General features: G+C 45.6%; 1 protein-coding gene and 1 long non-coding RNA gene across 3 annotated transcripts; one reads left to right on the plus strand and one right to left on the minus strand.

The window, feature by feature from the left end:
• Window positions 1-23,664: 23,664 nt before the first annotated feature.
• On the minus strand, window positions 23,665-84,511 carry TGM2 (transglutaminase 2). Its single transcript, XM_063960378.1, has 13 exons — window positions 84,407-84,511; window positions 79,178-79,357; window positions 75,313-75,555; window positions 67,437-67,555; window positions 61,045-61,173; window positions 60,614-60,791; window positions 60,398-60,533; window positions 59,619-59,722; window positions 59,016-59,255; window positions 51,206-51,490; window positions 38,091-38,251; window positions 24,300-24,436; window positions 23,665-24,186 (listed from the first exon to the last, which is right to left on the minus strand). Exons 1-13 carry the CDS (start codon window positions 84,414-84,416, stop codon window positions 24,030-24,032), a joined length of 2,079 nt encoding a protein of 692 aa, XP_063816448.1. The 5' UTR covers window positions 84,417-84,511; the 3' UTR covers window positions 23,665-24,029.
• Window positions 60,736-67,443, plus strand: LOC135055848 (uncharacterized). Of its 2 annotated transcripts, XR_010243826.1 has the most exons (4): window positions 60,736-60,818; window positions 62,373-62,435; window positions 65,958-66,105; window positions 67,310-67,443. It is a non-coding gene; the product is annotated as an uncharacterized LOC135055848 (long non-coding RNA). The 2 variants fall into 2 exon arrangements; XR_010243825.1 differs by lacking the exon at window positions 67,310-67,443 and having other exon boundaries at window positions 65,958-66,682.
• Window positions 84,512-144,179: the final 59,668 nt, after the last annotated feature.

Here is a 144,179-nt window from a genome sequence, read left to right on the forward strand (position 1 = left end):
TAAAAGTGGCAAAGGTGACGAGGTTACATTTACAGCAACACCAACACTCATAACATGTTTGTCATGCAAAGTGGGATTACCCTCTCCGGATCTGGCACATGATGGGTTATGTACAAATTGTTTTGCGTTTCAGCAGATTGCAAAGCACAGACCTTGTCCAGTATAGCTGAACGGGTAGTCCTTACAGCTTCAATCTCGGGAGTAGGGTACACTATTAACCCATACATGCAGCTCCCTTCTTACGGTATAGCCCCTACAGCTTCTCCAAGTAAACAAGCTGATAAACGAAGGGTAAATATATCATCAAATTCACAGGTTCCACAGGATGATACATCAGATGATGATGGCTCTATATACTCACCTTCTACCTGTTCTTCAGATGCTGAAGCAATCAGCTCAGGCGATATAGCTGAATTAATTGGAGGCTATTCTGTCCTTAGAGGATTCAGCAGAGCCGGTGTTAAAAAAAAAAACTAAGGCACCTGTGTTTAAACGTCCTAAAACAGTTAGGGTCGAGTTTCCAGAATCAGATCAGCTGACTGAAATCATGGAAGAAGCATGGGTTACACACACGAAAAAATACAGAATTCCAAAAAAATGGGATTCCTATTACCCTTTTCCAACTGGGGACTGTTTAAAAAGAGAAGTGCCTCCTAAGGTAGATACGCACGTCATTTGATTAGTGCGAAAATCTATATTACCTTTACCATCAACATCATTAAATGATGTCACAGACAGAAGAGTGGATGGGTTTTTGAAAACCATATTTTCTCTGTCGGGCAGTCATAAGGCCAGCTATGGCTTCAGCGTGGATGGCAAAGACGGTAGCTGAATGGGCTGACGTACTGGAAAACGGGCTTGCGGCTCCGACTAGGGAGCAGGAATCCCATATAGCTCACATGAAACAGGCTGTGGTATTCTTAGAAGAAGCGGCAATAGATATGGATACTATTGCTTCCAAAGCGTCAGCCTTAACGGTAGCTGCTCGCAGGGCAATTTGGCTACATACATGGAAAGCTGATTCAGAATCTAAGAAGGTTCTGGAATCTTTGCCTTTTGTTGGCAATATCCTGTTTGGTAAGGAATTGACAGATATTCTGGAGTCAGAAGCAGAATCCAAAAAGGTCGGGTTTCCTGCCAATTATAACCCCAGGCCTAGGGGTTCGGGTTTTCGGCCATTTCGGTGTCAAGGAAAAACAAAAAGGTAAAAGTGATTCTAAGCAGCCCCAATACAATAAGTTTGGTAAGGCAAAGAAGCAATGGGCTACCAGAGGGCCAGCTTCCAAACCAGAACATAAGCCATCAGCCTGATGGTACGGGCCTCCGCCTGGGGGACCCCAGGGTAGGGGGCCGACTTCTTCAGTTTGCACACATATGGCAGCAGTCGACAACAGATGCTTGGGTGCAAGAAGCGGTATCTCTGGGTTGTTTTCCCTTTCAAGAAGCAGCCTCCTCGAAGGTTCTTCTGCACCAGTCTGTCTCGTATAGAGGTGAAGGCCAGAGCCCTGCAAGAAGCAGTTCAGAAATTGCTTCAGTCAGGAGTAATTATTCCAGTACCCCCTGCACAACGGGGACAGGGTTTTTACTCCAACCTGTTTTTGGTTCAGAAGCCAAATGGTTCATTCCGGCCAATTCTCAATCTCAAAATGTTAAACAAATACATTTGGGTCCCACGTGGAGACGTTAGGCTCCATAGTTTTGGCCATGGAACCAGGGGATTACATGGTATCTCTGGATATACAGGATGCTTACCTGCATGTTCCTATAGCATTGTCTCATCAGCGTTACTTCAGGTTCGCTATCCTCCAGCAACATTTTCAGTTCCAGGCCTTACCCTTTGGGTTAGCCGCAGCCCCCAGAGTATTTACCAAGATTATGGTGGTTATAGCAGCTTATCTCCGCAAACAGGGGATAAGAATTTTTCCATACCTCGACTATTTTTTTAATCCTGGCACAATCCCAGGAATTGCTCTTGAGCCATCTCCAACAGACAATAACTTGTCTACAGAAACACGGATGGCTCATAAACTGGGCAAAGTCATCTCTGATTCTGTCACAATGGGGGCTGTATTGGATTCAAGTCTGCAGAAAATATTTTTACCTTGGAATAAGATATTCAAGTTTCTAGTTAATGATTCAGGAGTTGTTACACAGTCCAACAATATCAATTCACGCAGCAATGCGAGTGATGGGTTTGATGGTGTCAACATTTGACATGGTGAAGTATGCATAAATCCACTCAAGACCTCTGCAGCATCTGATTCTGGCCAGATGGAATGGAGTACATCAGACCGTAAAGAAACAGACGATAACACTTCCAGTAAAGGTAAAAAGGTCATTAGCCTGGTGGCTGCAGACATCCCATCTAGACAAGGGGAGACCCTTTTGGATATCAGATTGGGAGGTCCTGATAACAGATGCCAGTATTCAGGGCTGGGGAGCAGTGTCTGGAAAATTATGGTTCCAGGGACAGTAGACCACAGAAGAAAGTTGCCTGCCAATAAACCTGTTGGAACTTCGGGCCATATACATGGCACTGATTCAGGCAAAGGATACTCTGCAAGGAAAACCAGTCCAGATCCGCTCGGACAATGCAACGGCAGTAGCGTACCTCAACCATCAGGGAGGAACTCTCAGCCAAAAAGCAATGAAGGAGGTAAGTCACATACTAAAGTGGGCAGAACTCCATCTTCCAGCATTGTCCGCAGTGTTCGTTCCAGGAATCCTAAACTGGGAAGCAGACTTTCTCAGTCGACACACCATTCAAGCAAGCGAATGGGCTCTACACCCAGAAGTATTTCGGACTCTAGTAGACAAGTGGGGTTTGCCAGAGGTAAATCTCATGGCATCCCGTCTGAACAACAAGGTACCAGCATACGGGTCAAGAACAAAGAATGCCGGAGCTAACCTTGTGGACGCACTATCAGTGAAATGGGTCTTTCATCTGGCATATCTGTTTCCTCCGATCTCCCTGTTACCCAGGGTGGTGAGGAAAATAAAGCAAGCAAAGGGTGCTGTGATTCTAATAGCTCCGGCTTGGCCCAAAAGGCATTGGTACATAGATCTGCAGAGGATGTCGATGGATGCTCCAATTCTGCTCCCTCAACGTCCAGATCTACTGATGCAGGGTCCTTGTTATCACAGGCATCTGGATCGACTGACTTTGACGGCGTGCCTATTGAAACCTCTATCCTGAAGTCAATAGGTTTCTCACAACAGGTAATTCAAACTATGCTCAGAGCAAGAAAACCCTCCTCAGCTCGCATTTATCACCGAATATTCAGTGGTGCAGTGAAAGAAGTATGGACCCAAAATCTTTCAGATTATCCAGAATCTTAGATTTCCTTCAGGCAGGAATGGATAAGGGTTTGGAGGTGGCTTCCTTGACAGTGCAAGTATCAGCATTGACTGTATGGTTTCAAAAGAAAATTGCCAATTTACAGGCTGTGCGTACTTTTTTCCAGGGAATGCTGCGCATTCCACCGCCTTTTGTTCCTCCTGCAGTGCCTTGGTATTTAAGTCTGGTTCTCAAAGCCCTTCAAGGTACTCCGTTTGTACCACTTAATAAAGTGGATCTTAAATGGTTGACAGCTAAAGTTCTCTTTCTACTGACTATAGCATCCGCTAGAAGAGTATCAGATTTAGGAGCGCTGTCATGTAAATCTCCTTTTCTGATTTTTTTTATCCAGATAAAGCAGTTATCAGAACTAGATCTGGGTATCTTCCTAAGGTGGTATCTAAGTTTCACCTTAACAAAGAAATTGTAGTCCCGGCTTCTCAGGTATCAGGACTTTCTGCGGGAGAAGCGCCGCTGGACGTAGTCCGTGCATTAAGAATCGACGTGGATTGTACCAGTGCCATCAGAAAGACAGATTCTCCCTTCATTCTCTACGGATTTCATAAGAGGGGATAGCCTGCTACTAAACAGACGCTAGCAAGATGGCTTCAAATGACAATTTTAGAAGGATATTCTCGAGCTGATCTCCCTGTTCCGGCTAATGTCTCTGCTCACTCTACACGTAAGGTAGGTCCTTCATGGGCAGCACAACATGGTGCTTCAGCAGAACAGATATGTAAAGCAGCCACAATGTCTTCCGTTAACACATTCATTAGACATTATGCCTTGGATACTTTTGCCTCTCATGACGCTGAATTCGGGCATAAGGTTCTCCTGTCCAGTCAGGAGCGTCCCCACCGCTAAAAATTGCTTTGGGAAATCCCATTGTTATCCTGTGGATAACCTGTGGACCCTGCCGGAGAAATATACGTTATGGTAAGAATTTACCGTTTATAACGGTATTTTTCCTATGTCCACAGGTTTCCACAGGGATCCCACACTGACGCACCTGATTTGAGGATCTTTATACTCACTAAAATCTTCCCTCTTGCATGGAAGGGTGTGCATGTGTGTTCTTCTCGCCTGAATAGGGTTCTACATAATGCTCCTGCCTAAATGCTTTGGAATACAACTGATTTGCCTGAGCCAGTGGGCGCGGATGTATGGATGGGCCCGTTGCATCCTGGGAGGACTGAAACTTGTGATTATTTGGTGCCAATCCGCTGTCGCTCCATCATATCCCATTGTTATCCTGTGGACATAGGAGAAATACCGATCAACGGTAAGTTCTTACCATAACGTATATTTTGAGGGGTGGTATTCATGTGACTGGCGGTCAGCAGACCGACTGTCACATGACCTTCCCCAAAACCCACCCCCTCACTATCCCACCGGTCGGCTGCCGACCAACAGGGACTATTTCCATTTGTGGGTGTCCATGACACCCATAGAGTGGGACGGTCGCCACCGAGCTTGCAAGGGACTTGCTGCACTTGCCCCTCCCCGCCGGGATCCCGGTGTCGGTATGATGACCAGCGGTCAGCCATACCACACCCGGTTTGAGCTGTGAAAAAGGTCTCTAAGTATATACTTGTTCGAGATTAAATATTATTGCATATAATATAATCTAGCAAGAAACTTGAGTGCAATTGGATGGTGACGTGTACAGCACAGGCTCTGGAGTATGTGGTGGAAAAGTGTGCGCAGCTCTGGAAGATGTGGCTGTGAGCGCTAAATGCTTAAACACAAATAAGTGTCCGCTTCCACTGTGTATAGATGAATGGGGTAGTAGCACTATAGTACATCATGGCAGGGAGCCAGTTCCCAACATTTCTGAGTTGAGAATGGCAGTGTGGCTATTTCTTAGTGGAAGTGGCTCCCTTTGCCTGTGTGCAACCAGAAACCATGATTGGAATATTTAGCAACAACAACAACATCCTGTTTTCTGGACAGTCCCCTTCATTCAGAATTGTAGTGCCAAATCTGTGACCTGTTCACTGGTGGGATTGTGTGTGAGGACAGGACTATCTGTGACATGGGCAGTGCAATGAGAATGGAGGCTACCGGTAAGACAGTAGAAGGAACATGGGGGCAGATGTATTAACCTGGAGAAGGGATAAAAAAAAAGGTGATAAACCGGTGATAACTGCAAGGTGATAACGCACCAGCCAGTCAGCTCCTGTCATTTTTCAAATCCGTAATGATTTGCTCGTGCGTTATCACCTTGCACTTATCACTGATTTATCCCTTCTCCAGGCTTAATACATCTGCCCCATAGTGTGATGTGGGAAGCTTGTATAGTATAGCAATATAATTGACAAAAAGGTTCATACAGTACATTGAACTTGAAAATTTGCAACAATAGTCACTAATTGGGAAACACATTGTTGCAAAGAATTTATTTTTGTATATTTCTCTTACGTCCTAGAGGATGCTGGGGACTCCGTAAGGACCATGGGGTATAGACTGGCTCCGGGGGTCAGTACGTGTGTGTCGGCATGTGTCGGCATGTCTGAAGCGGAAGGCTCGTCTAGGGAGGAGGCAGAGCAGATGATTGTGGTGTCTCCGTCGGCACCGCCGACACCTGATTAGTTGGATATGTGGAATGTTTTAAATGCAAATGTGACTTTATTACATAAAAGATTGGACAAAGCAGAGTCCAGGGAAAAAGCTGGGAGTCAATCCATGGCTTTGACTGTGTCACAAGGCCCTTCGGGGTCTCATAAACGTCCCCTTTCCCAGATAGCAGACACTGATACCGACACGGATTCTGACTCCAGTGTCGACTATGATGATGCGAGGTTACACCCAAGGGTGGCCAAGAGCATTCATTATATGATTATTGCAATAAAAGATGTTTTGCGTATCACAGAGGACCCCTCTGTCCCTGGCACGAGGGTCTGCATGTTTAAGGAAAAGAAACCTGAGGTAACGTTTCCCCCATCTCATGAGCTGAACGCCTTATTTGAAAAAGCTTGGGAAACTCCAGACAAGAAACTGCAGATTCCCAAGAGAATTATTATGGCGTATCCTTTCCCCTCACAGGACAGGTTACGGTGGGAATCCTCACCCACAGTGGACAAGGCTTTAACGCACTTGTCCAAAAAGGTGGTGCTACCATCTCCAGACACGGCAGCCCTCAAGGATCCTGCCGATCGCAGACAGGAAACTACCTTAAAATCAATTTATACGCATACGGGTGCCTTGCTCAGACCGGCAGTAGCATCGGCATGGGTGGGTAGCGCAATTGCTGCATGGGCAGATAACTTGTCATCTGACATTAACACCCTAGATAAGGATAGCATTTTGTTGACCTTGGGTCACATTAAAGACGCAGCGTTATATATGAGAGAGGCTGCGAGAGACATTGGACTGTTGGGCTCAAGAGCCAATGCCATGGCAATTTCTGCTAGACGGTCCCTGTGGACCCGCCAATGGACGGGTGATGCCGATTCAAAAAGACATATGGAAACTTTACCTTACAAGGGTGAGGTTTTATTTGGGGAGGGCCTCGCGTACCTGGTTTCCACGGCTACCGCGGGTAAGTCTTCTTTTTTGCCTTATGTTCCCCCACAGCAAAAGAAAACACCTCAATATCAGATGCAGTCCTTTCGGTCGCATAAGTTCAGAAAGGGTCGGGGCTCTTCCTTCATCGCCAGAGGTAAAGGTAGAGGGAAAAGAACGCCTGCTACGGCTTGTTCCCAGGAACAAAAGTCTTCCCCGGCCTGTACAAAATCCACCGCATGACGCTGGGGCTCCGCTGAGGGAGTCCGCACCGGTGGGGGCACGTCTTCAACTCTTCAGCCAGGTCTGGGTTCAGTCGGATTTGGATCCTTGGGCGATCGAAATGGTGTCCCAAGGCTACAAACTGGAGTTCGAAGAAGTGCCTCCTCGCCAATTTTTCAAATCGGCTTTGCCAACAAAAGCTGTGTCAACAGTAAGTGATTATCAAAGTTCCCCTAATGCAACAGGGAAGAGGGTACTATTCAATCCTGTTTGTGGTCCCGAAGCCGGATGGCTCGGTCAGACCCATTCTGAATCTAAAATCCCTGAACCTGTATTTGAAATAGAGATGTGCACCGGACATTTTTCGGGTTTTGGATTCGGTTCCGCGGCCGTGTTTTGGATTCGGACGCGTTTTGGCAAAACCTCACCGAAAATTTTTTGTCGGATTTGGGTGTTTTTTTACAAAAAACCCTCAAAAACAGCTTAAATCATAGAATTTGGGGGTCATTTTGATCCCATAGTATTATTAACCTCAATAACCATAATTTCCACTCATTTCCAGTCTATTCTGAACACCTCACAATATTATTTTTAGTCCAAAAAATTTGCACCGAGGTCGCTGGATGGCTAAGCTAAGCGACACAAGTGGCCGACACAAACACCTGGCCCATCTAGGAGTGGCACTGCAGTGTCAGAGAGGATGGCACTTCAAAAAAATTGTCCCCAAACAGCACATGATGCAAAGAAAAATTAAAGAAAAAAGAGGTGCAAGATGGAATTGTCCTTGGGCCCTCCCACCCACTCTTATGTTGTATATAAACAGGACATGCACACTTTAACGAACCCATCATTTCAGCGACAGGGTCTGCCACACGACTGTGACTGAAATGACTGGTTGGTTTAGGCCCCCACCAAAAAAAGAAGCAATCAATCTCTCCTTGCACAAACTGGCTCTACAGAGGCAAGATGTCCACCTCATCATCATCCTCCGATTCCTCACCCCTTTCACTGTGTACATCCCCCTCCTCACAGATTATTAATTCTTCCCTACTGGAATCCACCATCTCAGGTCCCTGTGTACTTTGTGGAGGCAATTGCTGCTGGTGAATGTCTCCACGGAGGAATTGATTATAATTCATTTTGATGAACATCATCTTCTCCACATTTTCTGGAAGTAACCTCGTACGCCGATTGCTGACAAGGTGAGCGGCTGTACTAAACACTCTTTCGGAGTACACACTGGAGGGAGGGCAACTTAGGTAGAATAAAGCCAGTTTGTGCAAGGGCCTCCAAATTGCCTCTTTTTCCTGCCAGTATACGTACGGACTGTCTGACGTGCCTACTTGGATGCGGTCACTCATATAATTCTCCACCATTCTTTCAATGGTGAGAGAATCATATGCAGTGACAGTAGACGACATGTCAGTAATCGTTGGCAGGTCCTTCAGTCCGGACCAGATGTCAGCACTCGCTCCAGACTGCTCTGCATCACCGCCAGCGGGTGGGCTCGGAATTCTTAGCCTTTTCCTCGCACCCCCAGTTGCGGGAGAATGTGAAGGAGGAGATGTTGACTGGTCACGTTCCGCTTGACTTGACAATTTTCTCACCAGCAGGTCTTTGAACCTCTGCAGACTTGTGTCTGCCGGAAAGAGAGATACAACGTAGGTTTTAAATCTAGGATCGAGCACGGTGGCCAAAATGTAGTGCTCTGATTTCAACAGATTGACCACCCGTGAATCTTGGTTAAGCGAATTAAGGGCTCCATCCACAAGTCCCATATGCCTAGCGGAATCGCTCTGTTTTAGCTCCTCCTTCAATGTCTCCAGCTTCTTCTGCAAAAGCCTGATGAAGGGAATGACCTGACGCAGGCTGGCAGTGTCTGAACTGACTTCACGTGTGGCAAGTTTAAAGGGTTGCAGAACCTTGCACAACATTGAAATCATTCTCCACTGCGCTTGAGTCAGGTGCATTCCCCCTCCTTTGCCTATATCGTGGGCAGATGTATAGGCTTGAATGGCCTTTTGCTGCTCCTCCATCCTCTGAAGCATATAGAGGGTTGAATTCCACCTCGTTACCACCTCTTGCTTCAGATGATGGCAGGGCAGGTTCAGGAATGTTTGGTGGTGCTCCAGTCTTCTGTACGCGGTGGCTGAATTCCGAAAGTGGCCCGCAATTCTTCGGGCCACCGACAGCATCTCTTGCACACCCCTGTCGTTTTTTAAATAATTCTGCACCACCAAATTCAATGTATGTGCAAAACATGGGACGTGCTGGAATTTGCCCAGATGTAATGCACGCACAATATTGCTGGCGTTGTCCGATGTCACAAATCCCCAGGAGAGTCCAATTGGGGTAAGCCATTCTGCGATGATCTTCCTCAGTTCCCGTAAGAGGTTGTCAGCTGTGTGCCTCTTATGGAAAGCGGTGATACAAAGCGTAGCCTGCCTAGGAACGAGTTGGCGTTTGCGAGATGCTGCTACTGGTGCCGCCGCTGCTGTTCTTGCTGCGGGAGGCAATACATCTACCCAGTGGGCTGTCACAGTCATATAGTCCTGAGTCTGCCCTGCTCCACTTGTCCACATGTCCGTGGTTAAGTGGACATTGGGTACAACTGCATTTTTTAGGACACTGGTGACTTTTTCTGAGGTCTGTGTACATTTTCGGTATCGCCTGCCTAGAGAAATGGAACCTAGATGGTATTTGGTACCGGGGACACAGTACCTCAATCAAGTCTCTAGTTGGCTCTGAATTAACGGTGGATATCGGAACCATGTTTCTCACCGCCCAGGCTGCCAAGGCCTGAGTTATCTGCTTTGCAGCAGGATGACTGCTGTGATATTTCATCTTCCTCGCAAAGGACTGTTGGATAGTCAATTGCTTACTGGAAGTAGTACAAGTGGTCTTCCGACTTCCCCTCTGGGATGACGATTGACTCCCAGCAGCTACAACAGCAGCGCCAGCAGCAGTAGGCGTTACACTCAAGGATGCATCGGAGGAATCCCAGGCAGGAGAGGACTCGTCAGACTTGCCAGTGACATGGCCTGCAGGACTATTGGCTTTCCTGGGTAAGGAGGAAATTGACACTGAGGGAGTTGGTGATATGGTTTGCAGGAGCTTGGTTACAAGAGGAAGGGATTTAGTGGTCAGTGGACTGCTTCCGCCGTCGCCCAAAGTTTTTGAACTTGTCACTGACTTATGATGAATGCGCTGCAGGTGACGTATAAGGGAGGATGTTCCGAGGTGGTTAACATCCTTACCCCTACTTATTACAGCTTGACAAAGGCAACACACGGCTTGACACCTGTTGTCCGCATTTGTGTTTAAATAATTCCACACCGAAGAGCTGATTTTTTTTGTATTTTGACCAGGCATGTCAATGGCCATATTCGTCCCACGGACAACAGGTGTCTCCCCGGGTGCCTGACTTAAACAAACCACCTCACCATCAGAATCCTCCTTGTCAATTTCCTCCCCAGCGCCAGCAACACCCATATCCTCATCCTGGTGTACTTCAACAGTGACATCTTCAATTTGACTATCAGGAACTGGACTGCGGGTGCTCCTTCCAGCACTTGCAGGGGGCATGCAAATGGTGGAAGGCGCAAGCTCTTCCCGTCCAGTGTTGGGAAGGTCAGGCATCGCAACCGACACAATTGGACTCTCCTTGGGTATTTGTGATTTAGAAGAACGCACAGTTCTTTGCTGTGCTTTTGCCAGCTTAAGTCTTTTCATTTTTCTAGCGAGAGGATGAGTGCTTCCATCCTCATGTGAATCTGAACCACTAGCCATGAACATAGGCCAGGGCCTCAGCCGTTCCTTGCCACTCCGTGTCGTAAATGGCATATTGGTAAGTTTACGCTTCTCCTCAGATGCTTTTAATTTTGATTTTTGGGTAATTTTAATGAACTTTTGTTTTTTGGATTTTACATGCTCTCTACTATGACATTGGGCATCAGCCTTGGCAGACGACGTTGATGGCATTTCATCGTCTCGGCCATGACTAGTGGCAGCAGCTTCAGCACGAGGTGGAAGTGGATCTTGATCTTTCCCTATTTTAACATCCACATTTTTGTTCTCCATTTTTTAATGTGTGGAATTATATGCCAGTATCAATAGCAATGGCCTACTACTATATATACTGCGCACAACTGAAATGCACCACAGGTATGGATGGATAGTATACTTGACGACACAGAGGTAGGTAGAGCAGTGGCCTTCCGTACCGTACTGCTATATATACTGATGGTCACTGTGTCCGCAAACTGCAAAACTAAAATGCACCACAGGTATAGAATGTAGATGGATAGTATACTTAATGACGACACAGAGGTAGGTACAGCAGTGGCCTTCCGTACCGTACTGCTATTATATATAGTATACTGGTGGTCACTGTGTCAGCAAACTGCAAAACTAAAATGCACCACAGGTATAGAATGTAGATGGATAGTATACTTAATGACGACACAGAGGTAGGTACAGCAGTGGCCTACTGTACCGTAATGCTATATATTATATACTGGTGGTCACTGGTCAGCAAAACTCTGCACTGTACTCCTCCTATATAATATTATACTGGTGGTCCCCAGTCCCCACAATAAAGCAGCACACTGAGCACAGATATGGAGTGTTTTTCAGGCAGACAACGTATACTGGTGGTCACTGTCAGCAAAACTCTGCACTGTACTCCTGCTATATAATACAGCTGCTCCCCAGTCCCCACAATTAAGCAGTGTGAGCACATATATATATATATATATATATATATATATATACAGCACAGATATGGAGCGTTTTTTTCAGGCAGAGAACGGATAACTGGTGGTCACTGATCAGCAAAACTCTGCACTGTACTCCTCCTATATTATACAGCTGCTCCCCAGCCCTCCCCACAATTAAGCAATAGTGCACAGCACAATCAAGTTCAACAATAACGGAGAGGACGCCAGCCACGTCCTCTCCCTAACATTTCCAATGCACGAGTGAAAATGGCGGCAACGCGCGGCTGCTTATATAGAATCTGAATCTCGCGAGAATCCGACAGCGGGGTGATGACGTTCGGGCGCGCTCGGGTTACCCGAGCCATACGGGAGAATCCGAGTATGGCTCGGACCCGTATAAAAAGGGTGACGTTCGGGGGGGTTCGGTTTCCGAGAAACCAAACCCGCTCATCACTAATTTGAAAAGGTTCAAATTCCAAGATGGAATCTCTCCGGGCAGTGATCTCCAGCCTGGAAGGGGGGGATTTTATGGTATCACTAGACATAAAGGATGCATACCTTCATGTCCCCATTTATCCCCCTCATCAGGCGTACCTGAGATTCGCTGTACAGGATTGTCATTACCAGTTTCAGACGTTGCCGTTTGGGCTTTCCACGGCCCCGAGGATTTTCACCAAGGTAATGGCAGAAATGATGGCGCTCCTGCGCAGGCAAGGAGTCACAGTTATCCCATACTTGGACGATCTCCTGATAAAAGCGAGATCGAGAGATCAATTATTAAAAAGCGTGTCGCTCTCCCTGAGAGTGCTGCAGCAACACGGCTGGATCCTAAATCTACCAAAGTCGCAGTTGATTCCGACAACTCGGCTGTCATTTTTGGGTATGATTCTGGACACGGAAAAGAAGAGGGTTTTTCTCCAAACGGAAAAAGCCCAGGAACTCCAGAACATGGTCAGGGACCTGCTAAAACCAAAAAGAGTGTCCGTTCATCAATGCACTCGAGTATTGGGAAAAATGGTGGCAGCCTACGAGGCCATCCCCTTCAGCAGGTTCCATGCGAGGACGTTTCAGTGGGACCTTCTGGACAAGTGGTCGGGGTCCCATCTACAAATACATCAGAAAATAAGCCTGTCCCCCAGGGCCAGGGTGTCTCTCCTGTGGTGGCTTCAGAGTGCTCACCTGCTAGAGGGTCGCAGGTTCGGCATTCAAGACTGGGTTCTAGTGACCACGGCCGCGAGCCTCCGAGGATGGGGAGCAGTCCCACAAGGAAGAAATTTTCAGGGACTGTGGTCAAGCCAGGAGGCTTGTCTACACATCAACGTGCTGGAATTAAGGGCCATATACAACGGCCTACGACAAGCAGAGAATCTTTGCGACCTACCCGTTCTGATTCAGTCAATGTTATAGCCGTGGCGCATGTAAACCGCCAAGGCGGGACAAGGAGCAGAGTGGCAATGGCGGAAGCCACCAGGATTCTTCGCTGGGCGGAAAATCACGTAAGCGCTCTGTCAGCAGTCTTCATTCCAGGAGTGGACAACTGGGAGGCGGACTTCCTCAGCAGACACGATCTCCATCCAGGAGAGTGGGGTCTTCATCAAGAAGTTTTTGCAGAGATAACAAGTCGTTGGGGACTTCCTCAAATAGACATGATGGCACCTCAACAAGAAACTTCGGATGTATTTTTCCAGGTCGAGGGACCCTCAGGCAGTAGCGGTGGACGCCCTGGTGACACCATGGGTTTTTCAGTCGGTATATGTGTTCTCTCCTCTTCCGCCCATCTCAAAAATATTGAGAATCATAAGACGAAAAAGAGTGCAGACAATACTCATTGTTCCGGATTGGCCTCGAAGAGCCTGGTATTCAGATCTTCAGGAAATGCTCACAGAAGATCCATGGCTTCTTCCTCCCAGGGAGGATCTGTTGCAACAGGGGCCCTGCGTGTTCCAAGACTTACCGCGGTTACGTTTGATGGCATGGCGGTTGAACCCCAAATCCTTGCTAGGAAAGGTATTCCGGGGGAAGTCATCCCTACTCTGATAAAAGCTAGGAAGGAGGTGACGGCGAAACATTATCACCGTATCTGGCGGAAATATGTATCTTGGTGTGAAGCCAAGAATGCTCCTACGGAAGATTTTTAGCTGTGTCGTTTTCTCCATTTTCTACAGACAGGAGTGGATATGGGCCTAAAGTTAGGCTCCATTAAGGTGCAGTCTTCGGCATTATCTATATTCTTTCAGAAGGAATTGGCTTCTCTCCCAGAAGTCCAGACTTTTGTAAAGGGAGTGCTGCACATCCAATCTCCTTTTGTGCCCCCAGTGGCACCGTGGGACCTCAACGTGGTGTTACAGTTCCTTAAGTCACACTGGTTTGAACCTCTTCAAACGGTTGAATTAAAATTTCTCACTTGGAAAGTGGTCATGTTGTTGGCCTTGGCATCTGCAAGGCGGGTGTCCGAATTGGCGGCCTTGTCTCACAGGAGCCCCTATCTGATTTTCCATGTGGATCGAGCAGAGTTGAGAACTCGTCCTCAATTTCTACCTAAGGTGGTTTTGTCGTTTCATATGAACCAACCTATTGTGGTGCCTGTGGCTACGGGTGACTTGGAGGATTCCAAGTCCCTTGATGTAGTCAGGGTCTTAAAAATTTATGTAGCCAGGACGGCTCGAGTTAGGAAAACAGAGGCACTGTTTGTCCTGTATGCGGCCAACAAGGTTGGCGCTCCTGCTTCTAAGCAGACTATTGCTCGCTGGATCTGTAACACGATTCAGCAGGCTCATTCTACGGCTGGATTGCCGTTACCTAATTCGGTAAAGGCCCATTCCACTAGGAAGGTGGGCTCTTCTTGGGCGGCTGCCCGAGGCGTCTCGCCATTACAGCTTTGCCGGGCAGCTACTTGGTCAGGTTCAAAAACTTTAGCAAAATTCGACAAGTTTGATACCCTGGCTAATGAGGACCTCATGTTTGCTCAATCGGTGCTGCAGAGTCATCCGCACTCTCCCGCCCGGTCTGGAGCTTTGGTATAATCCCCATGGTCCTTACGGAGTCCCCAGCATCCTCTAGGACGTAAGCGAAAATAAGATTTTAAACCTACCGGTAAATCTTTTTCTCCTAGTCCGTAGAGGATGCTGGGCGCCCGTCCCAGTGCGGACTATTTCTGCAAGGCTTGTATATAGTTGTTGCTTACATAAGGGTTATGTTACAGTTGAGATCAGTCTCTGGCTGATGCTGTTTTGTTCATGCTGTTAACTGGTTTAGTGTATGCCAGGTTGTACGGTATGTATGGTGTGGGCTGGTATGTATCTCGCCCTTAGATTAACAAAAATCCTTTCCTCGTACTGTCCGTCTCCTCTGGGCACAGTTCTTTAACTTAGGTCTGGAGGAGGGGCATAGAGGGAGGAGCCAGTTCACACCCATCTAAAGTCTTAGAGTGCCCATGTCTCCTGCGGAGCCCGTCTATACCCCATGGTCCCCAGCATCCTCTACGGACTAGGAGAAAAAGATTTACCGGTAGGTTTAAAATCTTATTTCTCTTACGTCCTAGAGGATGCTGGGGACTTCGTAAGGACCATGGGGTATAGACGGGCACGGCAGGAGACATGGGCACTATAAAGAACTTTTAGTATGGGTGTGCACTGGCTCCTCCCTCTATGCCCCTCCTCCAGACCTCAGTAAGATTTTGTGCCCAGAGGAGATAGGGTGCATTACAGAGGAGCTCTCCAGAGTTTCTCTGAAAAAAGAATTTTGTTAGGTTTTTTATTTTCAGGGAGCACTGCCGGCAACAGGCTCCCTGCTTCGTGGGACTGAGGAGAGAGAAGCAGACCTACTTAAATGATAGGCTCTGCTTCTTGGGCTACTGGACACCATTAGCTCCAGAGGGAATCGGAACGCAGGTCTCACCCCGCCGTTCGTCCCAGAGCCGCGCCGCCGTCCTCCTCGCAGAGCCGGAAGATAGAAGCCGGGTGAGTATAAGAAGAAAAGAAGACTTCAAGGCGGCAGAAGACTTTAGATCTTCACTGAGGTAAGCACGCAGCGGTAACGCTGCGCGCCATTGCTCCCACACACTACACACACAGAACGGGCACTGATGGGTGCAGGGCGCAGGGGGGGCGCCCTGGGCAGCAATAAACCTCCGGACTGGCATTTCAGGGCACATTAGGCTGCTGGGCAGTAAATGTAGAGATCCCCCATTTTTTTTTAAATTACAGCGGGACCGAAGCCCGCCGCTGGAGGGGGCGGAGCTTGATCCCTCAGCACCAACAGCGCCATTTTCTCCACAGAAGCTGGCTCCCCGGACTCTCCCCTGCTGAACTCGGTGACAGAGGGCTGGAAAAGAGGGGGGGGGGAGGGGCACAATTATTGGCGCAGTGAGTGTATAACATTGAGATATATATATATATATATATATATATATATATATATATATATATATATATATATATAGCGCTGTCTGGGTTTATTCCAGTGTCAGTTTGCGCTGGGCGTGTGCTGGCATACTCTCTCTCTGTCTCTCCAAAGGGCCTTGTTGGGGAATTGTCCCCCTATAGATATATCCCTGTGTGTGTGGGGGTGTCGGTACGTGTGTGTCGGCATGTCTGAAGCGGAAGGCTCGTCCAAGGAGGAGGTGGAGCAGATGAGGTGTGTTTCCGTCGGCAACGCCGACGCATGATTGGATGGACCTGTGGCATATGTTAAATGCAAGTGTGGCCTCATTACATAAGAGACTGGACAAAGCTGAGTCCAGGGAGAAATCAGGGAGTCAATCCTCGGATTGGACTGGGTCACAGGGCCCTTCTGGGTCTCAAAAATGTCCCCTGTCCCCAATAGTAGACACGGATACCGACACGGATTCTGATTCCAGTGTCGACTACGATGATGCTAAATTGCACTCAAGGGTGGCAAAAAGTATTCACTGTATGATTATTGCAATAAAATGTTTTGCACATCACAGATGACCCCTCTGTCCCTGACATGAGGGTGCGCATGTATAAGGAAAAGAAACCTGAGGTAACCTTTCCCCCATCTCATGAGCTTAACGAGTTATTTGAAAAAGCTTGGGAAACTCCAGATAAAAAATTGCAGATTCCCAAAAGGGTTCTTATGGCGTATCCTTTCCCTGCACAGGACAGGGTACGTTGGGAATCCTCTCCCAGGGTGGACAAGGCTTTAACACACCTGTCAAAGAAGGTGGCACTACCGTCTCCGGACACGGCAGCCCTCAAGGATCCTGCTGATCGCAGGCAGGAGACTACTTTAAAGTCTATTTATGCGCATACAGGTGCTTTGCTCAGTCCGGCGATAGCATCGGCATGGGTAGTTGCAGCATGGACAGATACCTTGTCAGCTGGCCTTGATACCCTAGACAGGGATACCGTTTTAATTAACCTTAGCTCACATTAAAGACGCAGTCTTATATATGAGGGACGCTCAAAGAGACGTTGGGCTGCTGGGTTCCAGAGCCAATGCCATGGCGATTTCTGCGAGACTAGCTCTATGGACCCGCCAATGGACGGGTGATGCAGACTCAAAGAAGCATATGGAGGTTTTACCTTACAAGGGTGAAGTGTTGTTTGGGGAGGGGCTCGCGGACCTGGTTGCCACAGCTACCGCGGGTAAATCTACCTTTTTTACCTTTTGTCCCAACAGCAAAAGAAAACTCCACAGTATCAGATGCAGTCCTTTCGGTCGCATAAGTCCAGAAGAGGTCGGGGTTCCTCCTTCCTTGCCAGAGGTAAGGGTAGAGGAAAGAGAACACCTGCTTCGGCTAGTTCCCAGGAGCAGAAGTCCTCCCCGGCTTCTACAAATCCACCGCATGACGCTGGGGCTCCCCTAAGGGAGTCCGCACCAGTGGGGGCACGCCTTCGACTTTTCAGCCAGATCTGGATGCTTTCAGACGTGGATCCTTGGGCGATGGAAATGGTCTCCCAAGGCTACAGGTTGGAATTCGAAGAGGTGCCCCCTCGACGATTTTTCAAGTCGGCCTTGCCAGCTTCACCCCCGGAGAGGGAAGTGGTGTTAGCTGCAATTCAAAAGCTTTGTCAACAGCAGGTGGTGGTCAAGGTCCCCCTGGCCCAGCAGGGAAAAGGGTATTATTCTACCCTGTTTGTGGTCCCGAAGCCGGATGGTTCGGTCAGACCCATTTTAAATCTAAAATCCCTAAACCTGTACTTGAAAAAGTTCAAATTCAGGATGGAATTGCTCCGTGCTGTAATATCCAGCCTGGAAGGGGGGGATTTGATGGTGTCACTAGACATAAAGGATGCATACCTTCGTGTCCCGATTTACCCCCCTCATCAGGAGTACCTGAGATTCGCTGTACAGGACTGTCATTACCAGTTTCAGACGTTGCCGTTTGGGCTTTCCGCGGCCCCGAGGATTTTCACCAAGGTATTGGCGGAGATGATGGTGCTCCTGCGCAAGCAGGGGGTCACAATTATCCCATACTTAGACGATCTCCTGATAAAGGCGAGATCGAGAGACCAATTGCTGAAGAGCGTGTCGCTCTCCCTGAAAGTGCTGCAACAGCATGGTTGGATTCTCAATCTGCCAAAGTCACAATTGGTTCCAACGACTTGGCTGTCATTCCTAGGCATGAGTCTCGTCACGGAACAAAAGAGGGTTTTTCTTCCATTGGAAAAAGCACAGGATCTCCAGAACATGGTCAGAGACCTGCTAAAACCAAAAAGAGCGTCTGTTCTTCAATGCACTCGTGTGCTGGGAAAAATGGTGGCAGCCTACGAGGCCATCCCCTTCGGCAGGTTTCATGCGAGGACTTTTCAGTGGGACCTTCTGGACAAGTGGTCCGGGTCCCATCTACAAATGCATCAGAAAATATCCCTGTCCCCCAGGGCCAGGGTGTCTCTCCTGTGGTGGCTGCAGAGTGCTCACCTTCTAGAGGGTCGCAGGTTCGGCATTCAGGACTGGGTTCTGGTGACCATGGACGCGAGCCTCCGAGGGTGGGGAGCAGTCACACAAGGAAGAAACTTTCAGGGATTATGGTCGAGCCAGGAGGCTTGTCTACACATCAACATACTGGAATTAAGGGCCATATACAACGGCCTACGACAAGCGGAGAATTTTCTTCGCGACCTACCGGTTCTGATTCAGTCAGACAACGTCGCAGCCGTGGCTCATGTAAACCGCCAAGGCGGGACAAGGAGCAGAGTGGCAATGGCAGAAGCCACCAGGATTCTTTGCTGGGCGGAAAATCAGGTAAGCACTCTGTCAGCTGTCTTCATTCCGGGAGTGGACAACTGGGAAGCAGACTTCCTCAGCAGACACGATCTCCATCCGGAGAGTGGGGACTTCATCAGGAAGTTTTTGCAGAGATAACAAGTAGTTGGGGAATTCCTCAAATAGACATGATGGCGTCACGCCTCAACAAGAAGCTTCGGAGGTATTGTGCCAGGTCGCGGGACCCTCAGGCAGTAGCAGTAGACGCCCTAGTGACACCGTGGGTGTTTCAGTCGGTCTATGTGTTTCCTCCTCTTCCTCTCATCTCAAAAATATTGAGAATCATAAGACAAAGAAGAGTGCAGACAATACTCATTGTTCCAGATTGTCCTCGAAGGGCCTGGTACTCAGATCTTCAAGAAATGCTCACAGAAGATCCATGGCCTCTTCCTCTCAGGGAGGACCTGTTACAGCAGGGGCCATGTGTGTTCCAAGACTTACCGCGGTTACCTTTGACGGCATGGCGGTTGAACACCGAATCCTAGCTGGGAAGGGTATTCCGGAGGAAGTCATCCCTACTCTGATGAAGGTTAGGAAGGAGGTGACAGCAAAGCACTATCACCGTATTTGGCGGAAGTATGAATCTTGGTGTGAAGCCAAGAAGGCTCCTACGGAAGAATTCCATCTGGGTCGGTTTCTCCACTTTCTACAGACAGGAGTGGATATGGGCCTGAAGTTAGGCTCCATTAAGGTACAGATTTCGGCCCTATCTATATTCTTCCAGAGGGAATTGGCTTCTCTGCCAGAAGTCCAGACGTTTGTGAAGGGAGTGCTGCACATCCAGCCCCCCTTTGTGCCCCCAGTGGCACCCTGGGACCTTAACGTGGTGTTAAGTTTCCTGAAATCTCACTGGTTTGAACCTCTTCAAACAGTGGATTTAAAATTTCTCAAGTGGAAGGTGGTCATGTTATTGGCCTTGGCATCTGCAAGGCGGGTGTCAGAATTGGCGGCCTTGTCCCACAAGAGCCCCTATTTGATTTTCCATGCGGATAGAGCTGAATTGAGGACACGTCCTCAATTTTTGCCTAAGGTGGTGTCTTCATTTCATATGAACGAACCTATTGTGGTGACTGTGGCTACGAGGGACTGGGAAGACTCCAAGTCCCTGGATGTAGTCAGGGCCTTAAAAATTTATGTAGCCAGGACGGCTAGGGTTAGGAAAACAGAGACTCTGTTTGTCCTGTATGCGGCCAACAAGATTGGCGCTCCTACTTCTAAGCAGACTATGGCTTGCTGGATCTGTAACACGATTCAGCAGGCTCATTTTACGGCTGGATTGTTGTTACCAAATTCAGTGAAGGCCCATTCCACTAGGAAGGTGGGCTCGTCTTGGGCAGCTGCCCGAGGCGTCTCTGCATTTCAGCTTTGCCGAGCAGCTACTTGGTCGGGTTCAAACACATTTGCAAAATTCTACAAGTTTGGTACCCTGGCTGATGAGGACCTTGCGTTTGCTCAGTCGGTGCTGCAGAGTCATCCGCACTCTCCCGCCCGTTCTGGAGCTTTGGTATAATCCCCATGGTCCTTACGGAGTGCCCAGCATCCTCTAGGATGTAAGAGAAAATAAGATTTTAAACCTACCGGTAAATCTTTTTCTCCTAGTCCGTAGGGGATGCTGGGCGCCCGTCCCAGTGCGGACTAAATCTGCAAGACTTGTATATAGTTGTTGCTTACATAAGGGTTATGTTACAGTTGTGATCGGTCTTTGACTGATACTGTTTTTTGTTCATACTGTTAACTGGTTGCGTATATTCCAGGTTATATGGTATGATTGGTGTGTGCTGGTATGAATCTTGCCCTTAGATTAACAAAATCCTTTCCTCATATTGGGGGTAATTCCAAGTTGATCGCAGCAGGAATTTTTTTTAACAGTTGGGCAAAACCATGTGCACTGCAGGGGAGGCAGATTTAACATGTGCAGAGAGAGTTAGATTTGGGTGTGGTGTGTTCAATCTGCAATCTAATTTGCAGTGTAAAAATAAAGCAGCCAGTATTTACCCTGCACAGAAACAAAATAACCCACCCAAATCTAACTCTCTCTGCACATGTTATATCTGCCCCACCTGCAGTGCACATGGTTTTGCCCAACTGCTAAAAAATTTCCTGCTGTGATCAACTTGGAATTACCCCCAAAGTCCATCTCCTCTGGGCACAGTTCTCTAACTGAGGTCTGGAGGAGGGGCATAGAGGAAGGAGCCAGTGCACACCCATACTAAAAGTTCTTTATAGTGCCCATGTCTCCTGCGGAGCCTGTCTATACCCCATGGTCCTTACGAAGTCCCCAGCATCCTCTACGGACTAGGAGAAAAAGATTTACCGGTAGGTTTAAAATCTTTTTTTTTTTTTATTACTTTTGTACAGTAGCAAAATAGGGAATAACATTGTCAATTTATCAAATTAGGAAAATGCATTATAAATGAAAGCTTATTAGCAATTAGCCCTAGTTTGTCAGTGTGTGCATGTATAAGGGCCAAGTAGTTCTTATCTGCTGTCACATTCTGTGTTGCAGAATGTTCTGTATTGTTAAAATTACATTCATAAATCCAGGTTTTTTTTTTAATCTATTGCTTGCTGGTTTTCTTGCACTAGTTTAATGAGGCCTCACACTGCTACTTTATTGTGTTTGGGAACACTGCACATTCAGCTTATACCCCTTTCACACCACACAAATAACCCGATATCGATCCGGCATATTGCCGGGTCGGCGGTGGTGTGAAAGGGGCATAGCTGAAATCCCGGGTCACCTGACCCGGCAATTCAACCCGGGAATAACCCGGGAATAAAGCAGTGTTATACCCGGGTTGAATACCGGGCCAGTGGCTGCGTAAACGGGCTCCCGGGTCGATGCGACCAGGGACCCGTTTACTAGATAGGTATACATAGGTAGAGGCGGTGTGGAGATGAGCTCATCTCCCAGCGCCATCTCCGCCGCCGGCTCCGCTCACCCCCCCCCCCCACGCTATGGCAATCCGCCCGGCATATTGCCGGGTTGGGAAAGCCTGCAGCAGCTGCCAATGCCGGATCCCACCCGTGAAGGACCCGCTTCCAATTCCCGGGTGGGATCCGGCATTGGCAGTGTGAAAGGGGTATAAATAACTTATGTGGATTCATGCTTGTTCCATTCCTCTCCTCATCATTACAGTTAGTGAAAATGGGGGCAGTCTGTGACAGAGCAGGTCACTGCTGCCCACAAGAGCCGTACTCTCATCTCCTATTGCTGTTAAAGATTGAATTATTATTGTTACTGTAGTGCCAATACAAAATATTCCTCTCCGTCTCGGCCACAATGGACTTACAGTCCCCTAACACACACACACACACACACACACACACACAATGATCCTTTGTGCTGAAACACAGAAAGAACATACATACTACAAAGCTCAGGCCCTGGCTAGACCCAACTGTGTGCTACTGAGGAAACAGTCTAGCCACTCTGCCTATTTAGGCAGTGGTTCGATTAGTCAAATACACTTTCTAAGTAAATTAAAGCCGAGGTAGCTTTGTACTATTGTGAACAGGTAATATTTATGATCAGGTATTTATGTAGCACACTTCTAATTCGCATAGCTTTACTGAAAAAATGCTAGGTCATTCATACCAGTCTCGATCCCAGTGGAGCTTACAATCTATGTTCCCTACCACATGACCTGTAGGAAATGGATGTTATTTAACATGGCAAGTTGTTTACATACGTAGATCCTGAAAGTGCCTAATTATCAAACAGCCATAAGGAATGACGTTTCGGACCAATTATTCAAAATCCTCTTGCTGGAACATTGGCTCTGATAAGAGCCCATCCTATAGAAGAGAGAATTGCTTACACGATCAATTTATTGCAGGGATCCTACGGACTCACCTACTGTGCAAGTTCTGGCTGCCCGGGAGGGAACAAACAACGCTTGCTTGTCAGAGCTTGATAAATTGGAGAGAAGCGTAGTTCTGATTGAAATAAAGTGAGATTGTTTTAACCTGAATGCAGGAGATTTCTCTGAACCTCTTCTGCATTCAGCTTTTGGTAAATAACAATGATACTAAAATCATGTAGTTAACACTTGTTTTCACTTGATGTTCAGTTGTGATAGTCTTAATAAATAGGTCCTAAAGTGTAAGGTTGGCAAATTGAATTTTTATGCCTTTGAGGAGTTCATGCGCATTTTAAGTAAAAGTAGCTGTGAGAGTGAGTTGGGTATAACAATTCACTATATTACAAAATGATGTTATGTTAGATGTCATGAACGATGATTAAGGGGTGTGTCCATGTCTCTACTAAACCAAAACGTTAAGCAGCAAGGAAGGAAATGGCGACTAATGGGAGGGAATGACCAGTACTATACAGTATGATTTGCAGGTAAGGACCAAAGCGTTAGTCGCTCAGTGGTTATATCCGACTCTCCACTGCGACACTGTTGATCAGGAGAATGTTTGGAAGTAAAGTGGGGGAGGTTGTGCTGGAGATGCATGAGGCCTTCCAGAGCACCTGCCCCAGTTGTACTGGAGCCAGGCAGGCCTGCAGTCACTCTATCTAAGTGATTCCATGTGGCCTGAGTCACAGACTGACTCCTGTTAACACACATCTTCCAGGAATAGAGTTGGTAGAGGAATAGAATATTGCTTGGGGAAGTAAAGAAAGGTCAGTACTCAAGAAAACACAGCTTGAAGATTCTTGTGTCATTTTTATATAAATGTTCTTTTAATGCTTGGATACAAAGTGTTATTTACAGCACTGTAATAAATCTGTATCCCTGAATTGTAATCCTCTGTATACTTTTGGACCAGGCAAGCAGGCTGGGTGCAGGTTACAAAGAGGAACGACATCTGACCACTGCATTGCCAAGATCTAAAACATCATTGTGCGGTTCAGACTTGTATGGCACAGAGTGTTTTAATGCACAGAGCAAAAGTCACAAGCTTCTGAGCGCAGAGTAAATATAGCTGCATAGAGGTTAAAACAGTCTTATTTTACATGACCAGTATGTATCATGGTGGCTGGAGCTGAGCTGCTGCAGTGTCTGCGTCTTTCACTTTGGAAGAGGAGCAATGATGACATTCTTATGACCTTTTACCCCTTTTAGACGATCACTCTCAAAATCCACCACCAATTTGCGTAGTCCAGGTAACTGCGGAATGAGATCTACTCGCACTTTGGCAACCTGCCCGGGTTCCACAGGGTCCTCACTGTAGCAAAACAGAGCACATTGTTATGATTTGTGATTACTACTTACCACTAATATTTTAATACTGCATATATTGCCACCCCCTTTCTTTTCATTCTCTTCACCATAACTCACAGTTCTTTCCGCACCACCTCTTCTGTTAGACCAGCTCCCTCCACAGTGAAGCAGCATCCAACCAGAGGCTCGGACAATGGATTCTTCAGGGAAATATCTGCAACAAGCTTCCGATTCTGCTTAGGCTCACCCACCACCTGACAAGAGAAGGATTAGATATGATAACTAGGAATGTCATACCAAACAACACTTCAAATGGCCACCTATGTCAATAGAGCAGGCATTCCCAACCACGGTCCTCAAGGCACATCAACAGTGCAGGATTTAGTGATATCCAGGCTGCAGCACAGATGGTTAAATCAAAATAACTGAGCTACTAATTAAGTCACCTGTGCTGAAGCCTGGATATCCCTAAAACCTGCACTGTTAGTGTGCCTTGAGGACCATGGTTGGGAATGCCTGCAATAGAGGACCTGTGCTCAAACATGGCACTCTTTACTATTACATATTCTGGCAAAGCTATCTGGAGGTATATTTACTAACATGCAGGTTTTCAGAATTGGAGATGTTGCCCATAGCAACCTATCAGATTCTAGCTATTATCGTCAAGAATGTGCTAGATAAATGACAAGTAGATTGTGATTGGTTGCTATGGGCAACATCTCCACTTCTAAAAACCCACACTTTAGTAAATATACCCCCTGGAGAGATGGGTACCACTCACATTGCTATGCCATGCTTGAAGGCCATGAGTTAGGAGAATTTTGTTTCCTGTATGAGTTGTGTGATACAGGCATGTCTGGTTACTGGTTTAATAAAGATATTAAATAGAAACCTAAACATTTCTACATCTTCAGCAACAGATATCTGGACGGGCTATCACTTGTTCAAATTATTGAATAATAATAAGTAGATCTGCAATTCATTAAATGCTCACTTTTCATACTGACCGTTATACAACAAGGGCGGCATAAAGGTGACATAATGGAATTTATCATTTTTTAATCTTTGTGCTGATTATATACCTAGTTGGGGAACCTTCATATGAGTGATCCTTGTACATTACTTATAAAACTTCATTAAGATTTATTTATCTTGAGGTATTCTAGGCGGTTGTGGTTACTATTCAGTTGCAGATGTCAGACATTGTTTAAATAACCTTTTGCCTTGTGTCAGATCTGGGAAGGCAGCAAGAGGAGTGACATAATCCTTCCACAATTACAGTTTGATTTGGGTCAATTACACTGGCAAGAGAAGTAACAAATACATCTGTACAAACCACAGCACCTATTAATGTGTTCTCAGAGCCTGGGGCTTTGGCTGACTGTATCAGGATCTCTGCCACCAATGTACTGAGCAAACCATGAGTAGATTGAATAGAAACTATGATCCTTTTTGGAGTAGGCTATAAGGCTGGGTACACCTCAGAAATGATTGTTATCCTAGCTGACCCAAGCCCCAGTGGAAGGATATGTCAGTCAGCCGTACACACTGCATGATCGGGTGTACGAACGTGCAATATATCCTTCCACCCTGCAGTGGGTTCGGCCAATCTGCCGTGTAGCACATCTGTCTGGACGACCCTGCTGACAACACACGTGAACGCGGAATATGTACGCACTATGGAATGTGGGCGATACATTGTTCCAAGTTGCCTCAAAACTGCATATCGTCCAATATATATCACCTAATGTATTCCTCAACTAAGTCCTTATGGAAATGGAGTTGTTGGCTGTCAGTTATTCATTAAATAGGCACCACATGAACAATGAAAAATCTGTCATTCTAGGACTTCTGTTATCCTGAGGAAGAATACAGTACGTCTACGCTCTACATGTCTGTAGCCTGCTCTGTGGTTAATCTGTGAGCAGGCAAAGGGGTATATGCAATTCCGGACGAATTGCGCCTTTTTTTCGTCCGTTTTAAGATTCGCCTGTACTCGACAGCTGCAGCCCTGCCGCCGGGACCATGAATTCACCATATGCAATGCAAAACGTATTCGACACTCCCCTTGGCGGATAACGGACCAATCGTCGAGTAGTGGGCGTCCTGAATTCGACTTCCCGCCGTTTGCAGCCCTTTATTAGGGCTTGTTTGCTGCGTGCTCAGCAGCCATTTTGTGAACCTGCAGAGAGGTGTGAGGAGGTGCAGAGCTAGCAAATTGGTTGTTTGCTGTGGTATCGTTTGGACACCCAGCAGGCTTTAATCCAGGACAGACAGGAGGATACCTGTTACCCTGGAGGAGAGTCGTTTTTGGAGCTATTTCTACATTTTTAGGTAAGTACCACATGTGGGTCTGGTGTTGCATGTATGCGTTTGTGTAGTAGGGGTTGCCATGAGGTGTACATGGGGTGTTTGGGGTATGTATATATATATATGTGTGCAGGTATGTGTATAGCTCCTGCTTGTATTGCTGCATTTTTTTAGGGAGTTTTGTGTTTTGGGGTAGTTTTTCACGTTTTTTTTTATTTTTCTTAAAATGACTTTTTGGGTCATGCTTTTACATTGGTGTACCTCCAGAGTGTGCAGGGATGCTTTTTGGCTAGTTTGGGCTGATTTTAGTGTGTGTCGGTATCAATGCGGTCGACATGTTGTGTCGTTTGTTTGCTAAAACTGTTTTTTTACCTCCTATTTTAGCACTGGTGTACCTCCAGAGTGTGCAGGGATGCTTTTTGGCTTGTTTGGGGTGACTTGGAGCAAGTTTGTGTCAGACATGCGGTCGACATGTCGTGTCGGTTGTTTGCCAAACATGTTTTTTTGCTCCTATATTAGCACTGGTGTACCTCCAGAGTGTGCAGGGATGCTTTTTGGCTTGTTTGGGGTGACTTGGAGCAAGTTTGTGTCAGACATGCGGTCGACATGTCGTGTCGGTTGTTTGCCAAACATGTTTTTTTGCTCCTATATTAGCACTGGTGTACCTCCAGAGTGTGCAGGGATGCTTTTTGGCTTGTTTGGGGTGACTTGGAGCAAGTTTGTGTCAGACATGCGGTCGACATGTCGTGTCGTTTGTTTGCCAAACATGTTTTTTTGCTCCTATATTAGCACTGGTGTACCTCCAGAGTGTGCAGGGATGCTTTTTGGCTTGTTTGGGGTGACTTGGAGCAAGTTTGTGTCAGACATGCGGTCGACATGTCGTGTCGTTTGTTTGCCAAACATGTTTTTTTGGTCCTATATTAGCACTGGTGTACCTCCAGAGTGTGCAGGGATGCTTTTTGGCTTGTTTGGGGTGACTTGGAGCAAGTTTGTGTCAGACATGCGGTCGACATGTCGTGTCGTTTGTTTGCCAAACATGTTTTTTTTGCTCCTAGATTAGCACTGGTGTACCTCCAGAGTGTGCAGGGATGCTTTTTGGCTTGTTTGGGGTGACTTGGAGCAAGTTTGTGTCAGATCATTTCTCTCCATGTCATCCTGGCTTATCCCACACACATCATCAGAATTCACCCCAGCCCTTTGCACATTTCATACTCCGCTCTCCTTTCAGCAGCAGAAACAGTGATCAAAAAGGGTAAGTGGCAGGTGGGTAGACTTTTTTTTCAAGTGCCATTTGTCTACATCATCAGAAAAAGGGAAAGCTCACCTCTTGTGGAGGTAAAGTATGAGGGACCAGCACACCAATAGGGTAGAAAAAATTGTAATTAATCAAAACAGGTATTAAAAAAAAAACCCATAGGTATAATAAACCAGACCATTGGTATATTAATATAACATCAACGTAGTCAATATTAGGGGCATGATATAGATTAGTTACCCATCCAAAGCTTTAGAGCAGGGGTGGCCAACCAGTCAGAGGCAAAGAGCCAGAAAAGATCTGTAGGCAAGCGCCACTATCATGCGCGCACACAAAAAGGGGCGTGGCATAGTTGTCACAAAGCTACACCCCATTTTTGTGCGCACACCTTTCGGTATAACGTTTGTAGGAGTATGACCTCATATCATAACCTCGTTTTTTGTCATGTTGTACAGTGCCACATACATATAATGCCCCAGTACAGTACATATAAAAACACCAAAAAAAAATAGATTTATGGTAGGAACTTAGCGTTGTTAAATCTCTTTCTGCGAGGTACACTGGTCTCCACAGGGAATGACATTGAGGTGTAGAGTAAGATCTTAATCCGAGGCACCAACAGGCTCAAAGCTTTTACCTTCTTCCCAGAATGCATAGCACCGCCTCCTCTATAACCCCGCCTCCATGCACAGGAGCTCAGTTTTTGTTAACCAGTCCAATGCAGTAGCAGGCAAAAGAGACGACAACTGTTAGTAGCCACATACACCACACTCTCACGACAGGAGAAAGTGTCAGCGGCTAATGCCATACCAACCCAAAGAAGCTAAGTGTGCGCCCTGTGGGGGTGGGCGCCCTGTGGAGCCCAGTGTACCTCGCAGAAAGAGATTTAACAACGGTAAGTTCTTGTCATAAATCTCGTTTTCTGCTAGGCTCCACAGGGAATGACATTGGGGATGTTCTAAAGCAGTTCCTTATAGGAGGGGATGCACTGTAGCGGGCACAAAAACCCGGCGTCCAAAGGAAGCATCCTGGGAGGTGGAAGTATCGAAAGCATAGAACCTTATGACTGTGTTCACTGAGGAACACGTAGCCGGTCACACCATGGTGGGCCGCCCAAGAAGATCCAACAGACCGAGTAGAATGGGCCTTTATAGTAACAGGAGCTGGACGACCAGCCTGTACATAAGCATGTACAATCACCATTCTAATACATCTGGCCAAGGTCTGCTTGTGAGCAGGCCAGCCACGTTTGTGAAAACCAAACAGTACAAAGAGAGAATCAGACTTCCTGATAGGAGCCGTCCTCTTCACATAGATACGGAGAGCCCGTACCACATCCAAAGACTGCTCTTTGGAAGACAATGCAGGAGAAGCAAAGGCCGGAACCACAATCTCCTGATTAAGGTGGAAAGAAGACACCACCTTAGGTAGGTACCCGGGACGTGTTCTAAAAGCCGCACGGTCACGGTGAAAAATCAGATATGGTGACTTACAGGACAAGGCACCCAAATCTGACGCCCGTCTGGCAGAGGCAGTAGCCAGCAGAAACACCACCTTAAGAGAAAGCCACTTAAGGCCTGCAGATTCAAGAGGCTCAAACAGAGACCCTTGCAATGCCTCCAGAACCACCGACAAGTACCAAGGAGCCACAGGCGGGACGTAAGGAGGTTGAATCCGCAACAGACCCTGAGTGAATGTATGAACATCAGGTAAATTTGCAAATTTTCTCTGGAACCAAACCGACAAGGCAGAAATATGAACCTTAATGGAGGCCAGATGAAGGCCCAAGTCCAGGCCCTGTTGTAGAAAGGCCAAAAGTTTGGTCGTACTAAACTTGTAAGCGTCATGATTGTTAGATGCACACCAAGCAAAGTAAGAACTCCAGACCCTATAATAAATCCGAGCAGAGGTCGGTTTCCGGGCCTTCAACATGGTTTGAATGACTGATTCAGAAAATCCTTTGGCCCTTAAGGCGGAAGCTTCAAGAGCCACGCCGTCAAAGCCAATCGGGCTAAATCCTGATATACACAGGGGCCCTGAACGAGATCTGGGCGATGCGGAAGTAGAAGGGGACGCTCTATCGAGAGACCCTGAAGGTCTGAGAACCAATGCCGTCTGGGCCATGCTGGAGTGATCAGAAGTAGGTTTCCTCCTTCTTGCTTGAACTTCCTTATTACTCTGGGATGGAGTGACACTGGAGGGAACACGTATGGCAGCCGAAAGTTCCATGGAATTGCCAGTACGTCCACGAACGCTGCTTGAGGATCCCTTGTCCTTGCTCCGAAGACCAGAACCTTGTGATTGTGTCAAGATGCCATCAGTTACACATCTGGAAGACCGCACTTGTCCACGAGGAGTTGAAACACTTCTGGATGGAGGCTCCACTCTCTGGCGTGTACGTCCTGACGACTGCGAAAGTTCACTTCCCAGTGTAGGACCCCCGGAATGAACACTGCCGATATGGCTGGCAGATGGCGTTCCGCCCACTGAAGAATCCGTGATACTTCCCTCATTGCCATGCGGCTTCAAGTGTCACCTTGATGATTGATGTATGCCACCGTGGTGGCGTTGTCCGACTGTACTTGAACAGGTCTGTTCTGTATTAAATGCTGGGCCAAATTCAATTAGTTGAACACCGCCCGCAATTCCAGAATGTTTATTGGGAGGAGAGACTCCTCCTTGGTCCACCGACCCTGAAGGGAGTGTTGCTCCAACACTGAGCCCCAACCTCACAGACTGGAATCCGTCGTCAGAAGGACCCAGTTGGAGATCCAGAAGGGACGACCCTTGCTCAATCGTTGGTCCTGAAGCCACCAGCTCAGTGACAGACGGACCTCCGGAGACAAAGAGATCATTTGAGAACTGATCCGGTGAGGCAGGCCGTCCCACTTGGCAAGAATCAGCTTCTGCAGAGGGCGGGAATGGAAATTGAGAGTACTCCACCATGTCGAAAGCCGACACCATAAGACCTAGCACTTGCATTGCCAAATGTATAGACACTTGCGGACGAGATAGGAAGCATCAAATCCTGTCCTGAAGTTTCAAGACTTTCTCCTGAGACAAGAACAACCGCTGGTTGTGAGTGTACAACAACGCCCCCAGGTGCACCATGCTCTGAGCAGGGACCAGGGAAGATTTCTTCCAGTTGATGAGCCACCCGTGGGCTTGCAGAAACTGGATAGTCAGATTTAGATGGCATAGGAGAATTTCTGGGGAATTTGCCAGGATCTACAAGTCGTCCAGGTACGGTAGGATCCTGACCCCTTGACGGTGGAGTACAGCCGTCATTACCGCCATGACCTTGGTGAAGACTCGTGGAGCCGTGGTCAAACCAAAAGGTAAAGCCCAAAATTGATAATGGAGGTAGCCAACCACAAACCTCAGGTACTGCTGAAGCGACACTGCGATGGGAATATGCAGGTAAGCATCCTGTATGTGCAGGGAGACCATATAATCCCCAGGTTCCAAGGCCAGAACAATAGAGCAAAGAGTTTCCATACTAAACTTGGAGACTTTCACAAATTTGTTCAAGGACTTAAGGTTGAGAATGGGCCGGGAGAACCCATTCAGTTTCGGGACTAGGAACAGCGGTGAATAGCACCCCTTGCCTCTCCAGGCACCTGTACTACCACTCCTGTGTCCAGGAGGGACTGTACCACCAAATGAAGAGTTTTTGCCTTCACCTGATCTGAAGGGACGTCTGTCAGGCAAAATCGATGAGGGGGACGATTCTTGAAGGATACGGCGTAACCTCGAGTGACGACTTCCCGTACCCAGGCATCGGAAGTGGTCCTCAACCATTCTTGGGTATACCCTAGAAGTCGGCCCCCCACCCTGGGATCCCCCAGAGGCAGGCCCGCCCCGTCATGTGGCAGGCTTGTCAGTTTTGGAAGCAGGCTGACGGGCAGCCCAGGCCCGTTTGGGTTTGGGCTTATTGGGTTTGGAACTGCGAACCTGTTTTGGGTACACCTGATCTTTTGCTTTCCCTGAAGGACGAAAGGAGCGAAAGGGGGAACTCTTAGCCTTCGGCACCGAAAGGAGCAGTACTAGGTAGACATGCTGTTTTAGCAGAAGCTAAGTCAGCCACTATCTTGTTGAGGTCTTCTCCTTTAAAAGGGAGTACCTCCAGGGTTTCTTAGAGTCCATATCCACAGACCAGGACCGTAACCAGAGAATCCGGCGCGCCAAAATAGACGTAGTAGAAGCCTTGGCCGCCAGAATACCGGCATCAGAATCCGCCTCCTTAATGTAATGAGACGCTGTGACAATATATGACACGCATTGTCTAGCATGATCAGAAGCGTTGGACGGCAACTCCGCCTCCAGCTTCTGAGCTCACCCTTCCACAGCTTCTGCAGCCCATGTTGCTGCAATGGTGGGCCTATGCGCAGCACCGGTTAGAGTGTAAATTGCCTTTAAACAACCCTCCACACGGTAATTACAGGCAGAGCTGAGGATACCACCAGCCACGCCACCTGCGAATCCACTGGCGGGGGTGTTTCCCAATTTTTACTTGGCTCCTCAGCGATGGGGTAGCGAGCCAGCATCTTCTTGTGAGGCGTGAATTTCTTTCATGGATTTCCCCAGGACTCCTGACGTATGTCAACTAAATGGTCAGAGTGAGGTAAAACTTGTTTAACCACTTTCTGATGTTTAAACCTGTCCGGTTTCTTAGGGGCAGCATCAGGCTCCGGGTCATCATCAACTTGAAGAATGAGCCTGATAGCCTCCAACAAGTCAGGAACATCCACCTGTGAAACCGCTTCCCCATCAGAAGCATCGGGATCAGAATCTGCGGGGGCAGTATAAACACCATCCTCATCAGACGAGGTGTCTGGGATGTTGGTGGATTGTGAGGAAGTAATTGCCTGCTTAGAGGACCCCCTGGTCTTAGGCGGGTGAGGGTTAGACTTCTGAGTAGTCAGTGATTGGTTCAATTGCTGTAACTGATTGGACAGTTGATCTGGCCACGGCGGGTTAACCGCGGGGAACATAAGCGGTTGTACCGGCACAGGAGGTCCCATAGGGGGCACTAGTCTAGTTACCAGCGTATTCAATAGCGTGGAGAAGGTAGCCCAAGGTGGGTCATTTTGAACCCCCATTGCCACAGTCCCACTGGGGGGTAAGGAACCCCCAGAACCTGAACCCTCAGCTGCTATGTTATCCTCAAATGTGTCTGCAGCGTCAACACCACGCAGTGTGGGATCAGCCCCAGCACCGTTGCCCTTTGTAGCTGACATAATCAAAAGCTCAATGCAAGGCAACACAGTACAATATCAGCAGCACAATACCTGACAAGAATCCCATGTGCAGTGTATTTCAGCACAAACAGGGAATTCTAGAGGTATATGGGGACTAGAAATTACAGAGAAAAATACACACTGAGTATATCCTGTGAAATACCTATATTAATGATAAACCTGACGCACTTAGCCCCCTCAGGTTATAGAATATAGGGATAGCAATCTGAGTGAGATACACGAAATGGAGGTCACACAGCAGCTATATGTACACACACATAGTCACATTGTACAATGCAGAAATGATGACATGCAATAAAACTGCACTGGACTAGCAATACAGAGTAGTACTATGTATAGCTATACATTCAATAGATATGACAATGCACAGTAAAGACTGGATGTATATCACAGGGTACTTGTACTATATAACCCTGACTAAATGCACTTTTTCTTAACGAACACTGTCAGCAGACATTTAGAATACTTAAGTGTCCTGTAAAATGCACAGCGCTGACATGCAGGCGGCTTTACAGAGGAGAATTTGCCCAAACAGTCCCAGAATCAGCTCAGCTTGTCCTAATGGCGGCCAAACACTGACAGGGAGTGAGGGAGAGAGAGATATGCAGCTCCAGGGGGGGAACATTTACCCTAAATGGCGCCCTGGAGCTGGGGGAGGGGCTACAGGTCAAAGCCTTATCCCCCTGCTGGACTTCACCACCGGCTACTGGGGGCTTAAATAAACAGTTTTATGAGAGAAAACCGACCTGTGCCCTTGCCCTTGTGGTCTAGTGGGGTCCCTGTACTGCCACAGTGTCCGCGCCAGCGCGCGCGGCCCGCCGGCCACGCGGGATCGTGATTTACAGCGGGTCCCGCCGGGGAGACTCACTTACCTCCTCCCTGAGTGCGGCCACCTGATCCAGGAGAACAGCGGTTGTGTGTGTGTCTAATGGGAAGAAAACCGGAGCCTCCGCTGTAGATACCCGGCAACCAGGGCGCGGGAGTGTACAGCGCCGCTGGAGGGAGGTGATGGAGCTACAGCAGGAAATGTCTGATTTACATCCCGCACTTACAGTGCCTCTGCTGCAGCCCTTGAAGTCTTCATTTTTCTTTAAAAAGCTTTTTCCTAGGGCGCTGGAGCATGGCACCAACTACAAAACTGAGCTCCTGAGCACGGAGGCGGGGTTATAGAGGAGGCGGCGCTATGTACTCTGGGAAGAAAGTCAAAGCTTTGAGCCTATTAGTGCCTCGGATCAAGATCCTACTCTACACCCCAATGTCATTCCCTGTGGAGCCCAGTGTACCCCGCCGCAGAAATGGGTGCGTCCACAGTGCTAGATACACATATGTCCCCACAGTGCCAAATACATATATGCCCCCAGTGCAGATACATATGTCCCCACAGTGCCAGCTATGCCCCCCAGTGCTGATACATATGTCTCCACACAGTGCCAGCTTTTCCCCCAGTGCAGATACACATGTCCCCACAGTGCCAGATATGCCCCCAGTGCCAGCTACACATGCTTCCACAGTGCCAGATATGCCCCCAGTGCCTGCTATGCCCCCAGTGCAGATACACATGTCCCCACACAGTGCCTGCTATGCCCCAGTGCCAGTTACACATGTCCCCACAGTGCCAGATATGCCACCAGTGCCTGCTATGCCCCCAGTGCAGATACACATGTCCCCACAGTGCCAGCTATGCCCCCAGTGCAGATACACGTCCCCACAGTCCCAGCTATGCCTCCAGTGCAGATACACATGTCCCCACAGTGCCAGCTATGCCCCCAGTGCAGATATATATGTCCCCACACAGTGCCAGCTATGCCCCCAGTGCAAGATATGCCCCCAGTGCAAATACACATGTCCTCACAGTGCCTGCTATGCCCCCAGTGCAGATACACGTCCCCACAGTGCTCCCCCTTCCTCCTCCTCTTCTCACCGCGCTGCTGCTCACTCTTCGGCGGTGGCGTCTCTCTTGAATTAGGCGCCGGCCCGTGAGCCAATCAATGCTCGCGGTCCGGCAGCCAATCAGGAGCCTTAGCTGCCGGTCAGCGAGCTCTGATTGGCTCACAGGCCGGAGCCGAATTAAGAGAGACACCGTTGCCGGAGAGGCGTGCGTGTGTCCCTGGCTGGGGGCAGCGGTGGCCAGAAGCTGACCGAGCTACACGCGGCTCGAGAGCTGCGGATTGGCCACCGCTGCTTTACAGTGATTCAGCATTGTCACAAAACTGTAGACGACGGTATCGTTTTGGTGTAATGAACACCTTCATACAAACATACAATGCATTTGTGTTAATTACAACAATAATCCAATCACCATGTAAACCCATTAAGAAACGGAATTGCCATACAAGAACTTTCGCCCACAGTACAGACAAAATCACGGAGGGTACATCCCTCCTGTTTCACCATGCTGCAATGTGCATTCTTCCATGTTAATTCCACACCAAGTGTGGCTGTTGCAAAATATTTAATTTTCACATTTGTAACCTGTGAATGTTACGTTCCTGATGCTCAGAACTAGAGAGAGATGTTGCGTAGTGAGTCCAGAGCACCAGGACGTGACGCTGAAATAAGGGGTGGTACGGGAATAGCCCCTAGCACCCTACCTCCGTTGTTTTACACGTGTGGTCAGTTCACGCCTGAGTGACTATGGTTTCTTGGGCCCACGGCAGCCACGTTTGAAGGGCGGATTAGGTCTGCCCAACTCCGATGCCCCCAGGTCTTAGAGTGAGACAAGGCGTGAACCGAGACAGGATAATAACAAGGGGACCTCTAACTAAAGCAAACAGAAAGCTAGGGGCTACTAACTACCCTAAAACTAAATATATGTGCGGCACGCCGCCAAAGGAAAAGAACAACAAAAGATACCACTGTCCACACCCCCACACGGCACCGTCGTGTACCGGGGAGGACAGTGAGAAGCGGAAACCTCCGCAAAAACCACCAATACAAAATTAACACAAGGACTAAGCGGCCTAGGCCGCAACACGCGGCAGAAGCCGCTACTCACGAAACCGGGAGAGAACCCCAACTAGCGAGAACCCCCAGATGACTGCAACAGGTTCACTTGGACAGGAAGGATTCCCAGGACCGGCTTCAGCACTCCAGGACTCGGGAGCGCAGGGAGCAGGATCGACCAGATACAGCTGACCAGGAACAGACGTTGCAAGACAGGAACAGCATACAGGAAGCCATCACCGGCGAGGCTGCAGTGTGCTGGCTCCCATAAAAAGGCCCTGCTGGCCAATGACAGGAGGGCCAGCAAGACCAGCCCCCAGACCCTAATTACTAGTTGCCGTGCAGCTGCCCTGCTGCACGAGCAACTAATCAATCTTATCTGGCAACGGGGAACGCGGTCCGCCAATGGCGTCCCCGTTGCTATGGACCCAGCGGCTGTGGACGCCCGGCGTCCTAGCGTTGCCGGGGACCCGGCGGCTACAGTACGCACGGCGTCCTGGCGTTACTAGGCGCCGGGCGGGCAGCGAGGGAGGTGCGGCGGGCGTGAGCGTTGCTCGGAAGCAAACCGAGCGGCGCCGCGGACCGCGGCACCTAACAGTGGTGTGTTACTGGAAGAAAATGACCAGAGGGATTTATGTGCAGAGACTGTGGCGCACCATCTATTGCTAGGACTACACTGTGCTATCCGCCCAAACATTCTTCTCTTTGCAGGGCACAAACTAGTCTAAAGCCGGGTACACACTAGGCGACATTTTAAACAAATTTGCTGACAACAACCAATCATTCTGACAAATTTTTTTAATAGTTCAGTGTGCACGCACTATGGGGGGTCATTCCGAGTTGTTCGCTCGCAAGCTGCTTTTAGCAGCTTTGCACACGCTAAGCCGCCGCCTACTGGGAGTGAATCTTAGCATATTAAAATTGCGAACGAAAGATTAGCAGAATTGCGAATAGACACTTCTTAGCAGTTTCTGAGTAGCTCCAGACTTACTCGGCATCTGCGATCAGTTCAGTGCTTGTCGTTCCTGGTTTGACGTCACAAACACACCCAGCGTTCGCCCAGACACTCCTCCGTTTCTCCAGCCACTCCCGCGTTTTTCCCAGAAACGGTAGCGTTTTTTCACACACTCCCATAAAACGGCCTGTTTCCGCCCAGAAACACCCACTTCCTGTCAATCACATTACGATCACCAGAATGAAGAAAAAACCTTGTAATGCCGTGAGTAAAATTCCTAACTGCATAGCAAATTTACTTGGCGCAGTCGCACTGCGGACATTGCGCATGCGCATTAGCGACTATTCGCTCCGTTGCGACAAAAAAATAACGAGCGAACAACTCGGAATGACCCCCTATATCGCTAGCGATGCGTGCTCCCGCGGGTCTCTAGCGATGACCTCTGTCATCTGTACATGCAACTCAATTTCAAAAACATTGCTAACAACTAGGAGCAAATCATGCAGTTTGTACACTACCAACAACGAACGATATGTCTTCATGACCTGCGTGGTGTGGATGGCATCAAAGCCACTCCCTGAACACTCCTGCCCTCCATTTTGTGGGCTGATCGCTGGCAGCAGTGACGATAGAGGATCCAGGATTGGAACATTCTGCGCGTTTTGGTATGTATACAGTGCTGCCCACTTATCTGCCAATCTTATATGCTGCTGCTCACCAATGATGCTGGCAACCAATGTATGCCACCCAACACTGCTGCGCACCAATGTTTTAGTACGCTGCTGGCCACCAATATGTGCCACACATATGCCACACCATTTTACTTCTGCACACCAATGTATGCCACCCATTGTTACAGGTCTGCCCACCAAATGTTATGATGCTGGCCACCTATGTTATGCAGATCACCATTGTTACGCAATATTGTGCACTTACTGGAAAGATTGTACTGAAATTTGGTACCCTTTACAGCAGGGATGAGGAACCTTCGGCCCCCCAGCTGTTGTTGAACTAAACATACCAGCATGCCTTGCTACATTTTTGCTATTTGGTCATGCTAAAACTGTTGCAGGGCATGCTGGGATGTGTAATTCAGCAACAGCTGGAGGGCCAATGGTTCCCCATCCCCGCTCTACAGAAACCACAAAATTGATGCGTGTAATGCCAACAGAAGTCACACTCACCCGCACTTTGATATCTGGGTTTTTAATGTGTATGTCTCGCATGGCAAGTAGAATGTCCTTGGTGGAATAGTCATGGAGAAGAGCCACCAGCTTGATCATGTTATCCTGTGTCAAACTACAGCTGTACTTCTCATATAGAACGCGCAGAGGCACTCTCTTCTCTGTAGGGAAATGAAGGAGAATCAGAAATAACTGTTAAGAAAGAAGATACAGACAAATGAAGATGCTTCCATCCTCAACATTTTTGTTTCACTTTAACTTTTACAGGAGACTGTATATCTATTCAAGCTATAAGCAAACGTTGACGTTTAGCTGCTCCCACTTCCTGTTTACTAAGTATTATTTAGAAACCCAGATGAACCTATGTCAGGTCTGCTCTGTAGCACTAGATCACTTTTTAATCTACGGTAATGTGAGTGTCACACCTAAATTATACTCACAGGAAGGGTAAAGTAAGGGTATTATGGGAAAAAAAAAGAAATAATGGCCCAGATTTATCAAGAATTGGAGAGTGATAAATAGCACGGTGATAACGTACCAGCCAATCAGCTCCTAATTGTAATTTTTCAAACACAGCCTCTAACATGGCAGTTAGGAGCTGATTGGTTGGTACTTTATCACCGTGCTATTTATCACTCTCAAAGGCTTGATAAATCAGGGCCAATGTATCAATAAATAAAAATGAATTCTCTAAGCAAATAAGTAGCACCTATAAAAGCCAGGAAATTCCTGTGATTGGAATATTAGCATTCATCTCTTGTCATCTCTCTCATCTATTTAGAGTAGATGCTAGAGCTGTGGCTCTCCAGCTGTTGTAAAACTACACATACCACCATGCCCTGCCACAGTTTTTTGCATTCCATCATAGCAAAACTGTGGCAGGGCATGCTGGGACTTGTAGTTTCACAACAGCTGGAGAGCCACATGTTGGCCAGGCATGTTCTCGGGCATGTGCAGTGCAACACAGGCCACTGGTAGACCCCCTGCTGAGTGTTCCCTTACTGGCAACACTTGGGTAGGGTCGGCCATCAGTGTGGTTTTCATCGATGGCGATGGTGGCATAAACCATTGATGGTAGATACCTATTCAAAATATTGCCATCGACTGTTTGACCATCTGTATTTTTTTTGTATGAACAGCAAAACTCTTAGCAAGAGCTGCTTAGGGCTGCTGGCTGATAGCTTAGCAGCCTTTTTTATTAATACTATTATTATTATTCAACATCAACATATTCAACATCGGCCATGGACCATCAATGATTTGCAAGCATCCATACACTGGGGAAGTAATAACTGGAGTAGAAGGCATCATACCAACCACCCCTAGCCTACAGAAGGTCCCACAAACCAACGCAACCCCACCTCAGAAGACCCCATAGATAACCAGACATTGACAGGGGAGAGAGCATCTAGTACGGAGGTCATACCAAGTGTTCCCAGCTCAAACACAGTAGTATCAACCAATGCCGTAACTAGACATTTTAGTGCTGTGTGCAAGCAACAGCATTGGCAGCCCCCCCCCCCCCCCCGCCCATATACAAAACAGGGCCAGTGCGCCAAAAATATAGAGGTGTGGCTTCATGGGGAAGGGGCGTGACCACAAAATAATACCAATTCATATTACGCTGTACAGTAGTCTCCATTATTCAAATTACGCCACACAGTAGTGCCACTTACACACATTACACCAGGTAGAGCCCCTGTCACATATTACGCCATGTAGAGCCACATTTTATACATTACGCCAGGTAGAGCCCCATTTTATACATTACGCCAGGTAGAGCTCCTATCACACATTATGCCTGGTAGAGTCCCCTTTTACACAGTACAACAGGTAGTCCCCTGTCACACATTACGACAGGCAGAGATCCCTTTACACTGTACAGCAGGAAGAGTCCCCTTTTACACAGTACGGCAGGTAGAATCCCATTTTACGCACTACGGCCAGTAGAGTCCCCTGTCACACATTAGGCAGGCAGAGTCCCCTGTCACACATTAGGCAGGCAGAGTCCCCTTTTACACATTACAGCAGGCTGAGCTCCCTTTTTACACATTAGGCAGATACAGTCCCCTTTTTACACATTACGGCAGCAGAGTCCCCCTTTTTACACATTAGGCAGCAAAGCCCCCCTTTTTACACATTATGGCAGAATCCCCTTTTACACATTAGGCAGGCAGAGTCCCCCTTTTTTTTTTACACATTATGGTAGCAGAGTCACACTTTTTCACATTAGGCAGGCAGAGTCCTCCTTTTTACACATTAGGCAGGCAAAATCCCCTTTTTTACACATTAGACAGGCAGAGTACCCCCTTGAGAGACAGAGCGAAAGTATTATACTTGCCTGTGACCAGCCGGCAGGCCTCACCTCTCCTCCTTCCCGCCCTACGTTGCGGCTCAGGTGTTGCCGGTGGTCCTGCGCCCACAGTGCATCTGCGCTGTGTGCCAGGCACCACTGGCACACACCTATTTATGGCCGTGGTATCAACAGCAGAGCACAACAGCAATGTGATGACCAAGGCCGGCTGGTCAGCATTCAGAGGGACCAGAGTAACAGAGGTCAGGGAGGCAATAGGGCTGTAGGTCGCAGTTAACAGCATGGAAATCAGTGATAAGGCAGCTATGAAAGCGCTTAGGAGGGTATACAACTAAAGGTGAAAAATAGTCGGGACATTTTTCATACTTTTTTCCGATGTTTCACTGATATTTTTTGTTTTTTACAGGCTATCCAATTTGGATTTCAGTAAAACCTGTGTTTTCGGTAGAAACAGCCCTGTTTTCGGTGATTTTGGTTTTGCATGCTTGAGGCAGGTGAAACAAAATCCCTGATAAACCACATCTCATGTTTGCTTATTGGGGCTAATTGGATAGCCCCTGTCGAGACAATTAGCCCTGGTAAATAACCGCGGCTAATTGGATACCCCCCTAAAAGTACTCCGTGGGTGAACAAACTGGAGTTGTGCGAGTTATGATGTAGAGTTACAGGCACATTTATATAAATATGAAGTGCTCTAATGTGCTTATACTGTAGGTGGGAAATTATCTATCAGTTATCTTTCAAGATGGGGGGGATGATGGGGTGAAAGTGAAGAGTGGGAGGAGAGACAGCGAGGCAGAAGAATCTGCTGATTGTTACCATACACTAGCAATCTACAGCCCCAATTGATCTGTGAAATTAAACATGTTGAAAAACCTGATTTAACAATTCCAAACGATTTTTGGTCTGAATCTGTGAACCCCGGACATTACAGGTTTATTTACACAATCATCTGCAAAATGGCAAATTGCCCCAACTGATTGCTGATGTATAGGGGCCCAAAGCACCAGCAGTCTGTAACAAACTACAGCACCATGGGCAAGAGATGTGTTAATGTAATGATCACATGTATAATGTGATCATTAATAAACATCTTCACCTGCTTATCTGCGCCATGGTCTGCCTGTCAGGACAGCTCCTCCATTATACAGCTTCCCAATGATAAAGTTACTTCAGAGTCTTGGAACTGGTGTGTGAAATGCACATGCACGGCCATAGTGTCCCTCTCCGGTGACTTATGCAAAAATATCCCACAGCCAAAGCCATCTAATGATGTGTTCTGGAGCTTGATGCATTTGCCAATATTACAACCCCACAGAAACCTATGGGTATTGCTGTGCCATAGGCCTGCAGCAGATATTTACCTAAACACCAATACCAAATTCTTTACAGCCATTCACATTCTTTGCGCTGAAAATATATAGCTCTATATAACTTATTGTTATCAACACATGACTCATGTTAGGCATAATTTAGCAATGTCACCATGCAACAGCTTAATCGTCTTTAGGGCCTAATTCTGAGTTGATCGCAGCAGCAAATGTGTTAGCAGTTGGGCAAAACCATGTGCACTGCAGGGGGGACAGATATAACATGTGCAGAGAGAGTTAGATTTGGGTGGGGTGTATTCAAACTGAAATCTAAATTGCAGTGTAAAAATAAGTGTAAAAATAAAGCAGCCAGTATTTACCCTGCACAGAAACTAAATAACCCACCCAAATCTAACTCTCTCTGCAAATGTTATATCTGTCCCCCCTGCAGTGCACATGGTTTTGCCCAATTGCTAACAAACTTGCTGCTGCGATCAACTCAGAATTACCCCCATAGTACAGTAAATATAGTATTACACTACCACTGTAATAGCCAGCAGAACCAGAAAAGTATGGTCCATGGGGGGATATAGATTTGGTTATTGAGGTTGTATAAACAAATCTTTCTATTATAACTGGAAACAAAAGGCACAAAGTGGTCTGAAAGAATCAAACATCTCTTCAGATGACAGCACAAGCCTGACTTGTATTTTTCTTACTGTAAAAAAAAGCTCTTTGCTTCTACCATCAAAGGATGCCTTAAATGAAAGAGGTACTCCATTCTCTAATAAAAACACAAATTCCACTGCTATAATGGATCAGAGCATTTATCTGGAGATTTTTGTTTTTCTAAATCATGACTCAAAGCATGTTTATATAATACGTCCCTACTTGCCCCTTTAATGGATCACCAGTGCAGTCTGGTTTAGAAGCACTTGCTGGGGAGCACAATAGACAAATCATCAATGTCACACGTTTCAATTCAATGCTACATGATTTATAATTCACACTAATTGTTCCTCGTCCATTCATGCCATTTACACCAATGATACACAACTATGACCTATGTTTAGTGTTTATGTATTATGCATTACACTTGCAAAGAAGGGAAAACATGAATATACAGTTACACAGCTTGTTGTGTGCAAGTTCTTTATCTAGAAAGAAACATCTTCCAATGGAACTGCAGTAATGTTTACTGGTATTAGTGGTGTGGGCTCAGGTGGGGGTGGTCTTCAGTATGCCGAATGTCGGGATCCCGGCGCACATTATACCGGCGCCGGAATCCCGACACCCGGCATACCGACAGCTATTCTCCCTCGTGGGGGTCCACGACCCCCATGGAGGGAGAATAAAATAGTGTGGCGCGCGTAGCGTGCCACCGTGCCCGCAGCGTGGCGAGCGCAGCGAGCCCGCAAGGGGCTCCTTAGCGCTCACCACGCTGTCGGTATGCCGGCGGTCGGGCTCCGGTATGCTGGTCGCCGGGAGCCCGATCGCCGGCATACCGTACTATATCCCTCAGGTGGTCTATTCATGAAGCAGTGAAATAGCTGGAGAAACAGGCCACTGGAGAAGTTGCCCAGCTGCATCTCCCTTACAGTTTATAGACTGTACTTGATAAAGGCTTCCTTAAAAGCTGATTGGTTGCTATGGGCAACTTCTCCACTGGTCCTTTTCTCCACTCTTTTCACTGCTTCATGAATAGACTGCAGTGCTGCAGGAAGCTCTCATAATACAGGGAGAAACAGCACTGTAATAAACAATGTAACCAGAAATGTAGAAAAAGGTCATTTTGTGATTTATAAGATATAGTGAAAAAGGTCTGCTGTTTCCTTTTAGTCTTTTTTATATAACTGAACTAGCTGTTCTACCCATTCTTCACACAGGAGTTTTTGATTTTCCCGATTGTAAATATAAATGAGTGTTAAAAATGTGATAACTCTATAGAGGTGTAAATTTGAGATGTCTTAATGTAAGTAAATATTAATCCATGGTTCTTGGTGTTGCCCGAGGAGCACCCGTATCAGATATGGTATAAAGTTACCTGACCATTTTTGTAGTTTATTAAATTCTACACACTGGAGGTACAATCCATATTTTGATCTGATTGTCCGTTTGAGAGTTATCATTCACGCGACACAAGCCACGCATCGGTAATGACATCATTATGTCAACCCCCTTTGTATCCCCTTAGAGGAGGTTTATTACAATTCTGATTACATAGTTTTCCTATTTCCCACCTTAAAAATACCTACTGTATGTTAAATTTCATCTTCCTAACATTTGGGAAGATAATTAGTGATGAGTCAGTCAGTCAGTCAGTCAGTGAGGGCTTTTGCATTTATATATTTATATTTATATATATATATGTGTGTGTATATATATATATATATATATATATATATATACACATATATATATATATATATATAATGTTAAGAATATATGCTTAATACATATAAATATAATATTATCATATATTGCCTGTTTTGTTTCCCCGAATGTCATTTTCTCTGTGATAAAGCTAAAACATTTACATAATGGGAGAGTTATGCCATCCTCCTGTGAATCAAGCCTTCCCTTTGCGTATAATTACATCTTATCAGCCTGTTAACGACTGATACTGAGCCCTATTAGCAGATTTGTATAAGAGCACCTAAACCTTTCTCAATCAATGAAATGACTGAATTATCACCACTCAGTAAATCACACAATTTGTTCTTAATCCTCAAGACATTTTGCAATCCCCAGAGATATTTGTCTGTATTGACTCATCTGTCATGTATGAGTTTCCAACCACAATTTATCCTACTTACTATAAAGATAATATTTATTTTCATCTGACCTTATTGCATTATATAGGGTTGGAGCTCTACAAAATTTTAATTGAATGTGCAATATTGGAATGGACTCCAAAGCTCCCCGACAATTCTGTGTGATCTCACCCCCTATCTATCACACTGTAATGTCTCCATATATAGAAGACGCTGTACTAAACTATATGTAATGTGTGGCCTAAATTCCTATTGGCCTTTCACCTTGTTGTCCTCTCTGCTTTGTTGTTAGATTTTTTTTTGGGTTATAGTTTGTAACACTTGAAACACCTGCTATGTTATTATAGATATGTTTTTGTTTTTCTTCGTATAGTTTATATTTAGGAGACCATCATACACAGAAAAAATAAGATCCAATCACCGAGAGAAATTAGGTGACAAAGGGCATCACAAACAATCCACAAACAAAGATAGTATACATAACTATAAAAGAAAACAAGCAATGACTTGTGAATGATAAGAATGATATCAGAGTGAAAGTAAAAAATCAGTCATAGGGTGGCAATACATAAAAGCTTGTGGGTAATTACAAGGAATCTTTAAAAATCTTGATGTGAAGAGTAGTCGTATTTAAAAAAAGAAAAAGGGGAGAAAAGAAAAGACAGATAAATAAATACAAACATTAAGTGCTGAGCGGAAATAGAAAATAGTAAAAATAGGAAATGGGAGGGAAGAGCATGAGCTGAGGAAGAAATATAAATAGAAAAGAGAAAAGAGAAAGGGGGCCATAGTCAGGAGAATAAAAGGGAGAGGAGAGCCAGAGAGAGAGACAGTAATGGGAACAGAAGGCAGGCTATTAGGAAAGGCCAAGAGGAGTTACCCGCTGAGACCCACAACATGAAGCCCATATTGCAATAAACTTGTCCACCACATGTTTTATTTTTATCAAATGAATTACTTATACAATAGGAATAATGTGCAGCCCTTTTGAAAGTTAGAAAGCCCAGAAGTGTATGAAATAGCCAATCACTGTGATTCTTATGTACTTATGCGTTACTACAACATGAACTAGCGTGCAGCATTGTGTACGTCAGTAAATCTGTAGCTGGGTAAGTTGGTGATGTCAAATGCCAGAAAGTGTAGAAAAGTGTAGAAATGAACCAATGAAAAATCTAAAGAGAATGAGAGGAATAATCTGCAATAGAGGCACAGGATTTATGCATTGAGTTGATCTACTACTACATAAACTTAACTACAGTGAGCTTCTCAAGTAACGGATATTCAGATTTCTAACTTATATAAAGGTGCTCCATCCACTACTTATCAGTAGAACCTGCAGCAGTTTAAACAAATAACTAAAAACCCAGTAATGAGCAGTAGTGCATGCTTATTACAGCACCAGGCAAGAGGTATTAGGCATCAAGCCTTTGTGGTCCCACCTCATGTATTATATTACATTTCTAGAACATAATGGGCGGCATTCAATTCTTTCCGCCCCCTTCCACACCCGTTCTATTTCTGCTGATGGGCATGGTATAATCATTTCAGCTCGCTACCCCCGAAGTAGAGAGGCGCCCAACCGTTTATGCAGCTAAACCTGATTACCAACAACTCTTCCATTCGTAAGTAGCTTTGTGTATATGTAACTAGGACAGCAGGCTACACTTCTCTGATTTACAATGTGTACCTCACTTGTCTGCTTTATGAAATTGTTTGATATTTACTAGGATGCTCCCTGTATTATATTGCAGTGACTAGAAAGCTGTATTGTGTGGCGGTCAGTAGCAGGGGCTGATCCAAAAGAAAATGAAAGGGGGGGCACCATGATAGGGGAATGATAATAGTTATATTTACATGCACCTAAGACACGCATGCGCCCAGATAAGGGGTGTGGTATCACAGGGGGCGTAGCCTCACAGAATACGCCATCAGGTAATGATTGGCTGTAGGAGCGCATCCTGGTTTATTGCCAATGTTTCACCCTGATGAAAAGGCCGATTGGGCCTTAAAATGTTGGTCACCTGGTTCCATTAGTTATTAGTTGGTGGTGGCAGGTGCAGCATACCTTGTTTTGGGCACTGCACTGAGACTCAGACTGCAGGACACAAACCCCATCTTTGATTAGCAGAAGCAGCCAGCTGGATCTCCAACAAGCAGCATAAGACATACAGTCCTGTCACAATCACACGGGCCGCCTTCTCAAAGCTGAGCCGAGTTTGACTGGTGCTGCATGGTGGTAAAGGAAGTGGAGGAGGGAGTGCTGGGAAACTGTGCAGTGCAGTGAGGGCTAATGAAGCCTTCTGCGCGTCATAAGTAACTGTCTTACTCGATGCTGGCATTTGAACCCTGCGCCTGGGCTGGACTCTGGCTGGCTGGCAGTTGGGGAGGTAGGCTGCGGTGTGAGCAGGGGGAGGCTGGAGTTGCAGCTCCAGCCTCCCCATTGGTTACCACACGAACTTGCTGTTAGAGCCGCGATGGGTCCTAGTTACTGACGACTCTTTTATCAAATCTGACTGACGGAAATAGCAGTAGTGCTGCTGCTGTTCTCCTTTTGAAAAACAAAAAAAAATCAGAAATGACAGGGGAGGCACGGGCCCGAGTGCCCCCTTCCCCCCCTGGATCCGCCTATGGTCAGTAGGATGCTCTTTGATTGTGTAGTGGCCCCTGGAATGCTCTGGTTATTATATGGAGGTCACTAGGATGCTCTCTGATTAATATCTGCCCCAAGTCACTCTCTGTATTGAATATATGTCACTAGGATGCTCCCTGCTTTATATGGCCTTCACTTGGATGCTCCTTGGAAAATATGGCTGTCACTTGAATGATCTTTGTATGTTATTGTGGTCTTTAGGATGCTCTTTGTATTTTATGATGGCCTCTAGGATGCACTCTCTATTATGTGGCCATCTGTTACTATTGTTGATACCTAGAAGCAGTCTGTATTTTTTTTACTACAATGCTCTATATATTGTATGGTGCTCACTAGATGCTCTCTGTATTATATAGTGATCACTAAAATGCTCTCCATATTATATGCCAGTCACTAGGATGCTCTCTGCATTGCATACATTCACAGGTATATCATTAATATTAGATTTGAGTGGGGGGAGTCCAAACTAAAATGTAAATAACAGTGTAAAAATAAAGCTGTCTAACGTGTGGGCTATTTACAAAAGCAGCCTGTATTTACCCTGCACAGAAAAAAATATAAATGTATTCGCTCCCCTTGCATTGCAACATGGGCCCTCATTCCGAGTTGTTCGCTCGGTATTTTTCATCGCATCGCAGTGAAAATCCGCTTAGTACGCATGCGCAATGTTCGCACTGCGACTGCGCCAAGTAACTTTACTATGAAGATAGTATTTTTACTCACGGCTTTTTCTTCGCTCCGGCGATCGTAATGTGATTGACAGGAAATGGGTGTTACTGGGCGGAAACACGGCGTTTCAGGGGCGTGTGGCTGAAAACGCTACCGTTTCCGGAAAAAACGCAGGAGTGGCCGGGGAAACGGTGGGAGTGCCTGGGCGAACGCTGGGTGTGTTTGTGACGTCAACCAGGAACGACAAGCACTGAACTGATCGCACAGGCAGAGTAAGTCTGGAGCTACTCTGAAACTGCTAAGTAGTTAGTAATCGCAATATTGCGAATACATCGGTCGCAATTTTAAGAAGCTAAGATTCACTCCCAGTAGGCGGCGGCTTAGCGTGTGTAACTCTGCTAAATTCGCCTTGCGACCGATCAACTCGGAATGAGGGCCATGGTTTGTTCCAGACACAAAGTTATTTGCTTTTTTTGCTTTACTTCCAAATCAGAATCATGCTTAATATTTACAAGCTTGCTAATGATACTGATTTGTTAGACCAGTGTTTCCCAAACTTGGTCCTCAATTCCCTTCACGGTCCTAGTTTTAAGGGGATCAGTATGATTTACCAACAGTCAGGATGTCGGTTGTCAGTATACCGACAAACGACATCCCGACCGCCAGTATGCCGGCAGCAGGGCAAGCGCAAATAGTCCTATTGTGGTCTCGCTGTGCTCGCCACAAGTTCTATTCCCACTTTATGGGTGTCGTGGACACCCATGAGTGGGAATAGCCCCTGTGAACCGGGATCTGCCGGGATCCCGACTGCCGCTAACTGCATCCCGTTTTAAGGATACCTGTTATTAAGCACAGATTACTTAATTAGTACATCTGTGATTTTTAATTAACCATTTGTGTTTAAGCATGGATATCCTTAAAACTTGGATAAGGGGCCTAATTCAGATCTGATCGCCGTGCTGCAAATCTGCAGAGGTCTGCGATCAGATAGTCACCGCCCAGGGAGAGTGAAAACCCGCCCCGTGCAAGTGTGCAAATGCATGTGTACGCCGTGCGATAATTCGCCAGACAGCGGACAGCTGAAAATCCGTTCGCAACTCACTTACAAATTATTTTTGCAGTCTGTGCCTAGCCCAGGACTTACTCCTACAGTGTGATATAAACAGGCTGATCGGGGACAGAGCTTACATCACACCCTCCCTGAAAACGCTTGGGAATGCCTGCGTTTTTCCTGACACTCTCTGAAAACGGCCAGTTACCACCCACAAATGTCCTCTTACTGTCAATCACCTTAAGAATGCCGTGCAATCTAAATTTTTACACCATCCTGTCGCTGTTTGGCGACGCGCATGCGCATTGCGGTGCATACGCATGCACAGTCATTCGACAGTCGGCTGCTGTGCAAATTCGCACTACAGTGATCAGGTCTGAATTAGGCCCATGGTTTTAGAAAGATAATGTGATTTGCTGAAATAATTGTTCATGATCTGGGTTGTTCATTTATAGACATTTGCTCAACTTAAGGAGAAATGTTTGTATTTTATCATAGTATCATGGTATTCTTTATGTTCACACTGACATATGAGAGACTTAGAAAAATGTAGTAATACAGATGTGTCCTCATACATCTAACCCCAATATGCCATGCAGCGTGAGAGTCATCTATCCTAAGTCCACATGAACAAACTATTTCCGTTACGAAGGGTAAAATACAATAGTACTGCTGGATAACTTATCACATTAATGGAAACTGACTGTAAGAGGGCTTTGTGACAGAAAACTCCTAGGTCTGAGTCTGTGACCATATTAGGTAGTAGGTTCAAGGCACTGCGCAGTGTGGGAAAGGCAGAAGCTCTCATGAGATGGACAATGCGTGTGTGAACAGATAGACATGATAATCAGACAATGCACATCATTTCCGTTTGAAACATGAGGAAACATAAAAAGCAACTAAAAGCAACAAAGGAAGACCATAGAAATAAACAAATACAAATAAAACCAACCTTAGAATGTTAACCAAATGACAAAGCAAATTAAAAATATAAAGTATAAAACCATAACTGAACTTGAACTCAAAATTCATAGAGAAAAGTGTAAGAGAAAAAAAAAACGTGGCTTAAGTGCAAACTGTTATACGGGTGTATTCAATTGGTGTCAGATCCTCTCCAACGAAGAGGATCAGACGCCGAACTATTCAATTTCCAGGCGTTTGACAGGTTTAGCCCATTTTCGACAATGCTGATCCAACTTTTTTTAAAGTCGAATCGGCGTTGTCGAAAACAGGCCGAAAACCTGTCAAAAATGACATCAAATTCAACAAAATACGTGGATCTGCGGCGAATCCGCCGATCCACGTGTTTTCCGGAAAAACGGCACTTGACTTGAATAGGTCGAATCCAGATTCAACCTAAAATAGTCGGAAACTGCCATTTTCCGACAAGTAATTGCATAGACGCCTTAAAGTGTAAAGTGATGGGAATGACACAAGAAAGTGCTTGGCATGTCATATCCTGAGCTTATTCTCACAAGGGTTCTGCTCAGTAAGTTCTTTTGCAAAAAATAAATAAATGTACAAATCTCATTTCCACAGAATGCTTAAAAGTGTAATTTATGTATTATTTGCTTTGCTTCTAAGTATAGTATTGATAACAAAAAATCCACATAACACACTCAAAGGCACCAACACCTAGTAAATTCATATAAAACATAATTGTATATTGTATATACAGCCATATACAGCTATGGGATCTATTATCCTGAATGCTGGCGCCTTAAGTTTCTCCTGAAAATGCTTGGAGTACCATGCCAAAAATCTATTGCATTTATAAATGATCCCTGTCCTCTACCTCGTGTTTCTAGCACTTCATTAACTTGTTTAGCAGTGGTCCTCATGTTACCTGTTAGGGGGAAATACTCTAGAACCTTGTTGCTGAGCAGCAGCATTTTACTCATTCTTTTCAGAGTTTTTGGAACTTTCAGGCTAAAAAAAATGATAGATAAAAGATCTCATACTTGACTTGTATACCGTTTTTCAGAGTTTATCAATGTGTCACGTTTTCCAGGGACTCTAACATACACTTTTATGCCATTACCTCCCCATTCTAAAGGGGGATTCAGTTTCAGTTGTTTCTCGTGCCCATCATTTATCGCAAATTTTTGCACACACTCTCCTGAGGTAGAAATTTGTCTGCTTAGCATGGAGGAAGCCGCTTTATGCTGTTAATCCCCTGCATTTTGGCCACAAGAAGGCATCTGTTGCGACCAGCATAGGGCTGGTCACCTAAACAATTGAATAGCATCTGTCACCTTAGAAGGGAGCACCAGGCGCCCAAAACAATTGAATTCCCCCATAAATGTTTTTCCTACTTTTCATCTAGGAAATGAATTGAGTGAGTTACCTTCATTTGACTCTAATTTCAGATTGAGAAGGTCCTTCATACCACATTCTGGTCCTACTTCTCCAGTGTAGCTGGAGGTACGTGCACAAAACATAAGTCTACACTCCTTTTCCTCCTCAGTGTTGTTGTTGATAACTGCGAATACGTCAAAATCACAACCATTGTTCATCCCCTCCGATACTTTAATCTTGATGCTGATCCCAGAGGGGACATCCTCCGCCAGTCTTCTTGGAACAGTAGAGAATTGATTTGCTTTTTCAAATACCCTCCTTTCATCTTCAGAACCTGAGGGCAAGAGTTGGACAGATGTAAAGAAGATGCAAGCGAAATCCCTGTTAGAATATAATTACTTATTTGGGTAACATTTATAAAGGCATCCATTCTATCTCTACATGGTTCAATGGGTTGTATGTAGAGTGAGCAATATGTATGTTACAAGCAATCATACGTCTCTATTGTTCAGTAATTGTTCTTAACTGTTCCTTTATCTACTATATAAAAATGAAAATCTGTGATTCTGTCCTTCTGTCTTTCTATACAAATCCACAGTTTACAAGCGAAGATCGTGAAATTTCACATACAAGTGTATTAAAACATGGCGGAGGCAACTAAAACAATTTGAAATCCCTAGCACCCCAAGGGGGGCAGACAGCAACACAGAGTATATCAGGAGACCGCATAACTCCGGAATTGCTGGAGCAATGTACTCAAAAATTGGTACACATATGTCTTACAATCTAGCAACAAACACTGTGGGAGGAAGACACCCCTAGCACCCTTAGGGGTGAGGCAGCAGCACTGAGTATTTCAGCAGACAGCATAACTCTGGAATGCCTGCAGCAATTTACAACAAACTTGGTACACATATGACTTACACGCTGGAAACAAACACCATGGGGGTCAGACACCCCGAGCACCCCTAGGGGTGGGACAGCAGCCAGCAAAACTGTGGAAGGCCTGGAGCAATTTACACCAAACTTGGTACACATCAGACTTAAATCTTGGAACTAACTCTGTGGGGGTTAGACACCGCTGGCACCCCGATGGGTTGGGACAGCAGCACAGAGTATTTCAGGAGACAGCAAAACGATGGAAGGCCTGGAGCTATTTACACTATTTACACCAAACTTGGTACACATCTCACTTACAATAGGGGAACAAACTCTGTGGGGGTCAGCCACACCTAGCACCCCTAGGGGTGGGACAGCAGCACAGAGTATTTCAGGAGACAGCATAAATCCCAAATGGCTAGACCAATTTACAACAAACTGAGTACACATATAACTTACACTCGGGAAACAAACAATGTGGGGGTCAGACACCCCTAGCACCCCTAGGGGTGGGACAGCAGCACAAAGTATGTCAGCAGACAGCATAACTGTCGAAAGGCCTGGATCAATTTACACCAAACTTGGGACACATCTGACTTACAATCTGGGAACAAACTCTGCGGGGGTTAGACACCCCTAGCACCCCTAGGTGTGGGACATCAGCACAGAGTATTTAAGGAGACAGCATAACTCCAGAATGTCTAGACCAATTTACAGCAAACTTGGTACACATATGACTTACAAGCTGGGAACAAACACTGTGGGGGTAAGACACCCCTAGCACCCCTAGGGTTGAGGCAGCAGCACAGAGTTTTTCAGCAGACAGCATAACTCTGGAATGCCTGGAGCAATTTACACCAAACTTGCTACACATATGACTTACACTCTGGGAACAAACACTGTAAGGGTAACACACCACTAGCACCCCTAGGGGTGGGCCAGCAGCACAGACTATATCAGGACATGCATGATATGTCAGTGATGACCAGGGTCGGACTGGCCCACAGGGGTACAGGGGAAACCACCGCCCCGAAGGCCCACTCCTTCCTCTAGGGATCAGGTTCCAGACTGTGCACTTGTATTATACATGGTAGATATGTTGCATTACACTGCACAAGTCTATTGTGTATTTCAAACCTCTGTGGGGGTTGGCCACACCCACTTTGTAGGCTGACCACACCCCTAAGTATGGGCCCCTATCACTGCATTCCCCCGGTGGGCCCTCCAGGCCCCAGTCCGACACTGGTGATAACAGAGATGCATGTGACAGGGGCAGTGACATGATGTGAGGAGGGGAATGGAGGTAGCACGAACCCGCACACTGAGAGTTATATAGTTGAAGTAGCACGGGATCCCAGCAGCACATTGGGTTTTCATTTTATTGACTGTGTATAACATTTTACATGCTTTTTTATACTATGTTATTTATACTGTGTGTTTAATATTTAAATACATTTTTGTAAACAAATATTGTTAAAATCCCGGGCAACGCCGGATACTCCAGCTAGTCATCTATAAATCTACCTTTCCTGTCAGATTACACATTTATATAAAAGCAGTATGTTAGTGGCAATGTACAGTATACTACGAAAATGGTTTATGAAGACCACTGCAAAACACATGGCTTTGCACTGGAAAGACTTGATGAACTAACACAGTACACACTTAGGTCCAGTTACTTTGGAGCAGCCTCCGCTAACTAAAAGTGGGCCTCGGGGTTGTGTGAGAAAATGGAAAAAATATTAGTAGGTGCACTGTAAGAATCACAAAGTTCAACTTCCTGTCATCTTGAATACATTTTAATTTTTGTCCTTTAAAATACTGATCAGTTTAACCTTAATGTTTAAATATACATTGAGAGCAATGATAAATATACCCCCTGGTGTGGAACTTTGATGCCTATTAAACAAAAGAGAAATAAACACACATTCCATTTTTCAAACAAACTTTAAAGTCATTAGACCAATTAAACCGTTCACTTCAGTACAGTAATCTTTACCATACATGCGATGATTGTTGCTGGGTGCTGCAAGCCAAATTTTATGGCAAAACATATGAAATAAACAAACACAAATAAAATATGAGAAATTTGAAATAATCTATAGTGTAATACGTCTCAGTTTTCCTGCACTTCCTATTTGACAAAAGTGACAGTTTTTGAGGTCATTATTAAAAGGCATACAGGATGATAAAAAAACTAGTGTTTTGTTTTGTCAGATAGCTCTGTTTCTGTTTAGGGCCTTTTATGGGTAATGTTTTTGAGAAAGCTACAGTTTGTTTTTTGTTTGTTTTTAATTTGCTATAGAGTTTTAAACTTATGAAAGATAGGGCTGTACATATTTATGTTAAAGATTATGCGTGTTAAGTAGAGACCTCTGGTGGGTATAGTGCAAAAGGCTTTACTTGAGAGGGGCAATATGGCAGACTTCTCCCCAATTTACTGAATTTATTCTGTGTCGGGGGGGGGGGGGGGGGGGGAGAGGGGGGAATCAGACAAATTTGTGCCTCACAGCAGGGCACACTGTGAGATCACTGGTCCTGGCACCGCTTTCATTAGAAAGTGCAATCAGATCTGTGCAGTGCCAGAGGCGGCTGGCTGGAATTCTCAATGGCCACTGGTAGCAGGAAATCTATGGGTGATACCTTTTTGGACTACTACTGTGCCTGTAGCGAGATCCGATGGCACATGTGGTCTCGATGGTTCCCCATCACCTCCCAGAACTAATACCAGCAAGCCTGAATCCCAGCAATCACAATGGCACTTTAAAAAAAAAAAAAAAGCCAAATCTAGATGGGCTCTACAGGTCAAACATGGCTGGCTTATATTAGTGGGGTGGGGCAGTTCATTGCAGAGCAGTGACAAGTTTCTGAAGATAACGGAGGCCAGAGAAGATACTGCAATCTACGGAGAAGATGCCAGAAACCCTGGGTTGATGACAGCCTATGTATAACAGCTTCAGCACTGCTACCCAGGTGAAGAAATGAGAGCTGATGCCTGACAGAAGAATAGTCGGAGAAGACGCTGGAAGTCCTGGAGGAGCAGTGGCCTATGCAAAAAAAAAAGAATAAACGGGCCATTGCTCTTTAGTATAGAGCTCCGGAAAATTGTGGAGGCCAGAGAAGACGCCACAGATGCCGAAGAAGATGCTGGATGCTCTGGGTAAATAACAGCATCTGCAAAATAGCTTACATAGGCTGCCTTTACCCAGGTGAAGAATGAGCCAATGCCAGAGTGAAGAAGAGTTGGTGAAGATGCCAGAAGCCCTGGAGAAGCAGTGACCTCTGAAAAATAGCTTAAACAGGCCACTGCTTTCAAAGTGAAGGCCAGCACTACAGACACTGGAAGTTCTAAGGCAGTGGAGAGAGGCCCCATATGAATACCACAGGAGAGAGGCAGAAGACTGATGCAGAACCGGTTAAGTGCTTGATATTTTCTTTCAGGCATTAGGCACATTCAGCAAGTTGGTACAATATTTCAGGGTTGGGAGCCTTGTAGGTGGGCATTAGGCATGGGCCATAAAAGAGTGTTAGGCCCTTTAAATACATACATGCCCCTAACAGGTGCGCAACTAGACCTGAGGCATAAGAGGGAGTTAGGACGTATACATATATATCCTGTAATAACTAGGCCCTATAGATATATAAATCTCCTTTATAGGCAGGCACTAGGCTCAATGCATAAGAGGGTGCTATAGATATTATAAAGACACAGTTGTGCCTTGATATTAAGACTAAATTGAAGAAACAGCATTCCGCCATGTTAATCTTGTGAGAGGGGGGACATGGTGATTGAGAAGCTACAAATCAAAAGTTTTTGGATGTGCTGAGCTGAAACTTGGCATTCCAAATATCATTGCAAAAAAAATAAAAGTAACATTGGAATAAACTAAAATGTAAAAACTAAAAGGTCAGTATTCCTCCTCTTCCTGTTTAACAAAAGTGACAGTTTGAGTTACCTCCCATATCCTACCATCACTACCCTGCACCCCAATACCCTGCTATTGCGGTCCTATACCTCCATATAATTTTATCGCTGCCCTGAACCATCCATATCCCGTTATCACTGGCGGGATCTCTTAATCTTTCTTCACTGCTTTACATCTTGTTTTGTCATTACTGCCCTACACCCCCATACCCATTCTCCTCCATCTTGTCCCCCACAGCATAACATAAAACAGAAAAAGAAAGCTGATGGACAGAGGGCGGGGTTTGAGGGAAAATCCAGAGGGCAGAGATTGGGTTGTGAGGGAAAAGCAGATATGCAGAAGGTGGCATGTGAGGGGAACACATGTGGGCATATGGGGACGTGTGAGGGAAAATCTAGTGGGTCGGGTGTGGCTTGTCAACTTTTTTGTTTCAAAATTTTAAAACATAAATATATTAACTTTAAAAAATGCTATGAAATTCTGTAGACAGAAAACCTTACGGTTTAACATGTCTGATTAAGATTTCTTACACATGATCTAAAGTTTCAGAAAACTCTTCCATTTAATTGCATGTGTATTTTTCAGTTAGCACACAAATCTGTGAATTAAGCAGATCCACCATTTTGCACATGACAACAATCTCACTCCATGGCAGTGCTAAATATTTTATCTGGTCATATGGTCGACAGTTAACATGTTGACATCAAATCGACATCCTCAGAATGGTGATGTGAATACATGGTTGACAGTTACGATGGCGCCATGTAAAATCTCAAAATTCTGAGGATGCCGACGGTTATGGTTAGGCTGCAGGTGGAGGTAAGGGTTAGACTGCAGGGGGAGGTTAGGGTTAGACTGCAGGTGGAGGTAAGAGTTAGACTGCAGGTGGAGGTAAGGGTTAGACTGCAGGTGGAGGTAAGGGTTAGACTGCAGGTGGAGGTAAGGGTTAGACTGCAGGTGGAGGTAAGGGTTAGAGGTTAGACTGCAGGTGGATGTTAGGGTTAGACTGCAGGTGGAGGTTAGGATTAGACTGCAGGTGGAGGTTAGGGTTAGACTGCAGGTGGAGGTTAGGGTTAGACTGCAGGGGGAGGTTAGGATTAGACTGCAGGTGGAGGTTAGGGTTAGACTGCAGGTGGAGGTTAGGGTTAGACTGCAGGTGGAGGTTAGGGTTAGACTGCAGGTGGAGGTTAGGGTTAGGCTGCAGGTGGAGGTTAAGGTTAGGCTGCAGGTGGAGGTTAGAGTTAGGAGGAGGGATAATATTAAAGACTGGGATTAGGTATAATGTGGCAATATTTACAAAAAATGCCAGTCCCTCAGAGGTCTGACTCGGAAGTGACAGTCACATGACCACTGGAAACAGGAAGCCGCTGGGAGAAAGTAAGAGACCACCAGGAACGGTTTGTCAACAATCATGTCAACATATCATAGGGGTACACTTGGTCACTGTCGACATGTTGCATGTGGACTGTTCGACCATGCCGATGTTCTCATGACAACCTGATCAGTAGACATGATCATTGATATAGTAGAATGTTTTCATTCACTGCAAGCTACATCTTGTAAGAAAGAAACACAGATATTCTCAGTAATAAGGCTTACACAAAACAAGTATTGTTATCACACTTTGACACTACACAAGACATAAGAAACTGGGGGGCAAAAGTCTTCGACCTGAAAAAACAAATGAAGCAACTACAAGGGTAGAAATCATAAAAATGTGACTTTTACAGCTGTTGGCACTTGGATGCTGAAACAGTCAGGAACCTAACAAGCCCCTCTGTGACGTAGGTTTTTTTCAACAGAAAAAGGAATATACTGCCAGTACTGGGAAAGAACAGTTACAGTATACTGTCTCCATCCTACAGTTCCAACTCAATTAGCTTTATATCTAGGAAGCCAACTCTGACACTGTTATTTACACATTCCACAGCAGACAGATCATTTCCCCATACCCACCAACCTGCAGACATATTATATACATACTAGGGCACTTTGTCAGGTAGTTTACTATGCTATACAGCCCAACACAGCACCTACTTGGCACAAAACACTGCAATCATTTGGTGACTGGTATATGGTGTAGCCCTTCCAGTAGCCAGGCAGAGGCAGACCTCTGCTCCCATAAGGCAGATACCAGTTGCACTCATATTCACATGCTGTATTCTTACACAAGCTTTCTGGCCAGAACTCCTATGTATCCCATTTTCCAAATAAAGTTATTAATTACACTTACCATGTTTAACTAAGTATGCCTCTTTCACATGGGGCCTGATTCATGTTTGGAAGTAAAGCAAAAAAGCAATCAACTGGGCAAACCCATGTTGCATTGCAGCTGGGGCAGATGTAACATGTGCAAAGCGATTTAGATTTAGGTGGGTTATATTTTTTTCTGTGCAGTGTAAATACTGGCTGCTTTTGCATGTAGCCCACAAATACTGTCTGCTTTATTTTTATACGGTAATTTAGATTTCATTTTGAACACACCCCACCCAAATCTCCCTGCACGTTACATCTTCCCCACCTGCAGTGCAACATGGTTCTGCTCAGTTGTGTTCTTTTTTGCTTTACTTGCAAGCATGAATGAAGCCTATAGCTCAAACATATGATGCGCCGCACCCTAATCTTTAGAAGTGCAAGTTAATTTTTATCTTTTCAAAATGAGGGACCTTTATAGATATCTTGCACACAACTAGTACTGCCATTGATAGTGGTGCTGTCTGCCTATCCTCCAACAGCCAATCAGTGCCTGTCTATAAAGCTAATACTGAAGGGTAAATGTGTAAATGGTAAATGTGTAAATGGTAAAGGGTAAATGGGTAAAGGGTAAATGCCTGTGACTTACAAGCATCAGCGAGAGCCCGGCAAGTCTGCCCAACGTTTTAAAGTGGCAATCATTTAAAGGCAAAGCCAGCTTGTTTTTGTCCTTTTAATTCATTGGCACTTTAAAAAACTTGGGGAGAGTCGCCGCTTATCCCGCTGAGATTCCTATCTGTCCGATCCCCTGAAGAATGGGTGAGTTTCTCATGTACATACCCCTCACACTGTTTCACTTACCCTCAGCATATTTGTAGTTGTCTGTGATGTCTACTCGGCTTTCCTTCCCCACTGCTTTAGTGCTGATGTTCTTTCCAATTTCCGCAGTGTAGATTGTCTGCTTGTTAGTACCATCTTTTTGTTTCACATAGTAAATCAAATCCGCATTTACCTCGGCAAATACAAACGGGACATCATACTTCAGATCAAGGTCACCCTCCTTAACGGCAGTAACAGGAGTAGGACCACAGCAGTAAACGCCTGCAAGATTGGCAATGTTGTTTTGTAAAGAAGTAAAGTATACAGGAAGATATCAATATAACCCACACTATTCTACCAGGAAGGTTTTGGGTTTAACACTCAAAATTGTTTCTATAAATTATTGTAGACTGTGCAAATCTTGTACAAGGGGTGTACTGATTGTGTGTTTCAGAACTCATACAGACCTATAACACATGGACATCTAATCATTAATGCTAGACAAGCCACTGATAGAGGGAATATCAAATCAATATGAGATAAGTGGTCAGCAGCTGACAAAAGGAAATTATTTCCAGATCAGGAGGAATAAGATGTAACCACAGTGAAAAATGAGAGAAGAGATAATCAGGTCTCATTTCCCACCTTCACTCTTCTCTTGAGGCGTTGGATCAATAGCCTGCCAGCCATTGTAGCTGTCACCTAGATCAGGGCGGCTCATCCAGGCTTCAACCCAACAGTGGAAGTACCTTCAAAGCAAGTGTGATAGAAAATTGACCTCATGTTATTTGAGCAATATTTTTGGATTGATTTCAATTCATAATACCATTAACTTGGTTCATAAAGAATATGCAGTATGCATAGAGTAGTATATCGTACATTCTGGGGCTGATTCAGAGATGGATGCAGCCGCGCGTCCGTGGTCTGGTCTGCATGCGCACACTGGCCGCCGTGTGTGGCCCTTCTTCTTGAGGCCGCATCCAGGAAGGATGCGGCCATAAGATGACTGATAGCAGCAGGCGTTTGTGAGGTGGCGATGCAGCATTGGGGGGGTGTGGCAAGCCAAATGGGGACGGACCGGGAGCATTTTCGGGGGGCAGCTTCATGACGTCACACGCAGCCGCTCTGATTAAAAAAAATGGTGGCGGATCACCTGACAGCGCAGCCTGGCAAGGAGTCAACCTTAATTTGATGCGTCCTCAATGTAATTGCTTACACATCGGGAGGCGGCTCGTCACACATGCAAGGCGGCCTTGCCCTGTGCTAGGCGGCCCCCAGCATGTGAGGAGATGGGCACAGATCTGGGTGCATATGCAGCGATCTGCATCCATCTCTGAATCAGCCCCTCAGTGCTGTCTGGCTATCTAGATCCTTGGGTATATTGTGCCTTCATGCTTCCAATGTTCAACCACTTGCATCCTTACCAGATTATCTCTTTTTGTTTCTTCTGCATTCCCCCTTGCTCATCAATGTACTGTTCTATCAACAAATTACGGTTGGTATCATGGGCAGAGTTATAGTTGGTGATGACCCGTGCTGGGATGCCGAGAGACCTTAAAACTGATCAGAAAATACAACATGAATTACAACATGAAGTATGATGACTGACAGTACTGTAACCATTTTGTCAATCTTCTCACCTGAACAGGCAACTGCAGCAAAGACCCAGCACTGCCCGTATCGCACCGCCTGACACCCGAACTTCCTCCAACGCCGCAGGATATCCACACTGCCGATCCAGAACATGGGGCTGAACCCATCATCGTAACAGTTATCCCATCGCCCACACAGGACTCCTCTGTCATCATTAGAGTTCACCTGTAGGACCATGGGCGAATCTCAAAGGTATCAACATGCTGGGCTTGCCAAGTTAGGCTCTATACCATAAAAGGTGCGACACAATGAAATCGTATTCCAGGAGCCACCATACTATTTACTACAATATAGGTTGAGGCACTGTTATCTGAGATCATACTCATACATAGTCCAAAAAGCAGAAATATGGTGTCAGTTCTTCAAGTTACAAGGACACTAATGACACTACAATGTTTAACAGGGCTTGTGTGCTCACCATTGCACTGACGATGCGGCTAATGTACACTGGGTCATTCCTCCGGGAACAGTCCTTGCTGGAATCATTATTGTATTTGGGATTGGCATCTAACACCTGGAGACAGGCTTCCAGAACACCATCTTCAAACTGACAGGAATAGAAGAAGAAAGAAAAACATAAATAGTATCCATTATAAATTTCAAACATAATTGCTTATTATGCCCTATCATATTTAAATATTGTTTAAAGTGGACCTTGTCCCATTTCCCAATATATCGCCTGGTGACATGGGGTATGGTATATTATAATTATTGCTTAGTATCAAAACTAAGTGTTTTGAAGACTGACAGCACTTGATAGACCAAAAGACTAATCAGGCTGCTCCCTAGGTCACAAAGACTGGGTGGTGCCCCTAAGATGGTAACCAGGGAATAAAATTACTTAATTCATTCCATGCTGGTGGGAGTTACTGTCGCTGAAACTGGTAAACTGAGTGTAACAAACAACTGCTGACAGTTATCAGTGGTCAAAGATGTAATTATGGGAGATGTAGCCTCCCTGCCCCTTGTCCTGCTCCCTGGTTGTGCTGCCATCTTACAAAAGATCACTCATTTGTTCTAGGGGTCTGTATGTCAAGGTCGGTTATAGAGCATGCTATCCCCATACAGTTCACAGTATCAAGCCAATCAACTGATATCAAGGAGACTGGAGGCAGAACATGAAGCATAGGTGAATTTTGTCTTCTGTCAGCCAATGAATGACTGGAGCTTCCTCAGCTGGGGTGACCAGGAACAAGCAAAATGGCAGTGACAGAGGACGAAGTTGCGGCTATGAAGGGCAGATTAGGAGGGTGAAGAAAAAACTGTTGTGTGCTGAGCAAGTGAGGCTATTTCCCTCATATACAGACAGATGCTGAAAATGAGAAACTAGCTACTACTTATAGCAGCTCACAATGTAAGTTGTGGTGTTAGGGACTTAAGAGCAATAATATGACAAACTGTACACAGCAACATCTTGTATCATTGGAATATATGGAAGAGTTTACAGAATAATACATTAGATCAGTGGTATATAAGATAGTATATTGAATAAACCTATATAATAAAAGGCTAACATTGCTCCTCGCCACTATGGGGGGAATTTAAGTGTTTTGCATATCGGCGGCCACTAGATGGCGCCCAACGGAGCAATTTAAGTGTTGCTCCATTTGGGTGCGTACAGCCGCGGACGCTGTCATTACTATTATGTTGTTCCATCATTTTGACGGGCTGGTAACTAGTACATTAATAAATATTGCACAGTTTGTTTATTGATCTATTTCATGCACCTATTCTTTTCCTAAACAGGGCACCAACATTCCAGGATCCAGACAAATAGCAACTGAGCCTAAACACCAGAAGCAGCAGCAGGTAGTAAAAGCTGCAGGAACACATAGATGAGAACACCACAGACTGCCAGCTATCCTGATTGTTGTGGATCAGTCCCAAGTTTGGGTGATTGTCCCACTCAGTCAGGACTTTGTACTGACTGCAAGGACAGTGGGTGGTATATACCACAACACACCTCTCTGACCTAAAGGGGGTGCTGCATGGACCTAGCAGTAGTGCACATGGCATTGCCCAAGTATTTGAAGGGGCTTGGAAGTGTTTGGAGAGTAGCTGAGCACTGTCTGAAATGATTGCCACATCACTTGCATGATGGTTATTCCTATACTGGTGACACGGGGTGCAGTTACATTGCCAGCAGTCGGGATTACGGCGGCCAGGATACAGAGACGCCGAAATCTCATCACTTAACAATGCTGACACACACAATCCCAACCATCTGGGTCTATTCCCGCTTCTGGGTGTCCATGACACCCATAGCTTGGGAATAGCACCTGTGACGAGCGCAGTGAGCCACCGAGCCCACTGCGTTGCGAACACAGTGAGCCCGCAAGGTGCTTCTTTGTGCCCCCCCCGTCAGCATTCTCGCAGCCAGGATCCCGGCATCAGGATGCTGACCGTCGGGGATCCTGACCGTTGGTCTTCCAGCCCCAACCCGGTGACACGGCATGTAAAGCCCCCTCTAGACATTGCTGGTTGTTGCAGTAGTGGAGAAGGGCAATACCTGTATCAGTCTATGTACCAGAACCCTTAATGAGGCCTTGGCACAAGTTGGCTGACTCAGCTTTCTACAGGCAATACTTTATTTTACTTACGTTTTAATCAAAGTTTATGGCTCAGTAATGAGATTTAAGCATTCTGCTATTTTCAGGATTATTATGCATCAAAAAGCAAAATAGTTCCAATTTCTGCAGATAGCTATGTATGCACATATACACAGGTATTCACTAAAGATAGATCTTAAATCCTTTTTTAGACTATCAATTTGCTGACATGTACTAATATGCTTGTTAAATGAAAAGTTTAGAAATTCTCAAAATATTGTCAAGCATACAAATCGCTGCATGTAATTCTTCAGAAGAGAGGGGGTCATTCCGAGTTATTAGCTCGCTAGCAGTTTTTAGCAACCGTGCAAACGCATAGTCACCGCCCACGGGGGAGTGTATTTTCGCTTTGCAGGAGTGCGAAAGCCTGTGCAGCAGAGCGGCTGCAAACACATTCTGTGCAAAACAAGACCAGCCCTGTAGTTACTTATCCTGTGCGATGATTGCTGCAACGAATGACACGGTAATGACGTCAGATACCCGCCCAGCAAATGCCCGGCCACGCCTGTGTTTTTCCAAACACTCCCGGAAAATGGTCAGTTGACACCCAGAAACTCCCACTTCCTGTCAATATTCTTGCAACCGCCAGTGCAACTGAAAGCATCGCTAGAACCTAAACGCAGGCGTGTCTGAAAAAACGCAGGCATGGCTGGGCGTTTGCTGGGCGGGTGTATAACGTCCAATCCGGACACGAATAGGCTGAAGTAATCGCAAGCGCTGAGTAGGTTCAGAGCTACTCAGAAACTGCAAAAACTGTTTTTGCAGAGCTCGGCTGCACATGCGTTCGCACTTCTGCTAAGCTAAAATACACTCCCCAGTGGACGGCGGCTTAGCGTTTGCACAGCTGCTAAAAACTGCTAGCGAGTGATCAACTCGGAATGACCCCCATGGTTTTGCCCAACTGCTAACAAATTTGCTGCTGCGATCAATGCTGAATTACTCCCCATGTCCTTGTGTATAAGCTGTCACTAGTCATTTCTGTAGCAAACTGTATCCGGATGATGGGTGACCACTATTGGTCGACATGCATTAGGTCGAAATGGACAAAATGTTGACATGGCAATAGTTAACACGGGAAAGGTTGACATGAGTTTTTTACATTTCAACTCTTTAATACTTTACCATCCACGTGGACTACGATTGTGAATAGTAACCTGCGAGCGATGCAATGGGACGTGGTGCACTAATTGGGGCTCCCGGTTATTTTACGGAGAAAACGACACTGATTTTTTTTTTAAAAGCAAGTCGACCTTTCCGATATCGACCTTTTTCCCATGTCGACCTAGACACTGTTAATACCTTTATCAGGTAGACCCATTGATTCATAACCCAACAGACTACCTCTGGCTTGCTGTTCTGTGATTTTTGTTGCAAATATTGGAACATTTAAACTGTTCTTAGGGGCTAATTCACAGTTGTTAGCAAACCAAAAAAGCACTCTAATAGGCAAAACCATGTGCACGTCAGGTGGGGCAGATGTAACGTGCAGAGAGAGTTAGATTTGGGTGTGGTGTGTTCAAACTGAAATCTAACTTGCAGTGTACAAATAAAGCAGCCAGTATTTACCCTGCAGAGAAACAATATAACCCACCCAAATCCAACTCTCTCTGCACATGTTACATCTGCCCCACCTACAGTGCAACATGGTTTTGCTCAATTGCTAACTTTTTTGTTTGCTATCAACTCTGAATAACCCCATTAGTGTCACTGATGTCTACAATACATACACCAATTATTTTTTTTAAGGTAGTTGCCCTTAAGATGTATAATGATGTATTATACACCCTAACATCTTCATTTACCTCAGCCTATAATATAAATAGCTAACAGTGGAACAAATGGTCATACATCTTAGTGAGACATTAACATTGCAATGGATAAATCCAATGTGACTCCTGTTGCTATGCTAAACCTTTTATGGAATAAAACTGTTTTCTCTCAGCATGGCAAGATGCCAAAATCCGTGAGTCCCTGCTGCACGTCTTGGGCGCAGGCTGATATGCGTCCTGAGAAAACACTGAACATAAAGGGAAGGGCAGAGGCAGAATGTTGCAGCATGTGTTGGGGAGATAAGAAGCCTCAGGCGGGGGTATTGCTGAGGCATTTGTGATAAGTAAGAGAAGGGACACACTTCATCATCAATTCTCAAAACTACACTGAATATTTGCTGTGTGTCACTGTAATCCAACGTCCACACTGCAGACACACAGATGGCAGTTGAGGTCAGTACATTAAGATTACAGTTTGAGAGTCCTTGGAGAAGAAACCCTGCTTGTGGCATGAAGGAGCTTGTTGTTCGTTCTCTTCTTACTTAGCAGCACTGTGATTATATTCAATGAGCTTAAGGTAAAGAACAGTTGCAAAGGGTCTAATTCAGGCTGGATCGCAGTAAGATGGCGCCGGGACTCCTGCGGCCGCAGCTAAGCTGCACTGGCAAGAGTCATCTTTAGTTTCTGCCGACAAGCAGAAATTGCGAAGCGATCGCAATTTCGGCTTGTTGAAGGGGAAGAGGCGCCGGTCAGCATGCTGGGCAGCATTGTCCTGCGATGGGCGGCCCCCAGCATGCGACAAAAAAGATAGAAAATTCTGCTGATTAGTAGAATTTGCTATCCTTACTGAATTAGCCCCAAAAAACAGAGAGGAACAAGAACATTAAAATGAGAACTATAAGCAATAATATATATGAGAGTGAAATGCACAAAACATTCTTTCTTGTGTCTAGCAATACAGCTGTTTATGCAGAATGTCATTAGGATGCTACAATGACACGAAGAAAGGCCATTTCAGATGCGGTCTAAATCCTGGCAGTTGGGATCTCGACAGGCAGAAGACCGACAGCAGGATGGGCAGAATCCAGACGGATCCCAGAAGTAAGAACTGGCCTCGGAGTTAAGGGCCCCATACACTACAACGATATGTCTGAGGCTGAAGTCGGATGTAATTTCTCTTGAACTCCCCCGGGACCTTCCCGGGAGTGATTCAATACGATTTGGTATTTTGGTGCTATTTTTGTATAAGGTATATCACATGCGATTGATGAAGCCGCTATACATCGCATGCAATATATCGTATGGCATACAATTGTACCGTGAGATATATATCTGATGGGCTGGATAGAGGGCTACGGGGGCTGGGAGTGTCCTGAGAATGCCAGTCAAACTTCCCTGTGATACATCGCATGCGATATATCACAAGCACAAAAAACACACTTTTTTGATCCGATTCCATCCAATTCCGCTATATCATTAGTGCAGCACCAACGACAGACAGCCACGGGGACGCGCATCAGATTGGATACGATCTAAAACACATACGATTGTACACAATTTCATACAATAAATCAGACGGATATATCGGAATTGTATGAAATCGTGTAAAATCGTACTAGTGCATGGGGCCCTTTAGGGTTAGGCACTAGTGGGAAGGTTAGGGTTAGGCTACGGAGGAGGTGGTGGGGGGGAGGGGGTGTTAGGTGAGGGTTAAGCTCCGGGGAAGAAGGGGGCAGGGTGGAAAGTTATGGTTAGGCTACAGGGGGTGGAGACTAGGGTTAGGCTACGGGGGATGGGGGGGGGGGGGATGAAAATACTTGCCAGGGTGTGGCAGGATTTTAGCCATCAGAATCCCTAACTAGGGATAGGCTATGGGAGAGGCGGGTCGGATGATGATACTTACCGGTGTCTGTCAGGATTTTGGCCATCAGAATCCCACTGTTGGGATTTCATACCCAACCCTTTCAGATAACCTAAATCCAGGCCTTTTGCTGCATTAAAACACTTCCTTGCTGTTTAATAAGCAGCTTCAGTGTATGCTCTGACAGCAAAACCTTATATTTTCATGATACATGACGTTCTACATCAGGCCTGGCCAACCTGTGGCTCTCCAGATGTTGTGAAACTACACATCCCAGCATGCCCTGCCACACGTTTAGCATTCCCTAATAGCAAAACTGTGGCAAGGCATGATGGGACTTGTAGTCTTACAACAGCTGGAGAGCCTCAGGCTGGCCAGGCCTGTTCTATAAAAACTATGTAACCATCGAAATGTTGACTTATACTCTCATTCCATCATTTCTAGGCAGTGCTGTGTCTGACAACATTTCCTTCTGTATCTTGGAAAAATGCATAAACCTCCTTTATATATTTCTTGTTTAATTCATGACTTTAATTACCCTTCAAAATTGTGTTTGTAATAAAGAATTTACCTGTCCATAGTTCCAAGGAACAGAGGTGATTGAGTCCTTGGTCCCCATAAAGATCATCCCAAATTGAGTTACAACATACTCTGTCCGCTCCTCCTCATTTTCCAGGTACACAGAATCCTCTGAGAAAAGGGGATAATTAGAACAGAGTGAGGATTGCCTATTATTTCAGCGCAAATCTATATAGTCTTGAAATGCATAAGTGCATTTAAGCATAAAAACAGAATATACTGTACTGTTAAAAACAGTATTCTTGCAACTACAGCATATGCCAACATTGTCTCAAGAGTATAAATCTCATTGGTATGTGTGTGTGTGTATATACATATATATATATATATATATATATATACATATACATATATATATATATATATATATATATATGAGAGAGTTTTTCTTTTTTTCTTTTTTTTTTTAAAGAAAAGTCCTTATCCTGCACCAGTATAATTTCACTCCTGCACCTCACAGTAGGCTTCCTGTATAGCAAATATGATATCATAAGTGTACTTGTGAAAATTCAAATGATGAATAAAGTGTCCTTTTGAAACAGTGTCCAGTCTCGAGTGATTAATACAGGTTCATTCAGCTTGAGTCCTCATTGGTATCCAATAATGGGGGTTGAAAGTATATCCCTTCAGCAAATCACCCAAAAATAAGGGCCCAGTGGACAGTTATTAGTTAATATCAAAATTATTTTACTCTTGATAAAATTATATACAGGATTTAAAGTTTGTTTACAGCATAAAAGATGATATCAGCATAAAAGATGGTGTCAGAGAATCCAATGTTGCTAATAAGAGAGGTGGTACTGATTCCCACCAGCACCCTTATGGATGGGAGCTTGAGGCAGGATCCACTCAGTTCGCTCATGGACAATGGCACTCAATACCCAACGTATTTTATCCATAGAGATGGACTTCTTCAGGGGTGTAACAAGAGTGTTTCCCCTTTACCCATGTGGGCCAGTCTGACCCGGATTGTGGACTGTAGTACAATTATCCCCCTAGGGCGCAGGTAACAGTGCCTCAGCAAGAAAATGTGATGTGCCCCTTAGCTTCAGCCTAATCAGCCTTATGGATAATATGGCTCTATCTCCTAATTGCTTGACAACTTTGCTTTCTGGCTCCCCCATTTCCTCTCTGCAGACCTTCCCTCCCTTATCATAGGTGGCTTCATTATCCCTATTGAAGTCCCCCATGCTTCTAAACTCCTTCACCTCCACCAAGGCTATTGACACCTTAACCTTATCCTCCCTGCTCGACTAACTTCTCTCCCTCTCATCGTTTCTCTCCTGCCCTGACCAAGCCATTTCCCTATACAATGTTCCCCTTATTTCTGCTCTGGACTGTGTTGCTGCAGCGGTCATTACTAGCAGATTTTGACCTCTTCCTGCAGAAGTGTTCACAAACTGCCAAGCGACAGTGGAAGAAATCGCACTCCAATGCGGACTTCCTCCATTTAAAATTGATACTCTCAATTTCCAGTGCTACCCTCTCCCACTCTAACCAGTCTTATTTCAAGACTCTTATTTCTTCTCAGTCCTCCAACCCCATCTTCAACTCCCTCCGCTGCCTCCCTTCACTTTTTGCCTGTGACTTTGCAATGCAAATCACATCTAAAATTGAATCCATTCCACAGAATCTGTCCTCATAAAGTCAACAATGACCTCTTTGCTGCCTCTACTCTTTGCTAACTCTCTTTGACCTCTCTGCTGTGTCTGACACCATGGACCACCATCTCCTACTGCAAGTCCTTCACTCCATCAGTCTGCATGATACTGCCAACTCATGGCTTTCCCACCTCTATGGCCATTCTGTCACCATCTCCCTCTATATATCCTCTTTAGGTGAGATAATCAGTTATTTGGACCTCCAATATCATCTCTATGCTGATGATTCTCTGATCTACCTCTCCTCCCCTGACCTCTCTCCTCACTCATATCTCCAACTGTCTCTCTGCTATTTCCTCCTAAATGTCCAAGCACTTTATTAAACTTAACATGTCTAGGACTAATCTGATCTTCCCACCCTCCTGATTAGCCTCACTTCCCATAAATTCTTTATTTATTAACAGCACCATCTCCTCTTGCCCACAAGTGTGCTGTATTGGAGTTGTCCTTCAAACCATACATTCAGTACCTTTTGCAGTTCTGCCATTTCCATCTCAAAACTATCTCCAGGATCAGACACTTTTTCAACCCTGGGGGCAACTAAGACCCTCATCCACTTACTGGTCATCCCCAGACTGGACTACTACTCTTATCTACCTTCACACTCCCGCTCATGCACTTTGCTCCACAAATTAATGCTGACACTCCTCCCAACTGATTACTTTTTCCCACTCTCACCTCCAAGATGCTGCCCATACGGCAAACCTCTGTAACTCTCTCCCTCTATCAGACTCTCCACCTCTCTACAAAGCTTCAAATGGCTCTTAAGACCCGCTTCTTTATCACAGCCTTCTAGCTCTCATCCTAACCCACTGCTGCATGCTCCTTGCTCACTATCTCTACCCTCTATGTCACCCTTGTCTGTCTTCCCCTCACCTTTAGACTATAAGCTCTCATGAGCATGGTCATCTCACCTCATGTGCTTTTCCTTCCCTCACTTATTCCATCATCTACTTTGAAATGTCAACAACTGCACATAGCCCTGCTGCTTATTTAGGTATTATGACTGCTGCTGATGCAGCAGACCCCTTGTGGTGCTAAATAAAGGATGATAATAATAATAATAATAATAATAATAATAAGGTCTGGATTTTGGATTGTGGATTGTAGGCACACATATGCAGGTCCGGGTAATGAATGGTAGGCCCATGTATATACATTCAGATTTGTGTTTGGTAGGCACACATATACAATCCAGATTTGTGGATGGATGGCACGCATATACAGGTCCAAATCTGTAAGTGGTAGGCAAGTGCAAAACATTTTGGATTTGTTGATGGCTGGCGCACACACACAGGTCCAGACTTCTGGATGGCTGGCACACATATACAAGTCCAGACTTCTGGATGGATGGCACATGTATACAGGTCCAGATTTGTGGATGGTAGGCACGTGTATAAATGTCTGGATTTGTTGATGATTGGCACACTTATACAGGTCCAGATTTGTTGGTGGTTGGTACACGTATTCAGGTCCAGACTTCTGGATGGTTGGCGCACACACAGGTCCAGACTTTTGTAAATTAGGCACATGTATAGAGTTGTGGATTTGTTGAAAGCAGCCTCATGGTTTGCAGAAAATAGGCCAAATAGCCTGAGCCTAAGGCAGCAGTTTTTAGCAATTAAGATATACTGCAGTGAGTAGCAAGATAGTAACAGCGCTCTGGATGGATAATTCAATAATACATAAGAGGTTTTTAGGCAGTAAAAAAATAAATCACAATTTAATCAATGGAACATTGAAAACTCACAAAACATCTAAATGTTAGATAAAAGGCCTTAATAATAATAATAATAAGGAATTTGGTCAATTAGTGATCACAGTCTCTGGTCATCAGTATTTACAGTCCTGGTAAGGAGACTGCAATGAGTAATTGGAGGCATGGAGGGGCATAGAACTAGAGATCTAAAAATATACTGTAACACCACTAGTGTTCACACTAGGCTGCTTTAGCAAGGCGCCGCGCCCTGTCTGACGTTTAAAGGACAAAATGCACCATGCCCCTTTAGCGGCGCCCTTCTATAACAGCCTGCCATGACCACCACCACATGAATAGATGGCATCAAATGGAGAGCTTGGGGGAAGCTCAGCGTCTCCATACGTGCTAGGCACGCCTTGATTAGTGACGCCGCTGGCTGGGGCACCCCCCATTAGTGACATCGAGGGAGCTGACCGCTCCCGATAGTGACGCCGGCGGGGCCATGCCCACTCCCCAGCCGGCAGCGCACCCTTTTTGTGCATGCGCAAACACACTGCCCCCTCAAGCCATGCGCCTTGCCCGCTTATAAACCAAGCAGGAACACTAAACACTGAAGACAAAGTGATGGCCTTTTTCTTAGTCTGATGGGTTTCAAGTTTCAACAATATGTGATTAATTCTACTGTATTTTTAGAAATTTCCCTTTATATGTTGGATCAAACAGAAGTAAATTAAATGAAAATGGAGTTTAAATGATATTAATTCTATTTAAATATCCGGTAAACCCACATCTGGACTTACTTGAAAATTCAGTTTTATATTAAAAGTTTCTAAATATTAGCTCATTTTTAAAAGGAGATGATCTGAACATTTTTTTTCATGTTGTAATTTGAAGTAATGGAATCACCATATTTTTGGTAACTAAGGGGTACATTTACTAAGCAGTGATAAGAGTGGAGACGTGAGCCAGTGGAGAAGTTGCCCCATCAACCAATCAGCAGCTCTGTATAATGTTATGCAAATTATAGATGTTACTTCAGTGCTGATTGGTTGCCATGGGCAACTTCTCCACTGGCTAACTTCTCCGCTCCTATCACTGCTTAGTAAATGTCCCCCTCAATCACATTACAGATGTGTCCTCCCACAACTGGCTTCAATACGCCATATGACACCTGGCGAGCGCAACTGTCTATTTACCCAAAATGCATCTTAGTCATAATGTGATGCTACTAGGATGTACCAGGAAACTGTGCTGATTAATCTGGTAAACTCGGATATCTGTGTGCAACTGTGTCTTTACACGTAGCACAACGGAACTTGGCAACAAAAGACTGCCTTGGCCGGGGTGACAAAAAGCCTAGTTTCAGCCTTATCATTACCCACTTGGTTAATCCATTACTTTATTAAAAAATGTGCCCAGGTTACATACTTTTACCAAATTTATCAGCTGAATGTATCAATTTTGAACACACATACATACTGTAGTAACATGTCTCATGAACGGTGATTCCATTACTGATTTATCAACGATAACTTACACAAGTTAGCACTTATGCTATTTTTATTAGTATTTTATAATGGGTTTATTGTGGGCTGTTATGATGAATAGAGTTTATCATTGTAAAAAGGCAATTCTGTTACCGGTGGATTTGCACAATACTTATGCTGGCCACACACCTGGATGACTCACATTAGATGCGAGTTGTCCCACGACCCCCCTCCCCCGCCAGCTGCCCAGCATGCAATAGATTGTATGGTGCCTTTCCAACTCATAAAATGTGCAGCACATATGATCAGTTGATGCAACGTGCTACCCGCGGGGTCGGCCACACATTGCATTATATTCGCACCCAATACATGCACAATGTATTTGTACACAATATCGACGTAGTGTATGGGCAGCTTTAGAATGCTACAGTATATTCTGTCACTGAAAGCAGATCTGCTTAATTCTATGCAGGGAGCAGCATTACACAGTTTTCCATTGCTCTGTAATGGGGTGACAGGGGAGGAAAGGTGATCACCCTGCTCTTTACTCCTTGTGCCCACACAATCATTGTACAATTTAAATAAATCTAATGTATTGTAATTTCAGATTGCAATATCTGTGGTTATCATTACAGATGGAAATGCCTTGTACAGCTTGGTGGACTGACACATAACATAAGCACATCCCCAGTAATATCATAGCATAGCACAGCAAGCGTAACAGTGAATAAATTAAATGGTTTGTTATTTGAAACATATTCGCTCCTATCCACAGTGTTTTAATTAATGGATAAAATCTATGGAAAGCATATTTTTCTGTTTGACGGAGAAGTCGTTCAGATCATAATATTTAATAAAACTGCAAAGTTGTGTCAAGACCGGAGAGTATGGGCCAGAAGTAATGATGCTAGAGATCGCCAGAGCTGCAAGACGCCAGACAATCTTGGACGTTTTTGTAAAGGGGTTTTCACTTACAAGGCAAAACCATGCCTTGTAAGACCCTTATAAGGGGTGGAGTACGGCTGACCGGCGGTCTCCTGCGGTCGCCACGGGTTCTTTTCCCACTCTATGGGTGTCGTGGACACCCACGAGTGGAAATAGTCCCTGTTGGTCGGCATGCCGACCATCGGGACAGTGACCCGTTGGGCTGGTGGAGGAGGTCATGTGACTGTCGGTCAGCTGAATACCACCCCTTATAAGTAATGGCAAGAGACAGCACTCAATACAGGGCAAAGAATAACATGGTGCGAGGTCCATAAAATCTTATACACTATATCTGTCTGATGAACAGCAAAAGAGATGATAAACAAAAAATGTGCCCCTGATGAAAATCAACATGATTGAAATGGTCATTGGATTCACCGGCATGGCCTGGTAATCTACCATAATAACTGGAAATTTCACCACAATTCCGTCAGCTACCAATTGCATTAAAGGTATATCCAGAAATGGACTATTCTAACTAAGGATTGAATATCCACAGATATTGGTCCAATTACAGCACATATATGAGGGTAAATGGAGATTGTAACTTGACTAATTGTTCTTTTATCAATGAATGTATGTTTTTTTTAATGCATTAAGGATTGAATATATATTTTTAGATATGTTATCAATGTGTCCTCATTAGTGCTGTTACAGTACCATTTGTGTCTATTTGTTGTCTATTGGAGAAGGACTGTCTCCTAATTATAACAGCTGCTTTTTGGAAAACACAGTTCCTTTGTAGCACCCCGTTAATTAATACTTTAACTTTTTTGAAGTGGTCGGTGGGCTGTTTACGGATGCTGCATATCTTTGAATAAATGTAATTACTTTTATTTATTTATCATCTCAAGTGCTGATCTATCTATCTATCTATCTATCTATCTATCTATCTATCTATCTATCTATCTACTGTATCTATCACTCTTTGTTGTTGTTGTTATTATTATTACTGCTAAGCACAACAGGTGTGTATTTTCATACATCAAGAGTAAAGCTAGCATGGAATAGTTGATAAGACCATTGTATATATGTGTTTGCTCTCTTTGGGCCTGATTCAGAGGCGCACGCAATGCCAATGTTATTATTATTGTGATCGGGATAGATGGGATGAGAAATGCTAAGTGATGGTTGTTCCTGGCCGGTGACTGGGAGGTGGCTACAAGTAAACACAGAAAGGTCCATCTCATGTGCTTGTTATGGGAGTGCTGTGGGCATGTCAGTGAAAGCGGCTGTGTTCCCTAGGGGAAGGCTGCAGCCGCAGAGGCTATAGTCACATTGGGGAACTGGACCAGTGATAGGGCTGCTGCACGTGTTGATGATATGCAGTGGTATTGCAGTGGTCAGAGACACAGAAAGTGGGCGTCTCAGTCCTAGCATGCAGGCTACTACACCAGGGTGTCTCAGTCCTAGACGCAGGCTACTACACCAGGGTGTCTCAGTCCTAGACGCAGGCTACTACACCAGGGTGTCTCAGTCCTAGACGCAGGCTACTACACTAGGGTGTCTCAGTCCTAGACGCAGGCTACTACACCAGGGTGTCTCAGTCCTAGCATGCAGGCTACTACACCAGGGTGTCTCAATCCTAGACACAGGCTACCACACCAGGGCATCTCAGTCCTAGACGCAGGCTACCACACCAGGGCATCTCAGTCCTAGACGCAGGCTACTACACTAGGGCATCTCAGTCCTAGACGCAGGCTACTACACCAGGGTGTCTCAATCCTAGACACAGGCTACCACACCAGGGCATCTCAGTCCTAGACGCAGGCTACCACACCAGGGCATCTCAGTCCTAGACGCAGGCTACTACACTAGGGCATCTCAGTCCTAGACGCAAGCTACTACACCAGGGTGTCTCAGTCCTAAACGCAGGCTACTACACCAGGTGAAGGACTGATACAAGTATATGTGTGTTATCGCAGCCGCTACTCCGGCAACAGATGCAAATACTTGTATCAGCCGCCACCTCTGAATCAGGTCCTATGTGTCACTGAAGTGGTTAGCTGCCCATCAATGTCACCCTCCGTCTCTTACCAGGACACCAGGGGTTAAACAGAAGAATAAATTCCCCAACACCGCAGCTGTTCTCCTCAGTTCCTGTGGAAGTCTCCAGGGACAGGGTGTAATTTCCAATGCGAGCATCAGGTGGGCTGGAGATAGAAAGGACAAGGGACTCCCCATCGCTGCTGCTCACTGCAGCACTCCATACTCCCTCCTGTAGGGTGTCCGTCACTTTAATGTGAGCTTCAGTGCCCGAGTCTTCAGAGGGACAGGGACCTAAATGAAAAAACAAAACTTCACCAGTAAAACAGAAAGTCTAAAACATATAATTTTCTTATGATGAATTATCTGGGAAAACCATTACTCAAACTCAAGAGATTTGGCCTTTGTATGCACTGGGTAGGATTCCATCACTCTTCTAGAGAATGCTGGTGACAAATCATCCACACACTGTATATCATGCTATAGCCGGTAAAGGTGGATTTGGATTAGCAAGGGTGACAATGGCACACACTGCTTCTCAATGAACAGCGCCAGACCATTTAAAATGCAGACTCTTTGGAACAGAGAAAAAAAATGATACAAGGGCAACAGAAAAGTAATGCAAGTCCCATTACTTTGTATGGAGAATTGTATTATTTTTTTTACATATCCCACAAAAATAATATTTTCAAAAAAAGTACAGACTCCTCTTCATTTAGTCATCTGGCAAATGAGCTATTTTATCTAATTGTCCAAGACAAGTGCTCCCTGCATAGGCTGCCTGTTCACCATCAAATTTCCTATCTTATAATAGACTGAACCTTTGCCTACGTTTAGAATTCACTTGCTACAAATGTATTTCCTTGCCTTCTGGTGGTAATATATGTTTCATCTAATCTAGGCACTTTTGTTTTTTAGATTACATTACCCCTTGAATATTATGTACATGTATTTTGGGTTAACTTTAAGTCATTACATAGAAACTGCTGATTCTTTACTCCCATCCAGACATCTCTACATAAACCAAGCGATTTGGGGATGCTGGACCCATATGAAGACATTAGCTGTTCCACCCTATCCGATGGAGGAACTCCTGCACTGAGGCAGTAGATGAGGTCATTGTGTGAGTAGCAGCACTGTGTGATGATCAGGCTAAATTGTTATTCATGCAGTCACAAGTTATTATAAAAAATTACTAGATTTTCAAAACACCCTTTGTACACTTGTAATAATGTTCATTGATTTATACCATAATATGAAATAAGCAGCTGCGATGAGGTGTTTACCATTTATACAATATAAGAGGGAGTCTTAACCTCCAGATGTGACTCTTCTAAACCACAGCACAGTACACCCTGTCTTTCTCTATTTCCTGACATTGTGTTAAGGGACTGGGAAGTGACACAAGAAAATGAAATAACTAAGCCATGAACTCTTCCCTCTCCTTAACCTATGCACAGTCATTAAGACAGATGTATGAAGCTACATCAGCTAAATTAATCATCGACCGCAATGAGGAAATGCCAAGGGTACTGTATAGAATATACCTCACTGCTTTTCACAGAGTGATAATAGTAAGATTCTACTATTCCCACTCATTTGCCAATTGCAAAAACTTGGCCTGAAATTATTTATGTTAAAAACACTCAAGTAAATAAATGAATTCAGCCTAGGGTATTGCAAATGGAAAATAGAGGAGAAAGAAAAGGCATACAATAACAAGAAATTACTGGGTTCCAAAATAACATTTTGAAGCTACATCCCTTAAAGTACCATCACTAAACCACTCGCCAACCATAATCAGACAGATGCTGGAGAGGCTATACCACAGAAGGCACTTTCCTCCACATTAGGTGGACATGTCCCAAACTCTCAAATCTTTGGTGAGGTGTCATACATTTAATACCCAACAATCTTCAAATCACTATTCTACACAAGCCAAAAAATGTTCTTCTCTGACCGGGACTCCCATCAGCCACCCATCCCCAAAATAAATGTCACATGGTTACAGCTACCACCTGTCATTGGGCAGCTGATTGGAAAAAGCATTTACCTCCATCGCTTCAATCAGTAGTTTCTAGAATTTCATGTACTCATTAACAACTCATCTAAGTCATTCAGTAAAACATGTGGCCCTTGGTTTTCATAATACAACTATCACTCTCTCTTCGAGCAAGGTTGAAACACCCTACTCGCCACATTTGATCCCAGCCACCTGTTTTTTCTCTCTTTCTTCTTCTCTTTCATTCCTCTTACGCTCTCTTCTCTCACCCTCTCATTTGGCCGTGTTGTATCTCCCTTCGCCTCCTCCCTCATGAAAAAACTGCTCATTTATTAGGTCCTTTGTATTGGGTCACTCTCAGCTCTATGAACCTCATGTGTTTTGTTTATTCTCGTACTGCTTCTCTTACTGTATCTACTATGACCATTCAATACAAATGTTTGTAAGGAAAAAAAAAAAAGTCACCAACCAACATTGTTTCCATCCTTAAAGCTGAATCCAACACTTGAAAATACCTTCTATCCAAACCATATAACTATACAGATTTTGATGTGATCCTTTGTAAAACAGAATGCAAATCCAATATGCAGCCAAGCTAATGGGTACCTATAGTAACACAGTTTTTGCTCACTTATGCTGCTTGGCATCATATGAGTAATAACATAACTTATAATTAGATATATGTTATTACAGCCTATGGATTCAGTAATTCTGTATATAACCATTGTTTATTTGTGTTTACTGAAATAATGAACCAGATCCTTAGACTACAACCCTTCTGCAGGTCCTCTGAACATATTGCGCTAGAGCAGAGCCATAAATAAGGGTGTGCAAGCAGTGCCACTGCCCTGGGTGCAGGGCAAGGGGTTGGCAGCATCACTGCCCTGGTGGCACTTGTATTTGGCTTGCAGGAGGGTGCCTGGGGAACGGCCATTAGGATCAGACCGACACTCAGCCTCCTAAGCCCAGCCCCCTCTATGTTATGTCATTACGACACATGCTCTGAGGGCATTACTGCCCTGCTATGGCACTGCACTAAGTTGTACTTTAAGGCTGCTATACACATAGAACATAGAATGAGATGGGTGATACTGTGCATTTGAACATACATTCAAAGTATGAACAGATCCAGAGTTACAGAAGAAAGGTTTAGTGCATTGCAGTTGGTTAGTCTGAAAAAGAGGGCACTGTCAGAGGTAGGTTCTTCCATAGGAATCTGCAGAACCTGGGGCTGAACCTGGAAATTAGACACAGCTGGCGCTGTACATGCTCCATCTGGCAACTGCTTCCTCACAGTTAGAAAACTTGTCTCCATTATAAAACTATGACACAAAGAGGAAGCTATCTGGGAGGTCGTGTTTGTTCTGTCTATCTATCAAATAAGTATCTGACTTAAATCATGAGAATACCGCTGTTTCTGCATGATTAAGGCAAATATTAGTATTGTAGTTGTTTACCAATAGGTTAAAGAAATATATATTGCAGATATCTTCTAACTTCTCTTTTAACCAAATTACCACTCAGTACCGCTACCCCCTAATTTTCTAGGGAGTTAGCGGTGCTTGGCTTTCTGGAACTTGACCCCGATAGTTAGCTCCATCCTCAGAGGATGTTAGCTATTATAGGCTGTAAGATATTTTTCCCTGGCAGATAATTTGGCGTGCAGTACCCGATTGCTGCACATGTGCAGTAGGTAAGCCAGGCCTGCACCCTGCAGTAAAGTGGTAGTAATAGCTATCGCTTTACTTATCAATCTTCGCTAGGTTGGGCTATTATCATGGCCACTGTGCTTTCAATGAGTTTTTCATAGATAGCACTGCAAAGCCACTGCTTATTGCTGCGATATGCCGTGATAAGCAATACAACTTTTCGGTGTTAAAATACAATAGGTCTTAATAGAATCCTAAATAGTACCTGTTTCAACTATGAGTGTCAACTGATCCACTCCTTCTTCATATCCCCGGGGAGAAAACTGCAGGTTTATATGAAAAGCCTGGCCCCTCCGGACAACCAATTTCTGACAGCCGATATCCCCTGTGTGGTGGCTGCGGTTATTGGAACTACAGTCCAGGTCACAGTTCTCCAGAATCAGAGCTACAAGAAACAAAAACAAGTGTTATGTACAAATATATTCAGATGTCATGTGCACGCAGCTGTTTTCTACGTGCACTGCACATAGAATCAAATTACTGCGTACATGAACGTTTCTGCTCACAAGGTGACAAGGTTACCCAATAAAATTAAATAAAAGTGATTAGACTGAGTCATTAGAGGATGGGTATTATCCTCAGGGGCATGGAAATCTCACCTAGAGATTATACTTGGTTTGACCAGTGTACCTAGCCAAGTGTCCTTCCAGCTGTGATGAATTATCTCAGCACAGACATATCGGAAGAGTTTAAACTGTACCTGTCATTCTATAACATACAGTTTTCGACATTGTCTATTTCCGGATTTCCTATAATCCTTCATTGGAGTATCACAAATAATTATTGTGTCCTAAGAGTTCCACTAAAGCTGTCAGTATGAATGTATGGAGTTAGTGCTGTAGCTTTATTTCTTATAAACATTGCACAATTGGCCATAAAATGAAAAGACCTAAAAGCAGAAATGCATTGTAAGGAAAGTGAAACATGATGTATTACTTAGCTGAGATAGGGTGTAATATTAATGATATAAAAATATGTAATGGTGGAAAGGAAAACAAGTTACAAAGGGAGAGATGTATTATAGCGGCACGTATCATTACCGAGGCAAAGCAGGAAGGAACATTGGCCCTCATTCCGAGTTGATCGCTCGCTAGCTGCTTTTAGCAGCATTGCAAACGCTAGGCCGCCGCCCTCTGGGAGTGTATCTTAGCTTAGCAGAATTGCTAATGAAAGATTAGCAGTTCTGCTATTAAAATTTTCCCTGCAGTTTCTGAGTAGCTCCAGACCTACTCCTAGATTGCGACCACTGCAGACTGTTTGGTTCCTGGTTTGACGTCACAAACACGCCCTGCGTTCGGCCAGCCACTCCCCCGTTTCCCCAGCCACTCCTGCGTTTTCATCTGGCACGCCTGCGTTTTTTAGCACACTCCCGGAAAACGCTCAGTAACCGCCCAGAAACACCCACTTCCTGTCAATCACTCACCGATCAGCAGAGCGACTGAAAAGAGTCGCTCGGCCCTGTGTAAAATTGCATAGTTTTGTGTGAAAGTACTTAGCGCGTGCGCCCTGTGGCCCATACGCATGCGCAGAACTGTCAGATTTTAGCCTGATCGCAATTCTGCTAAAAACGGCAGCGAGTGAACAACCCGGAATGACCACCAATGACAAGATATATTAACAGTGAAACTCCCCGTCTGAGCCCACAGCACATCAGCACTAGCTGTGTCTCCCTGCCCAGCGCACATGTGTGGGATCTCGCTACTATTGCGATGTCCCTTCTGCGGGACTACAGCGCACTACAGCGCTGTCCCTACTGTAGTGAATGGACAATGACATTTGCAGCTGTTGAAATTGATAGCTATAGGTGTCGAAATTATTATTGTTGTTGTTGATATTTAGAGGCAGATGTACTAAGCCTTGGAGAGAGATAAACTACCAATCAGCTCCTAACTGTCATTTTTCAAACAGCCTGTAACACGGTAGTTAGTAGCTGATTGGTTGGTACTTTCTCTCTCCACTTTATCACTTTAAAAGGCTTAGGGGGTAATTCCAAGTTGATCGCAGCAGGAAATTTTTTAGCAGTTGGGCAAAACCATGTGCACTGCAGGGGGGGAAGATATAACATGTGCAGAGAGAGTTAGATTTGGGTGGGTTATTTTATTTCTGTGCAGGGTAAATACTGGTTGCTTTATTTTTACACTCTCTGCACATGTTATATCTGCCTCCCCTGCAGTGCACATGGTTTTGCCCAATTGCTAACAGAATTCCTGCTGCGATCAACTTGGAATTACCCCCTTAGTACATCCGCCCCTTAGGTTGGAAAAATGTAGCTATCCACTTCAAACTTCCATACTACAAAAAAATCTTTAGATATAGTGTTCTAAATACATCTTCATCTATGTCTGGAAGCAGCTGTAAGGAAAGAGACCTTAGTATGTTGGGTACAGTGTCACATGATTACTGGTGTACACGCCCATCATTTATAAACACTTGGACACAGTGTATGGGATTAGTAGGTGTTAGGGTAAAGTACACTTTTCCAATATGTCATTGTTAGGATGGAAGGACACACAGTACTAGGCATACACAGGCTGAGTCTGGTACTAGGCATATACAGACTGAGCTCTCTGTACCAACAACAACTACGTTTAATCTCCGCTTCATATATGTCCCTACAAATGACATTGTAACTGTACCTGCTTTGTTGTATCTTTATGCCAGGTCTCTGTCTATCCTTGTATAAGAATTCTGTATCTATCTGCATCGCATGCTCCGAAGGCCTTTTTGTTTCTTGTCCCTTATTAGGAGTCGGACTGCTCTTTCCCTCAAACCTCTCCTACAGACTGGCCCCCCAATGTGACAGGAGACGCTGTCTGCTGTCTGGCATTCATCTCACTATTACTACACATTGTAAACACAGGCGCTCACGCAATGTTTGCTTTGTGAGACATGCTGGTGCTTCATGCATTACTGCAACTTTTACCAACAGAGAAACTAAATGCTCCAGTGTCATTTGCTGTAGTGTAAACTCATCTGTTAGGGAGATGGCTATGTACAGTGACATTACACTAGTTCCAATCCTCATATGAAAATCGGGTGTGGTATGGAAGGTAGATAGAAACTAGGTCGACAGTAATTAGGTCGACAGGTCAAAAGGTCAACATGAGGTTTTTTATTTTTTTGGTGTCGTTTACAGTAACCGGGAACCCCAATTAGTGCACCGTGTCCGCTCGCTTCGCTTGCCATGCTTCGGCCAAGGATTACCGTTCCAATCGTAGTCCACGTGGATCGTTAAATATGAAAAGGTTCAAAAAAAGGGGAAAAAATCGTGAAAAACTCATGTCGACTTCTAGCCTGTCGACCTAGAACATGTCGACCTAGAGACCCCTTTGACCTAGAAACCCTGTCGACCTAGTTACTGTCGACCAATAGTGGTCGACCTAGATAGTGTGGACCTACTTACTGATCCCATGAAAACTATATAACTAAATTGTATGTACTGTAAACTTAAATAGGTATAAAGGCTTTTATGTACAGCTTTGTGCCCGCTGCTTCACTTGCTGTGACCTGTCTCTTTTGACCTATACCCAACAGATTGTCCTTCTTGTCTCTGTGTGTCCTAGGACTTATCCGGTGACAGGTTTAACATTCCACTATGTGGTGTAAAGGGATGGTGAGGTCTTCCACTACTGTGACTGCTCCCATTGTGTTCCGCATGTGGAATTTTAATGGAAACATTTGCCTGTGTTTATTTTCTATTGAACTTCAAAAGAGCACTCCCTGAAATATGCATTACTCCCCATGGGAATTCATGTTCTCTGAGGAACCCCTCTTATCTGCACTGAATTCTAACCTTGATGGCAGTATACATCTAACTGAAACATACTGTACTTAAAACATATCTCCTACAATTGAACTGACCCAAGCGGAGCACTTAAGATGTTAGGATTTGTTATAAAAAGCCAGATTGTCTCTACATGGACCCCTGTAGACTTTCAGCCCAAGCGATGAAACAAAATAAACCCCTATTGCTCTACAGAGCATAAATGACCCGCACATCACCAAAACATCAGCATATACAGTAGCTTGGATTATGTTACAGAGTAGGATGCAACACTTAGATATCAGTGGATGGGTTTCTCCATACAGATCTAGACATCAATCTGAATTGAGGAAGGACAGTGGGATTTGGGTGCATAAGGATGGCCCCTGCTACAGAATAACAGTTGGGAGGAATGTCCACCAAAACGGAAGCTACATGATGATTACTTACACACATAAATAGGGGGACATGTACTAAGCAGTGAAAAAAGTGGAGACGTGAGCCAGTGGAGAAGGTGCCCATGGCAACCAATCAGCTGCTCTGTATATTTTTAAAGTATGCAAATTATAAATGTTACATCAATGCTGATTGGTTTCCATGGGCAACTTCTCCACTGGCTCACTTCTCCACTTTTATCACTGCTTGGTACATGTCCACCATTGTTTTCAGAGTCTCCAACACTAGTCCATTTTGACAACATTGGCAAAACATTTCTGTTGTCAATATTATGAACTCTTGTCAGTCCCAGAAAGTTGCAAATCATGTTATATACTTCATGCAGAAGAAATGTACTCAAACATTACGGGTCAATTCAATTTTGGGTGATGCTTCAAGGGCTTTAAGTGGACGGTTGTGGCGTACTTCTTGTAGTCCTTACATCATGAATTTGTGGGCGCAGCCTAAGGGCTACAAACAAATATCTGAGATTTCAGGGTGAAACTGGGGTGCAATTGATGTGATATGAAATGCCATCGCTGGAGTTTCCATTTGCACTGCCCACATTCGAATCACCCACAAAGTAACAACACCAATACACTTAAAGTACTGCAACACTAGATCCAGATGTAGCTAAAGCAGTTAAGGCAGTCATCCAATACAACACACACACACACACACACACACACACACACACACAGATAATGCTACATGTTGATCTTTCTATACGGGCTGTTGCCAAATATACTGCAATGCCTCAACACCCCACTTCGGATAGTTATCAAAAGTGAAAATTAAGGAGTTTACAAAGTATTTTTACTCTGTAAATGAAAACAATAATATTAATAATTAAATACATCTACATCTTATACAGAATATTGTAGTGCATGCACATGCTAGTTGTCAGTTTCTGAGCACACGTAATATAGACTACACCTTGTGTGGGTCTGTATATTACCAAAGTCCAAAAGTGCAGAGCGTTGCAATATAGTAATAAGAGATATAGCAGTTCTGTAACAGATACACACATACTCCGTCCTGTGTAAGGCAAACTTGACTGTCTGGGAGGGTAAGCACTTGGTCAGTAAACCAAACACACTTGTACAACAATTGTGGCTATATCTGTGCTATATCTTATGACTGTCAGTATGCACCACTGTGTGCTCAGACTCCATTCTACAGTATACTACATAGACAGTACAAGCACAGACATACAGAAAGTCTGTATTACGTTACCTTCTGCCATGGTCCAGGTCTCTGACTGAGCTTACTCCTAGCAAGTAGTAATATAATTACATCCTAACTTTAGCAATGTGTTTTTATACATCTCCTCCTGCACACACCCCGGGGGTGGGACCAACAGGCCAAGGAGAACTTTACTCACAGAGCTTGGGGTAACGCTTTCTAGGGAGGGGGGGATTTTGTATTAACCCATGCAGTGCATGCAGACTATTGCAAGCATTACAACCATGATGTTAAACATTGCTTGAAATTATCCCAATGTTTACATAAAGTTTCCATAGGTAATAAATCTTTTGTCTCACCAGAATAGAGTTGGGAATGTTATGTGCTAACAAGCATATACAGTAGGTCTAAGCGGACATGTACAGAGAATATCACAGACAAGGCTGAAGTTAGCTTCTTATTCACCTCTTATACGTGCTCCAGCTTCTTATACAGAACATGTTATATTAAAACAATCTCAAGTTATATCACTAAGTTAACATTGTATAAACTAAAAAAGTGTATTTCTTACACAAATTTCAAATCTATTTTGCCTGGCCCAATTTAGTAATTATTAAATCAAGTAATACAATGTGAATTGTAATCCAGGGATTTTAGTGGGCTCATAAAGGGGCCCGTTCATCATTGGGGGCCGATCCGGTGGTGGATCCTTTGGTACCAGAGCAGTTTAATAGCAGTGTTACTTACCAGAGTGCTGACGGATACTGCACACATGCATGGACTGAGGTCATGCATGTGCACAGCCACCGGTCTCGCAATATTATGGTGGTGGAAGGATCCATTTAGATACCTCTTTGCAACCCTGGTCATCTTTCCCATAGGAAAAATGTGGAAACTAGTGATTTTCATCAATTTCAATAATAGCGAAACTAGTATTTTCATCTTCTGTAAATCACATTTTCACTGTAAATCTGACTGCTCCAGTACAAGGAAAACAGAATATACAGAAATGGCAATCCTCCAGAACAGCTTTAATGGATCACAACAAATGCAGTTTCGTATAAACAAAATGTCCCTATTCTGGACCTTAATTCAAAATCGACCCCTTATTGGTGTATACATTTATATGTATAAACTCCTCCATTCACTCTAGAGTCTGATTAAGACCCTGTGGGCACTGTCGTATCTACTGTGGGTACAAGGTGTGCAACTACTGTGGGGCCTGGACTCCCTCCCGGGCCTGTCTTCTCCCAGTCATGCATGCAGACAAAGAAGGGGATCCGGTCTCTAGGTCGACAGTAACTAGGTCGACACTATCTAGGTCGACAGTAACTAGGTCGACAGGGTTTCTAGGTCGACATGTTCTAGGTGGACAGGTGAAAAGGTCGACATGAGTTTTTCACGATTTTTTCCTTTTTTTGAACTTTTTCATACTTAACGATCCACGTGGACTACAATTGGGAACTGTAACCGAGCGAAGGGAGCCTGCGAGGGGACACGGTGCACTAATTGGGGTTCCTGGTCACTCTACAAAGAAAACGACACAAACCCCCCCATAAAAAACTCATGTCGACCTTTTGACCTGTCGGCCTAGAGACCCTGTCGACCTAGTTACTGTTGACCATTAGTGGTCAACCTAGACTCCGTCGACCTAGTGTACTCCAAACGGTATCCGGACACTAGGTTGACACCCATTAGATCGACACCCATAGGTCGACACTATAAATAGGTCGACAGACATTAGGTTGACATGAACAAGGTTGACATGAAAAAAAGATCGACATGAGTTTTTCACTTTTTCATTTTTGGGACTTTTTCATACTTTACGATCAACGTGGACTACGATTGGGAACGGTAACCTGTGCTGAACGCAGTGGTAGCGGAGTGAGACACCTTGCCCGCAGCATGATTGGGGTTCCCAATCACTTGACGGAGAAAACGACACCCAAAAAAACAAAAAAAATGAATGTCGGCCTTTTTTCATGTGGACCTTGTTCATATTGACCTAATGTCAGTGTCGACCTATTTCTAGTGTCGACCTACCCACTGTGGACCAATGGGTGTCGACCTAATTGCTGTCGAACTTGAGTCCCATACCCTCACCAAGCACAGGTTGCCGAATGAAAAGGGCATGGCATCGCCAGCTTTGTTCTCGTCTGTTCTCGTCACTCTGGTGGAGTGCCCAGCACCCCCCAGGCTCTCCCCAAACTCTGATCAGATGCCCTGCTCATAAGCATGGCATGTGTTAACTTACTGCATACCCCTGGCCACGCCCCCCAGATCCCAGATCCCTCTTCTCCCACACTGCCCGCTAGATCCCAGGCAGGAGATTCATTTCAATCCCAACAGTAGTGAGTGGAGCTGCGGTGAGGTGAATGCTGGGGCGGCACTGGATAGTATCAGGGACAGATTTCTACACAAAGGATTTGGTGGTGCGTTTACTTTTGACTATAAAAATTATTTGAATAACACAATGATTATATGAATAATACAAAGATGATATTTATAAGTTATAAATGTCTTCTTTGTATTATTCTAATCCGTTGTATAGTCTGGAGTGTAATGGAATATAACAGATGAGGCTCTGCATCCCCTGCCTACCCTGACTGCACGTCACTGCCAAACAGTGCCCTAAACTTTTCTAGATATTGTAGTGTTGAAGTGTTTTACTACAGTACTATGGGGGTCATTCCGGCCCATTCACACGCATCGGAATGGAATGCGCATGCGCGGCGTGCACACTGCGCACGTGCGTCGTTGCCCAGCGACAGGGGTCACCGGGCAACGACGCTGGTTACGAAGAAAGCGGTCGCAGTGGCGACCGCAAGAAGATTGACAGATGGAAGGCGTTCCGGGTCGTCACCTGTCCGTTGGCAGCCGTTTTCGGGGAGTGGTAAGGAAAACGCAGGCGTGTCCAGGAGAATGGAGGGCGGATGTCTGACGTCAAAGCCGGCCCCATCATCGCTGGATCCATCGCACAGGGTAAGTATGTCCAGGGCTGGTCTTGTTTTAAGTGAAACTTTTTTAGCATAGCAGAGCTGCACAAGCGTTCGCAGCCCCGCTATGCTAAAATACACTCCCCCATAGGCGGAGATTAGTTGATCGCAATTTTTTTTTTTCTACGGAGCATAAATTTAAACAGCATAGTACACACTCATATATAATTCCTTCTATAACCACAATTAAAAACTACAGTGTAGTTTCCCTGACTGGAACACAATGAGTGAAATGATCCTTGTGACTTTTCCAAACACAAAAAGCTGACCCTTTCATTCACAATTGTGTTTCCAGTAAGTCTCTCATCTCGATTCTTGTACATTTGGCTCTATTAACTACTGAGTTCTTCCTGCCAGACAGTAGTATGCATTTTTTTTTGCTTATGTAGTATTTTATTTTTATTTTCTAATTACATTTTGGGAGCATATATGCTCTGCAGGATAAATCAGTGTTTTAGCTGCACATAGATTAACAATTAATGCAGCCTTACATTTTCACTGAACTACTTCTTTCTCTTTGTGGAACACAGTGAAGTTCACTGTGAAACAGTTGTTACTGGTGCTCCCCCTTATCTGTAGTAGAGCACTGGCAAATGTAGTTTATTTGCTACTGTAAAGGTGCTGCTCTGATGTGCGCACACAGGTTATCCAGCGTTGTTGTTCGTGGTGGTACAAACACACGATCCTTGATGAAACCCCTCAAGAAGAAATCAAACAGTGTGAGATCTAGGAAATGTGGTGGTCAACGCAACAGTTCTTAATCCAATGCAGCTGCATGGCCAACCTATCTTTGTAGCAACCAGCCATTGAGGTGACCCCGAACATCATTATGGTAAGGAGGAGAGCAGGGCTGGTGCTAGAGTATTCGGCTCATCCCTGCAAACGATAAATTTGCACCCTCCCATATTTTACAAAGGGACAGCGTGCAGCAAAAAGAGGTTTGGTCTCACAAGGAACGGTCATGGCCACACAACAGTACCCCCATTTAAAATTACGCCACACAGTAGCACAATCTTATTCACATTACCCTCCACATAGTAGTGCTCTTTATACACATAATGTCCCCAGTAGTGGCGCCGGTTATACACATAATAACCCCTGTAGTAGCGCCAGTTATACACTTAATAGCCCCTGTGGTAGCGCCGGTTATACACATAATAGCCCCCGTAGGTAGTGCCGGTTATACACATAATAGCTTCTGTGGTAGCACCAGTTATACCCATAATAGCCCCTGTAGTAGCACCAGTTATACACATAATAGCCCCTGTAGTAGCGCTGATTGTATATAATGCCCTCAGAAGTGCCATTTATACAAATGATTCCCCTCCCACCAGTGGTGCAAGTAGAAAAAACGTCTCAGTGGTACTGTGTGCGCGCCAAAAAATGGGTGTGGTCAAATGCCACATGGGGTGTGGCCAATGAAAATGGGGGCTTGATACACATATGGGGGGCCAGATACACATATGACCCCAATAGTGGCAGATACACATGCCCCCACCGTGCCAGATACAGTATGCTCCTACAGTGCCTGATATGCCCCCACAGTGCCAGATACATGAATGCCCCACAGTGCCAGATACACAAATGCCCCACAGTGCCAGATACACAAAAGCCCCACAGTGTCAGATACACAAATGCCCCCAGCAGTGCCATATATGCCCCCACAGTGGCAGATACACCCCCACTGTGGCAGATACACATATGCCTCCAGTGCCAAATATGCTCCACAGTGCCAGATACACAGTGCCCCACAGTGCCAGATACACAGTGTCCCACAGTGCCAGATACACAGTGCCCCAGCAGTGCCAGATACACAGGACCCTACAAGTGCCAGATATACATTGCCCCACAGTGCCATATACACTGCCTTACACACACACACAGATAGATATATACACATCCTGTTGAAATGAAAAATGATGTCAGCACCGGTGGCAGATTTTACCTATGGGTTGCAGCTAACCCCCCCCCTTCCCCGCCTTGTAAAATCCGCCACCCCTTTCATTGTCAGTGAGGCTTCTGTGGCTTCACTGTGACAGGCAGTGACTTCCTATTGGAAGTGCTACCTGACAGTTACAGACACTACAGGCAGTCCCATTGGGAGCTGTTTTCTCCCTCTGGGCGGGATGTACTAAGTGACAGTGCCGCCGATTAGCATTGTGAAAGACAGCTCTTCAAATAAGAGTTGTCCTTTGTGATCTCCGGTTTCGGCCCGGGAGTCATTCTGCGCATGCGCAGAGAGACAGGGGGCAGCAGCGGGGCATGCTGAGAGGGATCCGATTGAATCCCTTACACTGGCGCTGCGGAGAGAAGCTCATAGGTCGGGGGCTAGTACATTCGGAAAATGTTGTAAATGGGGGTTTACCGCATTTTCCGTTTATTACATCCTGCCCTCTGGGACTGCCAGACCAGGCTGCAATAAGCAGAGAGCGAGCTTCCTGTAGTAAGCTACTGCCTGACTTTTCGTGCAGCCCTAGCAGTCTGCTATGGGCTGCAGCCAATACAGTCCATAAAAGTCAGTGTTTTGCACGTGCGCAGTTGCACCACAGCTTCTGCACATGCGCCGCTTGCCAGATCCAGTGCGCAAGTGCTGGGACCCAGCTGGCTGCCTCCTCATTGGGCATAGGGGGTAGCGGCAGCCCCCCTCCTAAAAGTAAGTAGCAGCCCCTGCTGGTCAACACTGTTTTATGCTGCTGAATGCTCAAATCAGACAAATGTTTGTATGAAAATCAAGAACACAGACTGCCTTATGCTCTCCGATAGTCAAAATTTTCCTTAGCTGGCTCCTGACGGACACTAACAGAATCAACGTGGAACTGGAAGCGGGAAATTTAAACTTTGAGAGATTGCATTTCAATCCACACATCTCACACATTTTACTTAACGAAACATAGAAATTGCGAACATCAGCTTCAATCAGACACTGACAATAAACTTATAGTAATTATGAATATGACATTGCTGAAAGTTAAAATGTCAGTCAGGAATTAATTGTGAAATGACAACCATTTGTGAGTTTCTTACTTTCCGCTTCCACCCCCTAAACTTCACTTACTGTAGCTACGTAGGGGCCTATTATTATGGAAATAATCAGGGGGTGGGCGGCCCCTGATAAGTTTGGGGCCTACTTGCTAAGTCTTGGATGGAGATAAAGTTGACAGAGATATAGTACCAGCCACTTAGCTCCTGTCATTATTCAAACACATCCTGTGACATGGCAGTTAAAAGCTGACTGACTGGTACTTTATCTGCATCAACTTTATCTCCGTCCAAGGCTTAGTAAATCATACCTCCCAACATTCTCAGTTCAAAAAGAGGGACTCTTGCGCGCGCGTAGCGCGTGCCTGAAAGGGGCATGGCCTAACAGAAAGGGGCATGGCCTTGCGGCACTGCCGCGATCGCGAGTCACGCCCCCATTTTTTTAACACTAAAGGGGGCATGACCAGCGCTCTGCAGAGCAGCAATGACAGGAGTCTCCCAACTGCCCCTCCCCCACCGCTGGACACTGCGGCCCACGGGTGGGACAGCAGGACAGTCCCAAAAAAACAGGACTGTTCCGCGAAAATCGGGACAGTTGGGAGGTATGGTAAATAGACCAATGAGTATTCAATTTTAGTGAGCGCAGGAGCAATTCAACAATTCTGAAGATAAGCTTTCCCTGCAAATCCTTTCACCAATACTTTAGTTGGACTCTGCAGTGCTTCTGCACATGCATGAACTTGGGATCACGCATGCGCAACTTCTGGCAGATGGAGCTGAGCAGTGGTGGAGGGATCTGAATGGATCCCTTTTTGGTACAGGGACTACTTCCAATACAGTAGGTGAGCAGCGGGAACAAACACCATCTGGAGATGGTGAATATTCCCGCAGTCAAGCTCCAAGTGTTTTCAGAGCTTGTTGAATTTAGGTCCCCATACTAGTCTAATGCTGCTCAGCTGAAACATCCCTGAAAATACCATCTTTGCAACTCCTTATATCATTACAATATCCTCACTCCACCAGAGATTGCAAAAACGCGCTACATTGCGTATTTTACCCACTTTTGAGGAGTGGGGACTCATAGTTCCAAAACAGGTGGGTCCCTGGGACTCGCTCCACTGCAGCCAATACCAAGTGTATCTGCGGCGGTTTTTGTGTGTGGCGTTTGATGGGGGTGGGGCAGGTGGCGGGTTGGGGTGCTGACTGTTCCCACAGCTGCAATGATGAGGCTGCTGCGGACAGCCCTCCCCGTGCAGCTATAAATTATCTCAGCGGTGGACTGTAGTCGACACGGCACTAGAAGCTGGAGCTCTTCGTCCAAGCACAATATGCATGCATGGCTCCTGCATGGTGTTCACTTTCCACATCCTGGGCTGGCCAGTTACAGTCGCAAAGTGGACTGTGGCCAGATGTTGGACAGGGGGAGGCTGACACAGAGAGGAATGCTGAGAGACTCAGAGGGGGATGCTGAGAGACACAGAGGAGATGACAGAGAGGGAGGATAAAAGACACAGGGGGAGGCTGATAGACACAGAGGGGGACGCTGAGAGACACAGGGTAGCTAACACAGAGAGGGAGGCTGAAAGACACAGGGAGGCTGAGAGAGGCTGGAAGACACAAAAACAAAGAGGGAAGGCTGAGAGACACAGAGGGGGACATGGGGAGGCCGAGAGACACAGAGTGAGGGGGAGGTTAAGGGACACATGGCAGGGAGGGCGTTCTGGAGTGACAGGAGACTCGACTGACACAAGGGAGAGGAGGCTGGAAAGGTAGGGGGCTGAAGAGACACAGACGGCTGAAATGTAGTATCTGAGCTGCTCCAAAAATTAGGGGTATATTAATTAAGCAGTGGATCTTCATAACCCTCCATTAGGTGCATCTACCTGGTACTTTATTAGGGGCACCTTGACGCCACCCAGCTTCTCCCCTCTGACTGTGCACATACTGCAGTCTTGCTGTGGTAGAATATAGAAGTGAACTTACACAAATGAAGGCACACGTTTTGCTGGACATAGTTTATCTACCTCATAGAACCTATTCCTAATACATATGACCTAAGTCACGTTATGGCCAATGCTGTCTTCACCTTTTGGCACTTCTTTTAAATTGCAGTGAGCTGGTTTCCCTACATCCCGCACATGACCAATTTTATTTTGTACCTTGTAAACTAAGTTATGTCAGAAGATATTCTACAAGAAGGCAGTACATTTATTGCAGATCATCTTATTAGTAATAGGAGGTATGGTTTATGTGCAAAGCATTGTTGTGTTAATCCCCCTAAAAATCCCACTTTATTCAATTCAACACTGGATGCCTCAGCTGTAAAACAAATAGGAGTAAGGGAAGCAGGATATTGTCTACTGTATATGTGTTATTTTCACCAAAATGATCCCTTTTCTTTTTTTAATCCGTTTCGGTCTTTGAATATATGAAATGTGTATGGATGCAGGGAGCACAGTTTTACCTGAGTTACATGGGAGACACTTGTGTGATACCAAGGAGTTAAATTCAGTCTTGTAGAGTTGTTTACAAAGGTCATGTAGACTGAGGTCAAGCTACAAGGTACTCCTTGTATAGTGCTCTCTGTATTGCGTTGACACACAAGCTAGACTTGGTTGTTTATTTCTAGCCTGGTCTCTGATTCAGAGCCACACCTTTCTCTGTGTCTCCATTCTGTGTGACTCTCACCTACACAATCATACAGTCATTGGTTTATACAAGGACTTGTGTGTAACTGTATAGGAGTGCTTAACCCACCCATTGCACCCACAGACTGTATATCCATCAAAGGGTCAAGTATTAGATATTCTGCCTCATGTTATTTTACTGAACACTGATAAATTCCTGTCAAGTCAACAGATATGAAGGAATTAACAAGTGTGAATCAGACAATACAAAGAGTAGAGTGTAACAGTGGGGAATGCTGGTTTGTGTTGCATGGGATTAATTTATCAGAATTCCTGAAACACTGCCATAAAAACTGATAAACTGACACTTAGTTTTGAGATAATGTTTCCTGCTAGTAGAATGCATGGCTTGTAATAATAAAAGGAGTAATGCTGAGATAACAGATGCTATGTTGAAAGAAAAGCTTTTATTTGCAGAACCAGAACTATGGCTTGGCAGAAGAGACAGCTCCTGTTCATTTAGATACTGTCCGATGGGCCCCAGGAAACCTGTTCACTTGGGAATTATCCATTGGGCCCAGGAAACCTGTTCACTTGGGAATTATCCATTGGGCCCAGGAAACCTGTTCACTTGGGAATTATCCATTGGGCCCAGGAAACCTATTCACTTGGGAATTATCCATTGGGCCCAGGAAACCTGTTCACCTAGAGATTATCCTAGTAAATCTATTTCTTTAAATACTGTTTAAAGTGTAATTTTATCAAATTGCTGTAGAGGAAAAATAATAAAGATACTGGAAATCCGGAGACTGTCAGGGGAATATGCATCAACGCTTGGAGAGAGATAAAGGGGGAGATGTACTAAGCAGTGATAAAAGTGGAGAAGTGAGCCAGTGGAGAAGTTACCCATGGCAACCAATCAGCATTGACATAACATTTATAATTTGCATACTATAAAAGTATACAGAGCAGCTGATTGGTTGCCATGGGCAACTCTCCGCTGGCTCAGTTCTCCACTTTTATCACTGCTTAGTACATCTCCCCCCAAGTCAGCTCCTAACTGTCATAATAAAATAGGATTTTAATTACCCTTTCTCGTAGTCCGTAGAGGATGCTGGGGTCCATTTTAGTATCATGGGGTATAGACGGTTCTGCAGGAGCCTTCGGCACTTTAAGACTTTTCAACAGTGTGAACTGGCTCCTCCCTCTATGCCCCTCCTCCAGACCTCAGTATAGGAACTGTGCCCGAGGAGACGGACAACTTCGAGAGAAGAATTTACATTAAACTAGTGGTGAGATTCACACCAGCTCACACCATACCAAAAACATGTCACCTAACATCACCTTTAACATAACCCATGCTAACGTGCATGCATAACGTAACAGCAACTGCTGTAAATCATCTTAACACATGAGAACCTGTGTAAAAAGACCAAACGTAATTTGCAGGAAAAATTAATTAGCACTGGGCGGGCGCCCAGCATCCTCTACGGACTACAAGAAAAGGATTTACCGGTAGGTAATTAAAATCCTATTTTCTCTTACGTCCTAGAGGATGATGGGGTCCATTTTAGTACCATGGGGATGTACCAAAGCTCCCAGTACGGGCGGGAAAGTGCTAATGTTCCTGCAGAACTGACTGACCAAACTGAAGGTCGTCAGCAGCCAAGGTGTCAAACCTGTAAAACTTAGCAAACGTGTTTGCCCCTGACCAAGTAGCTGCTCTGCAAATTTGCAACGCCGAGACACCCCGGCAGCCGTCCAGGAAGAACCCACTTTCCTTGTAGAGTGGGCCTTTACCGAACTCGGTAACGGCAATCCTGCCATGGAATAAGCATGCTGAATGGTACCTCTGATCCAGCGCGCAATAGTCTGCTTAGAAGCAGGACCCCCAATCTTGTTGGGGTCATATAGGACAAACAAAGATTCTATTTTCCTTATCCGAGCCGTTCTTGCAACATAAGTCCTCAACACTCTGACGACATCCAAGGACTTTGAAACGGCTGAGGTGTCAGAAGCCACTGGCACCACCACAGGTTGGTTGATATGGAAAGAAGACACAACCTTTGGAAGAAAATGCTGACGCTTCCGCAGTTCAGCTCTATCTGCATGAAAAATCAAATAAGGACTCTTGTATGACAAAGCCCCTAATTCAGACACTCGTCTGCCTGAAGCCAAGGCCAACAGCATGACCACTTTTCAAGTCAGAAACTTCAACTCTACCTCTTGTAGAGGCTCAAACCAGTCCGATTTAAGGAACTGCAACACCACATTAAGATCCCATGGCGCCGCAGGAGGCACAAAGGAAGGTTGGATGCGCAGAACCTCCTTCACGAACGTCTGGACATCAGGATGAGAAGCAAACTGTTTCTGAAAGAAAATGGACAAGGCCGAAATTTGGACCATGATAGACCCTAATCTCAAGCCAGCATCCACACCCGCCTGTAGAAATAGGAGAAGACGTCCTAATTTAAACTCCACCGCAGGAGACTTCTTGGATTTACCCCAAGATACATATTTTCTCTAAATACGATGGTAATGTTTGGACGTTACTCCTTTCCTGGCCATAATAAGTGTGGGAATGACTTCATTGGGAATACCCTTACGGGCTAGGATCTGTCGCTCAACAGCCATGCCGTCAAACGCAGCCGCGGTAAGTCTTGATAAACAAACGGCCCCTGCTGAAGCAGGTCCTCGCGAAGAGGAAGAGGCTGAGGATCTTCCAGTAATAACTCCTGAAGATCTGGATACCAAGCCCTCCTTGGCCAGTCTGAAGCAATGAGAATTGCTTGAACGCTTGTTCTTCTGATGATCTTGAGAACTTTTGGTATTAGTGGAAGTGGAGGGAAGACATACACCGACTGAAACACCCACTGGGTCACCAGTGCATTCACTGCTATTGCTTGTGGGTCTCTCGACCTGGAACAATATTTATGAAGCTTCTTGTTGAGACGTGATGCCATCATATCTACTTGAGGAACGCCCCAACGATCTGCTACCTCTGCAAAGACTTCTGGGTAGAGGCCCCATTCTCCTGGATGGAGATCGTGTCTGCTGAGGAAGTCTGCTTCCCAGTTGTCCACTCCCGGAATGAAAATTGCCGACAGTGCTTTTGCATGTCTTTCTGCCCAGAGGAGTATCTTTGTCACCTCTGCCATTGCCGCTCTGCTTTTTGTTCTACCCTGGTGGTTTATGTAAGCTACTGCCGTTACATTGACTGACTGGATCTGTATGGGACGACCTTGAAGAAGGTGTGCCGCTTGATGAAGGCTGTTGTACACAGCTCTCAATTCCAGAATGTTTATGTGAAGGAGTACTTCTTGACTTGACCATCGTCCTTGGAAGCTTTCCCCTTGCGTGACTGCTCCCCAACCTCGGAGGCTTGCATCTGTGGTCACCAGGATCCAAGTCTGAATCCCGAACCTGCGTCCCTCCAGGAGGTGAGAACTTTGAAGCCACCACAAGAGTGAAATACTGGCTTTTGTTGACAGGATTATCCTCCGGTGCATGTGTAGGTGCGATCCGGACCACTTGTCCAGTAGGTCCCATTGGAACACCCTGGCGTGGAATCGGCCAAATTGTAGAGCCTCCTAGGCCACTACCATCTTCCCCAGCAGGCGGATGCACTGATGAATCGATACGCGTGCTGGTTTTAAAACATGTTTGACCATCCTCTGGATCTCCAGAGCCTTTTCCATTGGTAGGAATACTTTCTGTGCTTCCATGTCCAATATCATTCCCAGAAATGATAACCTCATTGTGGGTTCCAATTGTTATTTTGGAAGGTTTATGATCCAACCGTGCTGCTGAAGCACCGTCAGGGAAAGTGCAATGTTCTGCACTAATTTCTCCCTAGATCTCGCTTTTATGAGATCGTCCAAGTATGGGATGACCAGTGGCGGATTGGGTTGGAAAACCAGCCCGGGAAATTTCTAGAGGCAGCCCTAATAGGGGAGGGGTCTGTAGAGGGGATGGGGTCTAATGATGGGCCGAGCATACATTTAGGCGCAGTTCACTGTATCACAATATCCTTGGACATGAAAATGACTTCATCCTGTATGATGCAGTTTATACAGGGGTGAAAGCATAGTTAATTAATGTATCTTTAAATGTTGAAGATCTTAAAAAGAAATGGAGTTCTCTTTTTCCAACATAAATCACTGTGCCAGGCTAATAGACAAAAGTTGGTATTTACCATTTTACACCCCACACACTCACCCGCCCATTGGGGGTCATTCCGAGTTTATCGCTCGCTAGCAGTTTTTAGCAGTCGTGCAAACGCTAAGCCGCCGCCCTCTGGGAGTGTATTTTAGCTTAGCAGAAGTGCGAACGAAAGGATTGCAGAGCGGCTAAAAAAAAAAAATGGTACAGTTTTAGAGCAGCTCCAGATCTACTCAGCGCTTGCGATCACTTCAGACTGTTCAGTTCCTGTTTTGACATCACAAACACACCCTGCGTTCGCCTAGTCACGCCTGCATTTTTCCTGGCACGCTTGCATTTTTTCGAACACTCCCTGAAAACGGTCAGTTGACACCCAGAAACGCCCACTTCATGTCAATCACTCTGCGGTCAGCAGTGCGACTGAAAAGCTTCGCTAGACCTTGTGTGAAACTGTATCGGCCGTTGTGAAAGTACGTTGCGCGTGCGCTTTGCGCCGCATACGCATGTGCAGAAGTACCATTTTTTTGCTTCATGGCTGCGCAGCGAACATTTTCAGCTAGCGATCAACTCGGAATGACCGCCACTGTCTCTTACCGTACCCCCCCTCCCCTCCCACACACACACTGCTGCTGTCTCATATCCTAAGTGCTCAGCCAGAAGCTGCCCCACCCCCCCACACACAGTGAACTCACCAGCAGCCGCCGGGCTCCTCACTCGATGACCGGAACTTATCAGAAGCAGGTGAAGAGACAGACAGCGTGGAAGCTGGGAGAGGTGGCGCAAAGAGGACTGAAGGACCGCAATGAACGCTGTGTGCGGGCAGCGCACACAGGACATTACCATGGCTCCGACTTTTTTGAGCCATGCACGGAGGGAGAAAGGCCAATGAGGGGAGCAGGGGACACGGCTGTCCGGGCTCTGATCCGGGGTCCCGGCGTCCCAATCCGCCCCTGACCACCACCACCAATTTTGCAACTAAACACTGTAAAGCATGTGAGAACATGGGCTGTTATCCGATGTCTCCACTGTACAGCTGGCCACACGTAGGCCCATCCCGCCTCTGGAGCTGCGGCCCAGGATTATTGATCAATTTGACCTCACACTTGGATGGCCAAACCTGACATGAACCAGTAAAACAGCCCCATGGGGTTTCTGGAGGATCTATGGGGCCAATTCAGACCTGATCGCTCGCTAGCTATTTTTTGCAGTCCTGCGTTCACATAGTTGCCGCCCACTGGGGAGTGTATTTTAGCTGTGCAAGTGTCCGATCACATGTGCAGTCGAGCGGTACAAAAAGATTTTGTGCAGTTTCTGAGTAGCCCAGGACTTACTCAGCCGCTGCGATCACTTCAACCTGTCAGGGTCCGGAATTCACGTCAGACACCCGCCTTGCAAACACTTGGGAATGCCTGCGTTTTTCCAACCACTCCCAGGAAATGGTCAGTTGACACCCACAAATGCCTTCTTCCTGTCAATCTCCTTGCGATCGCCCATGCGAATGGATTCTTTGCACAAACCCATCGCAGAGCAACAAACCACTTTGTACCTGTGCGACGTGCCTGCACATTGCGGTGCATACGCATGCGCAGTTCTGACCTGATGGCAGCGCTGCAAAGAACGCTAGCGAGCGATCAGGTCTGAATTAGGGCCCTCATTCCGAGTTGTTCGCTCGCAAGCTGCTTTTAGCAGCATTGCACACGCTAAGCCGCCGCCTACTGGGAGTGAATCTTAGCTTAGCAAAATTGCGAACGAAAGATTCTCAAAATTGCGAATAGAAATTTCTTAGCAGTTTCTGAGTAGCTCGACACTTACTCTGCCACTGCGATCAGTTCAGTCAGTTTCGTTCCTGGTGTGACGTCACAAACACACCCAGCGTTCGCCCAGACACTCCCCCGTTTCTCCAGCCACTCCCGCGTTTTTCCCAGAAACGGCAGCGTTTTTTCACACACTCCCATAAAACAGCCAGTTTCCGCCCAGAAACACACACTTCCTGTCAATCACACAACGATCACCAGAACAAAGAAAAAACCTCGTAATGCCGTGAGTAAAATACCAAACTTCTTAACAAATTTACTTGGCACAGCCGCAGTGCGAACATTGCGCATGCGCAATTAGCGGAAAATCGCTGCGATGCAAAGAAAATTACAGAGCGAACAACTCGGAATGAGGGCCCTAGGCCCTGTAAACACTGTACGTATGTATAGTGGTAAGAGCAGGGTCCCTTGGGGGACCAAAAAGGGGTGCGGCCACTACACAAAATGCATCAGGGAAGCAAGATATGCCTATACTAGATCTCCAATTAACGTAAATTAACAAACTATCATTCTAATTTACCATCCTCATCCTGTACCAAAGCACGGGTATTCAGCTATCTACAATGTTATTTATACTGTGTGTTTAATATTTACATTTATTTTTGTAAACAGACATTCTTAAAATCCGGGGCAACGCCGGGTACTCCAGCTAGTATATACTAAATCATCTGTCACAGTAGCAATATTCTGAGCATATTGGAAGTCTCACAACAGAACATTTATAGATGGAGTTTAAGATCATACATGTTAACATTGAACAATACGCTATGTCGGCATGCCCTCTTATGGAGTCTATGTAAGTCATTAGCAAAACCAAATACTCCGTCTACATACAGTACAGCGCAGGCACAAGGTCGTCATGCAATAAGTGATATGCCGGCCAGACTCTTATATCTAAGTTTCCTGTTGATGCTTGATCCAAATAATGTATCACTAACAATGACATTACTGTGAAGTGAAGGAGAGATGATTAGGATGGTCACCTGTAACACACATGCAATGTTTCTGTGACATGGGAAAACAATGGAAGAAATGTTATGGAGTCACCTTCATTGTTGTCCTAGTTGATAGGATAACCAGAAGAGTAGCTTTGGGTGGAGTGTCATGAGATGAAATGAAAACCAAAAAGTTAAGGACCCTCCAGGTTCCGTTCTCAGCAGCCCGGTTGGCGGTACAATGGTGCCACGTGGTGCCACAGGGCACAGCCACGCTCACTATCCACTCAACCTCTTTCCAACACGTCCAGCGGGTGTGAACAAGTCGAGTGGATGTTATTACCTATTCCCTGTGAATGTCACCTTGCGGGCCCGCCTTACAGTTTTATATACGCTGGTATTGAATAATACATTTCAAGTGCGCCACAAAAAAGGCAACTCTTATTTCTTCTCCTCTTTATACGCTCATGGGTTACACAGGTTCTGTGGCTGATTAAACCAGGTGAAATGCAGACTTGAGGTTAGCCAGCCACAGAAACTGTATAATCTGTGAGTTTCCTGGTTTAATGGGATAGTATAGTTAGTATAGCGCTCTCTCTCTCTCTCTCTATATATATATATATATATATATATAAATCCATAGAGAAGGGGAACACTCACCAGACTTCTTTAAAAGGTAGATCCTTTATTCAGAACATGGGATAAAAAAAACACATTGACATTTCGGTCCTGTATTGGACCTGTGTCAAGATACTAACACAGTGCAATGGACAAACATATATACCCCCACAGGTACCCACCCACCAATCAAGTGGGGACCACCCACAGGTATTCAATAATCTTATACGATATAATCTCACCGATGTCATAACCAAAAGACTAACCTGGTAAGAACAATAGATCACTGACAATATTGTGTGTATGTTGTTAGATCTCAAAATAGCCCGATCACGGAGATAATAAGCATAAAGAAGCGGCGTGCGCTCCACCGCTCGCGCTGCTTCCGTGTCCCGGAAGTGTCGCGGGTAACAAGCCAGCATAGAAAATATAGCAATAGACATAGTCAGTGTCTCGAGCAGTGGCGCACGCAGGGGGGGGGGGGGGGGGTTCCAAGTACCTGGAAACCCCCCCTGATGAGCTGAATCTTCTGTTCTTGAGACGGAGACACAGCTGTCTTCGTCTCAGGAAAAAGCTGCGATCGCGACTGCGGAGCCGCTGCACTGCAGCAGCAACAGAGAGCTACCATAGCTCTCTACTACAGACAGTCCGGAGGGGTGAAGGGGGAGCTGCTGGCTGCACAAGTTCCCTCCGTCCTCACACTGCTGCCCGTCTGCTGCTAGCGCCTGGTGGAAGGGTATGCATATACTGTAACTGTGTGTATGTTTGTATTTGTAGTAATTTATGTATGTGTGTGTGTGTTTATGTATATGTGATTGTGTGTCACTCTGTGTGTATATGGTGCAATAGTTCCCTGGGTGGAGACTGGCATGCACCCCTCCGTGCAGTGGAAACCAGGCGGCACTTAGTAGTCTTTGTGAGTAAATCAATGTATTAAAGTACAAAAGGCATAGTGTACCAATGTTTCAATAGGCTTTTTTTTCAATGTGCTTTACTGTAGGTTTGAAGAAAAAAAAACGCTTTGTGTGGCGTTGAAACGTCGGTACACTATGCCTTTTGTACTTTGATACATTGATTTACTCACAGAGACCGCTGAGTGCCACCTGGTTTCTCCTGCATGGAGGGGGGCATGCCACCTATTACATATAAGGAGGGCACCTCGGTATTGAGCAACACACATACACACATGTACGTACAATATATATATATATATATATATATATATATATATATATACACACACACACACACACATACATACTGTACATACATACACACATACACCCCCACATGGAAACCCCCCTCACTAAATCCTGCGTTTGCCCCTGTCGAGCCCTAGACGGCTCCTGAGTATTTGTAAGATGGAATAGAGATGCCCAAGAACATGCGCCAATATGTAGCGCCGCAATGAGCTCACCCGTCCGTAGCAGTTAATTAGCTTCCTGTAACTGAAACGCAAAACGTCACTTCCGGTGCGGAAGTGCTTGGATGTAAACAACACAAATCGAAGGCTATTTTAACATATAACATTAAGAATATAGTGGCCAATAATCACCCAAAAGTATTAATCATAATGGCACAACTGCATCCCAGCGTCAGATAACAAACATGACCTTACATCATCATATACAGTGCTAATATGGAAATAGTAATGCACTACAAATAAATGTCAGGTTCTTCTAGCAGCTTATGTACAATCATCGAGTGTTCATGCTGAGCCATAGTCAGCTAATGAGACATGGGTCATAGCCAAAAGTTGGTGTGTAGTCTAGAAATTCCTGTGACTTATGTTTTCCCTTTACTTATATATTGAGGCACTCTGTACAACATTGCCTTATTCTTCATTTTCTACACTAGTCTAATTTTTTTTTTTAAACTAGAAACTCATGTATATCCAGTTGTAATTGATGTAGAAAATGTACATGTAAGATAGCTGTAACTCTGTAGCTTTGCTGCTGGTTACTGTGACATCACGCCTAACCTGTGACATCACTAGCCCATGACATCACAATGCTTCTTCCTGTAACATTCTACCTACAGCTGCAGACGTTTCCAGTTTCCATGCAGGAAGACAGGTAGGAGGAGGCGAGTCCTACATAGCAGGGTATGATGGAGAGGGATAAGGAAGATACAGTGCAGTATAGTCAGCTGAAAGGCGAGACAAGATAGACAGAACAGGGAATACAGGTACAAGGACACAAATAGGAGAAGTGCAGGAAGGAACGACATATTTAGGAATAGAAATGTAGCGTTACAGGAATAAAGAGGGCAGCATGGAGGATAAGCACACACATAGGGGATGCAGATAACCTGGGTCTCTATGAGGCAGGATTGTAGCTTTGGGATGAAAAAGTTAATAAAATAGATAAATGGGATATTGATAACTTTGAAAGTATCTTGTTTGGTTTAAGAAAAATTGGGAAACTGGTTGACTCATGGAAATTTTATTGTACTTAAACTAGTACTATGCTTAATGATAGTCTTTTGTGTTTGTTAGATCATCTGGCAAAGATATTTGCAGAGTGTCGGGTGACCGGCAAAGAGATCTGCAAAGTGTCAGTTGAAGACGACGGGAGGGGTCACAGAGGTAGCAGCGTCTGGAGTATAAAGGCCCATATAGACGGGCCGATGCGGGAGAGATGTGTGCTGAGCGAACCGCTCAGCACGCATCTCTCCCGCTGCTCAGCACAGCGCGATCTGTGCTGAGCGCGCGGGGGGAGACGGGGGGGCAGCTCACTTCACCAAGCGGGTGAAATGAGCGACCCGCTAGATTGGCCAATCTAGCAGCAGCGATAGCGATGCGCGGGGCTGCGCATCGCTATCGCTGTTAGGGCTACACACGGAGCGATCTTGCTGAAAATCTAAGCAATCTAGTCAGATTGCTTAGACTATCGCTCCGTGTGTACCCCCCTTTAACATGCAGGAGGTAAGTTACCATACTCTCTCTGCACGTTACATCTGCCCCACCTGCAGTGCACATGGTTTTGTCCATTAGAGAACAAATTTGCTGCTGTGATCAGGTCTGAATTAGGCCCAGTGTACGATACTAACATCGTCCTAGCACTAGGGAAGATAAAACCTGGAGCAGATAACTTGGGTCTCTATGAGAAAGGATCTTGGGTTTTGGATAAAAAGTCAATAAAATAGATAAATTGCAAATTAATAAAAATGAAAGTACGTAACAAAATGTAGTATAATTATACACATAGTATGTCTGACCATGAAATTCTGGTTATTTAGATCATCATTTGGCAAAGTTCTGGCAAAGAGATTTGCAGAGTGTCGGGTGACCGGCAAAGAGATCTGCAAAGTGTCAGTTGAAGACAACGGGAGGTATTGCAGAGGAATTAGTGACTGGAGAATAGCATGCAGGAGGTAAGTTACCATACTTGTGTAATTGTGTGTGTGGTGGGGGGTATTGAGAGGACAGAACAAAACAAAACATAGGGTCTATGGTGGGGGAGAGCGGACAATACAAAACATGCAGAAGGGGGCAACTTGGTATAGCACATACAGATGGTGTGGGGGCACAATACAAAAACATAGAAATTGTGGAGCACTCTATAGGACATATAGAGGAAGGACATACACTTTTGGGGGTTGCGAGATGTAGAACATACTGTAATACAGAAAAACAGGAAGGGTGGGAAGAGCATGATACAGAACATACAGATCGGGGGAAGAACAATACATATCAGGGGAGAGAGTGAAATGTCTGACACAGTATATCAATGAACTGGGGGCAGGTGTACAAAGCCTGGGAGAGTGGTAAAGTGGAGAGAGATAAACTAACAACCAATCAGCTCCTAGTTGTCATTTTTCAAACAGCCTGAAACATGGCAGTTAGGAGCTGATTGGTTGGTGCTTTACCTCTCTCCACTTTATCACTCTGCAGGGCTTAATACATCTCGCCCATAGAATAACCAAATGATGAAATGGTACAGAATGGTATAAATGATGTGAATTGGAGCTGTAACAAGTGACTGTTTCCCTATCTTTACATATAATAAAGGTGACATAGGGGGTCATTCTGACCCATTCACACACAGCGGTTCGCTGCGGTGCGAACGGGTCAGAACTGAGCATGCGCGGTGTGCGCATTGCCTGGCGTCAGACGTCGCCAGGCAACGGAGCGCCTAGCATGAAGAAAAGACACAGCGCTGGACGGAAAGAAGATTGACAGCGGAGTGGCGGTCCGGGGTGGATACTCACCGTTGGAGGCCGTTTTCGGGGAGTGGTAAGAAGAACGCAGGCGTGTCCAGGCAAACAGAGGGCGGATGTCTGACATCAGGACCAGGACCTTCATCGCTGGATCCGTCGCACTGGGTAAGTAGTAGAGATGAGCGGATTCGGTTTTACTCGGTTTTACTCAGTTCTCAAAACCGAATCTTATTGGCTCACGGGTGTCACGTGTTTTGGATAGCCAATAAGATTCGGTTTTGAGAACCGAGTAAAACCGAATCCGCTCATCTCTAGTAAGTAGCTGTAGGGCTGGTCTTGTTTTGCAGGAAAAAATTGTTAAGCATAGCAGGGCTGCACAATGCGATCGCAGCCCTGCGATGCTAAAATACACTCCCATATGCGGGGATTAGTTGATCGCAGCAGCAGCAAAAAGTTGCTGGCTGCAATCAACTCGGAAAGACCCCCATAGTCCTTTCCCTAGAGTCCTTCTCCTTACCGCTCAGGGGGCCTGCGGACGCAGAGCTGCTGTTGCACCAAGTGGCTCAATGCTTTTTCACTGTGCATGCGTGTAAGCTGCACTGCGCACAAAATGAAATCAAGCTCACATAGAGGATCCCATCGCAAAGTGATTGACAGGAAGTCAGCGTTTGAGGTGGTAACGGGGGTGGCTAACTGTTTACAGGCGTATCAGGTCCGTTCAAACGCCGTTCCATGTGCGTGCATAAATTACCCATTGCGACCTGTGTTGCTGCTGGAGAACCCCCTGCGTCAAGGAGACTTGATCAGCCTACGACTGCTCAGACTCACGATGCAATTGTGAACGGCAAGATTGCAGCAGCGATTGCTTTAACAACCACAACTGAATCAGGCCCACAATTACACCATTATATTTTACTATTTTATCACATTTAACAACTAAGGGGTCAGTTTAATTAGGTGCGAGTTTGTCTTACAACAGCCGCACTTTCCTGTAACCCCATAGGCTGAATCTGGCCACAAAGGGTGTGAGTTTGGATGCCGTTGAAAGGTCGCAGCAATGGTAACTCGTACCTAATTGGATTGACCCCTAAATGTTAGCAATTAGCAGTATTAGCAGTATTTTCCATGTCCTCAGTAGTTAGAGTAACATATTTACATAGAGAGATTTCTCTCTCTACACAACCACACCACTGTTTGCAGTTTGTATCTCTGCTTGTTCATCCACTAGCAATGATTTTTCATGTCTTCCTCTTCGTCTACATGCAGTGGGTGATCCCTGAATAGCTGCCCTGGGAGGAGAGCTGCGGAGTGCGGACACATGCTCCAAATGTTGGGACATAAGCATTACCTATTAGGAGATGTGGTAAAGATGCCGGCTGTCGGGTTTACGGCAGTCAAAATACTGACACTGGGATCCCGACACTCTTCAGAATCCCGACGGTGGAACTCCGAATGGGCAAGGATACCGACGCCCGTATCCCCACGATCATAGGTTTAGGGCTGGGCAAGGGTGTTAAGGTTTAGGCATCAGGCACGGCGGGGAGGGGGGTGGTTAGGCTGCGGGGGAGGGAGGGTTAGGTTTAGGTGTCAGGCGGGGGGGGTTAAGTTTAGGCTGTGGGTGGGGGGAGGTTAGGGTTAGGCTGTGGGGAGGGTGGGTTAGGGATAGGCACCCCTGGGGGTGGTTAGGCTGCGGGGGAGGAAGGGTTAGGTTTAGGCATCAGGCGGGGGGTCAGGTTTAGGCACCAGGCACTGCGTTAGGTTTAGGCTGCATGTGGGGGAGGGGTTAGTGTTAGGCTGCGGGTAGGGTGGGTTAGGGTTAGACATACCCGGGAGTGGTTAGGTTGTGAGGGAGGGAGGGTTAGTTTTAAGCAGCAGGGACAGAGGGGGAGTGGTTAGGCTGCGGGAGAGGGAGGGTTAGGTTTAGGCAGCAGGGACGGAGGTTAGGATTAGGCACCTCTGTGGGAGGGTTAGGCACAAAGGGGGTGGATAGGGTTAGACTTCGGACAGGCAGGGTTAGGGGGGTGGGGAAAGGGAGAGGGTTAGGCATCAGGCGGGTGGTTAGGGTTAGGCTGCGGGTGGGGGGAGAATAGGGTTAGGCTGCGGGTAGGGTGGGTTAGGGACCCCCGGTGGGTGGTTAGGCTGTGGGGGAGGGAGGGTTAGGCATCAGGTGGAGTGATTAGGTTTAGGCATCAGGTGGGGGTTAGGTTTAGGCTGTGGGTGGGGGGAGGATAGGGTTAGTCAGCGGGTAGGGTTGGTTAGGGTTAGGCATCAGGCGGGGGGTTAGGATTAGGCTGCAGGTGGGGGGAGGATAGGGTTAGGCTGCAGGTGGGGGAAGTTAGGGTTAGGCTGTGGGTTGGGTGGGTTAGGCACCCCCAGGAGCGGTTAGGCTGCGGGGAAGGGAGGGTTAGGTTTAGGCATCAGACGGGGGGTTAGGATTAGGCTGTGGGTGGGGGGAGGATAGGGTTAGGCTGTGGGTGGGGGGAAGTTAGGGTTATGCTGTGAGTAGGGTGGGTTAGGCACCCCCAGGAGCGGTTAGGCTGCGGGGAAGGGAGGGTTAGGTTTAGGCATCAGACGGGGGGTTAGGATTAGGCTGTGGGTGGGGGGAGGATAGGGTTAGGCTGTGGGTGGGGGGAAGTTAGGGTTATGCTGTGAGTAGGGTGGGTTAGGCACCCCCAGGAGCGGTTAGGCTGCGGGGAAGGGAGGGTTAGGTTTAGGCATCAGACGGGGGGTTAGGATTAGGCTGTGGGTGGGGGGAGGATAGGGTTAGGCTGTGGGTGGGGGGAAGTTAGGGTTATGCTGTGAGTAGGGTGGGTTAGGCACCCCCAGTAGTGGTTAGGCTGCGGGGGAGTTTTAGGTAGCAGGGATGGAGGTTAATATTAGGCACCTCCACAGGAGGGTTAGGCACAAAGGGGGGAGGTTAGGGTTAGACTGCGTACAGGCAGGGTTAGGGGGGTGGGGAGAGGGGAGAACACCCCTTACTCACCCCTGTCAGTCTTTTCTGTACTGGGATCCCGGCATCGGTATGACAACCACCGGGATCCCATGCGCTGGGATAGAATACTGACCCCTCTATTAGTACACCTCTTAATGCCCAGAGGGAAGGGCGATCCTGAGGCCATGGTTCCCCAGAGGTTTCCCCCCAAGGGGGTTTTCCTCTCCTGAGTGCTGAAGGATGACTCTTTGTGAGCCCAGAGGTGTAGCTTTTATGCTATAATGAGTATCAATCTCATGCCCGTCCCTGCAATGTATAAGAAGTAAAATAATTGCTAATGCGATCACTTTACTTCTGGGTTTAGACCCAGGCTGCGCTAGTTCACATGTGCAATCGTCAGACTGCGTATGTGAGAGCAGACAGTAATGCAGAGGGATCCCAAGGATCCTTCTCCTGGGAATTATTGCATAATGTAGCCCACAGGCTACAAAAGCCATTTAGAAATGGCATTAGCTGCCGGGCTGAGGTCAGAAATGCTTTGCATTCTGGAGCTTGGTGAGTTTCACAGTTTACCATCTGCCGTAGAAACTTTTGGTGGCTGCTTTTGTGTTCAAAATAGGAGGAACGCAATAGATATCTCAAATATCCATTGCCGCCCCCAATACATACATTCAGGGGCTGGATAATATTTGTGGGCAGCCCCCAAAACCGACTGTTTTTGGAGATGTCTCGCAAATATTATTTATTAAATACTCCACTTAATAAACTTTTTATATTTTAACATAAACTAAAAAAATGTTTTATGTATTCATTGACTGAGTCTCCCATCTTTACTGAATGCTAATTTCACAGGGTCCGCAAATTATTACTGATATGACTGTTACTCTACTGTCCTGCTGGTGCTCCTGGCCTGCTGTATAGCAACCAGACATATTTTATATACTGCACTCTTGGGGAGATGTATCAAACCTTGGAGAGAGATAAAGTGCAGATGTCCAAACCACCCAATCATCTTCTGTCACTTATCTAGCACAGTACATGAAATAATACCTGTAGTTAGAAGCTCAATTTGATTTGGGCAAATACTCAACTTTATCTCTCTCCATGGCTTGATACATCTCCCGGAAAATATCATGTCTTCCTTTCACTTAATTAACAAGTTAATTAATTGTCTTGGAAACAGGGTAAGAAATTCACAGTATAAGATAATGTTATAAAGGCTTGTCAATACCTCCTGGTACATTTATATTGATTTATCATACACATTTCTTCCATGCCAGACAGGGGTAGATTGGGAACGTAAAGTGGCCCTGGAAATATATGAAAAGTAGCCTTATGTAGGTTGGAGTAAGTCAGCTATAAGCAGGGGCGGATTGGGAAACAAAAGTGGCCCTGGAAAAATTTCTAAAAGTGGCCTCATGTGGGTGGCACCAAACCAACTGTAGGCGGAACCAATACCAAAGTAGGCGGGATTAATACTTCAAATTAATATTACACCTCATAACCCAGTGATCACGCTGAGCCAAAAAAAAAAGTGGGTCCCAGGGACCCCTCACTTTTAAAAATTGGGGTCCTACCTGTCCTATTCTGGGTCCCATCGGAATGAAGGTTCTTATTAATCTTATTAATGATTCAAATATAAAAACACAGAGTTAATGATTCAAATATAAAAACACAGAGTGGATTTGGACAGTACAAAAGTGTTGCAAAGGGGAGGGGGGGGGGGGGGGTGACAGTGCTGCTGGGCTGTGTAGCATACAGGACACCCTGCACCAGAGCTGTAACTAGACATTTTGGCACCCTTTGGCAGAAACAGAATTGGTGCTCCACCTGCTATACCCAAAAGAAGGGACAGTGCGCGCGAAGGCGCGCAGCAAAACTTTAGGGGAGTGGCTTTGTGGGGAAGGGGCGTGGCCACATAATAGTGCCAATTAACATTACACCACACAGTAGTGCCACTTATACACATTGCACCAGGTAGAACCTCCTATACACACTGCGCCAGGTAGAGCACGTTATAGAAGAGGGGAAGGAGATTTTTTTGCTGCGCCAATGTGTCTCAATTATCATAAAAATTTTTTTTACAAAGCTAATAGCTTAGAAATAAGATCCGAGGTGTCAGAAGTGTGTGCGCCTCTATAAGGAGTAGTGTGTTACTCCTAAACTGATGAACTAGAGAGGAAGAAAAAATAGAAGCGCTCAACACTAACTGACCCTGTGATGCAAGATTAAATCACAACTAAAGTGTCCAAAGGGATTTTTGATATAGTAAAATATATTTATTACAATACAAAAAATTAAGCACAATAAACCAGATATATATCTGACATAAAAACCCTTATCCTCACTGAAATTATGTGATCAACAGATATTCTACATTCATATCAGTTACAAGTGTCAGCTAGATAACTAGTAGCAATATGGTTGTAACAATTGTTGCAATAAAGTAACCAAGCTGTTTATTTGGCACTGTTGAATATATACTCAGACACAATTGTTAAATGTAGAATTGATTATAGATAAGGAGTACACTCATAGGCTCTATATACCAGAGCTGATATTCTGACACGTCTCTAAAGTTCCAGGAGCCGATGGCAGGTGATAATGAATAATTAAATTACCTCTCCGGTAAGGCTGGCTGGTCCCGAGCGTCCTCGGGTGAGTCCAGAAAGCCTGGATTGAACTGCAGAGTTAAAAGCACTAACGTGCTAGCCGAAGTCCCGCTGTAGAGTCTGCTGTCCCTGGGCGTGCACCGCCCGTTGCAGTTTGTAGGAAAAAGACAGGTAGATGGCGGCTATAATGGAGAGCCCGCTGCGGGAAAAAGCACCTTAGTGGAACTCCTCGATCTCCCTGGACTGGCACCGTCCGTTGGAATGTAGGGGAGAGAGGCTGCTGGTTAGCCACTGGTGCTGTGCGGAGATGGAAGTGCGGCTTTATCCTGTCCTGGCTGACGCACTGTTTGCTCCCGTGAAAGAATTACCGGAGCCGTGCGGAGAGTATCAGATACAACAATCGGTCAGTGAGGCGTAAGGGGGAGGAGTCCTGACGCGTTTCGTCACGTGACCCGTGACTTTTTCAAAGATGACTCCAATAGCTGTGTGCACTCTATTTAAGGTATTCATAACAAATTACCCACAGGTTTATTCAATTCAATCAGCACAATCAGTAATTTACCTGTTACAAAATAATCCCTTCAGGACACCTTTGGTTGTTTTAAAACTAATTAAAAAACTATTTATAACAACAGTTAGGTGGAGGCTCTCTCTCTCCACAACAACTGTTTGTTAGTACCACATAGAACAGTATAAGACAATGGCGGAGTTAATTTATACATAAAAGAAAATAGATATAAAAACATATATATAAAGAAATATATATATACATATATATATATATAATATTATATTAACACAGTAAAAATAATAAAACATGAAATAAAAATAGATATAGTTGCTTTAATAATCATTCAAATTATTCAATTTATTATTATTTTATATTACTATTTTTAATTTACTGTTTACATTCCATATTTTACTCTTTATCTTATTTTTTATATATATCTTTAATCATTACTCTGGCAGCTATCAACGGAAATCACAACGTAGATTAAATGTGAAATATATTAGATAAAAATACGTTAGCATAATAAAAAAATAAAAATAAAGATATAAAGATATTAAAAAATATATTTATATAAAGAATACGAATATAAATATAAATAAAAATAAAATCAAAAATAAAAAATAGATAAAGGTCACCAGTTAAAACTAGAGAAATGAGCGTATAAACTAAGGAGACAGTATGTGCTGGGCCCAATAGTTCTATGGTACTAGTCCTATTTAAGTACCCATAATTGTGATAAAGTCAATAATCATGGGTGAACCCATTTTAAAAGAGAGGGCTATAGATAGTTGTTCCAACTTCCACACCTTTTTCATGGGTGGAGAGATCAATAATCATTAATAATGCTCTAACGGTCCAGTACATGCATAGGGGAGCAGCTTCAAGCGTAGGGAGAGACCCAAGGTTTCCCTATAATATAAGGGAAATCAAAGAGGACAACGGCGAAGTAATAGATGTGAAGTTGACTAAAAATGAAGAGAAGAAAAGAAAAAAGGAGGAGGAGTGGACGGGGAGGTCGAAGTTCTATACGCTATATTATGGATCAATTTCGATATATTCGTTGAGGCCCTCAGGACTGAGGGTCCGCAACCGGTGTATCCAGAAATTCTCCCTGCGGCATAATCTGCCAAACCTGTCTCCCCCTCTGATTGTAGTACTGATGGTTTCAATACCCACAATTACTAGACCTTTAGGGTCCTGATTATGGGATTGAAAAAAATGCCTTGAGAGCCCATGTTTAAGAAAGCCCTTTAGAATGTTACGCCTGTGTTCCAAAAAACGGACTCTAAGTTTACGTGTGGTCCTCCCTATATATTGGAGGCCACAGGGGCAAACCAACATATAAATGACATACTCACTATTACAATTGATAAATGATTTGATCAGATGTTCCTCTCCCATGGCAGATGTAAACACATGTGTATTGTTCTGAATATATGAGCATGTTATACAACTGCCTAGGCCACATCTAAAACAGCCATCAGGTCTAGTTGTTAACCAGGCAGATGAGGAATTACAGCTGTCACCGTCCCCCCGTCTCCTGTCTATGAACAGACTAGGGGCGAGTTGTTGTGTGAGATTCTCTGATTTTTTAAAAATCACTAAGGGGGACTTGCCAATTACTGGTTTGAGGACTTTATCCATGAGTAATATAGAGAAATTGTCATTCAGAACCTTTTTGATCTTACCGGAGGCACTGTTAAATTTTGAAATAAAATGCGGAAAATCTGCTTTGAAAGATGCATTCTCAACCCTGTAATGGAGAAGTTGTGTCCGATCTAAATTATTCGCCTTTTCCAGTGCAGAGTTGATTAAATCCACAGGGTAACCTCTGGTTTTAAGAGCACTTGTGAGCTCGAGTGCTTGTGTATTGAAGTCCTCCTGGTTGCTACAGTTGCGCCGTAATCGACGCAACTGTCCCAGTGGGATATTCTCCATCCAAGGTCTAAAATGCATACTTTCAAAGTGAAGAAAGTTATAGTTATCCACTTCCTTCCTATAGGTCTTGGTGACTAAGATATCATCCACGATAGAAAGAGCAATATCAAGAAAAGAAATGTGCTTATTATTAACTGTGCAAGTGAACTGTAAATTAAATTCATTATCATTTAGCTGGGCGGTGAAATGTGTAAATTGTGAATAATCCCCATCAAAAATAAAAAACAGGTCATCTATGTAACGGCCATAGAAGACGAGGTCCGCGCCTAAGTCCCGCCCCCATATGTGCGCGTCCTCAAACGCGCCCATATATATGTTGGCGAAGCTCGGCGCGAACCTCGTCCCCATGGCCGTCCCAAGTATCTGCAAATAATAAATTTTATTAAAAATAAAATAATTGTGAGACAAGATGAAAGAAATTGAATCTACGATGAATTTACGTAATCTATCTGACAAAGTGTCAGTACTATTCAATTGATGTTCTATTACTGCTATCCCTTTGTTGTGGGGAATATTAGAATATAAGGAACTTACATCACATGTGACAAAAAAATATGTGTTCTTCCACTTTATCTTAGCCATAGAATTTAAGAAAGCAGTGGTATCTCTAATATGTGAACGTAAAGAAACAGCATGTGGTTGTAAGAAAAAATCAACAAAATGTGATAAGTTAGCAGTAAGTGACCCGACACCAGAAATAATAGGTCTGCCAGGGGGAGTGATCAGTGATTTATGTATTTTGGGTAAGTGATAATAAGTGGGTGTGATGGGATGTGAGGGAATTAAATAACTGGTTTCTTCTTTCGATAGAGCTCCATCGTTAAATGCATCCTGTACCATTGAAGTTAGTGCCGATAAATAGACTTTAGTAGGGTTGCCTATTAATTTAACATAAAGGTTACTGTCACCTAATTGCCTGTCGGCTTCTAAGAGATAGTCTGCTGTGTTCTGAATGACAATACTCCCTCCCTTGTCAGCCGGCTTAATGACAAGGGAGGGATTTCTCATTAATTTCTGTAATGAGTTTCTTTCTCGAGTATGCAAATTCTGTTTGTACTTAGCTACCTTAGCTTCCCTGATACAGATATCATTGAAATCATCAAGGGTTTTCCTATAGAATATGTCAATTTGTGGACTTCTATATTGCAGAGGAAAAAACTGAGATCTATTTTTAAATCTACTGGTTCGTTCATTAGATCTTACCACACTGTACAGTGGTAACGGACATGACAAGGCATCACTCTCTAATTGTAGTGACTCAAGTAATTCCACGGCACCTGTATCTAGGTCGTCTAATATAATGGGTGAACCCATTATTTTCATTTTATCTAGTTTTTTAGATGCAAAATATCTTTTTCTTGTCAATGTACGGATGTATCTATTGAGATCAACGAATAAATTAAAATGGTCTGGGGGTTTAGTAGGGGCAAATTTAAGACCCCGACTCAAAAGATTGAGGTCATCCGGACTAAGCTCCGTTGAAGATAAATTATAAATGGTGGTGTTTTTTAATATCTCGTGTCTCTCTTTTTTCCTCTGCATTCTGATTCCTCCTCGTTGGCCTCTACGCTTGGGTCTCTTCCTCTCTTGGGGGTATTTAATCGCAGTGAGCTGTATCTGTTCTGATGGTAATAAGGAGACAAAGCTCGTTGCTGCTTTCTCTGCTTCTCTAAAAAAACAGGGCTATGGTTTTGTTTCTGTTGTGTTGAACTAACAGCATTATAATTGGAGTGAAACTTTTGCTTCGGTCTGACCGTCATGACCTCAGCTTGTTGTCCATCATAATCATTTTGAGATGGCCTATCCCTCTGGTTATTCTGAGGTACATACTTCTGAGCGGTCCGTGAATTGGACCGATTAGTATATTGCTGACGCCAGTTAGATCTACTACGGGGTCTCCCTCTAAAATTCTGTTTTTTGTTATATGTGCGGACCTGGTTATTAGCATAATCAACGGTATCCCGTTCAAATTTCCGGTTTTTACCGTCGATGATGTCCCTCTCAAACATCTCCAGTCTATGGTTTAATTTTTGATCATTATGTTTATACTGTGGGTGTTCAGAATAAGTTAATAGTAATTTCTTAGTTTCCTCAATTTCCTTAGAGATAGAGGAGATCTTATCATTGCGATAGTTAATTAATAGTCCCATCAAGGCAAATGAGCACCCATCTAAAAGGGCGTCCCATTTGTCTTTTAGGTTTGGATCATCAATAAAAGATAATGTTTTAAAGATCCTTAGACCCCTAGGGATTTTATGGCTTTTCACATACTTTTGCAGAGTAACCATATCCCACCAATGGCGTGTCTCTGCCTTTAGTAAATCCTCTAGTGCGTAAAAGAGGGTATTAAATTCCTTATCTCTATCAATTGAGGTTGGTGAGGAGGCTATGGTTACACTATTATCATTAAGCTCTTCCACATACTGTTGTCTCCTTTTTAGACGCTCAGAAAAACAAGTTAACTCCGCCATTGAATGTTAACCAAAAAACACAATTTACAAAAATAAAAAATAATTGATAAAGAGACACCGGCCGCTGCAAACCAACACAAAAGCAGAAGAGGGGAAGGAGATTTTTTTGCTGCGCCAATGTGTCTCAATTATCATAAAAAATTCACCCATTATATTAGACGACCTAGATACAGGTGCCGTGGAATTACTTGAGTCACTACAATTAGAGAGTGATGCCTTGTCATGTCCGTTACCACTGTACAGTGTGGTAAGATCTAATGAACGAACCAGTAGATTTAAAAATAGATCTCAGTTTTTTCCTCTGCAATATAGAAGTCCACAAATTGACATATTCTATAGGAAAACCCTTGATGATTTCAATGATATCTGTATCAGGGAAGCTAAGGTAGCTAAGTACAAACAGAATTTGCATACTCGAGAAAGAAACTCATTACAGAAATTAATGAGAAATCCCTCCCTTGTCATTAAGCCGGCTGACAAGGGAGGGAGTATTGTCATTCAGAACACAGCAGACTATCTCTTAGAAGCCGACAGGCAATTAGGTGACAGTAACCTTTATGTTAAATTAATAGGCAACCCTACTAAAGTCTATTTATCGGCACTAACTTCAATGGTACAGGATGCATTTAACGATGGAGCTCTATCGAAAGAAGAAACCAGTTATTTAATTCCCTCACATCCCATCACACCCACTTATTATCACTTACCCAAAATACATAAATCACTGATCACTCCCCCTGGCAGACCTATTATTTCTGGTGTCAGGTCACTTACTGCTAACTTATCACATTTTGTTGATTTTTTCTTACAACCACATGCTGTTTCTTTACGTTCACATATTAGAGATACCACTGCTTTCTTAAATTCTATGGCTAAGATAAAGTGGAAGAACACATATTTTTTTGTCACATGTGATGTAAGTTCCTTATATTCTAATATTCCCCACAACAAAGGGATAGCAGTAATAGAACATCAATTGAATAGTACTGACACTTTGTCAGATAGATTACGTAAATTCATCGTAGATTAAATTTCTTTCATCTTGTCTCACAATTATTTTATTTTTAATAAAATTTATTATTTGCAGATACTTGGGACGGCCATGGGGACGAGGTTCGCGCCGAGCTTCGCCAACATATATATGGGCGCGTTTGAGGACGCGCACATATGGGGGCGGGACTTAGGCGCGGACCTCGTCTTCTATGGCCGTTACATAGATGACCTGTTTTTTATTTTTGATGGGGATTATTCACAATTTACACATTTCACCGCCCAGCTAAATGATAATGAATTTAATTTACAGTTCACTTGCACAGTTAATAATAAGCACATTTCTTTTCTTGATATTGCTCTTTCTATCGTGGATGATATCTTAGTCACCAAGACCTATAGGAAGGAAGTGGATAACTATAACTTTCTTCACTTTGAAAGTATGCATTTTAGACCTTGGATGGAGAATATCCCACTGGGACAGTTGCGTCGATTACGGCGCAACTGTAGCAACCAGGAGGACTTCAATACACAAGCACTCGAGCTCACAAGTGCTCTTAAAACCAGAGGTTACCCTGTGGATTTAATCAACTCTGCACTGGAAAAGGCGAATAATTTAGATCGGACACAACTTCTCCATTACAGGGTTGAGAATGCATCTTTCAAAGCAGATTTTCCGCATTTTATTTCAAAATTTAACAGTGCCTCCGGTAAGATCAAAAAGGTTCTGAATGACAATTTCTCTATATTACTCATGGATAAAGTCCTCAAACCAGTAATTGGCAAGTCCCCCTTAGTGATTTTTAAAAAATCAGAGAATCTCACACAACAACTCGCCCCTAGTCTGTTCATAGACAGGAGACGGGGGGACGGTGACAGCTGTAATTCCTCATCTGCCTGGTTAACAACTAGACCTGATGGCTGTTTTAGATGTGGCCTAGGCAGTTGTATAACATGCTCATATATTCAGAACAATACACATGTGTTTACATCTGCCATGGGAGAGGAACATCTGATCAAATCATTTATCAATTGTAATAGTGAGTATGTCATTTATATGTTGGTTTGCCCCTGTGGCCTCCAATATATAGGGAGGACCACACGTAAACTTAGAGTCCGTTTTTTGGAACACAGGCGTAACATTCTAAAGGGCTTTCTTAAACATGGGCTCTCAAGGCATTTTTTTCAATCCCATAATCAGGACCCTAAAGGTCTAGTAATTGTGGGTATTGAAACCATCAGTACTACAATCAGAGGGGGAGACAGGTTTGGCAGATTATGCCGCAGGGAGAATTTCTGGATACACCGGTTGCGGACCCTCAGTCCTGAGGGCCTCAACGAATATATCGAAATTGATCCATAATATAGCGTATAGAACTTCGACCTCCCCGTCCACTCCTCCTCCTTTTTTCTTTTCTTCTCTTCATTTTTAGTCAACTTCACATCTATTACTTCGCCGTTGTCCTCTTTGATTTCCCTTATATTATAGGGAAACCTTGGGTCTCTCCCTACGCTTGAAGCTGCTCCCCTATGCATGTACTGGACCGTTAGAGCATTATTAATGATTATTGATCTCTCCACCCATGAAAAAGGTGTGGAAGTTGGAACAACTATCTATAGCCCTCTCTTTTAAAATGGGTTCACCCATGATTATTGACTTTATCACAATTATGGGTACTTAAATAGGACTAGTACCATAGAACTATTGGGCCCAGCACATACTGTCTCCTTAGTTTATACGCTCATTTCTCTAGTTTTAACTGGTGACCTTTATCTATTTTTTATTTTTGATTTTATTTTTATTTATATTTATATTCGTATTCTTTATATAAATATATTTTTTAATATCTTTATATCTTTATTTTTATTTTTTTATTATGCTAACGTATTTTTATCTAATATATTTCACATTTAATCTACGTTGTGATTTCCGTTGATAGCTGCCAGAGTAATGATTAAAGATATATATAAAAAATAAGATAAAGAGTAAAATATGGAATGTAAACAGTAAATTAAAAATAGTAATATAAAATAATAATAAATTGAATAATTTGAATGATTATTAAAGCAACTATATCTATTTTTATTTCATGTTTTATTATTTTTACTGTGTTAATATAATATTATATATATATATATATATATATATATATATATTTCTTTATATATATGTTTTTATATCTATTTTCTTTTATGTATAAATTAACTCCGCCATTGTCTTATACTGTTCTATGTGGTACTAACAAACAGTTGTTGTGGAGAGAGAGAGCCTCCACCTAACTGTTGTTATAAATAGTTTTTTAATTAGTTTTAAAACAACCAAAGGTGTCCTGAAGGGATTATTTTGTAACAGGTAAATTACTGATTGTGCTGATTGAATTGAATAAACCTGTGGGTAATTTGTTATGAATACCTTAAATAGAGTGCACACAGCTATTGGAGTCATCTTTGAAAAAGTCACGGGTCACGTGACGAAACGCGTCAGGACTCCTCCCCCTTACGCCTCACTGACCGATTGTTGTATCTGATACTCTCCGCACGGCTCCGGTAATTCTTTCACGGGAGCAAACAGTGCGTCAGCCAGGACAGGATAAAGCCGCACTTCCATCTCCGCACAGCACCAGTGGCTAACCAGCAGCCTCTCTCCCCTACATTCCAACGGACGGTGCCAGTCCAGGGAGATCGAGGAGTTCCACTAAGGTGCTTTTTCCCGCAGCGGGCTCTCCATTATAGCCGCCATCTACCTGTCTTTTTCCTACAAACTGCAACGGGCGGTGCACGCCCAGGGACAGCAGACTCTACAGCGGGACTTCGGCTAGCACGTTAGTGCTTTTAACTCTGCAGTTCAATCCAGGCTTTCTGGACTCACCCGAGGACGCTCGGGACCAGCCAGCCTTACCGGAGAGGTAATTTAATTATTCATTATCACCTGCCATCGGCTCCTGGAACTTTAGAGACGTGTCAGAATATCAGCTCTGGTATATAGAGCCTATGAGTGTACTCCTTATCTATAATCAATTCTACATTTAACAATTGTGTCTGAGTATATATTCAACAGTGCCAAATAAACAGCTTGGTTACTTTATTGCAACAATTGTTACAACCATATTGCTACTAGTTATCTAGCTGACACTTGTAACTGATATGAATGTAGAATATCTGTTGATCACATAATTTCAGTGAGGATAAGGGTTTTTATGTCAGATATATATCTGGTTTATTGTGCTTAATTTTTTGTATTGTAATAAATATATTTTACTATATCAAAAATCCCTTTGGACACTTTAGTTGTGATTTAATCTTGCATCACAGGGTCAGTTAGTGTTGAGCGCTTCTATTTTTTCTTCCTCTCTAGAGCACGTTATACACTTTGTGCCGGGCAGAGCACATTATACACATTGCACCTTGTACAGCACATTATACACATTGCACCAGGTAGAGCACGTTATACACTTTGCGCCAGGTAAAGCACGTTATACACATTGCACCAGGTAGAGTACGTTATACACTTTCCGCCAGGTAAAGCACGTTATACACATTGCACCAGGTAGAGCACGTTACACACTTTGCACCAGGTAAAGCACGTTATACACATTGCACCAGGTAGAGCACGTTACACACTTTGCACCAGGTAAAGCACGTTATACACATTGCACCAGGTAGAGCACGTTACACACTTTGCACCAGGTAAAGCACGTTATACACATTGCACCAGGTAGAGCACGTTACACACTTTGCACCAGGTAAAGCACGTTATACACATTGCACCAGGTAGAGCACGTTACACACATTGCACCAGGTAGAGCACATAGACATACATTAAACAACCCCCCCAAAAAAATATGTAGTCAGCGTCATTACACACATAAAGACCTGTTATATGCAGTACTAAGCTCAATGTGATTTGGTCTATAGCAGAACAAAGACAGACTAGAACCATCCACCTGGGGCAGAAAGGGAATGGGTGCCAACCAGCCAGGTAAAGGGTGTCAACCACCCAGGGCCAGGGGGAGGGATGAGGGGGCACACTGTTGCCGGGGGGTGGGGTGAGGGGGCACACTGTTGCCGGGGGGGAGGGATGAGGGGGCACACTGATGCCGGGGGGAGGGATGAGGGGGCACACTGATGCCGGGGGGAGGGATGAGGGGGCACACTGATGCCGGGGGGAGAGATGAGGGGGCACACTGATGCCGGGGGGAGGGTTGAGGGGGCACACTGTTGGCCAGGTGGAGGGATGAGGGGGCACACTGTTGGCCAGGGGGAGGGATGAAGGGGCACACTGATGCCAGGGGGAGGGATGAGGCAGCACACTGATGGCCAGGGGGAGAGATGAGGGGGCACACTGATACCGGGGGGAGGGATGAGGGGGCACACTGCTGGCCAGTGGGAGGGGATGAGGGGGCACACTGCTGGCCAAGGGGGGGGGTGAGAAGGCACACTGTTGGCCAGGGGGGGGATGAGGGGACACACTGTTAAACAGGGGGGGGATGAGGGGGCACACTGCTGGCCAGGGGGAGGGATGAGGGGGCACACTGTTGGCCAGGGGGAGGGATGAGGGGGCACAATGCTGCTGACAGGAGGGGAGATGGGGACACTCCAATGCTGTCAGGGGGAGATAGGGGGAGGCAAGCTGGTACTGGCAGGGGGAGATAGGGGGTCACACTGGCACTGTCAGGGGGGATGGGGGCACACTGATGCTGGCAGGGAGGATATGGGGCACACTGGTGCTGGCAAGGGGGGCAGGAGGCCTTTCACTGTCACGCACCCACATGACGGGACTTACCGCCAGAGCAGCGAGGACGCAGCAGCCAGGAAGCCTCCCCCGGGTGATCCTCCCCGCAGTACAGCTCCAGCGAACAGGAGTCTTGGAGGAGCGGCTGCGCCCGCAACACGGTGGGACCCAGCTCTCTAGATAGCGGCCGCTGGCCGCAGCGGTCACCAGTAAGCAGGTGACAGGGAGGAGGGGGTATGGCCGGCTCTCCTGACAGCGGCCGCTGCCCGGCTCACTAATAAGCATGTGATGTGGAGGGCGGGCCGGCTGGCTCTCCTGACAGCGGCCGCGGCACTCACAAGTTGGCAGGTGACGTGGAGGGGGATGGTGCCACTCATGACAGGTGGCCCCCGGACCCCGATCGGCCCGACGGGGTATTCCCCGGTAAAGGCAATGGCCAATCCGGCCCTGGCTATAAGCAGGGCCCAACACAAATTGGGCTTAAGCAAACTGTTAGCTTTACCCACAGTGGTAGTAAGCAAGGCTAATGGTAGGCAGTCACAGCACCAGCAGTAGGATCTTGTCACAGGGGGTGGAGATCACACCGTTTGGTGAGGCATTGCACTGGTAGACAGTCACAGCACCAGCAGAAGGATCTTGCCACAGGAGGTGGAGATCACACCAGTAGCTGAGGCATTGCACTGGAAGGCAGTCACAGCACCAGCAGAAGGATCATGTCACAGGAGGTGGCGATCACAACAGTAGGTGAGGCATTGCACTGGTAGGCAGTCACAGCAGGAGGATCATGTCACAGGAGGTGGAGATCATACCAGTAGGTGGGGCATTGCACTGGTAGGCAGTAACAACAGCACCAGCAGGAGGATTGTGTTGTGTCACAGTAGGTGGAGATCACACCAGTAGGTGAGGCATTGCACTGGAAGGCAGTCACAGCACCAGCAGAAGGATCATGTCACAGGAGGTGGCGATCACAACAGTAGGTGAGGCATTGCACTGGTAGGCAGTCACAGCAGGAGGATCATGTCACAGGAGGTGGAGAACACACCAGTAGGTGAGGCATTGCACTGGTAGGCAGTCACAGCACCAGCAGGAGGATTGTGTCACAGGAGGTGGAGATCACAACAGTAGGTGAGACATTGCACTGGTGGGCAGTCACAGTACCTATGGTAGCTACACCCCTATATATAACACATGTAACTGTGACAGGGAAGGTGGCCTCTCTCGGCTCTGGGCCCCATAGTAGCTGCCAGGGGTGGATTGGGATCGAACACCAGCCCGGGAAATTTATGGAAGCAGCCCTAATGAGGGCAGAGTCTGTTGAGGGGGAGGGGCCTGTCAAGAGGGCGGGGTCACTCCTCAGAGGTCCTGATTCTGAGATAGACACAGTTTGGGCCTCCTTTGCTTTACGTAATGCTAATGTTTACCTGTGACTGTGGCCCTCATTCTGACTTGATTGCTCGCTAGCTACTTTTAGCAGCCATGCAAATGCATTGTCGCCACCCACGGGGGAGCGTATTTTTGCTTTGCAAGTGTGCGATCGCATGTGCAGCCGAGCAACACGAACACATTTTGTGCAAAACAAGACCAGCCCTGTAGCTACTTATCCTGTGCGATGATTCTAGCGACGGAGGTCCCGGAAATTGACGTCAGATATCTGCCCTGCAAACGCCTGGACACACCTGCGTTTTCCCAAACACTCCCAGAAAACGGTCAGTTGCCACACACAAACGCCCCCTTCCTGTCAATCTCCTTGCGATCGGCTGTGCGAATGGATTTGTCGCTATAAGCATTGCACTACAACAATGCTCTTTGTACCCGTACGACGCGCATGCGCATTGCGGCGCATACGCAGTTTCACCATTTTTTTACCTGATCGCAGTGCTGTGAAAATAGTCAGTGAGCGATCAACTCAGAATGACCCCCTTTATGCATATGCTGCTACAATACCCTTCCCTGATGCACATCCGTACATCTGAATATACAAGGACTGATATGCCCACTTTCAGTGTCTACTGACACTGCTGTCATTCCTTTAATCTACTTCTGATTTTATTGATTTTTCATTCTACAAACCCCTTTCTTTAACCTTATATGTTTCAAAGTACAAGGAGATGGAGCAGACACTACATACAGCACAGTACAGGGAGGAGGAGCACACACTACATACAGCACAGTACAGGGAGGAGGAGCACACACTACATACAGCACAGTACAGTACAGGGAGGGGGAGGACATATTACATACAGCACAGTACAGGGAGGGAGCACACACTACATACAGCACAGTACAGGGAGGAGGAGCACACACTACATACAGCACAGTACAGGGAGGGAGCACACACTACATACAGCACAGTACAGGGAGGGAGCACACACTACATACAGCACAGTACAGGGAGGGAGCACACACTACATACAGCACAGTACATGGAGGGAGCACACACTACATACAGCACAGTACATGGAGGGAGCACACACTACATACAGCACAGCACAGGAAGGGAGCACACTACATACAGCACAGTACAGTACAGGGAGGGAGCACACACTACATACAGCACAGTACATGGAGGGAGCACACACTACATACAGCATAGTACATGGAGGGAGCACACACTACATACAGCACAGTACAGGGAGGGAGCACACACTACATACAGCACAGTACAGGGAGGGAGCACACACTACATACAGCACAGTACAGGGAGGGAGCACACACTACATACAGCACAGTACATGGAGGGAGCACACACTACATACAGCACAGTACAGGGAGGGAGCACACACTACATACAGCACAGTACATGGAGGGAGCACACACTACATACAGCACAGTACATGGAGGGAGCACATACTACATACAGTACAGTACAGGGAGGGAGCACACACTACATACAGCACAGTACAGGGAGAGGGAGCACACACTACATACAGCACAGCACAGGGAGGGAGCACACACTACATACGCACAGTACAGGGAGGGAGCACACACTACATACAGCACAGTACAGGGAGGGAGCACACACTACATACAGCACAGTACAGGGAGGGAGCACACACAAGTAGTGAAACACAGACACAGGGGACCAGCGCAGTAGAATCTGTCCCAGTGGCCAATCCGCCCCTGATTACATACATAGCCACCATATTATTACATGAATAGCACCACATTATACAAATAGCACTGCATTACACGTATAGCACCGCATTACGGTGGTCATTCTGAGTTGTTCGCTCGTTGCAGATTTTTTCGCAAAAATCGGCATTTCTGCACATACGCATGGGCCGCAGTGCACACGCGCAAAGTACAATTACTCAAAACTATGCAATTTTACACAAGGCAGAGCGACGCTTTTCAGTCGCACTGCTGATCGGTGAGTGATTGACAGGAAAGGGGCGTTTCTGGGAGGTAACTGAGCGTTTTCCGGGAGTGTGCTAAAAAACGCGTGTCAGGTAAAAACGCAGGCGTGTCAGGTAAAAACGCAGGCGTGCCGGGAGAAACGGGGGAGTGGCTGGCCGAACGCAGGGCGTGTTTGTGACGTCAAACCAGGAACCAAACAGTCTGCAGTGATCGCAATCTAGGAGTAGGTCTGGAGCTACTCAGAAACTGCAAGTAAATATTTAATAGCAGAACTGCTAATATTTCATTCGCAATTCTGCTAAGCTAAGATACACTCCCGGAGGACGGCGGCCTAGCGTGTGCAATGCTGCTAAAAGCAGCTAGCGAACGATCAACTCGGAATGAGGGCTTACATAGTAACATAGTATCTAAGGTTGAAAAAAAGACAATTGTCCATCGAGTTCAACCTATTTGTGGTCTCCTATGCACAATTATTTTGTAGAAAATTTTGACTGAAGTTGATGACTGCCGTTACGTTTTACCCCTCTTTTTTATAATAACCATAGTGCGTGACTATGCCCCGTAACCCTGGATATCCTTATCCATTAGGAATTTATCTAACCCATTCTTAAAGGTGTTGACTGAGTCTCCCATTACAACTCCCTCAGGCAGGGAATTCCAAACACGTATCGTCCTTACCGTAAAAAAGCCTTTACGCCGTATTGTGCGGAATCTCCTCTCCTCTAACCTGAGCGAGTGTCCACGAGTTCTCTTTGTTGATCTAACCAAAAACAGGTCCTGCGCAAGATCTGTATAATGTCCCCTTATATATTTGTAAATGTTGATCATGTCCCCTCGTAATCTCCTCTTTTCCAGTGTAAACATGCCTAGTCTTGCAAGCCTTTCCTCATATTCCAGCGTCTCCATACCCTTAATTAGTTTGGTCGCCCGCCTTTGAACCTTTTCTAGCTCCAGGATATCCTTTTTATAGTAAGGTGCCCAGAATTGTACACAGTATTCAAGGTGTGGCCTCACAAGTGATTTATATAACGGGAGTATAATACTCTCGTCCCTAGCATCAATTCCCCGTTTTATGCATGCTAATATCTTATTAGCCTTCTTTGCTGCAGTCCTACTTTGGGTACTACTGCTTAGTTTGCTATCTATGAGGACACCTAAGTCCTTTTCCAGTACAGAATCCCCTAAATTTTACCCCATTTAGTAGGTAGGTGTTATTATTGTTCTTGTTACCACAGTGCATTACCTTACACTTGTCTGTATTGAAGCGCATTCTCCATTTCGCTGCCCAAGCTTCTAATTTAACTAAGTCGTTCTGAAGCGACTCAGCATCCCCCTCCGCATTTATAACTTTACACAATTTGGTATCATCTGCAAAAATGTACACCATGCTCTCTAGACTTTCTGTTAGGTCGTTAATGAAAATATTGAACAATAGCGGCCCTAATACTGAGCCTTGCAGCACACCACTTAGCACTTCAGTCCAAGTTGAAAAAGATCCATTAACCACAACGCGCTGCTCCCTATTATCTAACCAGTTTTTGACCCAAGTGCATATTGTGCTTCCTAGCCCTGATTCTTGTAGCTTGTAGATAAGTCTCATGTGTGGTACAGTGTCGAATGCTTTGGCAAAATCTAAAAAGATTACATCCACCTCTTTACCCTGATCTAGGTTTGCGCTTACTGTTTCATAAAAGCCAAGTAAATTGGTTTGACAGGATCTGTCCTTCATAAACCCATGTTGATTCCTTTTAATGACCTTATTGACTTCAAGGAACTTCTGAATACTATCTCTTAGAATACCTTCCAATACTTTCCCCACTATAGATGTAAGACTAACTGGTCTATAATTACCTGGTTCAACTTTACTTCCCTTTTTGAATATAGGCACTACTTCCGCTATACGCCAGTCTTTGGGAACCATACCTGATATTACTGAATCCTTAAAGATAAAAAATAGCGGTTTTGCAAGTTCAGAGTGAAGCTCCATTAGAACCCTTGGGTGAATACCATCGGGACCTGGTGACTTATTAATCTTTAAATGTTTTAATCGGTCACAGACTACTTCCTCGCATAAATAAGTACCTATCAGTGGGATATTCTCATTATTGAGATTATGTGTTAGTTCCTGAATTGGGTCCTCTCTAGTAAATACTGTTGAAAAAAACTCATTTAGTGTGTCCGCTATGTCATTATCATTTTTGCTTAAGACTCCCAACTTGTCTTTTAAAGGGCCTATACTCTCCTTCTTTAATCTCTTGCTATTAATGTATTTAAATATTTTTTTGGGATTCGCTTTGCTTTCCTTTGCTACTAGTTTTTCAGTTTCTACTTTAGCAGCTCTTATTTCCTTTTTGCATATTTTGTTACATTCCTTATAGTGCTGAAATGACTCTGTCAGATTTTTATTTTTTAAATGCTCTCCTTTTCTTGCCCATAAGTTCCTTTATCTTTTTGTTAAGCCACATCAGTTTATGATTTTTATTCCTTTTTTTGCTGCTTGTAGGAATAAATTTGAGTGTATTTTTAGCTAGCAGGAATTTTAGTACCTCCCATTTCTCTGTAGTATTTTTCCTAAAAACAAACTTTCCCATTCAATATCCCTGAAAAATACCCTCATCTTTTCAAAATTCGCTTTGCTAAAGTTTAGAGTCCTAGTTGAGCCAGTATAGGGCTGTTTATGAAAACTGATATTGAATGTGACCATATTGTGGTCGCTGTTTCCTATGGGTTCCCCTACTATAATACCTGATACCAAATCCCCATTGTTTGTTAATACCAGGTCTAAGATTGCATTGTACCTAGTTGGTTCCTCAATTAGTTGAACTAAGTAGTTATCATTAAGTGTGTTTAAAAACATATTGCCCCTAGCAGTATCACATGAATCGTTTTTAAAGTTTATCTCTGGATAGTTAAAATCTACCATCACTACTATGTCTCCTACTCCTCTTTCAATTTGCTTTAGTAACAATTCCTCATCAGATACGTTGATACCAGGCGGCCTATAGCATACACCCAATACCAGTCTCTGCCTCCTCCCCGCTCCCCTCCCAAGCCGAAGCATACTGGGCAGCAGCGCGGAATCCCTGCCTCGGCTCATGTTACAGCAGCGCCGGACTACTCTCGGAACAGAGGCGTCGGAACGGGAGGAGCAGCTCACCCCCACCCCAAATATGAGAGGCGCCACCGCCGACTTCCTGGAGAAGCGTATCGCGGCAGTGAACAGAGGCGGGTTGCGCCGGCGGCTCTAGCTGCCTGCCGCCGTTCTAGCTGCCTCTGCAATCGGAGCTCTCAGCTATCCGATCGTGTGACAGCTCATCCATATGAGCCGGCAGGAGGATCTGAAATACTGTATGTATCGTGAAGGGTTACTTCTTGCCCCCCGGCCTTTGTAATCTCCGCAGATCTGATTATACTAGCTGCACAATTGCTTAGGATAGGAGAAAGTTCCACTAAGCCCGTACCACATGGGAGGGACAGGTGCAGCGTGTTTTATGGACTGCATGGTCCCCCGCGCTCACAATTAGACCCTACTGCAACACCGGGCTGGGATCTATTCCCAGAAAACCTGTCCTTCCATCCCTCTTCTGTCTTGGCTAAAATATTGTTTAAATTATATCCATTGCATACACGGCTTGGAAGCAACCTTTCTGCAGACAGTCCGTATTTATAAAAAAAAAAAGCCGTTCAGTTTACTAGGAACCCCACTGAGGAATGAGGTACGCAGTGCCTCATGCCTTAGTGATGCCACTGGTTCTCAGTGAATTGACAGACATTGTAATTCATAATGCACAATGATGGCTTCCACTGCGTCTGGGCTAATAGGATATTCCTGGAGCACTATACTGTCTACACTGTGTAAAAAGGGGGACGTTGTCTGCCGTAATGTGTAAAAAGGGGGACATTGTCTGCTGTAATGTGTAAAAAGGGGTCGCTGTCTGCCGTAATATGTAAAAAAGGGGTACGCTGTCTGCTGTAATGTGTAAAAAGAGGATGCTGTCTGCCGTAATGTGTAAAAAAGGGGACACTGTCTGCCGTAAGGTGTAAAAATAGGATTTTGGTACTTACCAGGTAAATCCTTTTCTTTGAATCCATAGGGGGCACTGGAGTACTCTAGGGATATGGACGGTTCCACAGGAACTAGGCACTGAATAGTTAAACTTTGACTATACCTCCCCTCCATATCCCAGAGTACCTCAGTGTTTTTTTACTGAGCCGAACTGGAGCTATAGAGGTTGACAATGGAGAAATACATATAACCAAAAACGGACAACAATAAAGTTGACACAAACAAAACTGACAACTAACAGTTGACACCAACCCGATAGAATTTCTAATTTGAAACAGTCGGTAAGAGTGTGTTACCATAAAATTCCCTGCACTTACCACAACCAGGTAAACAACTGCTCTGGGTGGGCGTCCAGTGCCCCCTATGGATTCAAAGAAAAGGATTTACCTGGTAAGTACCAAAATCCTATTTTCTTTTTCATCCACTAGGGGTCACTGGAGTACTCTAGGGACGTACCAAAGTTTCCCCCCTGGGCGGGAGAGCTGTTTGGCACCTGTAACACTAGACGGCCAAAGCTAGATGCTGATGCCGCAAAAGTGTCAAACCTGTAAAAGCGCACAAACATGTGCACTGAAGACCATGTAGCCGCACTGCAAAGCTGTGTCATAGAACTCCACGACCAGCTGCCCATGACATTCCCGGAGAACGTGTGGAATGAGCTGTTACTGATGTAGGCGGCTGTAACCTAACATGAAGGTAAGCCTGACGTATGGTCAGTTTTATCCATCTGGATAAGGTCTGCTTAGAAGGTGGCCAACCCATCTTGGCCGCATCATAGAGAACAACAACGTATCCGTCTTAGGAACTGTAGACGTTCGGAATACATAAACTCGTAATGTGCGTACCACAACCAAAATTCCAGAATCTCCTGTTAACACAGGAACTACTATTGGATGATTGATGTGAAAAGAGGACCCTACTTTTGGCAGGAAAACGGGATTCGTCTAAAATTCCGTTCTGTCATTATGAAACACTAAATACGGTGGCTTGCATGACAAGGCACCCAAAACTGAAACCCGCCCTGCTGAAGCTAAGGCTAGGAGAGAAATTGTTTCCCAAGTGAGAAACTTAATATCCACTTGTTGTAAGGGTTCGAAACAAAAAGACTAAGAAATCTAAACCCAGATTCAAGTCCCATGGCGCAGTAAGTGGAGTGAAATGGAGGCTGTACTTTGAGGACACCCTGCATAAAGGTGTGTACCGACGGCAATAGAGCCAATCTTCTTTGAAAATAAATTGACGAGGCAGATATCTGCACCTTTAGTGTGGATAAACGCCGACCTCCATCTAACCCAGGGGTGGGCAATTATTTCAGCTGAGGGGCCACTTGACATTTCCTGTCAGTATCCGAGGGCCACATACAATATAGCAGCTCCCCCCACTTGCCAAAAATATAGGGACGTGGCTTCATGTGGAAGGGGTGTGGGCAAAAAATAATACAGATTCATATTAGGCTGCACAATAGTCTCCATTATTCAAATTGCGCCACACAGCGCCGCTTACACACATTACACCAGGTAGAGCCCCTTTTACACACATTACGGCAGGAAGAGAGCCTTTTCAGACATTAGCATTTTATTTAGGATAATTATTGTGCAGCAAGCAAATTATCCAGTGTCTTATGGCCCCTGGGGAAAGGTGTGACACAGTGACAAAACACGGGGGGGGTGACACGGTGACAGAACACGGTGGGGGTGACACGGTGACAGAACACGGGGGGGGGGTGACACGTGACAGAACACGGGGGGGGGTGACACGTGACAGAACACGGGGGGGGTGACACGGTGACAGAACACGGTGGGGGTGACACGGTGACAGAACACGGTGGGGGTGACACGGTGACAGAACACGGTGGGGGTGACACGGTGACAGAACACGGTGGGGGTGACACGGTGACAGAACACGGTGGGGGTGACACGGTGACAGAACACGGTGGGGGTGACACGGTGACAGAACACAGGGGGGGTGACACGGTGACAAAACACAGGGGGGTGTGACACGGTGACAGAACACGGTGGGGGTGACACAGTGACAGAACACGGTGGGGGTGACACAGTGACAAAACACGGGGGGTGACACGGTGACAGAACACAGTGGGCGTGACACGGTGACAGAACACAGTGGGCGTGACACGGTGACAGAACACAGTGGGCGTGACACGGTGACAGAACACAGTGGGCGTGACACGGTGACAGAACAGTGGGCGTGACACGGTGACAGAACACAGTGGGCGTGACACGGTGACAGAACACGGGGGGGGTGACACGGTGACAGAACACGGGGAGGGGGGGTGACAGTGACAGGACACGGGTGTGTGACACAGTGACAGAACACGGTGGTGGTGACTCGGTGACAGAACACCGGGGGTGTGACACAGTAACAGAACACGGGGAGGGGCGGTGACAGTGACAGAACACGGATGTGTGATACGGTGACAGAACACGGGGGTGTGACACAGTGAAAGAACACGGTTAGGGGTGGTGACAGTGACAGAACACGGTGGGGGTGACACGGTGACAGAACACGGGGAGGGGGGGGTGACAGTGACAGAACACGGATGTGTGACACGGTGACAGAACACGGGGGGTGTGACACGGTGACAGAACACGGTGGGGGTGACACGGTGACAGAACACGGGGGGTGTGACACGGTGACAGAACACGGTGGGGGTGACACGTGACAGAACACGGGGGGGGTGACACAGTGACAGAACACAGGGGGGGTGACACAGTGACAGAACACGGGGGGGGGTGACACAGTGACAGAACACGGGGGGGGGGGTGACAGTGACAGAACACGGGGGGGGGGTGACACAGTGACAGAACACGGGGGGGGGGGGTGACACAGTGACAGAACACAGGGGGGTGACACAGTGACAGAACATGGGGGGGGGTGACACAGTGACAGAACACGGGAGGGGTTGGTACAGTGAGAGCTAAAGATCTCTCCCCCAAACCTAAAACAGTCTGACGCCACTGCCCGCACACACAAATATACGCACGCACGCACACACACACACACACACACACACACACACACACACCCCCTTTCTTTCTCTCACTTTTCCCATTAACTTACTGATCTGATCTGGCAGTGGCAGGAAGGATGGATCTGTAGCAGTCTGGCTCTTGTCCCGTGTAGCTCTGACCCCTGAGGTCCCGTGTAGCCCCGCCCCCTCATCGCCATGTAGCCCCGCCCCTTTTCGGCTGAACACAGCCGTTGTCACTGGGGACTCTGGAGGCGGGAGGAGGAGGCTGCTACACAACGCAGCAGCAGCAGGGGAGAGAGGCGCCGTCGGCAGCTTGGAGGTACTGCAGTGAAGAGCAATGACAAGCAGCTCAGCCGGTCCGCTTGTCATTGCTCGCTGGTGTGAGGCAGTAGGCCGGGCAGGATCGGTTTGCGGGCAGCATCCGGCCCGCGGGCCGTATTTTGCCCACCCCTAATCTAACCCCATCTGTAGACATAGCAAAAGACTGGATAACTTGAAAGATGATGTCGGAAACTTCCGAACTTCACACCAACCTATATAGGCACGCCAAATTCTGTAATAATGAGCTGCCGTAACCGGCTTCCTAGCTCGTAACATGGTTGGTATAACCTATTCTGGAATGCCCTCTCTTTTTAAGAGGGCTGTCTCAACAGCCACTCCGTCAAACGCAGCAGCGCTAAATCGGAGAAAAAGAACGGACCCTGTTGTAACAGGTCCGGACGCAGTGGGAGCGGCCAAGGAACGTCCGCGAGTAGACCGCGGAGATCCGAAAACCAAGCTCTCCGAGGCCAATGAGGCGCCACTAGTATGACTGTGACGGACTCTCTTTTGATCCGTTTTAGCAACAGAGGGAGCAGCGGAAAACGGTGGAAACAGATACACGAGACTGTATGGCCACTTGATTGTGAGAGCATCCACCGCCACTGCCTTTGGATCTCTCGTTCTGGACACGTACTGGGGCGTTTGATAATTGTGGCGAGATGCCATCAGGTCCACTTGCGGGTAACCCTACTTCTGGACCAGCATGTGAAACACTTCTGGATTTAATGCACATCCTGGATAAAAATCCTGGCAGCTGAGATAATCCGCCTCCCAGTTGTCCACTCCCGGAATGAATACTGCCGACAAAATCACCTCGGCCCAATTGAGGACTCAAGCTACTTCCCGCATTGCCATGCGGCTTTTCGTTCCTCCTTGTTTGTTGATGTATGCGACCACCGTCGCATTGTCTGACTGCACCTGAACAGCCTGAGCTTGCAGCATGTGCACTGCTTGTCGTAGCGCATTGTAAATTGCCCAGAGTTCCAAGACATTTATAGACAGCAATCTTTCGTGATCCGCCCAGAGACCCTAGAGCTGAAAATTTTGAACTACAGCTCCCCAACCTCTGAGACTCGCGTCCGCCGTGAGAATTATCCAATTCCAGGCGCCGAACCGTTTCCCTGCGGTTAGATTCTGTACTTTGAGCCACCAGAGTAGAGACACCCTGGCCCTTGGAGACCACCTCACCCTGCGGTGAATCTGCAGAAGCGAGCCCGACCATTGTTTTTGGCATGCATTGCAGGCAGACACTGTACTCGTTAGGCCACAGCCAACCATTGCGAGCACATCCAGTTAAAAAGGACGTGAGTGAAGTCTTCCGAACTGAAGCGCTTCAAAAGCCGCCACCATTGTGTCTAATAGGCGAATGTATAAATGAACCAAGACTGTGCAAGGCTTGAGCACTAATTGTACCAGATGACGAATGACCTGTACTTCTGTTCGGGTAGGTAAATTCTTTGATTTACCGTATCGAGAATCATACCTAGGAATTGAAATCGTTGAGACGGAATCATTCAGGAATTCGCGAAGACAATGGTAGGAAATCAGATTTCCCCCCCCACTTGGTCTGCGATCTATTCTCGTTTGGAACGTAGCCAAAGTGGACGTTGTGCGCCACTAGCGAAGCTGAGACGCAAGAACCAACTGCCAACTTCACAGAAGCTGTAGGCAGCAAGAAGTGTAAGGTGGTCTTTATTTAGGGCAAACCTGAACTGGAGCACCCTGCCACTACAGCCTTGTTACCTCAAACCCTTACCAAAGCAGGGCGAAGCAACAGCCCTACTGCTGTGTAGGGTACACTCCGATAGGTAGTTAAACGCCCAATAATTGCAATTCTCTCTCATTGGAAATTGTTCAGCCTTCGCTGAGAACCTGACGTACTGGCCTGGTGCTATGAGGGCTTGCGGCGAATCGACCGCAACAATCTAGCTGAAACAGTAAATTTTTCCCTCTCAGGCAGTACATGCGCCCGCATTCCCCCCAAAGAGGACCGGTAAGGGTCTGTCTGCGCAGTCGAATTTGTCCGACACACTGTGTGACCGACTCTGCAGCGAAGGTGCTTGTTTGATTATGCATTAGACTTAGTGATCATGTACCCCGACCAGTAAGTACACCACGGAAGTAATCTGTGTATAAACCTGCATTACCGTGCATGTGGTTTCCAGCAATAGTGAATCTTCCTGTAGAGACATGCTGTCAAAAACAATTAATAAATTAAATTCCTAACAACCCCCCGCTCCCCCAGAGGCTGAGTGTTGTAGGGCAGCAACCTCCAGCAAAGACCCAGGAAGTAACGTAAAAAATGGTGTCCTACCATGTTTTTATTTTTTATTATTATTATTAATATTATATATATATATTACACCTGTTAAACCAGGATCTGAACCAGTGTCCATGCGATCACAATGTTCACTGTGGGCGGGAAGCCTAACCACTTGGCTACAGAGCCACCTGTAAAAATAATAATCAACTCTGGTGATGAAATGGTTGCTGTAGTGACTTGCAATCCAGATGGTACCTGAACCCACAATACCTGGTTTAGGAGGGCAGTGTCCTATCCATTAGGCCACTGGGGATCTGGGGAGGTGAGGCCTGAACTCACAATGTTTGCAGTGCTCAACAGATACTGTTTAATAAGCACTGTGTGCTGACCAATTGCGCCACTGTAGTCTTGCCAAAATAGATTTTTAATGTCAGCATAATATATATATATATATATATATATATATACACATACATACATATATACACATATACAACCATGTATATTCACACATACTCAGACCTTATATATATATATATATATATATATATATATTTCATATATGCATACATACACACATATATTATTGTTAGGGTCTCCTGCCCTGTGCTGCCACGTCGTCATGGCAACCGGGAGACAAGTGCTAGCGGAGTAACCTGAGCGCAGCTGATACTCCGGTTCGGGTCTTTTGCTGTGCAGTGGTTACAGGCAGGGGATCCGGTGCTGGTTTTTGTGCTCACAGTCTGTGAGGTCTGAGGGGGGCGTGGACAGCACCTGCTTTATAAGGCCTCTTCTCAGGTTAAGCAGATGCTGCTGAATCTTTGTTGGTTAGTCAGTTCCTGAAAGTTAGCCAGTACTGTGTAGCTTTGTATTTGTTGTTGCTTACTGCAAATAGGCCTGGGGATTTGGTACTACACTCTGCCAATCCAGACCTAGCAGTAAGACTGGAGTCAGTCATTTAGCCTGCTGAGGTTCTTTTGATATTCTGTGAACCCAGCAGGTTTGTGGCTGTACTTTCAGACCTGCCTGCTTAATCCTCTCTCACTGTGCAGGGTGTCCATGTGTCAGTTTAGTGGCAGTAAGCTGTACCTGGGCCCTGCAAGTGAGAATTAGGATTGTGGAGACTCTCCTTGTGTCTATTATTCCATCTCTGACCAAGGAGTTTACTGCCACACCCGTTGGTAACCCTTTAGGGTTTTGCTGTTGCCCTTAGCAACAGCATTTCGGGTTCTCTACGTATTAAAACACAACATCTTGCTTTTTCCATCTGAGCATTTCTAATACTAGGGAGACACCCAGTTTCTTAGCCTCTGGGCTTCTCTGTTCACTCTGTGTTGGTTTTGTTACCCTATCACCTTCTGTGTACGTTATGTCATATTTCCCAGTCTGTCTGTGAGTTCATTTGTTTTGCATCCCTCTCTGTTCAGACACCAGTACATTCCTGCAGGCACTGGTGTGCATAACAGTTCAAACACCAGTACATTCCTGCAGGCACTGGTGTGCATAACATATTCAGCAGCCCAATACTCCTGTTGAAATTTTGTGGGAATATGGAGCATACCCCTCAAAATACGTTGCAACAGGTGGTCGATCAGGTGCAGGTCCTGACTCGTCAATTTAATGATTTGTCCATTAAAATGCACACCTCCCAGGCCGCTGGCGGAGCTCCCGCAGCAGCAGCACCTTCAGGGGTTAAGGAGCCGAAAGTAAATCTTCCGGATCGTTTTTCTGGAGATCGCTCGCAGTTCTTTTGTTTCAAGGAGAGCTGCAAGTTATATTTCCAGCTTAGGCCTCAGTCTTCTGGGTCAGAGATTCAGCGGGTGGGCATAGTGATTTCCTTGCTACAAGGAGACCCACAGGTCTGGGCATATGGGTTGCAGCCTGACTGTCCGTCGCTTAAAAGTGTTGATGCTTTTTTTACGGCACTGGGCATGTTGTATGATGACCCTGACAAGACGGCCTCAGCCGAGGCTCAGATTTCGATCCTTAAGCAAGGGCGAAGGCCAGTTGAGGTTTACTGTATGGAGTTTCGGAGGTTGGCCCATGATACCCAGTGGAATGACCCAGCCCTGAGACACCAGTACCGAAGAGGTCTTTCTAACCAGATAAAAGACCAACTGGTACAATATCCCTTGCCTGATAGCTTGGATCAGCTCATGCAGTTATCCATCCGGGTGGATAGACGGCTGAGAGAGCGTAGGCTTGAAAGGGAGACCGAGGTTTCCTTCTTTCCCAAGGGAACCTCAGACTCTGAGGAATTTTCCGAGGAGCCTATGCAGATTGGGGCTACCCGCCTCTCCTCGCGTGAGAAGACGCGGAGGAGACAGCAGGGGTAGTGTTTGTACTGTGGGAATAAGGGTCATGTGGTAGTATCATGCCCAGAAAAGCCGGAAAACTTCAGGGCCTGAGGGTGATGGGAAATATCCTGTCAGGCCAGAAGTCAGAATTTCCCAAGAAGACTTTTATCATTCCGGTGACCTTGAAGATCCTCGGTCAAACTGTCAAGACTGGGGCCTTTGTGGACAGTGGGGCCGACGGGGTTTTTATGGACCGCCAATTCGCCCTGAAACACTCTGTTTCCTTAGTATACTTGGCGTCGGAAATTGAGATTTGTGGGTTAAACGGGGAACCATTATCCCAGGGTAAAATTACCTCTTGCACTAGCCAGATTTCTTTGTTTATTGGAGCCACACACTCTGAAAAATTGTCCTTTTATGTGACTGTCTGTACTTTTGCCCCATTGGTGTTGGGGTTACCCTGGTTAAGGGCCCACAATCCTCAATTTGACTGGGTCTCTGGGGAGATTCTTAGTTGGGGTACTGATTGTTTCAGGAGTTGCTTGAGCCTTCCAGTCAGGCTCTCGCAGCTAAGTTTGCCAGGATTGCCAGGGTGTTATGCAGATTTTGCGGACGTGTTCTCCAAAAAAGTTGCAGAGGTACTACCGCCCCATCGCCCCTATGACTGTGCCATTGATTTGTTGCCGAATGCTAAGCTTCCCAAGAGCAGGTTGTACTCCCTGTCACGTCCTGAGACTCAGGCTATGGCAGAGTACATTCAGGAGAACTTGGCTAAAGGATTTATCAGACCTTCACAGTCTCCAGTTGGGGTTCTTCTTCATGGGTAAAAAGGACGGTTCATTGCGACCCTGCATCGACTTCGGGGAATTGAACCGTATCACGATTAAAAACTCATACCCACTGCCTCTCATTTCGGTCTTGTTTGACCAGCTTCGTACTGCCACCATTTTTTCTAAGATTGACCTACGCGGAGCGTACAATCTAATCCGATTAAGAGAGGGGGATGAATGGAAGACTGCCTTTAATACCCACTCAGGGCATTATGAATATTTGGTGATGCCTTTTGGGCTCTGTAATGCCCCGGCAGTCTTCCAGGATTTCATGAACGATGTGCTCAGGGAATATTTGGATAGATTCTTAGTTGTATACTTAGATGACATCCTAATCTTCTCCCATTCCCTGGAGGAACATCGGAAGCATGTACGCTTAGTCCTCCAGAAACTCAGAGACCACCGGCTTGGGGCGAAGCTGGAGAAGTGCGAATTTGAAGTTCAGCAAATCGCATTTCTAGGATATATTATCTCCCCAGAAGGTTTCCAAATGGAGGGTTCCAAGGTACAGGCAGTCCTGGATTGGGTGCAGCCCACTAGTTTGAAGGCGCTTCAGCGTTTCCTGGGCTTTGCAAATTTTTATAGACGATTTATCGCTGGATTTTCGTCTATAGTGGCGCCCTTGGTGGCACTCACTAAGAAAGGGGCGGATGTTGCTCACTGGTCTCGTGAGGCCAAAGCGGCTTTTGCCCGTCTCAAAAGGGCATTTGTCTCGGCCAAGGTGCTGCGACACCCAGATCCAGAGCGTCCTTTTGTGGTGGAGGTGGATGCCTCAGAGATGGGTATTGGGGCAGTGCTCTCTCAGATGGGAGTGTCTGATAATCGCCTTCATCCCTGTGCTTACTTTTCCCGTAAATTTTCGCCTGCCGAGATGAATTATGACGTGGGTAACCGGGAATTGTTGGCTATTAAGGATGCACTCGAGGAGTGGAGACACTGGCTTGAGGGGGCTAAGTTTGTGGTCTCAATTCTCACCGACCATAAGAATTTGGCATATTTAGAGTCAGCGAAGCGTCTCAATGCCAGGCAGGCACGATGGGCTTTGTTTTTTGCTCGCTTTAATTTTTTTATAACATATCGCCCTGGGTCAAAAAACATCAAGGCTGATGCGCTCTCGCAGAGTTTTGCTCCAATCCAGGAGACCACCGAGGAGCCGTTGCCCATTGTGTCCCCATCATGTATTAAAGTGGGCATTACCCAGGACCTCTTGTCATTAGTCCTTAGAGCACAGGAGCAGGCTCCTCCAGACCTTCCGGTAGGTCTTTTGTTTGTGCCTCCTAGGTTAAGACAGCGAGTGTTCCTGGAATTCCATGCCAAGAAGTCGGCAGGTCACCCGGGTATTGCCAGAACTCGGGAGTTGCTATCTAGGGCGGTGTGGTGGCCCTCGGTGGCTAAGGATGTGGATCAGTGGTTTCGGGCATGTGACATCTGTGCCCGAAATAAGACTCCTAGAGGGGTTCCTGTTGGCCCATTACATCCACTCTCTATTCCATCTAAGTCATGGACCCACATTTCAATGGATTTTGTTGTGGACTTGCCCAAATTCTCGGGGATGACAGCCATCTGGGTTGTCGTTGACAGGTTTTCGAAGATGGCGCACTTCGTTCCACTGGTTGGGCTGCCATCGGCCAGACGCCTGTCTGAATTATTTATGCTGCATGTTGTGCGTCTCCACGGGTTGCCACTTGATGTGGTCTCTGACCGCGGATCCCAGTTTGTGGCCAAATTCTGGAGGGCATTTTGTTCCGATCTCCAGATTTCTGTCAGCTTGTCGTCAGGCTACCATCCGCAGTCTAATGGGCAGACTGAAAGGGTGAACCAGTCCTTGGAGCAGTTCCTCAGGTGTTATGTCTCCAAGTGTCAGACTGACTGGGTTGCTCATCTGTCAATGGCGGAGTTTGCCTATAACAACGCGGCTCACTCTGCTACAGGGATCTCTCCCTTCCTTTGTGTGTATGGGCATCATCCTAAGGCCAATTCTTTTGACCCCCTGGACTCCACGCCTGGTGGTTCCTCTGTCGTTTCGGTCCTTAGAGGTATTTGGAGGAAAGTGAAGAAAGCCCTTGTGTCTGTGTCATTAGTGACCAAAAGGGTTTTTGATAAGCGGAAAAGACCCTGCAGCTTCAAATTAGGAGACTTCGTCTGGTTGTCTACCAAGAATTTGAAGTTGAGACAGCCATCTCATAAGTTAGGCCCCCGGTTCATCGGCCCTTATAAGATCACCAGGGTTATCAATCCGGTGGCATTTCAGTTAGATCTGCCCCGTTCTTTGGGTATCAATAAAACATTTCATTGTTCCCTTTTAAAACGGGCGATTAGTAATCCTTCTTCCAGAGGAAGACCTTCCCCTCTTCTGATACGTGGCCAGATGGAGTTTGTTGTTGAAAGGATTCTTGACTCCAAGATGGTTCGGGGTCGGCTGTCATTTTTGGTGCACTGGAAGGGGTATGGCCCGGAGGAGCGGTCGTGGGTGCGCAGTTGTGATCTTCATGCCCCCAGACTGATACGCTCTTTCTTCTCGCAGTTCCCCGATAAACCCGGTGGTAGGGGTTCTTTGACCCCTCGTCAGAGGGGGGGTACTGTTAGGGTCTCCTGCCCTGTGCTGCCACGTCGTCATGGCAACCGGGAGACAAGTGCTAGCGGAGTAACCTGAGCGCAGCTGATACTCCGGTTCGGGTCTTTTGCTGTGCAGTGGTTACAGGCAGGGGATCCGGTGCTGGTTTTTGTGCTCACAGTCTGTGAGGTCTGAGGGGGGCGTGGACAGCACCTGCTTTATAAGGCCTCTTCTCAGGTTAAGCAGATGCTGCTGAATCTTTGTTGGTTAGTCAGTTCCTGAAAGTTAGCCAGTACTGTGTAGCTTTGTATTTGTTGTTGCTTACTGCAAATAGGCCTGGGGATTTGGTACTACACTCTGCCAATCCAGACCTAGCAGTAAGACTGGAGTCAGTCATTTAGCCTGCTGAGGTTCTTTTGATATTCTGTGAACCCAGCAGGTTTGTGGCTGTACTTTCAGACCTGCCTGCTTAATCCTCTCTCACTGTGCAGGGTGTCCATGTGTCAGTTTAGTGGCAGTAAGCTGTACCTGGGCCCTGCAAGTGAGAATTAGGATTGTGGAGACTCTTCTTGTGTCTATTATTCCATCTCTGACCAAGGAGTTTACTGCCACACCCGTTGGTAACCCTTTAGGGTTTTGCTGTTGCCCTTAGCAACAGCATTTCGGGTTCTCTACGTATTAAAACACAACATCTTGCTTTTTCCATCTGAGCATTTCTAATACTAGGGAGACATCCAGTTTCTTAGCCTCTGGGCTTCTCTGTTCACTCTGTGTTGGTTTTGTTACCCTATCACCTTCTGTGTACGTTATGTCATATTTCCCAGTCTGTCTGTGAGTTCATTTGTTTTGCATCCCTCTCTGTTCAGACACCAGTACATTCCTGCAGGCACTGGTGTGCATAACAGTTCAAACACCAGTACATTCCTGCAGGCACTGGTGTGCATAACAATTGTATACCCATATACATATATCCAGATATATCCTGATTCAGAAGTATAATAATTCTTAGAAGTCTGAAACTAAATGTGACCACTCACAGGCTTAAAAACTTGAGAAGTCTGCTGCTTAACCGCAGCTTAGTTAATGGGTCCCGAATCCAGTGTGGTGTGGCTGTAGATTTAAAAATACCTACAGCACCTTGTATTCCCAGGTGGCTAACCAGGCCCAACACTGCTCAGCTTCCAAGATCAGATGAGATCGGGCGTATCCAATTGTGGTGTGGCTAAGTGAATTAAGCAAACTGCTGCAGGTGAGCCTGAACTCACAATGCTTGCAGTGCTCCACAGATACTGTTTTATAATCACCATGTGCTGACCAATTGTATAACACATCTTAGTTTACAACAGTGAACAAAGCCAGTATTTGGCTGACCACAGCCATGATTCAGATTTGCAGTCTTTGGGATAATATCATTATAAACAGTTATGATAAGAATAATAGTCTTTGCTGGTGTCTTACTCATTATACCGACAGACAATACAAAATACAACTTGCGCGACTCAGTAAATAGCACTAAGGTGTCTTTACAAATATATATCTGGCCAAGTGCAGTGCACGTCAGCAATATGCCTGGCTCCAAATTCCCCTTAACACCCCTGCGCCTTCAATGGAGGAGAGATGTAATACAGGAATTTCTGGAAAAACAACAGGAAAAATGGTTAAATATGCAGACTTATAATTATGTAAGCAGATTTAATAAACATACTATGTTGCATTCAAACCTGCACATATATGAGCAACATGTATCCTGTTTAACAAAGACTTAATAGCCTATTGTAATACATATGCAGCGCTGCTGTATTCTATAAACATACTTCTTTTATCAACAAGAGTTGAATCATGAGATTTTATCCAGTGACCCTGACATTTCTGTGTGCAGGGAACATCACTGTGGCATCAAAGTTACTCACATTTGTGTGCCCCCCCCCCCACCTCGTGCTCCGTGTATCGTTCTCTATACACGGAGCCGGGCTATGGTGGAGAGGGAGCTGGAAGTGGCATCGAGGGCCGGGGAGCGCGCTGCATAGAGCCGTGGAGCGGCCTATGCATAAATCAACGTGGCCGGCGCGGCTCAGAGCGGCGGGGGACACAGCATAAACAGCGGCGCTGGGTGGCTGAAGGCAGCGGCCGGCGGCCACACACACACAGTATCCTACACAGCAGGGCGGCAGCGTGAGCTGACCGCCCCGTTCAACATACCTGGACCCTGTGGTGAGGGCAATGACGGGGCTTCTCTGTAAGCACTGTCAGCCTTTTACTGCAGATGACCTGCACGTGGTAGTGAGGGAGCTCTTCTAGAGAGGTCCGACACCCACAGCTGCTTCAGCAGCTTTCCTATCCCAGACCCTCGCCTTCTTGGAAGGGGGAAAGGGATTCCAAAAAAAAAAAAAAATAATTCAGTCATTGTGGATCAACTTCCACAAGCCTAAAAAAAAAAAAACACTGAGGTACTCTGGGATATAGAGGGGAGGTATAGTCAAAGTTTAACTATTCAGTGCCTAGTTCCTGTGGAACCGTCCATATCCCTAGAGTACTCCAGTGACCCCTAGTGGATGAAAAAGAAAAGGGGACGCTGTCTGCCGTAATGTGTAAAAAGGGGACGCTGTCTGCTGTAATGTGTAAAAAAGGAGGACGCTGTCTGCCGTAAAGTGTAAAAAGGGCATGCTGTCTGCCGTAATGTGTAAAAAAGAGGACTCTGTCTGCCGTAATGTGTAAAAAAGGGGAGACTGTCTGCCGTAATGTGTAAAAAGAGGATGCTGTCTGACGTAATGTGTAAAAAGGGGGACGCTGTCTGCCGTAAGGTGTAAAAAGGGTCTCTACCTGGTGTAGTGGCGCTATTGTGCGGTGTAATTTGAATAATGGAGACTACTGTGCACCATTATATGAATTGGTATTATTTTGTGGCCACACCCCTTTCCCGTGAAGCCACACCCCTATATATTTTGCGCGCGCCTGCGGCGCGCACTGCCGCCGGGTTTGCGTTAAGGGGGGGGGGCGCTGATGACGTTTCTTGCACACAGCGCTAAAATGTCTAGTTACGGCCCTGCCCAATACTAACTTTTTTATTCCTTTTTCCCCACATGCAATTTCTACCCATAATGTCTGGACAGTGTCTACAGTCCCCTCCTGATTATCTTCCCGTATATCAGGTTTTAAAAACGGCTTTACGTAAAGAAACACACCTCCACCCTTTTTATTTAGTCTGTCTCTCCTAAACAGTGTATAGCCCTCTAGATTGACTGTCCAATCATGAGATTCGTCCCACCAAGTTTCAGTAATGCCTATAATATCATACTGTTTGCTTGCTGCAAGTATTTCTAGTTCGCCCTTTTTACCAGTAATGTTTCTAGCGTTTACATACATACAACTAAGATAAGTATTTTCCCTTGCGTTAGGGACATCTTTCACCTTATGTAACAATGATGACCTGTAATCGTCATTGGTTAGTGCTTTGGTAAAATCTCTTTTAGTACCCATGTTAGTAACCTTACCGCCTGCTCTTACCCTCCCCCCAACTTCTCCCCCATTTCGTTTACTACCGCCATCCCCACTATTCTCACTGCATGAACCGTAGTTTCTAGCTAAACCCTCCCCCCAGGCTCCTAGTTTAAAATCTCCTCCAACCTTCTAACCATCCTTCCCCCCAGCACCGCTGCCCCCTCTTCAGTCAGGTGTAATCCGTCACGACAAAAGAGATGGCGCCTGACTGAGAAGTCCGCCCAGTGTTCCAGGAACACAAACCCCTCTTTCCTGCACCAATCCCTAAGCCACACATTTACCCCCCTAATCTCCTTGTGCCTCCCTGGACTAGTGCGTGGCATGGTAATATTTTACTACATAGCACTACACGTATAGCACTGCATTATACGTATAGCACCGCATTAGGGGGGTAATTCCAAGTTGATCGCAGCAGGAAATTTTTTAGCAGTTGGGCAAAACCATGTGCACTGCAGGGGGGGCAGATATAACATTTGCACAGAGAGTTAGATTTGGGTGGGTTATTTTGTTTCTGTGCAGGTTAAATACTGGCTGCTTTATTTTTACACTGCAATTTAGATTGCAGATTGAACACACCATACCCAAATCCTAACTCTCTCTGCACATGTTATATCTTCCCCCCCTGCAGTGCACATGGTTTTGCCCAACTGCTAAAAAATTTCCTGCTGCGATCAACTTGGAATTACCCCCTACATGTATAGCACTACAGGTATGGCACTGCATTAAACAAATAGCACCACATAACACGAATAGCACAACATTACAGGTATAGCACCGCACTACACGTATAGCACCGCATTACATACATAGCCACCGCATTACATACGTAGCCATCGCATTACATATGTAGACACTGCATAAATAGGCCCATCATCATGGACAGACATTGGGCAGCTATAGGGCTGAGGGACATTGCATTAGAGATTGTCCCAAGGCTGGCTGTGAGTGCTGCCTGGTCAGCTGGCATCCAGCGAACAAAGTACATCCTGCTCCAGTCCAGTCCCCAAACCATACAATGTGACCGGGCACGCCCTAACCCTTACACTAACATAATAATGCAAATAATGTAATTAAAAATAACCTCTCTGCCGGGTGCCCTTCAGTGCTCAGTCGCCGCTCTGGCCAGTTCAGTGAGAGTGCGAGAGCTGGGGTGGCAATGGGTGTAGTGAACC

This window comes from Pseudophryne corroboree, chromosome 3 (assembly GCF_028390025.1).
Source record: "Pseudophryne corroboree isolate aPseCor3 chromosome 3, aPseCor3.hap2, whole genome shotgun sequence".
Lineage (NCBI taxonomy): Eukaryota > Metazoa > Chordata > Amphibia > Anura > Myobatrachidae > Pseudophryne > Pseudophryne corroboree.

What these genes read in the sequence shown, in the direction of transcription:
- TGM2 (XM_063960378.1), bottom strand. An exon ending in GTTTAACCCCTGGTGTCCTG is followed by an intron (nt 67,556 to 75,312) that starts GTAAGAGACGGA and finishes CCCTTTTCTCAG; the next exon opens with AGGATTCTGTGTACCTGGAA. An exon ending in TGCTGCAGTTGCCTGTTCAG is followed by an intron (nt 60,534 to 60,613) that starts GTGAGAAGATTG and finishes TTTTCTGATCAG; the next exon opens with TTTTAAGGTCTCTCGGCATC.